Here is a 112500-nt window from a genome sequence, read left to right on the forward strand (position 1 = left end):
TTAAGATTTACACTACAAAATGCTTGTGTATTTGCACTAGATTTTTAAATAAATGTAAAAAGTACAGCACTGGAATGTGTTATGTTCATAATATTTCTAAAAGTATAAAAACAGGTTACGACCAATAAACCATTTTAAATTGTAACAACTTAAAAAATAGATTTACTTCAATATAAAACAAGTGAATTACACCCAATCACTCTAAATGATTTGCCTCAACTTAAAAATTGTGGGTTCAATAAGATAAAAAGAATTATATTGGTTCAGATTGATAATATTAGGTGTGAATCTGTGAATTTCCCCTTGGGATTAATAAGGTAGGTGGCACGGTGGCGCAGTGGGTAGCGCTGCTGCCTCACAGTTGGGAGACCTGGGGACCTGAGTTCGCTTCCCGGGTCCTCCCTGTGTGGAGTTTGCATGTTCTCCCCGTGTCTGCGTGGGTTTCCTCCCACAGTCCAAAGACATGGTGAATTGGCGATTCTAAATTGGCCCTAGTGTGTGCTTGGTTTGTGTGTGTCCTGCGGTGGTTTGGCACCCTGCCTGGGATTGGTTCCTGCCTTGTGCCGTGTGTTGGCTGGGATTGGCTCCAGCAGAACCCGTGACCCTGTGTTTGGATTCAGCGGGTTGGAAAATGGATGGATTAATAAAGTATCTATCTATCATATAGTGCCTTTAATATCTATCTATCATGTTTTTTATTACTTTATATGTATTTATTTAATTTCATTTGAATTTATGTTTCAATGCTATTTTCCATATGTTTCTTAAGTGGCCCCCCACCTGCCAATCACCACTGAGAACTGCCCTCCACCCTATAAATTTGGAGGGTCTTCCCTGGTTCTTCAGGGACTCTGGTGAATTCTTATGTTTTTCCTGTGCCTTGGCTTTTTGACATCTCTGGATTTTATCTATCTATCTATCTATCTATCTATCTATCTATCTATCTATCTATCTATCTATCTATCTATCTATCTATCTGAATCATTACCTTAATTATTTTAAGTTGAATGGAGGTTAAACTTTTTTCAGTGTAGATGGATGGATAGAAATGCACTATATAATAGAGTGAAATGCACTATATGATAGCTACAAAAGCACTGTGTAATACAGTGAAATGTGTTACATGATAGTTATTTTTTTTTAGTTAATCTATCACATAGCGCATTTTTATCTAATGAGGATATTCATTTTATGTATTTAGCTTAAGTTGTGTCTTCTCTGACGTTTGCTGAACTTTCTCTTTCCATTTCACAACATGATCTCATTTCATTTTTTCTTGTCCAAGACATCATCCAGTCAGTTGTTCAGAACACTCTGAACACTCTGACAAATTAGTTTGCTAACTATCATTAAATTTTAGCTTTCTCAAGGTGCAAAAATGTGGATATTATAAAGAAGATTTTGCAGCTTTGCAGCAAAGGGGCGTTCCCTTATGCAAATATACTAACTTTATGCAAATAGAGAATGCCGCGCCACTGTGAGTTTACGGCAAAGCAGCAGTTACAGTTGAAGCAGTTAATTGACATCGACAGCTGGAACTCTGCTGCAGTGTAACTTTACGTGCATTTATTTATTTGATATCATTTTAACTGTTAAATGTGTTACTGTTTTGGCTGTGAAAATGCAGTACAGTATATAGTTGATGTCATGTATTTTTACAGATTTTTTTTTTGCAATGTTTTCGCTGGCCTGTTAAGAGTTCACTGTCCAGCCATCCACTGACTGCGTTACTGTAAAAGGAAATGTTTTCATAAGATGCCCCCTTCTTCTCATGAGTAATTTTTGGTCCGTAAGGTTTACAGATTTAACTCAGTCTAACGAGTAACAGCCGGGGCCCCCTTAGTCAGTGCCCTATCACCACTCTCTGGAGATTTTTGGGATGATGTATACGTTGAGAATGTCAGCTATTTCCTTATCATCTGCGGGCCCAGCCCATGCCGCTTTCTTTTCGGCAGCTCATCTACTAGAATCCGCCGACTCGTGTTTACTGGCGCTGTTTTTATCGCTTTCCTGTCGCCCTTTCTATTGGCCATTTCTATCTTATCCCCAGGCTGACTTTTCCGTTTAACCTTTACTTAACGCCGGAGTTAATAGTTAGCTACTTGTGCGCGTAACCTGCCGTGATGTCTGCTAGTGTTGTAGGGTGCTGCGGTGATCTGCCGCCGCCCCCTCAATAGGTTCCTTATCCTCGCGTAATCCTAAAGCAGTTAATGAAATCCACCTTCCGAATGCCTAAAGCAGATTGCGTCTAACGTCCCGGGAGAGGATTTTCCTTCTTGCATTTATCTCTGAGCCATTTTTGGCTGCCTCGCGTGCAGGACACGCACTCACATATGAACTCGGCTGGGGCAGAAGACATCATTCCGGTACGCTGTCCTCGCTGTGCACTGTTGCCATCTTTTGGAGGATTTGGAGACCTTGTGAATTCTAAAAAATGAAGGTGCCAGAGTGGTTCTTCAGAGAGAAGCCATAGGGGAACCATTTATGATTCTCAAAAGTCCATCTATATGAAGAATCCGAGAAGAACCTTTGTTTATTTAGATCCTTAACTGGCTCCATAAATAAATAAATAACCAGGAATAGATGGTAACAGATTTGCGAAATATGAAAGTTATGATTTTTATCAATATTGCATACAATAACGTACGCTAAGTCCAGGTTTTCTTAATCTGTTAGTGTCCTATAGCCTAACATAAGTTAAACATTGATATTATTTTCTAGGGAGTTTTTCAAAGCACAAAGAACCAACTTCATATGCAAAAAAACCCTCCCAGAATTAAAAGGTGCTTTGTCAAGCAATAACTCTACAAGGATCCTCACAACCCAATAGAGAAAATGTCAAAAAAACATTATTATTAGGAGTATAGGTGGGTTCCGTTCTCATTTTTCTTTTCAGGAGTCTTGTGTAACAGGAAGCGTTTCCCACAAGCGAACCCAACTTTTGAACAAACCAGAAAGTTGTTTTGGATAACCATGTCAACTAATCTGATACGGCCTTCCCTCCCAAACCTGCCAACCATATAGAAGTCTACTGTTAGGACCCTTTGGAGGAATATTGTGGACAAAATTAAATAAATAAACAAGTACACAGATAAATAAAAGTAGTGCAAAAGAACTTACTTCATATGTATAAAAACCCTCCCAGAATGAAATGGTGCTTTGTCAATCAATAACTCTACAAGGAACCACACAACCCAGTAAAGGAAATGTCAAAAAAATAAACATTATTATTAGGAGTATAGGTGGGTTCCGTTCTCAATGTTCTTTTCAGGAGTCTCGTGTTACAGGAAGCATTTACCACAAGCGAACCCAATTTTTGCACAAACTAATCTGATGCGGCCTTCCCTCCCAAACCTGCCAAACGTTTTTAGAAGTCTACAGTTATGACCCTTTGGAGGAATATTGTGGACAAAATTAAATAAATAAACAAGTACACAGATAAATAAAAGTAGTGCAAAATTTGACAATACATTAAAAAGTCAGAATTAGCGTAATTTGCCCTAATTCGGGTTGCCCGTAAGAAATGTAATGATTTACCTCATGAAGAAAAAAGTTCAAAATAAACAAGAAAGTAGCATCAGATATTTCAAATATTCGAATGTGCGCTTCAATTGAAATGTTTAAAGTTTGAAATATTCTTGATTGTAATAGAAATGTGTCATTATTCACCCTCTGATGGAGGTCCATTGAGCTCTAGCTCCCTAGAAAAGGATCAAAGATAACATCAGTCATGCATGTGTGCCTGTGGTATGTATTTCCACCCTGGTTTGAGAGGGGATGCCAACGCTACTCTTATCCTCTGTTGCTCCCTCCACAGTACCTAGAAGATCCCCAGTGAGGGCAATTGACTCTGCCCTTTCTGGATTTCCTGCTACATATCCTGTGGTTCCCAGAAGGAGGCATCACTCAAAGAGAGAATGTGCCACAAGATGGAGCTCCTGAGTATAGGCCTACCAGCTGAGAGAAAAGGTTCCTCATGATGACCCTGCTTTTTGTTTGTTTAGCACCACTGAGCTCATTTTTTTTGTTGGACTCTGATTTTATTAAACGGAGGCGACTGGATTGGCGCTCCAATATTTTCTCTTTGTGGACCTGCAGTTCCTTCCAACAGCTATACATATACTGTACATCACATTCATAATCACTGGCCATAAAACAGTCTAAAACAATACCCCACATGCTTATGTTTTCCATTTTAACCTTCTGGAAATGGCGCTTGGAGGGCTAGGACCACCGGTAAAGAATCAAAAATATGATCATGTCCTTGATCAGCACATAACAACACTCCACATGTCAATGCTACTGATTCCCATTTTTTCAAAATTTACTTTGACCCCTTGTATCCCCTTAGTGGAGGAACCCCCAGGGGTCAGTTGATGTGGCCTGCACAACTTCCTCCTGATCATTTTTGCTGACAGAACCAACTGGTTTTTTAGAGACGCTCCAGATTTATAGGTGGAGAGCAGTTCCTGGTGGTGATTGGCAGGTGGTCCCGCCAGTTGGGGTACCACCCACAACATACATGGTACATCACCGAGGCACTGAAAGATAAACACAAAGACGGCATAAAACATGAATTTGAACCCCAGGCGGGGGTGAACCCTGGCTGAGATCTAACAGTCTGCAGTTAGACACTTCTCGGTCATTTAGGTCTTTCTCAAGACACGCGTTTTGAAGGAGTAACTTGCACTTCATTCTCACAAAACATATTTACACTATTTAGTTAAGATTACAGTTGTGGGAGGGTTATTTGACACCTGCATAATGACGAATTAGGAGTCTCAAGTACGCAAGTCCCAAAAGTAGCAAACACGTCCAGTAATGCTCACTAGAGGGGGAAATACTGCTAAACCCCAGCTAGATAAATGGGCAGAGAAATTTCATAAAAACAACAACGATTTATTCTTCACAACAATATTCTCTCACAAAATAAAGCTCCCTAGAGCTCAACTGCAAAATGGAGTTTTCTAAAAACACAACACAATCCTAGGCAAACACAGTCACCATACAGAAAACACAAGGCCAAGTCAAAAACAAGAAAACAGAGGTCAAAACTCCAGAGATGTCAAAAAGCAAAGACACAGGAAAAACATAAGAATTCACCAGATCCCCCGGGAACAGGGGAAGACCCTCCAAATTTATAGGGTGGAGGGCACTTCCCAGTGGTGATTGGCAGGTGGGGGGCCACTTAAGAAACATATGGAAAATAGCATTGAAACATAAATTCAAATGAAATGAAATAAATACATATAAAATAATAAAAAACATGATAGATAGATAGATAGATAGATAGATAGATAGATAGATAGATAGATAGATAGATAGATAGATAGATAGATAGATAGATAGATAGATAGATGTGAAAGGCACTATATAATAGATAGATAGATAGATAGATAGATAGATAGATAGATAGATAGATAGATAGATAGATAGATAGATAGATAGATAGATAGATAGATAGATAGATGTGAAAGGCACTATATAATAGATAGATAGATAGATAGATAGATAGATAGATAGATAGATAGATAGATAGTAGATAGATAGATAGATAGATAGATAGATAGATAGATAGATGTGAAAGGCACTATATAATAGATAGATAGATAGATAGATAGATAGATAGATAGATAGATAGATAGATAGATAGATAGATAGATAGATAGATAGATAGATAGATAGATAGATAGATAGATAGATAGATAGATGTGAAAGGCACTATGTAGGATAGGAAGATAGATGGCATTTTCTGCTCTGTATGGACTTGTGCAACCAGGTGTCCATTGTCTGCCATTGACCTTTGGCACAGCACCACTCATATGCCATCCAGATACCAACAGACAAGCATCAGAACACCACTCTCAGAGTCTTGCTTTGTGACTTATGCGCTGTACATCACAACTGTGAATAGAGCTGCTGCAACCACCAAGTAGCCCATCTGCAATGAAATGGGAGTTGTGGGAGATGGCAAACGGTGTGGCAGTGTGGTGCAGACTCGCATATTCCATCTGGTGGCTATGAATGGATCTGCAACATTAAAATACTGCAATTATAATACAATGTGGTGGACGGCTGGGGCTCATGCCCAGTCGGTATGCCTGGAGGATGGAAGGACTGGGAAAGGAGCAGTACCTCCCCTTGTTGGGGCCACGGGAACAGAGCTTTGAAGCTCAACCTTGTGGGGACCCGTGGGTACCGCCAGGGTGCACCTGGATGGTTCAGAAGCCAAGGTACGCAGCACTTCCACCACACCAGGAAGTGCTGCAGGAAGGTCCGGGTGCATTATAAAAGGGGCCGCCTCACCCCATTCAGGGAGCCAGAGTCTGGAGGCAGAAGACAGAGATTGCGAGGCGAGGAGGCAACAGAAGAGTAATGGAAGGAGAAAGAAAAGGACTGAGATATACTTGTGGTGATTTGTGCACTGTGTGCTGTGCCGAATTGGAAAAGAAAACAATAAAAACGGTGAGCTTGTGTAAGTGTGCCTCTTGTGTCTGTCTGTGCTGGGTTATGCTCTAGTGTAGCACCATCTATTGTCATGACAATTACCATATTATTAATGACAGACAGAGAGACAGTGCTAGGCTTTTATATACTGTACAGGTTTGTATATACAGTGGATTGCATAAGTATTCAGACCTCTTCACATTCTACACACTTTATTGTGTTGTAGATATAATTTTAAATGGATAAAGTTGCCATTGCTGTTCATCAATCTACACTTAACAACAACGTCAATTTATTTCTTGTATAGCTCAGAATCACAAAAGTAATGCTTCAATGGGCTTTAACAGCATCTGTTTTTAGACATGGGCCTTGACTCTCAAAGAAGACAAGAAAAACTCCTAAAAAAATTTTGTAGGAAATAAAAATGGAAGAAATCTTGGGAAGAACAATTCTGAAAGAGAGAGAGAGAGAGAGAGAGAGAGACCCCCTTCCAGGTTGGTTGGGTGTGCAATGGGTGTCAGAAGTGGGGTAAATAAAACACACAAGTAATCCTCTTCACAGACCACGATGGCCAATATTTCACAGCCATCTCAGAAATACAATAGAAGTACAAACAACTTTGTTCTTGTACAGAACTCCTCATTAAGTGTGAGTGCAGACCTCGGCGACAACATCCATCCATCCATTATCCAACCTGCTATATCCTAACTACAGGGTCACAGGGGTCTGCTGGAGCCAATCCCAGCCAACACAGGGCACCAAACCACCGCAGGGACAATTTAGAATCGCTAATGCACCTAACCTACATGTCTTTGGACTGTGGGAGGAAACCGGAGCACCAGGAGGAAACCCACGCAGACACGGGGAGAACATGCAAACTCTAAGCAGGGAGGACCCGGGAAGCGAACCTGGGTCTCCTAACTGCGAGGCAGCAGTGCTACCCACTTGCGCCACCCTGAACGACAACTTTCAAGGCAAAATGCAAGAATAGATGATACCACTCACTAATTACAGAACTATATGAGGATACAGATTTGTTAAAACTACATCAAAAACAAAATAGAAATTAATTAATATAAAACAATAACAACAATAACTGCCCATCAGCTAGTTGTAGAACCCATAGACATAGTCAGAGTTCTGGACACCTCGGCCAACAACTTTATTTGCCCCCAGGAGGAAATCTGACTTTTTATAGAAGCTTTTTAAATAAATACTAGGGGGCTTCGCCCCCTGCTTGCTTCGCTCACTAACCCCCCACCCCCCCACCCCCCGCTATGCGCCAGCCACTTCATGTCTCTGCTGCTCGGGTATGTGGTTTTCACTTTCACCAAACAACAAATCTTTTATTTCTCGCGGATATGCCTCTTCATTGGGAAGAAACATTACTTTTCCCTGATGGCAGCACGAATTAGACGATCTACAAGTCTCCGACTTAAAGTTTAAATCCGAACAATATATTTGATTTGTTTTCACTGTTCCGTTATTTCACCGAGTAATAATTTCCGTTTGTTTGCGCTAATGCGATCTTTACTATCATTTATTGAGACATTCGAATTTTAGTTCTTCCATATTCTCTAACCTGCTCTGCATGTGTATCACACCGTGTTTGAATTCTTTATGACGTTCTACTTTGTTATCTACTCTTTGTCTTTTATTTCCGACCTCGGGCCTGGTTAAATCTCTTTGCACAAAGTCTTGTCTCACAGGACGTGAAATTGTCTCTCTGAAAAAGTCACATCTCATCTCAGGCTGAACAGTTTTTTTTATATAATAGAGATAAATAAATACACACACACACACACACACTTTGCTTAATTTAATGGTTCTCATTATATATGAACATAAGTACCTAAGAGAGGGTTGAATCAGAAAAAGCAAAAGGAAACAAGGAGATATTTGACCAGACTGCTGCCCCCCGATTGTTGGCAGCATGATTCTGCTTTCATTTTTCTTTTTATCCATACTTACTTCCTTCAAATGATTAATGGATGACAAGTGCATTGTTGGGAGTTTAGTTTTATTAATTGATGTATGGAAATTTGGCACTTGGTTGCCTGGAGGACATCACTTTGCCGTTGTCTGCTGTGTTGATTTGCATTTATGGTGTTCTTATTAACGCTGCCAACAAAATTGTGTTTGCTCACCTGCACCTTCTTTTTGACTATTGGGAGTGTACTGTAGCACAGACACCTTTATACACAGCAGCACTGAGATGGCCTCAAGCAAGTCAGCCCACCGCTAATAACAAAAGAGAGGCGCTGCTGCTCCCCAAAGTGGGTTTTAGTTTCTAATGGGATGGCTCCTTTTTCAGTTATGTAATGGATCTGTGTAAGTGTTGGTGCGTGTGTGAGCGAACCCAGGATTGGCTTATTCCTGCTTGGGTAACTGCTTCTCAATGAGAATGTAGTGGGTTTTTTTTTTGGGTGCCCCCTGCAGGGCTGGCTCCTACATTGCGCTTATGTTCTTGCCCCACTCAAAGCCAGAAGTTCTTTATTCGTAGCTATTTCTTGAATAGCCCTTTTCACAGCAAGCACCAGTCAACCCGCTATATCCTGGAGCCAATCCCAGCCAGCAGAGGGCGCATGGCAGGAACAAACCAGCCCACCGCATGGCACACACACACACACACACACTCCCACTCACCAAGCACACACTAGGGACAATTTAGGATCGCCAATGCACCTAAACCTGCTTGTCTTTGGACTGTGGGAGGAAACCGGAGCACCCAGAGAAGACTCACGCAGACACATGCAAACTCCACGCAAGGAGGACTCGGGAAGAAAACCCAGACGGGTCTCCTTACTGTGAGGCAGCAGCGCTAACCACTGCACCACCGGGCTGCGCTTTCCTCTTAATCCTCTTTTGTTAAACATGCAAACTCCACACAGGGAGGACCTGGGAAGTGAACCCGGGTCTCCTATCTGAGAGGCAGCAGTGCTACCCACTGCTCCACCGTGCCACCCAGCAAGAACCATCCCAGACATAATCTTAAATACCATAACACCTCAGTGCAGTTCAGTTATTAGTTTTAAATACTGTATCCAACCAGGGGGGCACATGATCCCTGGGAATGTTTTCTTTTTAGCATAGAAGTTTATTCTTTGAACCCGCACATATCCATTAGTGGAGATATTCAGTCAAAAGTAAGGATATGCAGCTATGTGCTGCATAATGTCCATTCGCCCAAAGGTTATAACAGAGTTCAGAGATCCCAATCATAGAACATAGCGAATGCAACAGCGACCCCTGTATCTCACGGTCATGTGTCTTGTATACAAAGCAGTTGCGTCTCTAACATGGAGAAAGACTATTCTGAGATGCAGACCATTATACACTTTAACAGTCATCTTCTCTCATCTTCTCTTGGGAACACCTTGGAATTACCAAAGAAGAGCTGGAACCTGTAGCTGGGGTCAAGGTGGTCTGGCTTTACCTGCCTGGCCTGCTGCCCCCCGGAAGAGCAGTTAAGAAAATGAGAAAATGAGAACATGAATTTGGGTCTGACTTTTGTAAGGGGAATCAATGATAAAATAACATGAACATCCATCTCACCCCATTAATGGGCTTCAATTGCAAGCACATCTTCATTCATGCATTCAATGATTTCTCCAGACCTTCATATTTTAATTTAAAGTACTCAGTAAGTGGGGGATGGGGGGTTACATGTAGAATATTTATATCAAGAATATAAGCAAGAACATTTTGTGAAATCTTGCAAGACATTCTCCCACATTTGCCAGAAATTCTTGATTTTTTTTTTCTAAGTTGTTATTATTATGTAGTGCAGCAAGACTGTCATAATACAAGCCAGACTGTTTATGTTTCACATTCCAAGAGTCAGATCCATCTGGGAACTGTTTGTCTCAGGCCTGCAAAGAGTGAACTAGTGCTTGAGATGTACATGTTGGTTATGGACCTGACATATACTGGACACACTGTACTTTGAGCAGGTGGCCTTGCGGAGAACATACAGGAAGTGGGTAGATCAGGGGTGTCCAGCTCTGGTCCTGTTGGGCCGCAGTGGCTGCAGGTTTTCATTCCAACCCTCTTCTTCTTAATTAGTGAGCCATTTTTGCTGCTGATTAATTTGTTTGGCCTTAAATCCATCTTATATTTCGGAATGTCTTACACCTTACACTCCAAATTGCAACCTTAGATCTTCAAATGAGTGTCTACTTACAATTCCAAGAGCTAAACTTAAAAGAAATGGTGAAGTGGCCTTCTGTTGTTATGCACCTAAAATCTGGAATAGCTGACCGACAGGAATTCGCCAGGCTAATACAGTGGAGATCTTTAAAACACTGCTAAAATCACATTACTTTAACATGGCTTATTCATGGCTTCTTCTTAGTTTAATCCTGATGCTCTGTATATTCTATTAATCATCATTATTATTCATGGTGGCTCCACAATCCGTACTAACTCCTACTTTATCTGCTGTTCTTTTTCCGGTTTTCTGTGGTGGCGATCTGCGCCACCACCACCTGATCAAAGCACCATGATGTCCCTACATTGATGGATTAGAAACCAGACGTCCACGTGACCGTCATCATCAAGTTCTTCCATGAGAATCCTGAATACAATGAGGACTGATTGAGGTCATTTATGTTAGGTTGAATGCCTAGAGGGGGCTGGGTGGTCTCATGGCCTCAGAACCCCTGCAGATTTTATTTTTTTCTGAAGCCGTCTGGAGTTTTTTTCGTTATTTCTGTCCTCCCTGGCCATCGGACCTTAATTTTATTCTATGTTATTTAGTGTTCCCAAATTCTATTTTCTTATTTATTTTATCTTTTTTCTCTTTCTTCATAATGTAAAGCACTTTGAGCTATATTATTTGTATGAAAATGTGCTATAGAAATAAATGGTGTTGTTGTTGTTAAGTTTTAAATGACATGACTCAGACCCCCTTAGTTGTTTCTTTTCCCTTAATGAGCAGCCAAACAATAATGAGACAACAAAATGAGCCACCACATGACCAGCTCACTTGAAAATAAAGAAAGGTGGGGGTCTCAGTCATGTTGGTCTGCTCAGGTCACCAAAACATCTTGATGGTGGTCTTAGCAAAAACAGAAAATCAACAGTCTGCTATGGCAGAACGAGAGCAGCAACAAGTCGTGATATTCAATAACGGCTTTAATTAACAGCAAGAAATGGCTTCTCATTAAGAAACACACTAGTGCAGACAGCGTGCCAGGCATCCTCGTGGGACATACAGCCAACCTCCTCGGTTCCTGTGTACCAAGTGTGTGACAGTGAGGCAGAGCCACTTCGGCTTCGTCAATTAGCCACAGCCAGGACCAGGAGTCCAGACTCACCCTGTGGTCTTCTGACATGACACACAGCCTGCCAGGCAGACACGCAGCTGGGTCCCAGTCCCCTCCTACTCCTCTTCACACATGGCACCGCAGGGTGAGTGACAGACGACTCAGGTGCAGCCCACACTCCAGTGAGTGACTGAGTCCAGGCAGCGTCCTGTCATGGACGTCACCCACTTGGCTTGTTCCTCAGGTTGGGTGGCACTAAGGAGAGAGAGTGAGCCTGAGGAGAGGAGGTCTTGGAGGCAGGAGCACTGGCACTGCAGCAGGGACACTGTGGCCACTACACCACCAGGGGTTTTTAAACAAGACATGGACTCCAGGGGGACATTACACATTTAGTGGTTCTATTTTCTTACTTTACAGTTCTATAAAAGTTTTGTATGTTTTGATACAGTAAATACACAATTTACATGCAAAAGAGTTCTATTGTTATATTATTATTATTTATTATTCTATTTACATGTATTTATTTTTAATTAAATAAGTGATAACCAGTGTTAGTAGCATATTATGTGTGTGTGTCTATGTAAGGTGATAGGTGGGTGGGGGGGGGGGTGCAGATTTTCTTGCCTGGGGAGCCAAATAGGTCATAAATGGCCCTGAAATGCAATATATATGAGTTGCATTTTAAGCCTACATGACAATTACGTGCTGTAGTGAAAAGCAATTGGCAATGTGGTTGGTATATTTTTTAATTATGACTCTTGTGAAAACCTGGGGGCACTCCAGCCACCCCAACCCAACACAGACAGGCAGAGACCCAAGTTCCAACACATTTCCCTCGCTCCCCACAGCAACACTGTGCAAAGCACCAAGCACACAGCAAGTTCCTTCTTTCTTTCTCTCCTTTCTGCCTCCACTCCTCCACTGACAAGCTTCATCCCTCTTCCTCCTGGCTCTGATTTCCCACGTAGTGGCAGCTGGCTCCTTTTATAGGGCACCCAGAAGTGCTCCAGGTGTCAGGTGATCTTCTTCCGGTGGCATTTCTGAGTGTGGTGCAAGTGCTGAACCAAAGGGCTCAGTCATTCCTGTAACACCGCCTAGTGGTGCCCACGGAACCCAACAGGGCTCTGCCAAACACCCATAGAGCTCTGTTGGAATCCAAGGCACCGCTGCAACCTAGGGGGGCTGCCATCTACTATTCTGGGGGGGGGGGAGGCGGGGGGGGGTTAGTGCACTAGAAAGGCTGCCCTTCACCATCATTCCATTCCTTGGGCGTCCAGCTGTCCCTTACACATGATAAAACTGTGCCAAAGTCAAATGCACCATATGAATGTCCTTTGCATTGCAATGTAGTAAACATGTTGGATTGCATTTAATTTGGACACAAATGATCTTCCATAATGTTCTGACCTCCTTTCCCGAAGAGTTAAGTCTGTCTTGGTTAATGTAAGTAGCCAAAGCAGAAAGACAGATAAAAGTACACTAAGAGCACATGTGATTCTAGTTAGATTCATGTTTTTTGCCTGTTTATTTCCCATGCATGTAAAACTTCAAACCTTCCTCATGTTCCCAGCAATCTTTTAGTACATATTTAGTTGGATGATTATCCTGATAGCCATAAACATATACCCAATAATTCATTCACATTTATAGTCTTCTCAAATATAGTAGCATTTGTCCCATTTCCACCTGCAAGATAGCAATAGTGAAAGACATTATAGCTCTAACCTTTAAAAGCAGAGGAGTTGGCACACCAATGAAGACCACCTGGACCCACTGCAGTTTGCTTGTGGGGCAAACACTGGAGTGAAGGATACAATTTTCCATCAGCTTCACAAGGCTTACTCCCATCTGGACAAAGCTGGCAGCCCAGTGAGGATTATGTTTAGTGATTTCTCCAGGATCTTCAGTATCATCCAGCCATCCCTGTTAAGGTGTAAACTGAGGGATATGCAGGTGGGTGAGCCTGTGGTATCCTGTATAATGGATTATCTGTCAGGCAGACCACAGTTTGTGAGTTTCAAGGACTGTTTCTGATATGGATATAAGCAAAACCACAAGGAACAGTCCTGTCTCCTTTTCTCATTGCTCTGTACCCTCCAAGGTCATGTTACTTGCAGAAATTCTCAAGATGATTCTGAACTGATGGGGTGTATTAATAAGGGAGGGGAGTTGAGACAGAGTATATGAGTCAGGTGGAGAACTTTGTTTCTTGGTGCAGAAGGAATTGTCCACAACTTAATATAAGCAAAACCAAGCTGCTATACCCAGTTGGTATTCAGGGAATGGATGTTTAGGAGGGGCATTGAAACAAGTACTAAGCGGTCCACTTCAGTTGCAGGTTGGACTGGTCTCGTACCACAGAGGAAACTATAGAAGAAAGGGCAGATCATGGTCTTTTTTCTATGGAGATTGCACTCCTTTAATGTGGGAAGTGACATCGTTCACCTCTTCTACCATTCGATGATGGCCAGTGTGAGCTCAAGAGACGTCCACCGAATTAAGAAGCTAATTAAAAGGGCAGGCTCAGTTATAGGAAGCACTCTGGACCCCCTGGAGGTCGTACTGGAGGAGAGAATGATAACAAAACTGAGTGCCATTATGAACAAAGCTGCACATCCTCTCTGCGACACATCAACACTTTAAGCCAATGAATTATTCAGTAGACGCATGTCAAGAAACATGATTGGAGCTCCTTTATACCAATAGCAATATGCCAGCACAATGTGTCACTGTGACTGGAACTGTCAAGTCAGACGTTTTCTTTTTTTTTTAGCCATTCTGGTGTTAAATGTATTTATTTATTGAGCATCCATAAAAAAAAGTCTAATTTGCTCCTGTTCACAAATAATTTTCTATCTGGTGGATATATATGATGGATTTAGTCAGTGCATAATAAAAGGCAACCATAAATACCCTACCCCAAACATTTCACCAATATGATGTTTTAATGTTAGCTTCTTATCTATCCACATTCCAAGAAAAGTTATCACTGAAGCCTCTTCTAATGGCGGTCCATATAGCTCAATATCTATTGTGGCCTTGTACTCCATTTAGTAAAACAAATTAAAATTTAAATCCCCACTGATAACCCTAATCTCTCTACCTCCTGCAGAGCAACTTGAATCTTAATTACATAATTTCGATTCCTTCCTTTTTTCCAGGCTGCTCCATCATCCGCATGTAATAAATTTGAAATCTCGGGTAGCCTTTGACGTTTTGTGTGCCCCATGACTACTGAGCCAAGAGACAGCGCTGAGAAAGCGCGTTTTCCAAGTGTGCTGATGATGTTTGACTACTGTTCCGACCCGTAAACATTATCCGACCTTATTGCGTGAGACAGCTCACATATCTATCCAATAAGAACGCACCGAGTAGCCATACTGGCCAATGAGCAAAAAGAGGGATGATCAAACGTCTGAGTCCATCCAATGAGCGCACTGTACAGAAGGCGGTAATGCGTATGGCGGAAGTTATGAAGACGTTCTAAGTTAAAGGATGAGAAGTGTTTGAACTTTGAAAACAACCTAGAAGTATAATCTTTAATATTATGTGCTCCAGTCTTGTGCAGTGAATCCTGTTTATAATTTTTTTAGATATAATACGAAGCACACACGTTCTCTTTATAGGGCTCAAAGAAATAAATGCGCCAGATGCTGCTTGTCAGACGCCAGCCATGAAGTGTGTGGTGGCCGGCAGTAACGTGAAAGGTAAGCGCTTCAGAGCACATTTTGTACTTATTTCGCTTTCTTCGTTTATTTCATGTCGTTTGCATACGATAACGCGGAAGTAACGGCAATTACGTTCATTTAAATAGTCGCATTATTCATACATATAAATATTCTTGTTTTGCTCTGAAATTAAATATCTTGATTGGCATAGCAGCAGTGAGGGATAATTATGAATAACTTGATGGTGGGATATCCAATAAATACTGTCACGTGTTTCGCTATTGCATGGACTTTGGGGAACGGAAGCAGGGTTAGGGGTGGAGAGCTTGTGTGCACAATTATGTGGGGCACCTCCCTAGAGAGAGCTGAGTGACAGGATCAGGGTGAGATAAAGGAGCAAATGGTTAAAGGGGCAGACAAGCCCAAGGTTACCAGTTTTTTTGTTGTTATTGTGGAGGTGTCCCTGTGACTCAGACAAGGAGCAGTGGGCACCGTTTTTATCGCGGCACACCAAATAAAAAGCCAGTCGGCATTTTGAAGATTCCCCCAGTGAAGCGACCCCGTGTGTCTTATTCGACAGGCCGTCATTAGCCTACACTCTCAAAAATTGTAATATATTTAAAAGAAATTGATAAAAAAAAAAAGTTATCAAGGTACCATTAAAATATAGTTTAGACATTACTAGTGCTGCTAATGGCGACTACTGCGTAAAAAATGACTGATTTTTATTTTCTTACATATGACTGCAAAGCCCCATTTTCAGCAGCCATTCCTTCCTTCAGTGTCCAAACGGCCAACTGCCTTGGCTTATACTAAATCAGTCTTTCTGAATGCTAATTGGTTATTAGAGGCCCCATTGCAGGTGTTGTAATTACACTGGAACCGCTGGTGTTCTGTCGATTTGTGCTGCCTTGTCAAAATAAGCTACACATGCAAATATTTACACGTTTAAAAGTGAAAACGTCAAAATTAACATCACATTTTTAAGGTATTACACACCATCAGCCAGATTTTTTTATTCTAAGGTTGCACATACCAATCATGTTTGGCATACAATTATAAAAATGCTGGACAAAAAAAAAAAAAAAAAAGACTATAATGGGAAAGGCATTGGATACGGTTGCTCCTAATGGCTTAAACAGCAAATGCTAATTTTAGTAGGGTCTGTTTTAATTTAATGTATGTTATTTATTTATTTATTTAATAAAACTTATTTATTGGTTGTTTTTTTTGAATAAATGTACAGAGGGTCCTCGAGTTACGACACAGTTCCATTCCTATGACAGTGATGTGACCCGAATTTTGGTGTACGTTGCAACACACTCTAGCCTAAGTCACTTACCTATCCTAACACATTTGCAAAATCATAATCTATATAAAAACACAACTAAGCTACAGAAAAAGGAAAATGACATAAATATACTGTACTGTAGTAACAAAAAATGACAAAAGAGTGTAAAAAAAATATTCCTTCTGATCTCTTTACAATGTCTAATTTGTATCATGTATGACTCAGGCGCCGCCGAGAGTGGCAGCCTTTTCAGCAGCTCCTGTGAATTTCCCCTTGGGATTAATAAAGTATCTATCTATCTATCTATCTATCTATCTATCTATCTATCTATCTATCTATCTATCTATCTATCTAATTTCACTTCCATCGTGATGGCTTTCCTCTTCTTCAAAGCACTACCATCTGAAGACTCTGACTTTCGTTTAGGAGCCATGATAAGGGCCACAAAGTCGCCAAACAAAGCCACACAAATGGAACACTTCCTCCGCGTGCAACGAAAGTAGTTTGTCATCTCCCTCACTCATATGCTGCATTACTGCATATTCTTCCACTGCGTGCAACCAAACTAGTTTGCCCACGTAGTCTGTAAGTACAACGCTAATGGCATAAGCCGAAACACTCGTGTCATTTTTTTTAAGTTTTTATGGGAGTGAGCGATGTAAACTCGAAATGTTGTATGTCGAGATGTTGTAACCCGAGGACTCCCTGTATACTGCACATGCACAGAAGCACATTTCAAAAGGTTGTGTAGTTTGACAGAACACCCGCCAATAAAGGAAGTAGGATTGCAAGGTCCTACCATTCCTAAAGTTCAGTTATGTGTTCAAAAAAGGCCAAAATCAAATGGCTTTCAGGACTTGTGTACTAAACGGATGGACGGCATGACAAAGGAAAACTGAAGTGTTCTGACGAATTCATAACATATTTATTGGGATAAAAATAATATATAGAAATTTACAGAAATTAGAATATTGTAGGTGTGGGGTTGGAAAACTAGAGATACAAAGGTCGTGGCACCAAATTGGCACCATTGTAGTGTTGGGCTTCGTGGGGGAGGTTTCACTGCCTTCCGTTTAGTACACAAGTACCTGGCTTTCTCTAGAAACGTGTCACTCTTATTATTTTTTTTGTAGAATGAAGATTATTCCGGTGGCGCAGTGGGTAGCGCTGCTGCCTCGCAGTTGGGAGATCTGGGGACCTGGGTTCGCTTCCCGGGTCCTCCCTGCGTGGAGTTTGCATGTTCTCCCCGTGTCTGCGTGGGTTTCCTCCGGGCGCTCCGGTTTCCTTCCACAGTCCAAAGACATGCAGGTTAGGTGGATTGGCGATTCTAAATTGGCCCTAGTGTGTGCTTGGTGTGTTTGTGTGTGTCCTGTGGTGGGTTGGCACCCTGCCTGGGATTGGTTCCTGCCTTGTGCCCTGTGTTGGTTGGGATTGGCTCCAGCAGACCCCCCGTGACCCTGTGTTCGGATTCAGCGGGTTGGAAAATGGATGGATGGATGGAAGATTATTCCATGTGACAGATTACCAGAAAACTGAAGAAAAAAGAAGAGGAAGACCAACTGCATAAGACGAGATGGGCATCAGCAGGTGTAATGTGAGACACAAATGTCTTACATGCCCTCAGCTGGCTTCTTTCTTAAATACACACCAAACACCACCATCATCTGCAACAGAAAACCGATGACTTCTGGATGCTATTCAGAATACACTTTTCCAGTCAGCTACTGTTCAAAGTTATTTTTTCTTTCGTCCATTTGTTTTTATCACCAGTTTCAGAAATGGCTTTTTCTTTGAAACTCTGCCTCTAAGCCCAGAATCCCAGAGTTGTATTTCCTGTGTTGCAGGTGACACTGGTATTTGGGGTGAATTTAAGAGAGAAGCCAACTGAACTGCTGTAAGATGTTCGTTTCTCACACTAGGTATTCTCATGTCCTCCTCCTCTTCTGCTGTTGTGCATCTTGGCCTGCCCCTCTTTTTCTGTCCTGGTCAGATCCTCTCAAGACAGTACTAGACACTTTTTTATGAAACCTTAAGTTTCTTGGCACTTGAAATAAAAACAAAAGACTGTCACGTTTCTTGAGAAACATTTCATTTTGGCAATTTTTGAACCCAGAGCTGATCTTTCGGAATGCCAGTACCTTGCTACCTCAGTGACCAGTGTAACAGGTATCAATGGTGCTAATGCAATTACAAAGGTTTCTCTAATAACCAATTACCATTTATATATGACTAAGGATGAACTAAGGGAGTTTACCATTAGAACCCTGAAGGAATGGCTACTGAAAGAGAGGCTTTACAGTGATACGTCAATAATGAATTACAAGTCAGTCATTTCAAGCAGTAAGTCATTAGAAACACCAGTCATGTCTTGGCTGTATTATTAAATATTTTTCATGGTATCTTGATTAAACAAGATGCCAATTTCTACCAAAAACATGAAAATGTCTGGGTGTGTCCACACTTTTGTATTTTAATGTAGTTAGAAGGTTTTATGAAATTAAAAGGCTCCAAGGATCTCCCTGACAATAAATTAAATAAAAATGTCTTCCGTTTGTCTCTGAATATAATGGAAATGTTATATTAGCTATTTTTTACCCAAGTACTTACAAGTAACAGTACATCTGCTTCCTTTTTGGTGCATCTGGAACTTGGAAGGCTGTTGGGTTAATGGAGTTTTTAACTGGTACTTACTCTGTGTTTATTCATAGTGATAACTGGGGGAAAAATTAGTCTCATGATGTCATAGCAAGTTTATAGAGTTTGATACTGCAGGCTTCAATACCAACACTGAACAACTGCAACCAATCTTAAAATGTCCATAAAAAATCTCATATGGCGCAATCCACATGTCAGTTTTCCATTTGTATGCTCACAATGTCCAAAAACACCTGCATTTTTTGTAAAATATTATTAAATACCTGTAAAAAAATCTGGATTGTTTGGAAATGTAAATGTTCTAGTTGTTGGGTATGTTAGACTTGCAGACTGAAATTGCTGATCTCGATGCCAGACCATGTCAGTTTACAAGACTGAAAATTGCAGGGCATGTCAAAATTTAGTGACCACGTGACAACCGTCCAGCACAGTCGAGCTTGCGCCTTTTTTGGACAGCCAATAATGTGCTGCCTGGCATGGCTGGCACTGTATGAAAGGTTAACAGGTACAGCAAGTTCAGCTGCAATCTCTCCCACTCTGTTGTGGTACATAAAACACGAGACATCAGACAGATGAGCTTCTGTTCTGTTTGTGAGGTCCAGAACTTATGCTCCTGCTATCATTGTCACTGCATTATTTGCGTTGCATTACCGGATGACAATTCATTGGTTGTCAGCTAACATGCACATAGAGCACTCCCCTAGGACTAAGGACAAAATCAAAACTGATTTTGTCTTGAGCGAGCCACAGATTAGTTGGAGCTTGTTACTGGGTTTGTTGCAGTGCATGACTGGCCTTCAGAGGCCTATGATTCTGATCATAATGTCACCTTATTTCTGATAATGCAAGTCCACCCTGCTCAGTATTCGTCTTCCCTGCTAAAGCAATGCCCCAGTCAAAAATGATTATTTTTATGTGTTACTTTAGTTTGTAGTGATAGCTAAGAGAAACTTTTACTGTTCTGTTTTCATGCAGAAGGGGGATGAAGTTTCTGGGAATAACAAGTCCATGGTGACCAATGCTACAGTATCAAAACGTCCATGAAAATTCTCACATTACTCTTGTCTCATAATCTGCATATCCAGTCATCCACTTGTATGCTCACAACATCCCAAATGTGTATTTTTTTTTTCTAACATATTGTTAAATAAACCACCTGTAGAAAATGTTGCTGTAAACAAAAATGGGTGTGGCATAGCATTTGAATTGAAGACCTGCCAGCCCACCTCGTTCATTGGTCAGGAGTTCAGCTCAGTAACTACTTATTCATTGGCATTGCGTGACTTGTTTCATAGGAACGTGCCGTCAACTGCCTCCAACTCGCCAAGGTAATGTGAATGAAGGCTACGACTGAAAATCGCTGGAATAGTCGCATACTACATTACAAAAAAAACCAACTTTTTCCTGCTTAGTTAGTAGACTTGAAGGAAAACAAAAGCTAGATTTGGCTCTATCTTGTCTGATTTAAAACTGAAATTTTCTCCTCCGATCCCAAGTGGCTATATTCTTCTTCTTCTTCTTCTTCTTTTCTTGCAGTGCTGGGCAAAGCAGTTCATTCACTTTCTCGGATTGGAGATGAACTTTACTTTGAACCTGTGGAAAGTGGGGTAGGTTAAGAGAGGATGCAAACCACTATGTTGTAGTTAAAGAACAGGTTTTGGGGAGAGTATTAATGTCTAATTTCTTTAGTTGTCTCCATGGTTCCATTACTTATGACTTTTTTTTTTTTTTTTTTATAAACCTTGTTACATAAATAGCTATATGGGAAAAGAAATGGGCGATTCATAGCCAGTCTGTGCAGCATCAGTAAGTTAGGAGATCTTAAAAGATACTGACATTGGCTCACTGCATATTTAAAATGTACCTTGCTATTACAAACCTTTCCTTGATGTTCCCATTTCTTGGAATTTAGAGCTGTCTTTCTAGCATAGATGGAGAATGTATCTCTGCCTTTACCAGGACCTCTGCAAATGTTCCTTTTCCCTGTTTTACACTGTAATTATATATGTGGGCAGAATGGTGGTGGGAGTCTTTAATTGTGAGTGTGTAATACATACTCTTTAAAAACCCAATAATTCACAGAACCCTGACATTCAAAATACCATACATGCCATAATTCTGGTTCAAGAAACCGGAATATTAGTCTCTGATAAACAGGTTGGCATATGTTGCTTTCTGCACAAATAGCCGAGTTATATGGCCATGTAAACTCTTAACAGAGTTATAGTTAAGGATTTTGTTGTCCATACATGTCCATTGTCCTTTGCACTCTGTTAGACTGCACATGTGTTAGTGTTGCACACGCTTTCAGCAGCTTTAAGTAGAAGTGTCTACAAGATACATTTTTTAAGGCAAAGGCTTGGGCGATCCCTTCATTCCTCCTCTTGGCTGGAATAAAACGTCTCAATATTTCAGAAATCGCTAAATTTATGTTGATGGGCTAAATATGCAGTGCTAAGCTCAGCTGCACATTCTCAGGAGACTCGGGCTCCATACTTGTGTTTGGATTCAAAGTGGCTATTGATGATATCCATCCATCCATTTTCCAACCTGCTGAATCCGACCACAGGGTCACGGGGGTCTGCTGGAGCCAATCCCAGCCAACACAGGGCACAAGGCAGGAACCAATCCTGGGCAGGGTGCCAACCCACCACAGTATTGATGATATTTAATCTTTTTTTTTTTTTTAGCACATTTGTATGACATTATGGCATTTTGCTAATGCATGTAAACAAGATTTTTTAAAAAAAAAACAGGTTATTGCCTTAATTGGGTAATTCACATTATTCTGGTTTTCTTGGTGTATGTAAATGCACTCTGTGTTTCCTCACACCTCCAGTAGGTCCTGTTTTTAGTCCAGGAACTGTCCGTATAGAGCTTTGCTTGTGTTGAGATTTACTCTTTTATGAAGTCCCAGTAGGGTTTTGTGATTTGAATGATCACATTAGAAATATGTATTTGTTGGAATTTAGTCTGCATTCTACATGTATGTTTCCCATTAGGTGTATTACATTAAGTAATATGGATGCCATTATTGTGTTTGCTTTTTTTCTTTTGGTACTGATGTACAACATGTTTTTAACACTGTTCTTACTATGAGGTTATGTTCCATATTAATCAATCATCAGAACAAAGTACCACTCTCCTTTCACAGCCCAAAAACATGCAGCTAAAGCATTTTCAACTCTAAACGTCCCCAGTATGAATGAGTACTGATGTGCACAATATTTAAGTGGTGTGTATGGCTAACTGGTGTCCATCTGTGATTGTGACCCTACAGTGGAAAACCTTAATCAGAAAATGAATGAAGGTATGCATGTGTAATAATTCATGGACTTCGCAGTTCTGTAGCAAAAATATTCCTATCTTAAAAATTCCACTAGAGTACTGTGACAGTTTCATTTCTGTAGTTTTCCCTGGTTCTGATCGCTGCCATTTACTTGAATAGTAAAGAGTTAGTAAGGTATGTAACTAACAGTTCCTCATGTAATTATAAGCAAATTGATGGTGAATGTTATTAAATGTCTCGCTGTACCTGAACTTTATAATGATCACATTTGTCTACTTTTCTTTGTTTTGTTTGAAGTTGGCACTGAGGACCGTGAATTTGTCACGCTCAGCATATGCTTGCTTTCTCTTCAACCCGCTGTTTTTCCAACAATATGATGCAGAAGCACCAAAAGAGGACTCACAGTTCCGATGTAAAATAGCAATGAAGGTAAAGATCAAATTTAATTGTAGGCTTTTCATTTGATAACTTTTTGACAGGTTAGAATTTAGATTCTTGTAGTATTCGTGGTTGTTTTGTAAAATATCTTACTATATTGCTGTCCTTGAAAGGTGCTATAAAAAACAAGACTGATTTAATCTGATTTCTTAAAATCAAAATTCTAGAAGAGAGGCAACCAAATTAACATATATTCTGCTTTAATATATTTTTCCCCAGTCTGTGCAAACCATCTTTAAGTCACTTTCCACTTTAGAAAAGACTGTAGAAAAGTGTCGAATTGATCTAAACCTTGAGCGCAGCAGATTGGTCTTTCAGCTGCTCTGCAAATATGGTAAGTATTTTTGCCTGTGGGGCCCCAAATGTCAATGTTTTGCCAGCATCTAAGTTTTATAACTATTGGAGCTCACAAAATAGTGGCTAATCGCCACATGTTGTTCTATGAGGCAATGCTTCATCCTTACACTTGAGATGTAAAATGTGTTTGTTATAGCAACAGTGTTTATATTATATGAAAGATACGTTTTATGGCTGTCTAACGACCCCTAGACTTTTTATGAACATGTTAGCTGAAGCAGCTAATCACAAAAGGTGTTGCATCACTGATATGTCACTGCTTGCAAATCCATGTTCATTTCTTTACCCTTGATGTAATGTTGCAGCATCAAGCTATTATTAATAAATATATTTAGTTTTTTTTTTCTTTTGGTTAAAAAATTATTGTATAGGAGTTTAATAAGAAGGATAACACATGGGCGGGTATATTGGTACAGAAGTGCACGACACTAGGGTCCTAATTTAATTCCAAACTGAAGGGCTTTCTTTGTGTGGTTAATGTGCTGCTGTTGTATTAATGTATTTTTACTCAAGATCTCTGATTTCTTCCAGTATTCCCAAGATATTCAGAGCAATCATTTGAAATCTGTAAATTGCTTAAGACGTGAAAATTTGTGCCCGATTTGAGCCTGCCCTACAATTGACTGGCATCCTTTCCAGGGTTCTCTATATTCTCGCATAGGAATTTAGAATCTCTCTCTCTCTCTCTTTATACATATATATATATATATATATATATATATATATATATATATATATATAATTCACTAAGTCCATGGCAAGCAAGACGCACGCAAGACGGCCACGCCCACCAACTCACAGAGCACCGCCCACCAACAATTCACTAAACAGCCGACCATGGCACGAGAGCGAAAGCATTTGCCAAGAATGTGTTCATTAATCAAGAACGAAAGTCGGAGGTTCGAAGAAGATCACATACTGTCATAGTTCCGACCATACACGATGCCGACTGGTGATCCGGCGGCGTTATTCCCATGACCCGCCGGGCAGCCAACCGGGTAACCAAAGTCTTTGGGTTCCAGGGGGAGTATGGTTGCAAAGCTGAAACTGAAAGGAATTGACGGAAGGGCACCACCAGGTGTGGAGCCTTTGGCTTAATTGGACTCAACACGGGAAACCTCACCCGGCCCGTGGCTCACAGGTGCATGCGACTGAGGCAGTGTGTGGAAAATTAGCAGTCAGCGTGACTCACAAGTGCATGTGGACTGTACACAGACGAAAGTAATTCAGGTGAGGAGTTGGGGGCGGGTAAATGAGCAGGCAGTGCGTACTGAACGATGACTAAGAGATGACTTAAGAAATTGGCAGACTAGAATGGAGGGGGCGGAATGGGCGTCAGACGATCGAACTTGCCTATCTAGAGGATGTAAATGTCCTAACACGGGTTCCGTATGTGAACCTGCAGAAGGATCGTTACCGGTTGTGCCAACCCGTCGTTGGATGGTTAGGACCCGAAACCTCTCGGGCCCACTTCCCTGTCCTCTGTCCCGAGTTTCATCTTTGCATTCTCTTACAGTCGTATCCTCAAACCCACCCCATTTGGACAACTGTGTCTTTCAGGAAGTGTTCACCCATCAATACATAATTATGCGGCGTATGCTATGCCGCGGGTTGGCTAGTGTGTGTGTGTAATATATATATATATATATATATATAATATAACATTTTTTATAACCCTTTAACAGCATAAACTCATAGTCCCTAACTCCAGACTCTAGGAGTTACTGTTGGGGCCCCATCTTATCCTTAGCATCCTGACCTTACACCTCATAAGGAGGCATCAACAGGAGCCATGTAAGGTGCAGTGGTCAGTCCCTTTCTCCTCTCCATTTATACCAAGAACACTTGTATAACAGTCAAGTGTAAACATGACCCTGCACTCTCCATACTATAAGCACACCCCTTTTTGAGGAAGGGACCAAGAGGCTTAAGAAATACTGTCCTGAACATGATATTCCACATTGTATGAGGTAACCCCAGTCATCGAAGTTACAAGAAACACTGACCTAGTAGAGTCACTACTCCTTATTTGCGATGTTAAGAGAATTTTCAGATTTATATGCCTAGGATTTGTAATTGACAACTTCTCATTTCTCAATGGTGCGTTATTGGTGGCCTTCCTTCGGGAAACAATAGTAATCGGAGTAAAATAATCTGGAGTCTGCTTTCTGTGGATAGTGGGGTTATGAGCATTAAGGGTGGTTTCACACAGTGAGCAAAAATAAAAATGATGAGATTTCTGAAGTCCACACTGTTTGTAAAGATGGTTTTAATTCTTGCTTACTGAAGGAAAACCCTTTCTTCCAAAATTCAGAGCTCAGTGAAGCTGAAGTAGCTTTATCTGCACCACAAACAGGACCTTTCAATAAGGTCAATGTGATGCATAGAAGTATTTTTCAAATGTTGGCTCAGCTCTGTTTCATGTTTTTAAGAAATGCCGACTGTATTGTAGTAAGATTTTGGCATGGCTTCATTTGTCTGCCTATCATTTTATCCATTCATCCACCTGTAGAAAAGATGTCCAAATTCAAGAAAGAATTCTTCCTTCCGTAATTCATTCACTTGATTCTACCTGTGAGCAATTTAAAAGCAGTCTAGTTTTTTCAGTTCTCATATTTCACTGTGCTTTACTTGACATTTGTGAGCAGAAACCCTTCTTTTTGTATTGTTTAGCCTCCTTTTTTTTTTTTTTTTTTTTTTTTAAATCAGTTTCCATTTTGATTTTTTTCCATTGAAATGCGCTAAAATGTTACCGGTGCCGGCCTTTTTAAATCTTAGAATATGAATGAATATTTTTTCTTTTGGGCTACATCAATAAAAAGAATTTTATTTCCAGGAAGTCTGTAATTTTAACAGATCTTTTAATCCACAGTTTGTTTTATAGAGTGAAACCTATTTTTAGCAGAAGTAAGAGCTCTCCCTCCTATTTATAAGAGCCCAGTAACATTAAAATGCTGAAAAATGTGTAAGTCCAAGACAACGTAAATAACCTGAAAACAAGAAAACTCTTACTGCCAGCCACCCATAAAGTGGAAAAATATCCATAGGATTATTTAATTTGTGTGAATCACTCTAACAGGAGTAAATTAAAGCTCTGACTGAGTTTGATAATAGCAAAAAACTAGCTGGTACAGTCACATTCTAGCGCTGAGGTTGCCCGTGACATTTAAAACAATTATTTCTAAGGTTACTTAGTTCTGTAGATAACACTTTTCGACTTATGGCTACCTTGACTATTGTGAACATTTTTTTCATTAAGCTTTTTAAAAGGAGTTGTTTTGGGAGGTTTATAATGTGCCATTGACCTAACAATCTATCAATGCATTCTCTTCTTGGTTAATTACTGTAGTGGGAATGGCCAAAGGGCAAGTAGTTGTTAGTTTTCGCATTGAGCACACTTTAGCTGCTTGTGTCCTGTGGTGCCAGACATGATTTAACCTTGCTTGCGGTAAGCACAGTTCAGGTGAAAGAGCTAGGATATCTTTTGCCAACTCAGATTTCAGTCAGTAATTTGTCAATGGCAACAGTTAACTTAAGCTTAGATTGTAACATACAAGCTGTAGGATGTTTGGTTATATTGATTTTTGGGGGTTTTTTTTATAACTTTTTCAGGAATCACAAAAACACATAAATTGTCCTTCCAGGAGTGTGAATCTTTGCAAGCTGTTTTTGCCAAAGAAGAATGTGTTGCCATCCTGAAAGCCCAGCCCAAGTAGGTGAAGCTTCAATTTCTTCATTGTATATTGTCAGTGCAAGATACTAAATGAAATCTTTGAAGTTTTTATGAGAAAACGATTTACAGCAATTTTGATTTAACTCAGATGATCCAATGTTAGAAAATAATTTTCTTTGAACTCTGTTACATAATCTTTAAATTTAGTTTTTTTTTTATCTCTGTGGTATTTCGTTTCAGTTGAGATTTATGAAAATTTTTTTCCATTTCTGTTTGTTTTTATTATTAGCAACTTCAGTTAGTTCTAGCTTAAAAAATGTGCTATTTGATGAAGAGTTAGAAATCCATGCTATGCTTATCCCTACTTGGCAAAGGGGTTATAGAAGCAAGCAGATACACCCATGTTCTTTTAGCTGTGGCCATATACACGGAGAATTATCCTCTGAAAGGGTTATAAAATGTGTGTATCTCAAGTTGTAGCTCCCTGCATCTGTTCAAGGAGTGGGCCGTTTACTTTGGCAGCGCCAAGTATTTTATATTTCAGATCAGTTTTTTTTTTTTAACAATACCTTAAAAGGGCAGGTAGTTCACACATCCTCCTAGACATTCAATAAACGGCTGTGCAAGTGCATGTTTTGTGCTTGACTTACTGAGGTGACCAGACAGCAGCTTTTTACTGAGACAAAGTTAAGCTTTGTTGACCAACATAACAGGTGATTTTACCTCTTTCGGTAGTGTTTTTTTTTTTTTTTTTTTGTTCCTTCCTTCAGCAAATTGTAGTCCACAACTGTTACATGGAGTTTTTTGTGAAATCGGTTGCAAATTTGTTGGAAATTTTCACTTTAATGGAATTCTAGAAACCAGTCCGATTCGTTACACACTGGTAGCTGTTATTGTCATTACGAAGGATTTTATGAAGGCTTTTTTGCTATCTTTTCATGTTTACTAGCTTGTTCTGTGTAGGTAGCTGGTAACTGTCCTGCATTAGGCTACATAGCCATATAGTGGAAAAGGAGGGATAGCCAACTCCAGAGTAACCTGCAAGGCCCAAAATGCTGTGAGCAGCACATCCTGGTTATGTTAAGCAGATAAATCAAAGTGTTTGGCATTTTGTAATATTTATACTGGATTAAAGTTTCATGTCAACGAAACAGGCAAAACATAATTATGAAAACATGCCGAGACAGGCAGTCTATAACGTGTAACAAGGCAAATTCAGTCCCACCTTAATTCATTGGTGCAGGGAAAAATAAAAACATACCTTAAGAGGGAAAAAAAAAAAAAGGTCTCTTGTGAAAAATTTGTTGAAATGTGAGAGTTGCCAGATTTTGCTACAGTTGGCAGAAGATGCAGTGCTTTAGTTGTAGCAGAGAGGAAATACCTGACAGATTAACTCAGAGACTTCTTCAGGGTGCAAACACAATAAATTGTTGTTCAGCTGTACCATTTTTTCATTATATTTTGAGTTGAGTAATGGCTCTTTGGAGGTTTCTGTGTGTTATGTCCAAAATTTTAATTTAGTACTTACATAGGTAGCCCTTCACTGTAGGGTAATTTTCAGTGCTAAGAGTCAATAGATATGAAGTCTAATTAACCGAAATATTAGAAAATCAACCTAAATGACTTAAACCCGATTAAAGAAAATGGTGAATAATAAACATAAATAACTCTACTGAGCAAAAGCCACTTCAACTGCAGATGATGATGTGCTCTTATCTTCTAAGCATAGCAGTATGACTTAATCCGTTACACTTGTCAGAAGGCGCCAATAACACAAAGCTGTTGTATCAGTTATTTTTTATTGTTTTATAAATAAGTCACCGCTGATATATTAACAAGTGATTTGTTCATCAAAATCTGTTGATTTATGTGATTAATCTACTGAAAGCATAACTGTGTTTTACTCAGACCTTCACCCAATAACATACAATGGCTAGTATCAGTACAAGTGGCTGTTGAGTAGCCTTACAACTTGATGATAAAACCTATCTTTGAATTTAATGGTATGAAAGTGAATAGTCTTGTACTGTTAGAACCGAAGAACAACAAAAGACAGTACAGAATTGGGAAGGTCTTTATAAAAATTTCCTTTCTAAGACAGCGTGTGTTTTGTACATCCTGAAGAGAAGGGCGCTGTGTGGTGTTATACAGTAGGCCATTATCCAGAGAAGATAAGTCTGTCACAACCCTTTTGGATATTCATGCTAGAACAAAGCAACTATGGGATGTTCGACAGTCGTGAAGAAGCTCACATTAGTTGTGCTTGTCCAGGGTTAGCTATCTACTGGAGTCATTTTTCTCACAGCCTGACATACGTTTTCCCTATTTAGAAATCTGGACCACTCCCCCAAGTGACCCGTCCTGAAATTCAGTTGCTGATAGGCTTGTTAACAAAGACATCATATAAAAATTGAACCAATCTCACGAGATGCTCATTCATTTCCTTTTCTGAGGTGGCCAAATTTCTTAGCTTCATCAACTTTTCAAAGTGGTCCTTCCTCTTTTTTTCAGCAAGTTACGGTTAACTTTTTCATCTCCTTGCTATGAATAACCTGGGTGACTTTGCCCATGCTCTTATTAAAATATCTATCAGGTTTCCCATAATTTCTTATAGGCTTCTTGAAAAATCTTTCTGTATGGTATCACTACACATCTTCCACACCTTAGCCACTGTTATAGCTGCCATCTTGGTCTGTCGGTATCTTTCAGTGGAATTTAAAGACTCTCTACTTAAAAACTAGACTTTCATACTTTATATGTATGAACATATTGCATGCTGACTGTGTATTCTGAAAGCTTCCTTTGACTGATTGTTTCCTTTAATTTACAATAAACTGTTTTCACATTTTACGGAAGAAGCTAACGATTGCCGAAAAGGTAAAAGTTTTTGGATATGTTGAAGGAAGGGAACAGCTACACTGCTGTAGGACGCCATTACGGCATCAGTGAGTCCATGATTCTTTTTATTTAAAAAGGAGGAAAAGAATATAAGATCTAGAGATGTAAGTGGACGTAATAAGGCGGTAGTCCGGATGGAATCTACTTTAGGGATTTGGATTGAAGACTGCCGGAAGAAGAACAACGGTGGTGCTACACAGTCGCCTGAAGAGGCTCCTTTAGAAGAGCTGTAACGCTCTCCTTTGTTGTGCAGTAAAATTAAACTCATTGTTATCGGACAAGTCGTCGTATCATTGTTGGTGAATAACCATAATTAATTTTCTACGTACTGTACATAGTACATGTACATACGTTTAGTGCCACTGTACACACATTTTACTGTATACAATTTTTCTTGCATTGTACATGTTTATTACCGGTGGCCTGTCTATTGTAATGGCTGTAACATATGTGATATCGGAGATGCTCGATATCTTTAAAATAACATTTAGGTTTTACTGTATATAAACAGTGTGTTTACATACATAATGTCAACAAATCTTACCTAATATCTAAGAGAATACAAAGAGTTTATGCTGTGTAACTGTGTGGGAAATGTTTATAAGAGTGTGGGAGAGTTTATAAGGGCTTAAAATATATAACCATATAAACATAGGTTTTTACTTCGCAGATTTTCACCTTTCGTCGGGGGTTCTGGAACGCAACCCCCGCGATCGAGGAGGGATCACTGTATTCTATACTTTACTGTTATACATAATGTAAAGCCTTGCACTATTTTTTAATGTTTTTTAATCAATAACACAGTAGAAAAACTCCATACTCGTGTCATTCTGTTCTTTTTTTAATTAAGTACTGGTCTGAACAGGGAAAACCAGACTTGCCTGTTGCCAACAAAAATCTTGGTGGTCTTTCTGGGAATTTTGAGGCAACCCGCACATTATATTATCTCCAGCATGTCCTGTGTTTCAATTCAGGTAACCCGCTCAGTAGGGCATTCCCAGTACACCTGCTGTGGCTGACATCCTGAAGAATTCCTCATTATATACCCAGTCTCACCCGACTACTCAGTCTAGTGCAACAGTGGTGGTATACTGTGGTTCTGACAGATTGTCAGACTCATCACCTAATCACTAAGCTTTCACAATGCAGTTATTGGTTTCTTATACCTTTTCACCTCCTCCTTTTGAAGTAAAGCCGAAGCTCCTTTTATTAGTGAGGATGGGAATACTCCCTAGCCTGTACAATGACAGCTTCATTTAAGAATTTGGCTACTACCTGACCACCAATGTCTGGTATAAAACCAACAGTACTGCTTCTTCTGCATCCTTCTGTACTTACTCCTCAAAAAGATCTCATGGTCTTTTAACTTTTCTACCTGAGGCAGTTGTTTCTCCTTCCTCACCAGCAGAAATCAAGAGAAGTATATAACTTCAGACTTTATGATGCCAGTTTGTATTTCATTCACTTCACTCTTATCTATCGACCACTGCAGTATAAACTGGAAATTGCAACCAGATTAAGGCTGAAAGAAAGTATTCATCGTGGTAACCAGATTTTACCCTATGTGCTTTAATATCCTGTACATGAAAACTTTAAGCAGAAACATAGATGAGCAACAATTTTGGTAAATTGTAGAAATACACAAAGAAAATGCTATGCAGCATGGTGTCAAAATCTCACATTGTCATACATGAGGTGCTGGGGAGTTAGGCCGGATTTATACTTCACGCGACGCATGCTGCAGCGGACGCTCCTGCTACACAAGCGTTGTAGTGTTTATACTTGCGCGCGTACTTCACATAAATCTGGAGGAATCTGTCAGGGGGCAGTGCGAGATATTATCACGGTGAGAACATGTTCGGCTTCTCTGTGTTGTGAATTGCCTAGAACACCCATTAAATTCCGATGACACCTTACCGTAATATCTCTGAAAAGGATGTTTATTGATTAAATCCAGAGATGTGTCCATTCCAGCAAGCATTGGGGACGAGGCCTCTGCTCATCGCAAGGTGAATACAAGCACACACATACACTAGCATCATTTTAGCGGCACCAAATCCCCAAATCTGTATATCTTTGGAAGGAAACTGGAGCACACTGAGGAAACCCAGCAGGAAAACCATGTAAACTTCAGGCAGGGAATATCAGCGACGTGACTACCTGCAAGACAGCAGCGCTAACGCTCCGCCACTGTGTCACCCCCATGTGTGTAATTATTAACAGTATTCATTATTTAAACAAAATTACTGATTTATCTGTAAAATGTAATATACATACTTTAATGCTTTTCATCATGAAAGTGATCTCGGGTATAAATCTAAGGATTCTAAATGTGCAGAGAGTTGGAATATCTTACATTTAATGTGCTTGGTGTGGCGATCTATAGCTGGCGATCCGCTGCTGTCCGGACCAGAGGAAGCCCTAGAAAAAAAGATGGCACAGAAGATGGTATGTGAGACTTTTAAAATGTATCGTGTCATTACGATCGGGAATATGCAACGCTTAAATATAAAAGCACCACGAATACATCTGTATGTCAGCATTTTGCTTCACCACATCGAACCATTTATCAAACATTGAAGCGCGCACACCGATCTCGTAGGATGTGCATAGAGGTGTTCTGTCACATGTAGATAGTAAACAGAGACTCTGACGTCACATTCCAACTTTTAGCACACTGCGCCCCCCGACTTTTTGCTGGTACTGCAACTCGCGCACACGTCGCGTTAATTTCTAAAGACCTGCTCAGAGGACGCATCAAATGAACGGCGAGAATGCATGGCAGCCATGATGCGGGCACGTACGCGTTCTGAGCGTGAAGTACAAACGAGCCCTTATCGGTCTCAAGGTGCACAAATCCAGAGAAAATGAGTGGATGATTGTCACAACCCTTTCAGCTATCCATATGTTGTGATGTGAAATTTTGCATACAAGTTGATAAATATTTTGTATGTCTTTATTTGTAACTTAGACAAAGCAATGCAATATTAGTGTTACATTATAGATAATAACAGCAATGGTTTGATGGTTTAAGAACCCATTCTCCTCTTTTAGGACTGAGTCTCTTTGTAATTTTACAACAGGGTCGGGGGAAGTAACTCAAACAAGTTTGGCCAATATTTCTCTGCTAAAGTCTCTCAGTCAACCCCTACAGGAAAGCCAGGTTGCCTAACTGCCAAGCTTTACCTTAACACATGATTTGGAGGGCAGGTGTGAAGGTGTTCTATCACCCCATTGGTATGTGGTATGGCTGTTTGGAATTGGCTTGTATCAAAAGCCTTTAAGTACCACGATGCCCTATTGGCTGTAGGCGTTGGACAGAAAACCTATAAATGTGCTTGCTTTACCTCGCTCTCTCTCTCTTACCAAACTGATGAAAGACCGTCTCATACCATGAACTGAAAAGGACAACACAATGAAGAGCACAGCTCAGCAGCCATATTGAGACAGGCATGTGGCCTGTTCTGAAGAAAGCTGACCAAAAATGAGGACTAACTAGAGACATTTTAAGTAACTAACAAGTTTGTGTGGTGCCTGAAACTACACATCAACATTTATCAGGTTGTATGGTTACCAATATTCTAAATGTACTTAGAATATTGTTATTATTTATGAATATTATCAATAATACATTATTTAAATTGTAACTTAACTCCTGCTTGTCTTTTACTACACCTAATTGCCTGAGGTTATACATGTAGAAGGGAAGGTGGGGAGATGTTATATGGTACAGTACCTTATAAACAGTGGTAAGTCTGGGAGATTTGAGGCATTCTGACAAAGGCTACATATTAATAATATAAAAGGGTAAAGAAGAGTAATATATTTCTCTACCAAGACAAAACACCATACTAGAGCAAAGTAACTGTAGACTTTTCCATGGTCTCGAGGGAGCCCGCATTAATTGTATTTATCCAAGGTTAGCTACCAGCCAGAATAATTTTTCCATCAGCTTGACATAGGTTTCCTCCTATTTAGAATTCTGGACAACTGCCCCAAGCAGCCAGTGCTGAGATTCAGTTGCTGACCAGGCATATTAACCAGGACATCGTATCACATCACAATGGACCCAGATCTCTACAGATGCTTCTGTCATTTCCTTTTCTCAGGTGTCCAAATTTCTTAGCTTCACGGGGTCTTCAAAATTGGCCTTTCCTCTTTTTAAAAATTTACCGTTAACATTTTGCCTCCTTGCTGCAAATAACCTGGGTGACATTGCCAATGTAACTAACTTTTTTTTTTTAGCTATCTTTTGGTTTACTGTAACTACTTAGAAATTAAAATCATTCTGCATGGCTTCACCGCTCACCCCACACACCTTTATCAATAAAATCTAAAGACGCTCGTATTAAGAAGGCATGGAAGGTCTTCTTTTTAACTTGATATCTCCCCTTATCCTTACCCTTGGTTTTCACCAGTGGATACAATGGTTTCCAATCTTACACAGTGTCCATTGAAGACTCAATGTTATGACCTTATCCCAGTCTGGTTCATTTACTAAGCATCATCCTTCAATACCCCATACTTTTGATGCTCAAACAACCGGTCAAGATTTTCATTCTTGGTCACTGACCAGATTTCCATAACATTTCAAATCAGATTTCATAGTCTTCAGGGAAGTGCACTTCTGTCCAGTTCCAGCTAGTACATTTAACCTTTGTGGTTTTCCAGCTCATATCACATTACTGTTGTTATCTAATGATCTCAGGCAACCTGTTGTGATTATAAGAATGTGTCATGCAAATGAGTGGGTGTGCAAGAGTTGATCAGGGTGGCAATGAGGAGGAGGGACTTTATTACATTTTATTAACCAAAAATGCCACCTAGTGGATAACTCTGGCACTATAATTAATACAGTATTAACTGACCATTGCAGAGTATTGTACGTAGAATATTGGTAAGGAATTTTCAAGTTTAAAAGAATTATGAAAAATGCGAATGGATAGCTCTGGAAAATGCAAATAGTGCAATTGTATTTATTTTTTTTAATTTCAAGTTATCGTTTGTAACAAGAATACAATAAAAATAAAGCCAAATCTGCTTAAAATTAAAGGAATAATAATGGAGCTGATTTTCTGATTTTACTTTCTATTCATTAACACTGATAAGCCAACATTTTTCATCAAGTTATTCTTTAGTAATGTGAGGTACCACATGTTTTCAATCCTTACAAAGCCAGATTGATTTATTAATACATCTTTTACAATTGACTTTCTTCTGCAGGCTGCTTGTGGACACGGTGATGAATTTCCCTGCCACCTTGGAGGAGGTGAATGTTACTGTCACTGGTGAGCGGGTCCTCTTCAGAAATCACCTGGAGGAAGAGCAAGGTGAGAATCTTTGATGTAAATAAATGACAAAATGCGTCATGTATTTAATTATTTTGCCATTCATTTTGAGCAGACGTTTCTTGAGTGATTATTCGAGTACTTTTGAAGACTTTTAGCAGATCCTAATTTTGTTATGCCAGTAGGTTTATGGTAAGGGTGAAGGGTCAGTGTGAAAAGAAACACCTTCTAAAGGCAAATTGTATGGAATACAAAGAGATTATTTATGCAAAACATTATTGGAGGAGGGCGGCACGGTGGCGCAGTGGGTAGCGCTGCTGCCTCGCAGTTGGGAGATCTGGGGACCTGGGTTCGATTCCCGGGTCCTCCCTGCGTGGAGTTTGCATGTTCTCCCTGTGTCTGCGTGGGTTTCCTCCGGGCGCTCCGGTTTCCTCCCACAGTCCAAAGACATGCAGGTTAGGTGGATTGGCGATTCTAAATTGGCCCTAGTGTGTGCTTGGTGTGTGGGTGTGTTTGTGTGTGTCCTGCGGTGGGTTGGCACCCTGCCCAGGATTGTTTCCTGCCTTGTGCCCTGTGTTGGCTGGGATTGGCTCCAGCAGACCCCCGTGACCCTGTGTTTGGATTCAGCGGGTTGGAAAATGGATGGATGGATGGATGGATGGATTATTGGAGGAAGTCTGGTTATTTCCAGAAAGCAAAGGTTGTTGGTGAACCATCCTGATGATAGCTGAGATGTGGTGTGTCCAAATCAGGCAGTAATTGATGGTGACACCAAGAAATTTATAGCTGCTTACCCTTTCTACAGCATCTCCTCTGATATGTTGTAGATGGGAGTGCAGTCTGCTTCTTGCGTCCTGAATCTTTGACCATATAATTAGTTTTGTTGACATTAACAGTGAGGCTGCTGTCCTCATACCACTGTGCTAAAGAAAGGAGTGTCCTTTGTAATCTAAGGTTTTATTATTGTTGGGGATCAGATTAATAATGGTGTCATCTTTATTTTTTACTAGGGGGCTTTGTGCCCCCACGCCAGCGCTACGTACCATTGTTAAGATGGTGGCTGAACGCACCCCAAGGAGATGCGGCCGCTCCTCCGAAACCCCTCTTAAATGGTGATACAATGGGAAACAAATACAGTTTGTTTTTTTTCACCTCCTCTTTGCCTGATCAGCTGTTGGCTTGCTGCTGCTGCCGTGCCGTGAGATTTACACTTTGGTCGCCTACCCCTTCCAATCCACCAGCACTAGGCCCAGTTGTGAAGAGTGGGGCTGAACACATTATAAGGAGATACAGTTGCTCTTCCGAAACCCCTTTTAAACGGTGATACAATGGGAAACAAATAATTGTTGTTTTTACCTCCTCTTTGCTCAATCAGCTGCTGGCTTGCTGCTGCCGCCGTGCTACGTGATCTGCATTTCGTCTGTCTTCTCCCCCAGACATCCTCAAACACTATTCTATCTCTATTCTCTGTTCCGTTATTTCATCGAGTAATATTTTCCATTTGTTTGCGCTCATGCGATCTTTATTCTCCTTTTTCCGAGACTTTCAAATTTTCCTACTTCCATTATCTCTAGCCTGCTCTGCATGTGTATCACGGGATTTGCTTCCAAAGGTTGTAAATATAACGTGACTTGACCGTCTCGTGGGACGTGAAAGTGTCTGTCTCTCTCTTCAAAAGATCACGTCTCGTCGCAAGTTTTTTTTTTTTTTTTTTTATAATAGATATTTCTTTTAAAATATTTTCCATTAAACTAATTCTCCAAGGAGATGGCTATACACTTGTTTTTATGTACTCAACAACAAACTTTTAGTTGAAAGCTCCACTGATTATAGCTGTTTAAAACCTGCAAACATTCAACTATTACATATATGCAAGTCATCTCCAGCACCATGTCTTTTCTAGTATTTTAGAATATTTATGTCAATCAGTATAGCAGATGTTAAGAGCAATAAAAACTAACTTGATAAAACACGTCTCATAATTTATAGTTAGGAGGAAAGAAAACTCATCTACACAGCTGTGAACAGAAATCAAAATGCATCATATAAGCAACTACTTAAACAGAAAACATTCTGGCATATTCTGCTTTTTCAGTTCTAAAAAAATACCTTTACAAAATTACTTAGTAATAAATATTCTTCCTTCCAACTGTATAAGTGGTACATAAAATCAAGTAAATATTCTTGTCTGATGCTTATCTTTCTCAGATTTAGAGAATCAATTTTCTGTTCCTCTTCATTCTTGGTTTCCCTATTTCCTGTGGGTGGATTGCTTTCAGCTGGATTTTTGGACTTTATTCCTTTACCTACTTCCTTGCATTTGGCTGCAGCCTTTTCTCCTGCTTGCCTGTTAATGGCCAGCTTCTTAACATTTGGCACTGGCTTACGGTTGGACAAGCTTAGCAGATAATCTTACAGCTTTTTGTTCTTGGCTCCCTTACCACTTCTGTGTATTCTTTGTCTTTAACACTCTCTGGGGACTACTTGTTTGACATATTTTTTTCATTTATGACGAATAAAGCATAGACAAGCTAAATGTGATCAGACAAGGTATGAACTTCTTGTCATCAGAACTTTTAGAGATTTGATTGCAGCTGTCTTCTGGTCAGACAATAATACAGTGCATCCAGAAAGTATTCACAGCGCATCACTTTTTCCACATTTTGTTATGTTACAGCCTTATTCCAAAATGGATTAAATTCATTTTTTTCCTCAGAATTCTGCACACAACACCCCATAATGACAACGTGAAAAAAGTTTACTTGAGATTTTTGTAAATTTATTAAAAATAAAAAAACTGAGAAATCCCATGTACATAAGTATTCACAGCCTTTGCTCAATACTTTGTCGATGCACCTTTGGCAGCAATTACAGCCTCAAGTCTTGTTGAATATGATGCCACACCTATCCTTGGCCAGTTTCGCCCATTCCTCTTTGCAGCACCTCTCAAGCTCCATCAGGTTGGATGGGAAGCGTCGGTGCGCAGCCATTTTAAGATCTCTCCAGAGATGTTCAATCGGATTCAAGGCTGGGCTCTGGCTGGGCCACTCAAGGACATTCACAGAGTTGTCCTGAAGCCACTCCTTTGATATCTTGGCTGTGTGCTTAGGGTCGTTGTCCTGCTGAAAGATGAACCGTCACCCCAGTCTGAGGTCAAGAGCGCTCTGGCGCAGGTTTACATCCAGGATGCCTCTGTATATTGCTGCAGTCCTCTTTCCCTTTATCTTGACTAGTCTCCCAGTTCCTGCCGCTGAAAAACATCCCCACAGCATGATGCTGCCACCACCATGCTTCACTGTAGGGATGGTGCCAGCTTTCCTCCAAACGTGACGCCTGGCATTCACACCAAAGAGTTCAATCTTTGTCTCATCAGACCAGAGAATTTTCTTTCTTGTGGTCTGAGAGTCCTTCAGGTGCCTTTTGGCAAACTCCAGGCGGGCTGCCATGTGCCTTTTGCTAAGGAGTCGCTTCCGTCTGGCCACTCTACCATACAGGCCTGTTGGTGGATTGCTGCAGAGATGGTTGTCCTTCTGGAAGACTCTCCTCTCTCCACAGAGGACCTCTGGAGCTCTGACAGAGTGACCATCGGGTTCTTGGTCACCTCCCTGACTAAGCCCCTTCTCCCCCGATCGCTCAGTTTAGATGGCCGGCCAGCACTAGGAAGAGTCCTGGTGGTTTCGAACTTCTTCCACTTACGGATGATGGAGCCCACTGTGCTCATTGGGACCTTCAAAGCAGCAGAAATTTTTCTGTAACCTTCCCCAGATATGTGCCTCGAGACAATCCTGTCTCGGAGGTCTACAGACAATTCCTTTGACTTCATGCTTGGTTTGTGCTCTGACATGAACTGTCAACTGTGGGACCTTCTATAGACAGGTGTGTGCCTTTCCAAATCATGTCCAACCAACTGAATTTACCACAGGTGGACTCCAATTAAGCTGCAGAAACATCTCAAGCATGATCAGGAGAAACAGGATGCACCTGAGCTCAATTTTGAGCTTCATGGCAAAGGCTGTGAATACTTATGTACATGTGCTTTCTCAATTTTTTTTATTTTTAATAAATTTGCAAAAACCTCAAGTAAACTTTTTTCACGTTGTCATTATGGGGTGTTGTGTGTAGAATTCTGAGGAAAAAAATGAATTTAATCCTTTTTGGAATAAGGCTGTAACATAACAAAATGTGGAAAAAGTGATGCGCTGTGAATACTTTCCGGATATACTGTAGGTGAACAAGGAGAACATTAGGGAGCTCAGCTCATTTTCTGGTGGGGTGCCTATAAGAGGATCATTTTGGCAAAGTGATGCTTGCAGATTTGCACATGATACGGTCTACCTCTTAGAAGGTCCAAAATCCTGTTGCATTAACTCACAGGTTTAGGTGCTTGGTGACCAACTTTGATAGTATATCAGTATTTAATGCTGAATACTCTTCTATAAAACAAACTCTGGCAAGCATTTTTTATTTTACAGGTGTCCAAGAAAGTGCAAGGGATATTGCATCCTCTGAGGGCCAGTTGTATGTAGACTGGAAGTGTTCCAAGTTATCTGGAATATTACAATTTAATGTGTCCCAGTGCCACACTCTAACAAATTTCTTCATAATGGGAGGGAGTGCCTCTACTCTGTATTTTAGACATCCCAATCTCTTCTATTTTAACGAAGAGATCACTGTTGTCTTCTTCATTCAAGGGGTAACCACTCACCCACAAATAATTTATACTGTTGTTTTTCCTGCAAATGGTGCCCACAGATGTAGTTGGAAATTTTTACTTTCATATACAGAAATGAAACAAAGGTGTTTTTTCATAAATCTGCATAAAAGGGAACAGAAAATGATGCAATACCTGAAAGCTATGTAAAGCAATGAGTAATGTGCCTGCAAAAACTGTTACCTTGTCCCATGGAATCTAGTACACTTATGGGTCCCATCAGTTTATGACATCTGTCTTGTAGCTCTACAGGCTTAAAGCACACTTTCCTTTTATAAAAGTGAGCAAACAGTACAAACATTTAAACTCCAGATGGTAATGCAGTATTCAGACTGTAAAATATAAGCTCACCAATAAAATGCAGGGACTTTCTAAGTAGGCTTTAATATTTTTTTATCCAGAGAAATTCAGTATGCCCTTTATGGAATACTGAGCTTAGTGTGGCACAAGGGAAATTAAAGCTGCCTAGAGCCTTCTAATTCTGCAAGGAGTGCCTTTGGTACCCTGATTAAAGGGAGAGAGAGAGAGAGAGAGAGAGAGACAAAGTCTGGTCAGAGAAAGAACTGGAGAACATCACATTGTCTGCTGTCAGGCCTGAGTATGGTACTTGCCAACAAGTGTCTGGTCGTCAATTGACATGACTTAGGTTTGGCTAAGTATTAGCCATGTTTGCTTGATGCTCACAGAGCAAGGTGTGTGGGTCTGGCATGATGTTTGTCTAGGATCCAAACAAGTGAACAATGGAAAATTCTACTTAAGATATGGAAAGTCATTTCACTAGTGAGGAAGGAGTAGAGACTTGAGATGGAGATTGACTGACTGTATCTAGCGAATGATTTTCAGACTTCTCTCCTCAAGCAGCATCTTGATTCCGTGATGCTATCCCATGGGTCCTATACATATGGAATTTGTGCCAGTGGGTTACCTCATTAGAACTTTGTTGCACAACTTTGTTTTTTGCATATACTGTAAATGTCTAACAGCTATTCAGTGTTTGATCTTCTGAGAGATGATGGGTGTATTGCTTGATAGATTACCTGAGGCTCAACATGTCATCCTAATGGTAGACTTCCACCGACATGTGATAGAATGATGATGAGTGTGACAGAATGATGATGACTGTCAAATTGTTATTAGATTTCTGTGCCCGTCATGTACTGTCTAAAACCAATGCCATGTTTTCAGTGCCATTATTTAAACTGAGCGCAACATCCCCTACAGATGAGTGTCTCCCACATTGATATTCTGAATAGGCTCCATTCAAAACCACCATGATGTACTTTGCTGCAAGAAGATATGGCTGGAAAGTGGTTCTGTGCCTGTCATTGGCAGCAATCCTACAACTTTTAGTTGACTCCATTGATTAGAAAACACCAGAAACATCTTTACAGTATTACAAGGAATGTCTCGGGATGAAAGTGTTACCAGCAAACTGAGAAAGCAGATATTTAGTGACTACTCTGAGAATAGTAACAATGAATATGTTAATTTTAATAAAATATTAATTAAATGAGTGAATGGCTGTCAAAGTATTAACCATTTTGGCAATGTTTAATGCATTAAGTACAGTCAATTTTCTGTATCACTTTTATTTTTTTTGTAGAACCAATATGATCACTTTATTTAAATGTATTTGGAAAGTTTAAACACAGCAGTTGGCTAACCTGAAATCCACGTAACTCAATTTTACACAGCAGTTGTTGCTCTTCTTTAAAATTAAAATCCTCTCAACTAGTTTTTTTCTTTTCCTCTTACTGATGTTTAAGAATGCTTTTTTTTTTTCTCCCAAACCAATAAAAGTCCATCAGCTGTATTTACTTTGCTATTATTTGTTCCGAGCTTTGCGCTGTGCATCAGAATTCTCCGATGCCGCTGGTGGTGCTTCCTAGTATCAGATTTCTTCCTAAGACAATTCATTTTGCTATTTTTCTGCATAAGCAAACAAGGTTAGGTAAATGTTGCACGTGTAAGTAATAATTTATCAATGCAAAGGAGGGCAGGTAACTGTACAGACAGATGAGTATTTTGGACCAAAGCAGGTTGATTGTTGGGTACTGCTACTAATGTAAAGACATAAGAGTAAATATTTCTCTTTTTCCATTTTTTGCATTTTAGTTCTATTTTCAGTCTTATACTTACATTTTGCATTTAATTGCAACATTAGTGGCATAAACAAAAAATACATTTCTTGGGGATAAATAGAGTTATTAGTCTAGGATGAGTAGATTACAACTACAGAACTGTATTAGAATAAACATTTGATTTAATATCACTATTTTATATAAAAAAAAAAATCCTGGGACAAGATGTGACTTTTTCAGAGAGATACTTTAAAGTCCCGCGAGACGAGACTTTGTGCCAAGAGATTTAACCACGCCCGGGGCCAGAAATAAAAGACAAAGAGTAGATGACAAAGAAGTACGTTGTAAAGAGGTTCCAAAACGTTGGTACGATATACATGCAGAGCAGGTTAGAGATAATGGAAGTACTAAAATTCGAAAGTCTCAAAAAATTATAGTAAAGATTGCATTAGCGTAAACGGAAAATATTACTTGGTTAAATAACGGAACAGCGTAAAGAGATCGAATATATTGTTCGGATTTAAAAATTTTAAGTCGGAGACTTGTAGATCATCTAATTTGTGTTCCCAGCACGGAAAAGTAGTGTTTCTTCCCAATGAAGAGGCGTATCCATGAGAATTAAAAGATCTGTTGTTTGGTGAAAGTGAAATCCACATATGTGAGCGGCAGAGACGTGAAGTGGCTGGCGCATAGCTCAGGCCGGGGGGTTGGCGAGCAGGGGGCAAAGTCCCCTGGTCTTTAAATAAATAAATATGTATTCCATTTTATAATACAAGTCATTATTATATTTACAGAAAAAATTAAATTAAATTGATAAATATACTGTTGTTAAAATCATCTGAGGTAAATAAGTATCAGATGTTAACCAATTTCATTTTATGAACATTTTTTATTGCATTTCCTGGAGCGTATATAAGCAAAGGCCTGTTTGGCCTCACTTGTGAGCAGGACACATAAAGCTGTCCTTGAAGAAACAATGTGATCTTATAGGATAAGTTCAGTATTATTCAAGTTGAAATTATTTCTTCTCAATCATGGTGTATATTTGTTTTCCACATGAAATTGCATTATAAAGTGATTCATATTTTGTAAATATTTAAGAAACAATAGCCCACTCTTGTGTTTTCTGATGGAGCTTATGGATACTGGGGTCCCATTATAAAAAGAATGAGCCTTAAATCTTAACAAATATATACATTTTTTTAAACCAAAAATGTTATCAAGTATTGGTCCATGTTTTGAGATTACACACAAATAGCAAAAGAATGTATCCTTGTTGTTTTAAGAAGGCTATTTAAGAAGTAATTTTAAAAACAGACCGGATAGGAGTCTCACTTTGCAAAGTTCGTCTTCTTTTGCCACATATTTTCAGTCCTGGGTTGGTATTTTGACAATGAGTGTTGATGCTTTGATTTGACTTACTGTTTCTGTGCTATAAACAACTAAACAGTAACAACTGAAAAAAAAAATCAAATGACTGCTAATATTCTTTCACTATACGGTAGCTCATTTCTCCATTTCACAAAGATTGCCTGCTGTTGCTGGATTGATAATGCACACTTGTGCTTCAGTGAGAGAGTGCACCCATGTACCATGCAATCCAGTGATAAGAATTGAACAGATATTATAGGTATCCATCTTCATAACGTGCTTACCTGGGGCAAGGTCGCAGTACATCCATCCATCCATTTTCCAACCCGCTGAATCTGAACACAGGGTCACGAGGGTCTGCTGGAGCCAATCCCAGCCAACACAGGGCACAAGGCAGGAACCAATCCTGGGCAGGGTGCCAACAGGTCGCAGTACAGCAGTGGCCTATCCCAGGAATCATAGGGTGATAGGCAGGCACAACACCTGGACAAGACGAGAGTCCATCACAAGATAAACGCACACACACACACATGCCACTTTAAAACACCAGTTCACCTGAGTTTAATCAGGTTGAAGTTTAGTACAGATATTTTAACATAAGTAGAGTGGTACCACAGAGCTGTCATTCCTGCCTCACTGTGCCATATTCTACGTGGAGTTTGTATGTTCTCTCCATGTATTTACAGGTTGATTTGAGTCAGTGAATTAATTCACTCAAAAACATTGTGCTCAGCTTTTTTATTACCATATCCTGAACAAGTGTGACTCATTGTGAATTAAAAAATAAATAATTGGTCATTTGTACTTCAGTCTGCTCTGTCGCACACTTTGCCTTTTTCATTTTTTTTTTACCTGTGCACATATGATATGACACAAAAAAGTTGGCTTAGCTGTTCCAAAATTCTAAGGCTTTTATTAAAAATATAATGCAGTATAATCAGTTGAGTTTATATTTATCGTTGTGTGTACAAAGTACAGTGAAGCTCATATGTGCACTTTCTCTAGCCCTCTGCATGAATATCCCTCCATAGGCTGTGTAAAATAACAACACAGAATGCAAAGGGCATGGGGTTCAGTGTTGGGTTGTCATAACTTCACTAGTGATGGCTTCTGCAAGCAGACAAACAAGCAAGGAACGTAACCCTTCCTTGAGAAAATAGTATCAAGAATCTGAGATTAAATGTATTGTTTCTATTGTTGATAAATGTATTTGTTATCATAATGATTCCTCATAAACACAGATGGCATATATATATATATATATATATATATATATGGTTGAAATAGTTTACTGTCAAACAAATGCAAAGAGTACACGACACGTGTTTCGCCCTCATTCTGGGCTCATCAGGTGTACACACTCCACTGCACTCCCTCTCGGGAATCGGACGTCAGCGTCAGAGGCGATGCCCATAACGTTGCGCCACGGCATGTGGTTCGTTTATTTGACAGCATGTAGATCGGGGTAATTACATTCACGGCATTCGTAGTCTGTCACAATCTGATTGTATGGGTGGTTCTGATGAGCCCAGAATGAGGGCGAAACACGTGTCGTGTACTCTTTGCATTTATTTGACAGTAAACTATTTCAACCATTCTATGATCTGCTCCTCACAAACTGAGGGCACCGTGGCGGATGTTAGCAGATTGCTGGCCAACCACAAGCGTGACCTGGTAGGTAACCACCCATACAATCAGATTGTGACACAGACTACGAATGCCGTGAATATATATATATATATATATATATATATATATACAGTGGAACCTCTAGATACGAGTTTAATTCGTTCCAGCACTGAGCTTGTATAGCGAATTTCTCGTATCTAGAACAAACTTCCCCATTGAAAAAAATGGAAAGCCAGTTAATCCGTTCCGCACCCCAAATATATTAACATAAAAATCAATTTTCCTAACAAATAACACTGATAAATTATATATACTGTAGTCTACCTTTAATAAATAACACTGGTAAATAATATAACTGATTATTAAAAGAATCAAAACAGGTGTCCAAAGTGCAGTAGAGCATTCAATAAATCTTTAAATAAATAATCCTTAAAACAGTTGTGAAGTGGAGGTTTAAAATACACAAGAATAACAATCCTTTAACACGAGGTTAAAACGTCAAAAGGATGCAGTCTTTAAAAAACATGACAATCCCCGGTGCTTCTTCTCTGTTAGCGTCTCACCTGCGGGCTCTGCAACAGGCGAGACACTCATAATGCAGCTGACCTTCTCTACACCGTCCTGCTTCAGCTGTTTGGCTCGCCTGTTCAGCTCACTGTTCAGCTACACGCGAGCCTGCATTCGCTCGCTCGCTCTCCCGCACCGACTTCCTGCCTGCCTGCCTGCGCTCTCTCTCCTCTCTTTTCTTTTACTTCTTCTCCCCCTTAACCGGCTCGCGCTTCTCTGTATATGCGGGGAGGACATGGCAGCTGCAGCCCATCAGCCACAGGAACAATCATGGATGTGGGCAGTTTCCGACCTGTGCACTTAAGTGAGAAACGCAGACACCGCAGATCGCGGCTCGCAACTGCTACCACGCCCCCTCGCTAAGCCGCGAGCTATACCCACAGCCTGGCTCGTGGCTCGTTACGCGAGCCAATGCTCGCATTTAGATCTGAATTTTTCGCTCATACTTTCCTCGTATTTTGAATTTCTCGTATACAGAGGTGATCGTATCTCGAGGTTCCACTGTATAATATTTTTTTTTTTTTATCAAAACCTTTGCTGGTATAAAGTAGACATATTTGGAAAGATTTTAGGCTTTTTTTTTTGATTTTGGACTCTGGTACCCTTCAGCCCAATTGTAAGATATTTTTAAACTTAAAAAAAATGAAATGCTACACTTGAGAACACAGTATGAAGTGATAAATTATTATATACCATGATTGTGAAGAAATAACTTTGCCTTGGAAAAAAAAAATCTTTAAATCAGTTTCTGCAATTTTCAGTGTCTGACTTTGTGATTTATGGTCATAGTGAAGCAGACACAAATAGAAAATTGCAGATGTTTAAAGTAAGAGGTATTTCTCGGATGAAAACGATTATACCTATTGCATTTTCTGTCAGTATTTCAGCTTCTATTATATGGCTGGCAAAGAGCTGTAACTTTCAGTCTAGTCCCATTCCTGATTTATTTTGACTAACATTTCTCAGCAACATGGCTGGTGAACCTGCTTTCTGCCTCTCCTTCTTGAGCATTCCTCTGGTGGTTTCCAGCTAAACGTTTATGTTATTCTTGGCTTTCAGAATCCCGTATCAGATGCTTTCTTCTGGCATCATCAGATCTTTGATTTAAAATGCTTCTATTTCCTTTTTTAATTTAAAATAATATGCCTTCAAGAAAGAGAAGTAGGAAAACATTACTGACTTTATTTCCCAGTATGTGAATGCCTAGATCTGACTGACTGGGTGTACTCTCTGTGAAAATGTTTAACTGTCAAAGTTTGCGAGCTCATCCCTGGGGGCAGTACCAAGGTGATGCATACATTGCCTTTTAAGCAAGTCTGCCTTTAATCTATACGTTATCTCTCTATTATAATTAAAAAATCTTGGGAGATGAGACTTTTTATCCTGCGACGAGACATGATCTTTTGAAGAGAGACACTTTCATGTCCCGCGAGACAAGATTTTGTGCTAAAAGATTTAACCACGCCCGGGGCTGGAAATAAAAGACAAAGAGTAGATGACAAAGTAGAACGTCGTAAAGAATTCAAAAATGTTGGCATGGTATACACGTGCAGAGCAGGTTAGATATAATGAAAGTATGAAAATTTGAAAGTCTCAAAAAAATGATAGTAAAGATTGCATTAGCGCAAACAAACAGAAATTATTACTCTGTGAAATAACGGAACAGTGAAAAAAGATTGAATACATTGTTGGGATTTAAACTTTAAGTCAGAGGCTTGTAGATTGTCTAATTCGTGTTGCCATCAGGGAAAAGTAGTGTTTCTTCCCAATGAAGAGGCGTATCCACGAGAATTAAAAGATTGGTTGTTTATTGAAAGTGAAATCCTATGAGAGAAAATTTCAAGCCCTGTGAGACAAGACTGTATGCAAAGAGATTTGGAAAAGTCCTGCCCACATCGAAAACATTTACAACCACGCACACGGTTCAGTCATTTCTCATTTGTGTGAATGCTATTGTCAGACTCAGTTCGTGTAGAGAGAAAGAAATGATATTCACTCACGGGCAGTTATATGTTGCGTTGTCACAATGTAATTCCAAACACGGAATCAGAGTCCAATTTATTCAACTTTACATTTATAATAATTGTTCAGTATATTATTAATTTGATTTGTTGTTGATTGTTCTTTAATGTACAGTGGAACCTCGGTTCACGACCATAATTCGTTCCAAAACTCTGGTCGTAAACCGAGTTGGTCGTGAACCGAAGCAATTTCTCCCATAGGATTGTATGTAAATACAATTAATCCGTTCCAGACCGTACGAACTGTATGTAAATATATATTTTTTTTAATTTTTAAGCACAAATATAGTTAATTATACCATAGAATGCACAGCGTAATGGTAAACTAAATGTAAAAACATTGAATAACACCGAGAAAACATTGAACAACAGAGAAAACTAACACTGCAATAGTTCGCGCTAGTGCAATATAAATAAAATTTATTATTATTATTATAGTGCTAGGAACCGCTCGTTAAAAACACTTTTTAATGAGTTTTAAGCACAGGGGAAAAAATGAACATTTGAAAAATCCATAATTTAATAAACCACCAAGAAAAGTAACATTGCAACAATGCAGGCTACGAACCGATCACTGTAAATAGAACTGAAAACAAAAACAAGCCTTCTCTACCTTATGCGTCCCTCGCTCGCTCTCTCTCGCACCTGTGTGTGTGTGCGTGTGCGTGCGTCTCTCTTTTGCGAGCCTGGAGCGCCTGTGTGTGTCTCTCTAGAGTGCTCCTGTGTGTGTGCGGGGCTCTCTCTGTCTCGCCACTGCCTGTGTGTGTGCGCCTCTGTCTCTCGTGCTGCCTCTATGTGTGTGTGTGTGTGTGTGTGTGTGTCGCGCTCTCTCGCTCTCTTTCTTGCTCGCTGCACAGGAAATGCACAGGGAGAGACTGAACATGTACAAACCGAAAGGGAACCTGGCTTGTTCGTATACCGAGTGTGTGGTCGTGAACCGAGGCAAAAGTTTGGCGAACTTTTTGGTCGTAAACCGAGTTGTATGTGTACCGAGACGTTCGTGAACCGAGGTTCCACTGTACATAATATAAAAATATAATCATTGTCTTTTTTTTCTTTTCTGTAAATTGCTTACTATTTCAGAAAAAAATAGTGCATTCAGAGAGGAAAAAGTATGGATGAACAAATATATAAATATATATATATATATTTTTTTTTTTAAAAATCGGTGGTTTTCTGTCAGTTTTTTTTTTTTTTTTTGTGTCTTGAGACTTAGCCAGACGAATGGATAAAAAAAGAGCAGAAGCCATGTTTTTAGAGTTGATTTTTTCCCCCTCCTTTGGAGCACATGATGCATAGCGTGGGACCATATGAGGCAGCATTGTGATTATTCAGCTTGTGTGTAAACCCTGCTTAATTATGAAGGGGCCCAAGATTAAATTCCACTAATATGTTAAGAATTTCTACTTGGATTAAATCAAGCAGTTTCCTGAATGTCCATTTTCTTTCTCTCTCTCTCTCTGTGTCTTCCCATACCTCACAGATATAACTAAATTGATGGTGACTGAGATGAGCCTTGCAGCTGACGAATTTGATCATTTTGAAGCACAAGAAGACATTAGCATCACTTTCTGCCTAAAGGAACTGCGGGTATGCAATTGGAGGTCTGTCTTCATTTTGTACAAAAATGTGGCGGGGTATCTGGTTGGGGTGAGGAAGGAAGGGAACCACAATATATTAATGAAAGAAGAACACAAGAAAAATTTGTTCATGCACCAGAGCAATTAATCAGCCATGATCTTTTACGTACCATTACAAGAATTTTTACAGAGCAAACCAGATTAGTCATTTCACTTTCAATTCACTTTTTCTGATTAGACTTGTGGTGACAAAGTGCAGACCTGCATAGACCAGGCCACCATGCCTCTGGCCCTTTTTACAGGACTTGTACAAGAGTTCCAAAAAGCTGATGATTTTATTCTTTTGGTCAGAGTTCATGGTCATAAACAAAGATGAGAATGTAGACTGACTGGTAAGTTGAAAGCTTTTTTGGTACTGCTGCAGCTGCATTTATAACTACTTGGAGCTCCTTGACCTGCTACTTTGCAGGGGACACCTGCCTCTTGAGAAATAAGTGTTAGTTTTTACTCAATTGCACACTCACAAGCAGATGGCAAAGCAGAAAATACTACAAATAGCAGAAAAATAATACTTAGTATTGAAATGCTGATTTAACTTCTTGATAAAAAACAGCTGTTAAAGGAATACTCTGTCAAATATTTTTGTATATGTTTTAATCTTGTATTTTTCAAACAGAGCAGAGATGATACATTTTCTGACATAATAGGGACCAATGGTGACCATTGTTGGACAACACCAAACAGTATCAAAAATTCAAAGAAAAGAATCAAAAATCTCGTGCTACTAATGTTACATAATCGACATCTAGTCATATTCTCATGGTGTTCCAGATGCATGCATTTTTATTTTTTTTTTTACTAAAATACTGTAAAAATCAACCACCTCTGGAAAATGCTCTCTTGAACACTGTAACAATTTATACAGGGTGTAGCTGTGGACACATAAGGCAGGATCAATCATGGGTCAAATGCATGCTGAAAGAAATCTCTCAGTCCAAAAATTTGTTTTACAAGATTTAGTGAAAATTGAAAGCAAATAGTCCACACAAGAATAAAGAAGAAAGGTTGTTATACAAATAGAATAAAGGGCAAAAAAAAAATTATTCTCTAAATTTAGCATTTCTTGTCAAACTTCAGTTGTTTCTATACTTAGATGCTTTACTTCGCCTTCAATACACTCTAAAAGTATATTACTGCACGTTCAATAGAGCACACTTCATACTATTAGGCACATGTTAAGGCACAAATTAAAACCATGTGCCCTCCACACCTTACACACGGCAAGGCAGGTCACTATCTCAGGCTAATCTGTAGTCCGAGAGGCTAGGAATATTAGAATATACCAATTCGACCCAACATTTTTTTTATTATAATAGAGAGATATTTGGGTGGAGCATTACTTTGCAGTATTGGGATTAATAAAGTATCTATCTATCTATCTATCTATCTATCTATCTATCTATCTATCTATCTATCTATCTATCTATCTATCTATCTATCTACAAGGCAGCACATTATCAAGATTAGATCTCTGGAACAACAGAATCATGAACGTGTTTCTCGTGTATTAACAAGGTTGTGGCTGATAAGATGTGTTTGGTTGAAAGGCTGGATGTTTTGATACATTCAGACAAGACAGCGCAAGCAACTTGCACTGCTCTGCAGTCTTTATCAATATTCACATGTTGTTTAGTCAGTTGTAGCCCATATTGGGCTAATTCTGAATGTTTTGCTAGTTCTCTGTGTAAATGGATGATCTTGAGTTTGACCTTCATGTGAGTTTTAATCCGAAGTCTGTCTCTAGATATTTATATCTGAAAAGGATTTGTCCCACAGCTGATATACCATTTAACATTCCTATTATCCGTTGAAATTTTGTACAGTATGTGTGGATAAATGCAAACTAAATATTTGAGTAACTGTAGGCAAAAATCACATTACTGTATGTCTCCGTAACCATTTTTAAAGCAATATAAAAAAGATTGGTGCCTATCTTTACCCTAATGTAAGAACAAGACCCAGAGGTACCTCAGGCAATCCACTTGAAGCAAAACATGTTTGGGCCTGCCGAGTACTTCAGTGGGAGACCAACCAGGAAAATTGGTTGCTGCTGGAAGAGGTGTTGGTGAAGCCATCGGGGTGCTTATGCTTTGGTCTGTGTATGATCCTAATGACCCAGTGCACCGACAGGGACACTGTACTGTAAAAATTGGCACCGTGTTTCAAATGAGATTGACTCTCTGTGGTCATAAAGGATTCCTAGGCATCCTTCGAAGAGAGTTCTCTAATGACCTGTCTAAACTGCCCAGTCATGGCCTCATCCAATCAGGCCCCCTAATCATCCCGTCTGTACTTGTGACGTGTGGTGAGTGCAGTGTCGCAAAATGGATTCCGCCATAGCATTCAGGTGGATGTTGTGCATGAGTGATGGTTGAAGAAGTTCCCCAGTGTCTATGTAAAGCACGTGGAGTTGCTAGAAAAATACTATATAAATGTAATTAAACTCTGCCTAGTGGAGCTGCTCACGTTTTGCTTGAGATCAGCAAGTTATTCTGTTGTGGGGAAGGACCAAAAGCTGCAGTATGAATTTGGCCTTCTGCAAGGCGAAGAGTGAGGGTTGAGTACTTTGCCATTTAAGTAATGGGAAGAAGCAAAATGATTACAATAAAGTAAAAAAATGCACTGTAGAAATTGAGTTTTAATATAAAACTACAAGGAAGGGCACATGGTAAAAAGGCAGCACATGATAAATGGACACATGCTTCCAGAGGTAGCTGTCCAAGTTAGTCCTGTTGCTGGCACACTTTTCAAGTCCCGTGACAGTACTGTGTAAAATGAACAATTAAGGTATAGCAATGCAGGAAAAAAAAATAAACAAACAGGTGGGCTTTCATTCTGGACCTGGAGATCAAGGTGAGATCAAAGTGGTAATATTAGGAGGCGGAGTGGGCTGCTGACATCACATTAGTTCATCTCAGTTTATTTTTTGTTTAGCGCTCACTGAGAGCTGACACAGAACACAGGGACAAGTTCTCAAGCAAAATGCAAGTATACATTTTAGACTACTAAATACAGATGTGGTGCACATTAAGACACAGATTTGCTTAAATACACAGGAAAACAGTGTGAATTGAAATTGATAAACATAAATGGAAACTAAACAATATCTACCCATTGAATTATTTGTTGGACTAGTTCATGGGTTGTAATTGAAGATGCGATTTGTTTTAATTACTATATATTACTGTATATACTCGCGTTCAAGTCGGGTTTTGAAACCTGAAAAATCAACCATAAAATAAGACCCCAGCTTATAAGCCCGTTCAAAAATGCGACACTTCATTTTTATTTATTTACATCTTTTCCTACTTCCAGTCTCGCACCAGTTTCTCGAATTTTGTTGCAGCAGCGCAGTTACCAATTTCTTTTACCACTTCAATGACTTTTTTAATTTAAAACCAGCTTCATGTTTTCTTCTGATAAAACGTTCAGTCGTAGATAAGGGATACTCTTTACGATGAAGGTGTGAGATCCAAAAAACAGAAAACCGTGCAAACGTCGCCTCGGAATAGGTCGGGTATTACCGTGTCGTCACGTAGGCACAATACATAGAGAAAAAAAGGCCGTGTGCCCCATGATTATTCTCTCAGGTGGGCATTATCATATTATAATCTATTTGTACAAGTCAAATGCGGAAAACTTACGCTATTGGTCCGAATGACATTATATGGTAAAATCAAGCCTCAACTTATCCGTGGGAGAACTTAAACGCGAGTATATATGGTAATTACCAGAAACCAAAAGACACATACAATGCAAGTGCCAAAGAGAATGTTTTAATTCTGGACACCACTGTCCACATTTGTCATATTAAGTACCACTAAGAGTATTAAACTTAAATACAAACATACAAGTGCCATTTTTATGAACTGTCATTTGTAAAGTAATCTCTGCAATCCATAATATTGTAGAAGTGGAATTCAACCATCATCAATTCCACACCATCCAACCTCTGCTCCTTAGGGACAAGCTGACAGAGATGGGAGTAGATTCATACCTGGTGGCATGGATCGTGTACTATCTTACAAACAGACCTCAGTATGTGGGTCTCGGGAATTGCTGATCTGACATTGTGGTCAGCAACACAAGAGCACCACAGGGGACTGTACTTTCTCCGGTCCTGTTCAGCCTATAAACATCGGACTTCCAATATAACTCGGAGTCCTGCCACGTGCAAAAGTTTGCTGACGACACTGCTATCGTGGGCTGCATCAGGAGTGGGCAGGAGGAGGAGTATAGAAACCTCATCAAGGACTTTGTTAAATGGTGCGACTTAAACCACCTACAACTGAACACCAGCAAAACCAAGGAACTAGTGGTGGATTTTAGGAGACCCAGGCCCCTCATGGACCCCGTGATCATCAGAGGTGACTGTGTGCAGAGGGTGCAGACCTATAAATACCTGGGAGTGCAGCTGGACGATAAATTGGACTGGACTGCCAATACTGATTCTCTGTGCAAGAAAGGACAGAGCCGCCTGTACTTCCTTAGAAGACTGGCATCCTTCAACATCTGCAGTACGATGCTGCTCCATTCTATCAGATGGTTGTGGCGAGTGCCCTCTTCTACGCAGTGGTGTGCTGGGGAGGCAGCATTAAGAAGAAGGATGCCTCACGCCTGGACAAACTGGTGAGGAAGGCAGGCTCTATTGTTGGCATAGAGCTGGACGGTTTGACATCCGTAGCAGAGCAACGGGCACTGAGCAGACTCCTGTCAATTATGGAGAATCCACTACATCCATTAAACAGTATCATCTCCAGACAGAGGAGCAGTTTCAGCGACAGACTGCTGTCACTGTCCTGCTCCACTGACAGACTGAGAAGATCATTCCTCCCCCAAACTATGCGACTCTTCAATTCCACCAGAGGGGGTAAACGTTGAACATTATTCAAGTTATTGTCTGTTTTTTACCTGCATTTTTTATTACTCTTTAATTTAATATTTTTTGCTGCTGGAGTATGTGAATTTCCCCCTGGGATTAATAAAGTATCTATCTATCTGAATGCCAAGTATGTGAGAGAACTTTAACAGGGACAGCAGAAGAAATAAAGTCACTTACCCGCTATTTAATCTCTGTGCTGTGTTTTATCTACAGTGTATTGTCACTATTCAACCTGTGAATGTGAAAAGCGTGGTGTAATATTACATGGAACTAAATCTTGTGAAGTGTAAAAGGTTCATTTTTTTATCTCTTTATTTTGCCAGGGCCTGCTCAGCTTTGCAGAATCATCTGGACTGCCTATAAACATCTACTTTAATGACCCTGGCAGGTAGGACAAGTCATTGTCATCAGTGTTGCTGCTGCTCCTTGTATACGTTCCAGAAAAGTACATGCAGTATTGCATTTTACAGTAATGGTGTGTTTTGGAAAACATTTGCTGATCCACCATAGTGCTTATCGGGACAGCAGCAGTGGGATCATTTGAAAATTACTTTTCTATGTGAAAGGTGAAGGGCGTAAAAGGAATTTGCCAGTATGGCATTGACTCTTCTTGCCACTCTGTCCTCTTTTAGGCCAGTGATTTTCAGCCTTGATGATCCCGTCCTTGAAGTGAACTTTGTCTTGGCGACTTTATCAGATGAGGACACCAGACCCCATGAACACACTGTATCTGGTGCAAAAAAGCGGTAAGGTTTTAAAATTGCCATATTAGGCAAAGGTTAAGTATCCGATTATGGCCAACTTCTTAAATGTTTGCTTCTTCCACAGATGTCCTCCACAGGCAGACACTGCTAACAGTACATTTCTCAGTGATGACATTGACGCTTACATGATTGAGATGGAAACAACTGGTTTGGAAGAGAAACAGGAGCTGCCAGCTGACATGCCTAGCTGCAGTACCGAAAGGGGAACCCATCATGCCCTAGACTGCTTTCAGGAGAATTCAGGAAGTGACACTGAGAGTGAAGAGGATATACCAGGAACACCTCCCCAAAAGAAGGTATGTTCATATTGCATTTGTAACCACCTGTGGTGAAAAGTCAAGCAAAATGACCCCTTTTATTGGCTAACTAAAAAGATTACAATATGCAAGCTTTTGAGGCAACTCCGGTCCCTTCTTCAGGCAAGATGTAATGTAACCACCTGTGCAAATGGAAAGAACGAAGATGGTGACCACCTTTTTTTTTTTTTTTTCCTCCAGTTTCGTTCTCTGTTCTTTGGCTCAGTCCTCTCTCCCGCCTCTCGGGGACCTGACCAGACATTACTGAATCAGGAAGTACTAGCTGAAGCCAGTGATGAAGATGAGGCACCCAAATGAGGACTTTTTGTTTTAACCCAGTTTGCTCAAGATATGCATCTTCATGAATGCAAATGAGGTAGAGGTTGTTACAGCCAGTGGGCCTGCACATTGAAAGGTACAATGGTGGGTTCCGTGTTGGTCTCTGGAGTGAATTACGTTTCAAAATAATCACAGTTGTGACTAGACCTAGCACGGACAAGTCCACAAATCTGAGGACCTGGTATGGTGTGGCAGGTCTCTATACTGGTGGAGACCACAGACAGTATATATAATACCGTTTTTCCATTTCAATAAGGATAACCAAGGGGCAAAATAAAAAACAAAACAAGAAGCCACTTGTTTCACACATGTGGGTTTTATTACTAGAAAGTCTGTTATACAGAAGTTGCTCAAGTATTGTAAACAGGGTAAAAAAAAAAAATATCACGAGAAAGATTGTCTTTTAATAGATTGGTCAGAGAAAAATTACATGGACATAAAATCTGGTTTAAAAAAAAAAATTGTATAAAATTTTTCAGGAAGAATTTTTTTTAAATCACACAGTAGTTTACAGTTCACAATGTGTAGCCTTTTTCTTAGGGAGAGGCACAACTGTGATTTTATGAACGGTTCATTTTCATTATTTTGTTAAACATGGGGATCATGTAGCAAATGCTGTTGTATATCCAAGCCCCCCACCCATACATTTTAGATTTACTTATGTGGTGGACACCTTTATCCAAAGCGACTTACATAAACTGCTTACAAGTCTATTGTCTGCAGCCATGTCATGAAAGACTTGTGCTGTTGCCTTTGCTCAGTAATAAAATCTCCAAAAGCTCAGATCTTCAACATTCATGCCATGCTTGTCAGCTTTCCTACTGAATTACTTCAGATTAGTGAAAAAAAAAAAAAAAAAGCTGCCACAATGTGCATTACTGTGGAAAAACACTCAAGTCTGATTTTTAGCTTTGGTGTGTAGGGGGGCTACTGGTGTTCATTCATGGCCTTCCTTCAAATTTGGAAGTGAGGTAAATTGATTGGGCAGGTGTGAGTGGTGCCCTCAACACCGACACCTCTGCATCACAAAATGTTAAGCTACTTCCAATGCCTTACTGCTCAGTGATTTTTCAAGCAAGGATGTGCGGATACTTAAATAGCAGCTAATTAGCATCTTCAGGGAATTCAGTGGGGCTGAAGAAACTCACATAAACACACACGCAGCAGTGAGGTCCAGAAGGTTTATTGTAGTCTTTTCCACATCTTTGTTTCAACAATTTATGATCTTAACTGAGGCAAGATTAAGATCTAAACTTGTTTGCAACTTATGTGCCTTTTTTAAATTATTATTACTTTTTCAATGTTTTTATTTAAAGTGTTGATCGCGGGATGCAGGAATACTCTTCCAGGAGATAAGGTGGCAAAATGTACAGCCTGAATGAAAGTCTGTAAAGACCCACCAGGCACACAGGTGAACAGACCCTTTTATTTTTTTAGATGTAACTGCTAGAAAAGTATTATACAGGATGAAAAGGCACCTTAACCAAAATGTTAATGGTCACTTTTTTTGGAAGATGAGTAAATGGTCTAAGCCAGAGGTGGGCAAAGTCAGTCCTGCAGAGCCACAGGGGCTGCGGGTTTTCGTTTCAACCCAGTTGCTTCATTAGAAACCAATCCTTGCCAGTCTCAGACCTTATTTAATTTTATGGTTTGTTAGTCTGCAATGTTAGGTTCTTATTTTGTGGATTTTTTTCATATCCAAGGGTCTCATCCAAATGATTTGAAGCCTAAAACTGATCATTTTCAGTCTGTCACATTTTTCTATTAAGTGTTTTATTAAATCAAATAGTGCATGATGAACATACACAGATGTAAATGGAAACAAGTTAGCTGGAGAACTGCTGGCTGCTTTGTCTTTTTCATCTTATTGCTAATAAGGAGCCATTAAAACAGTGAATGCAGCTCTTTAAGACTGAAATAAGCAATTAAGGTTGGAGAACCTTAACAAGCGAGACCGCTACAATGAAGCATCAAAATGTCACTTAAGCAATAAGTGCTTCATCGGCAATAATGGACTTCTCATTAAGAAGCTGGGCAGCCACTGCGGTTCTCCAGGACTGACATTGCTTACCCCTGGACTTGAAGCACAAATGAAAAACTTGCTTGTTCAGATTTTTTTTTACCTTCATTTAGAAAGGCACCTGATTCAGCTGAAGTGGTGGGCGGTGGAGTAACTTATTTTTTTTGGTTCCAACTCAGCTGAAATCATTTATGTAACAAGCCTCTTTGCATATGAATTTCCTGTGTGTCACTAGGACAAATGTGACATACGTGTCAGTTTGATAGCTCGTGAAGCACTTGTTATAAACGCACACCCATACAATGATGCTAAAATGTGGTGAGGTAGCAGAAAACAAATTGCTTTCCTTGCTCTACTTCTGGCTCTACTCACATGAGGTAATATGCTACAGCACTCGGGGCTCATTTCATTTTTAGATAAGCTAAGAAAGATCATAAATCCCAATCGGACCACGTTAGTAAGGAGACGATAAATGGCAAGTGGAGTCACCGATTTGCAGGGGGGTGTTAAACTACTTTTGAGTGATTGTACCTATACCTGATTTGGTTACTGACCCCATTCTAAAATCCTATGCCCCTTGTGCAATAATACTCGTGACAATGTCTGGGATGTTCACTGCTTTGGCCAATAAAGCAAAGAGGTGACATTTAAAATTTGTGAAATTGGCCCCTAGATCAGTCAACCCTTAAGTGTGGGAAAATCCATCCTAAAATGCAAGGTAATAAGACAGAAAAGGCCACTTCACATAGGCGCTTGGTTTTAACCGTCAAGTTTTTTAAACTTACACCGAGAGTGAGTACATGTCCTTTAATAACCAAGTTCCAAAAAAAAAAAAAAAAAAAATGCCACGTCTACCCTTCACGTACACACAGATTTCTCAACGAGTAATTTGTGACCATGTAAATCTTTAACCGGCTTGTGGGTGGGCACAGTCTATGCCTATGTTTGGTTCCCACATGCATTCAGCAACCATGGGTGTTACATAAAAAAAAAACAAAAAAAAAAAAACGCACCACACCACAGTGATAGAGGGCTGAAGTAACATCCATATTTAAAAAAAATATATTCATGCTGAGTAGCTGAACACACAGTGCTAAGCTCAAGAGACTCCATACTTGTTTTTAGGTTCATGATGGCCATTCACTTTTTCCTTATCTTTTTTTAGTGCATTTTTGACATCAGTGTGTTTTGCTAAGTTGTGCATGTAAAACGGGTGTGTTGGAAGAAATTGTGTCTCTGCTCAGTTACGCACATGATCCTGGTTGTGGGTACGGGCAGGTAAACCCACTCCCTGAGAAGCTGAATTTTTTATGTACAACCTAATGAAATTCTTGCACTGAAAGAGGTAAAAAGAGAAAGCAGCTTTCTAGCACAGGATATCACATGACAGCTGCCAGTGCCAAAAATCTCAAGAGAGAAACGTTTTATCAGATGAAGAGGGACGTAAAGAGCATCTGCTTCCGTAAAATTATGCAGGCCCGTGTCAACCTGAGCGGAAGGCGTCCTTGAAAGGATTGTGCACTACAAGTGAGAACATTGCTTACCTACATCACACCACCTTTTGCCAGACCTTTCTACTACATTACTTGATGTTCTTCTGCAGTGTCTGTATGCAAGGAGCTAAAATGGTCTTATTTCAGTTGCATTTACTTCCGGGTGTAAATTGAAAATATTGTATTTAACATTTGCCATGTTTCTACTCAAGTTCACATGTTTGGGTAGCAGGAGACTCATGTTCAAATAGGCCAGACAATTGAGTTCAAAGGATCTTTTTACTCCAGTCATAATATTTCAGATATATAAAATGCTATGCAGCTACAGCATTCATATTCACTGCTACTCCATTCAAATTTAGTTTGCAACTTAAAACACTCAATGCGTCGTGATTTTCAAATTTCATTTCACAAATACATCATTGTGGTTTTCTCATAGGCCAGCTCTGCATCAGTTATCAGCCACAAACCCCCCAAACTCCCTACGTGCAAACAGTTTATATAAACAAAAAAAAAAAAAAAAAAAGGTATATACACACACATAAAAACTGAATTTTGGCTTTACCAGATGCATCTTTTGCACCTGAACTTGGACTCTTGAAAGGTGAGAGTGTCTTTTACGCAATAGCCTCCCACATTAAATTCTCATGGGACTGGACACTTGGCATTGTAGCTGAAATACTTGGCATCTTGAGCCGAGCCAACACTTAAAAAGGTAGGCACTTGAGAGCTTTCATCACAACCATTGTGCGCCCTTGGGCAAAAAAGAGCAGAGCCCACCACTTTGATAATAAAGGCGGCCCTGTCCCTACTGCCATCTTCTACCTGAGAGAGGTAAAGGAGTTAAAGTTGTTCAAGTTAACCGGTTCTACACATCAAAACTACACCTGTCTGTAAAAGGTCAGAGAGAATATAGAAATCAAACTTCAAAAACTTGTTTGGGAAATAAAATAGAATTAAAAAAAAAAATCTTCCTAAAAAACGCTGGTCGACACATTACCGTTAGGCTGCAGGCATACAAAGCTGGCATGAGTCATGAACAAAACATTTAACATGATCATTTCTGTATCGACTTTGCTTGGGGAGCAGGGTCTAAGCCAGGGGGTTAAGTGCCATTGGTGGCTTGAGTTTACAGTGTCAAGTTCTCATTTCAAAAGGCAATACTCAATTTTGACAAATTAATATCTCGGGACACCTAAAACAAAAATAAAGGCACTGGCTGTTAACTCTTGTCTGCCCATAGTGCACCCATAATTAAGGACTGCAGACCCAGAAACCATCACTCAACCTCCGACCACCTATATAAAAGGAAAGCAATAGTTTGAGGCGGCCTTGGGTCTGTCTAGCTCATCTAAATGCTTGGTAATCTGAGCTGCAATGGCTCCGATTAAAGGACACCAAGCTTCTTTAGCATCAATCCAAAAAAAAGTGAACAAGCTTTTCCAAACCTTTTTTCCTCCAAACAATCCATCTACCAGCCACAACAGTGGTGTTGAGAAGTTACTATCTAGTGGTTTAGTGAAAAGGAAAAAAAAGGAATGGTGTGTGGGGTCAGTCATCGAGTGAGGGGCTTCACGACTATGCAACATTGCAAGCCTGGTAATGCCCACAAGTGGAAAATTTTGAAGGGACTCCTTTCATGGCTTCTCCCAGCAGAGTAAAAATACAGTATTTAACATTATTTGGAATCACGGAGTAGAAGGACCCTGGCAACTCGGGCTACAGTATTGAAGTCCAAAATACAGTTTTGTTTTTTCTTCTTGCATGTATGAAAGGTGCGAGTTGTTCAGAAGGAAGGCTAACGTTACAATTACCGATCCGCTCATCTGTTCCACAGTATCTTAGAAGTTGCTGTCGTCCTCCTCCAGCACATCCTTTTATTTCTTTGCTTTGGGTGCATTCCTTGGAGGAGTTACAGGGCGTCCAGAAGCATTATAGCCCCCAAATTGACCATACTTTGGTTTATTTTTGTCAGCAGGCTTTAATATCTTGAAGAAAAGAAAATACAAATGATTAATGTGATAATAAGTGATGAAATGTGCACCATCTCTTCAGGAGATCCGCTCACCTGGAAGGAGCACATGAGACTCTCGTCTACACTCATCATGGCACCTGCATTGTCAAACTCGCCACAGTAGTTGGGTGCTGAAAACAGTGTTACCAGCTGTCTTTTGGCAAAGAACTCATAACCATCTTCCACCACCTGGCAAGGGAGACGGAGCTCTGCGTTAAAACGTGTATAGCATGAAGCAACAGTGCTTAATAGATCCGACTGTGAAATCTCCTACCTGATGTGCTCTGCAAATGAGATCCAAATCATGTTTATGCAAAAACTTGGCAACCACCTCAGCCCCAAAGGTGAAGGACACACCCCGGTCATTCTCTCCCCAGCCCTGCACATCCTTGTCAGGGTCTGACCACAGAAGATCACATAGCAGACCCTGATCTGGCACATCTGTTGGACGCATGATCCTGCGAATCTGTTCCATTGACGTTAGGTCTGGAGACAGTCCTGGAAAAGACCAATGCACCATTAGGAGTTGGAGCGGAGAATCAATAAATAAAGAGGGAGCGTACTGTAGGCCACTTACCACCATGACAACAGAAGATTTTCTCATCTACAATTGCTGCAATTGGCAGGCAGTTGAAACAGTCTGTAAAGGTCTTCCACAACTTGATGTTGTATCGTCTTTTACCTACATAGGACAATACATGCACAGGGATGACCGTTAGAATAATCGCCATGAAGTACACAGTGGGGAAAATAAGTATGGAATACGTCAACTTTTTCTCATTAAATATTTCTAATGCGGCTATTGACACGAAATTATCAAATGTCTAACCACCCAAGTAATCCACACACAAAAAGAAACCGAAACAAAGTCGTCCATAAATTAAGTTTGTGTAGTAAAGTAGAATGACACACCTCACTTTAAGAGGTGTAAAAAGGCACGGAACGTGGCTGACATCTGTCAGTATTTAGAAAGTGCAAATGAATATCAGCCGCTTTAGTCCTAATTGATGGCCTATCATTCCCAAGGTGTCACACAAGAAGCATCGGACGATGGTTTGTAAAAGCAAAGAGCTCTCTCAAGACCTTCGCAACCTTAATGTTTTCAAACATTGTGATAGCATTGGTGACAGATGTATTTCTAATAAATGAGCACCGTTGGGGCCATAGAAGTGGAAAGAACATCATTTCACCATAAACCGGCCACGACCAGCGGCACCTCGTAAGATGTCTGACAGAGGAGTCAAAAGATGCAATCAGAAGACTTGTCCAAGAGCCAAGAGCTTCAGAAAGACCCTGGAATGAGCAGGTCCAGTTGTTTCAAAGAAAATAATAAGTCATGCACTCTACCACCATGGCCTCTATGCATGTCCACCACTCGAGAGTTCACTGCTGTGAAGCTCGTTTAAAAAGTTTGCTGCACAACATTTAGACAAGCCAATGAAATAAATAGTGGGAGAAGAGAGTCTGGTCATTGGAGACCAAAACTGAATTCTTTGGATGTCACTGCACACGCCATGTTTGGAGGAGAAATGGCACTGCACATCACCATGATACTGGCAGACTTCGTCTAATTGAAGGAAGGATGAATGGAGAATTGTACCAGGACACTCTTGATAAGAATCTGCTGCCATCTACCAGGATGCTGAAGATGAAACGGGGGGGATTGTATTGGACGACTTTTCAGCAAGGATCCGAAGCAAAACTCTCAATAAAGCTGCTAGAACGGCCCAGTCAATCACCTGACTTGAATCCAATTGAAAATCTATGGAAAGAAGTGAAGATCAGAGTTCATAGAAGAGGCCCCCAGAACCTTCAAGAATTTGAGGACAGTTTGTGTGGAAGAATTGGGCCAAAAAATAAATATCACACCTGAACAACGCATGCGACTCGTTTCTTCATACAGGAGGCGTCTTGAAGCCGTCATCACCAACAAAGGCTGTAAAAGCCATTTCCTAGTTACATAAGATTCATAAATAGTTTTACTAAATGAAAACATTTTATGTTTTCTATGAATCTGGCAGCAGATTCATTCTACTAGATGATGATGAGGTTCTTCTAACCCCCATAAGTTGAATTGGTATATTCTAGCTATTTCCAACTTCTCTGACTAAACATTATTCTCAGTTAGTGAGTGATCAGCCTTGCCACATGTAAGGTGTAGGGGGCACAGGCGTTTAAATCGTGTCTTTCGTGCCTTGTGTACGTGTTGTGTGCCAAGTAACATGTAAGACAAAGCACTTAATTGAAAGTGCTGCGCCGTATGTTTAAAGCGTACAGAAGAAGAAGTTAAGAATCATTAAGTATAGAAACAACTAAAGTTTTACAAGGAAAGCAAAGTTTAGAGAAGATATTTTTTCTTTTTGCCTTTTATTCTGTGTAAATGAGAGGGAGATCAGTGGAATGGTGAGGATGCAGGGAGTAGAGTTGGCAAAGGTGGAGGAGTTTAAATACTTGGGAACAGTAGTACAGAGTAATGGGGATTGTGGAAGAGAGGTGAAGAGGAGGGTGCAGAAGAGTGTCAGGAGTGATTTGTGACAGATGGGTATCAGCTAGAGTGTAAGGGAAGGTCTACAGGACGGTAGTGAGACCAGCTATGTTATATGGGTTGGAGACGATGGCACTGACCAGAAAGCAGGAGACAGAGCTGGAGGTGGCAGAGTTAAAGATGCGAAGATCTGCACTTGGTGTGACGAGGATGGACAGGATTAGAAAGGAGGACATTAGAGGGTCAGCTCAAGTTGGACGGTTGGGAGACAAAGTCAGAGAGGTGAGATTGCTTTGGTTTGGACACGTGCAGAGGAGAGATGAGGGGTATATTGGGAGAAGGGTGCTAAGGATAGAGCTGTCAAGTAAGAGGAAAAGAGGAAGGCCTAAGAGAAGGTTTATGGATGTGGTGAGAGAGGACATGCAGGTGATGGGTGTGACAGGAAGATATGGAAGAAGATGATCCGCTGTGGCAACCCCTAACAGTAGCAGCCGAAAGAAGAAGTAGTAACAACTTTTGTCTTTATTCTTGTGTGGATTGTTTGCTTTGAATTTTCACTAAATATTTAAAAAAAAACTGACAGATTTTTCAGAACATGTTTGACCCGTGCTTGAACTCACCTTACATTCTTGCGGCTACAAAGGCTTTTCTACTAAGTAAAATAAATGTCAGTAAGCGTGTTCAATACTTACTCCCTGTGTCATTCCACTTTATTACACACAAGTTAGATTTATTTGTATGTGTCGCATACTTGGGTTGTTACCAGTGTCTGGTGAAAACGTCATGTCAATAGCCGCATTAGAAATACATTTACTGAGAAAAATGTTGAGTTCAATACTTATTTTCCACACTGTACCTGTGACTAAGTAGCAGACAAATTCTTTATCCTTTTGAATGCCTCAGTCTTGATACCATGCCATGCCCTCTCCCTTCTCTTTCCTTCCCAGCCAACAACACAACACTTTACTCACACTCGTCATAAAAGCCATAGATACGATTGATGGAGGCACACTCGTGATTGCCACGTAGCAAGAAAAAGTTTTCTGGGTATTTGATCTTATACGCCAACAGCAGGCAGATTGTTTCCAAGGACTGCTTCCCACGGTCCACATAGTCTCCCAGGAACAAATAATTACTCTCTGGGGGGAACCCCCCATATTCAAAGAGCCTCAGCAAGTCGTAATATTGTCCATGAATATCACCTGTGGTCAGCAAAATAAAATAGTAGGCAACAAGTGAGGAAGTATTCACATTTTTACAGAACGATAGGGTTTGGTTCCTAACAGGGGACAGCAAGTAGACAACTTACCACAGATTTTCAGAGGTGCCTCGAGCTCCAGCAGGATGGGCTGGCTCAGGAAGATCTCCCTGGATTTCAGACACAACCCTCGGATCTCATTTTCAGTCAGTTGCACGTTTTTTCCTGGGCGAGAGCCTTGCACTTTAAAAAGAAAAACCAAAAGTTCAAGTTTAAAAAAAAAAAAAGGCTGAACTGTAAGATGAGCACAAAGTCACGACAGCTGTGTGAATAAATGTCTGTGCATTAGCGCCCTGCCATCACAACAAACCTGCCTGAGCCAATCCAAAGATAGTAAAAACCTGCGATTTCGACTGGGGATGAAGTACAATTCTGATTTGTCCATAAAGTGTTTTAGGAGTATACCCATCCATTTAGTTTCTGGCCATGCTTTTCCCAGTATGGGACAGAGGTGTGAATGGGTGGATAATAATAAAGTAAAATGAGCACATGCCCGTACTTTACAAAACAAGAACCTACACATCCATAATGCTTCATAAAAAGCTGTTCTTCCAGTCAGGCGGGGTTTTTGGAAAGCTCCAGAACATACAGTTCCCTTATATTAGTCTTAGAGCAGATGTTTAAGCAGTTTATTTTCAGTGAGGAGAAAGAAAGGTCATCCACAGTCCATGAGTCAGACCTGGCAGTACCACCTCATGTAACAAGCACCTCCATAACCGGTGTGTTAGGGAGACACCACGTTCAAAACTCTTCTCTTGCAGTAATAGTCATCCATGTTTAATGAATTCCTAAAACTTAAGTGTAAATAACATTATTAAATTTATAGAATCAAAAAATAAAAAAAGGTTTCTTTATTTCCCAGAGTGCTGCTGGGGTATGTGGGAATATCCACCTTAATATAAAGGGAAGTGTCTATCTGGTTGCAATATCTGCCATTCCAACAGATAGCGCACCACAAACATTAAAACTGCTCTTACGAATCCCACACCAAATGGCATATAACAGATACGTGCATTGCAAAGGTTAATGTCAAAGTCTACGTTAATTACTTGGATATTAAACCATTTTAGATGAGTAGCATAGCTAGTTTCACACAAATAAAAACACACAATGAGATGTTGCATGGAATTTTTTTTGTTGCTCATCTCTTTTTGTGTTTATCTTCATGTATTTCAGCGACAGTACCCACAGAATTACACAATTACAAATAATAAAAAAAAACGGTCACTTTCTTTTACAAGTCAGAGCTGATAGAGTGGGCTCTAGTAGTAAACACTGTGTGTTGATTGATGAATCCGTGAAGTGCACACTGAAAGTTGTGACTGTGCACATCTGTGTTTGACGAGTTTAAGCTGAGCAGGTTTATATAAAAACAACAACTAGTAACAGACAAACACAGAGGCACAAAACGCACACACACACACACACACTCAAAACACTCCACGCAAAACGCCAGGATTTAAAAAAAACAGGAGAACCTGCATATATTTACAACATCTCCGATCCACCCGTACGCAACTGGGACGTAACAACACCCTCGATCATGCAGAAAAAATGCAGCCAAAACCGGCTAAATGATGACTCACACGTATAATAATGCGTATCACTGAGCCGTTACTATAGAATGCGCCAACGTGACGAACATTACACCTCAAAAGTGATAAATGTCATGTACAGACAGAGCTTTAGTTCCCTTTTAAGGGGGCCAATGCCGTGCATTTGCACTTAAAGTATGTACTTTTTTGGGTTTCATTAAGGAGGGAACTGGCTGAGATTATGCCTGCTATGCATTGTTGGAAGCCATTAACCAACCGTGGACACATTGCACCCAGTTTTCATATGGCGATGGTGTAGACAAAAAAAAAAAAAACAAACTTAACATTATTGCCAACATAGAACCACACGCTGTTACAATTTGCCTTTTTAACATAACTGGGGTGATTTACAGCACTCGTGAGAATGATGCCGTTTTTGAGCGGTGACATTCAATTAACATACAAGTTGACTGTGATGCCAAGATGAGATTGGCATGTCAAAGCTCAGTGGCCCGGGTCAAGCTGTGATTAATTTGAGTAAAGTAGCTTTGGCAGAAATACATGTGCCAGCTGATAGGGGCAAGCTGCTCAGATGCTGGATTCCCCAACTACAGATAACAGGCGTGATCATGCCTGCATGATCTTGCGCATTCAGCTGTAGAGCGAACCCTTGAATGCAGGTGTTGGGGTCTCGCTGTGTTAGGAGGGAGCTGCTCTACCAGCCAGTGAAGCTCTGCAGCATAAGGACTGCTTATGTACGAGGTTGGCAAGTATGCCCCACAGATGGACGTTTCAGGGTGGTGTTTGAAGCCCATTCACGTACACACATACACAAGGTGATTGTGATTTCTAAATGGTAAATTGTAAAAATGTGTACACGCCGGGTTTTATAAATCAGATTTTTTTTTTTGGCATAGGCATTTTCACCTATTTTTGGCATTTGCATATTTTCATGCTCAAATCCAAGCAAACTTTATTTTATATATATATATATATATATATATATATATATACACACACACACACACACACACACATACTAGACATTAAGCCCGCTAGAATAGTAGTGCATAAACATTAGTAGGAAAAGTCTATATTAAATGGCAAAGGACCGTCTATTTTCTGTTACAGTGATCCTGGCTTGTATGTGGCTGTAATATGCATTATTGTATTGCGTGCCTTTAATTATCTCTCACAGTAATATGTCTGTCCAGCAAGTATTTTAATCTGTGCCGGCGTGCAGCCGATTATTGTATGTATGGCGTCTCCCCAGCAACGTATTTTATGTGCGTGAAAATAAATCTACCTTTTAAAAGTCATCCTATTGTAATATCATGAAAATTTGTATAATTTAGGAAAACACTTTACCGGGCCAAGTTTGTTAATCGCAAATCTGACATCCTCAGAGCGAACACTTGCACAACAACAAACACTAATCCCTCCTCTTTGGGGAAGCTGGTTTCCACGTCTCAGTACCCGATTGGATTTTTCGTGCGTTATGTTTTAGGTCTTACCTCATTTATCGAAATCCGATTTGATCGGTCGTGCGATATTTTATAGGTCCCGCCTTCTCTGTCTTGTGTGACGCGTCAGGCGGCCTTTGAAGCATCGCACCGTGACCCACGCATGAGCACTTCACCAGAAGACACACACACGGATGGACGCACACAGGGATTTTATTAAAGAGGATTATATACTAGACATTAAGCCCGTTACAATAACGGACGCTAGAACAGTAGTCCATAAACATTAGTAGGAACAGTCCATATTAAATGGCAAGGGACCTTTTACTTCATTAAATTTTTTCCGTAAAATGCCTGTAATTTTCTCTGACAGTAATAATGGCTCTGCTGTCCGTAGTAAGCGTTTAATTTTCTGTCAAAACAGTGGCTAATCAGCAGATTCTCCTCAGCAACTGATGTAATGTGCGCGAAAATAAATCCACTTTTACTTTACACTTTACCAGGCCAAGCTTCTTAAATCGCAAATCTGACATCCTCAGAGTGAACACTTGCACAACAATGGGGAAGCTGGTCTCCGCGTCTCAGTACCTAATTGGATTTTTCGTGTTTTCTGTTTTAGGTCTTACCTCATTTACCGAAATCCGATTGGATCTTCCGTGCGATATTTTATAGGTCCCACCCTCTCTGTCTTGTGACACGCGTCAGGCGGCCTTTGAAGCAACGCACCGTGCCCCGCGCATGTGCACTTCACCAGAAGAGACACAGGGGTTTTATTAACCCCTTAACCGCCCTCTGCCGGATATATCCGGCACCGTTGTTTTATTGCTAACGCCATACTGCCGGAATTATCCGGCACATTTGCCTGTGGTTATATGAATGCCTGGCAAGTAGTATAACTGACGGTTTGGCGTGGGTATTATTACTACGTTGTATTTCGACAAGTCTGTGGTTGTTTTGGCCGGTCATGTGACGTGATTCGCATGTAACAGCTGTGAATATGGCGAAACGTAAACTGACTTCAAGTGAGGCTTTGCAGGCGATTTTGGACAGTTCTGATCATGATTGTAGCAGTTCTGAAGAAGATTTTAGCGACAGTGATGAGCAGCAACGTGCGCTGCATGATACTGTGAATGAAGACGCATCGGATGACGGCGCTGAGTGGGTGTATCCCCAGCATCTCAGCTGGGCTGCTGCCCGTGGTGAACTCCCTTTTCTGCATTCGTTTGAGGGAACGTGTGGCTTTATTGTTGATGTAAACAATTACACTGCTGAGCAGTTTTATGAGCTGTTTGTGTCACCTGATTTGATCAGACATTTTGTTCATCAGACAAATCTGTATGCAGCACAGTTTATTGAGAAAAATCCCAATTTACCTCCACATTCCCGTGTTCGTGCTTGGTTTGACACTGATGAAAACGAAATGAAAAAATTCATTGGGATTTTGATGTTGATGGGAATAATCAGAAAACCAGATATTGAGATGTACTGGTCTACAGATCCTATGTATGCAACACCTATTTTTGCAGCTGTCATGACACGTAACCGATTCTCTTTGCTGCTGAAATTCTTTCATTTGAATGACAACAGAAACGAGCCAGATAAGAAAGATCCAAACCGCGACCACTTGTTCAAGCTACGTCCTTTGATTGATCATTTATTTGAAGCATTTCAGTTGCCCTACATGCCAGGACCGTCAGTTGCAGTTGATGAAAGTTTATTGTCGTGGAAGGGCCGCTTACAGTTTCGACAGTATCTACCATTGAAAAGGGCACGGTTTGGTATCAAGATGTTTTGCTTAGCTGAGAATTCAGGTTACATTTATAGATTTCGTGTATACACTGGCAACTTGCACAACATTTAGTGGTCAATACTGCTTGAATAAATGTAAAAAATGTAAAAAAAATGTAAAAAAGTAAAAAAACGAAAATTGTTCAGATTTCGCCTGGCGTGGGGAATATTTAGGGAGTTGGCGGTTAAAGGGTTAAAGAGGAGATTATATATAAACACGAAGTGTCTTCTGTAAATGATGATAGCTGTAGTACGAGGGTGTCATACTGTTTTAGCCATTATGAATGTAGACATAGGTCAAGCAAAATGACCCCTTTTATTGGCTAACTGATTATCATATTGTGAAGGGGGCTGAACACACCCATAGAAGACACGGTCGCTCCTCGGAAACCCCCTCTTAACTGGCGATACAATGGGAACAAAAAGGTTTTTTTTATCTCCTCTTTGCTCCATTAGCTGCTGCCGCCGTGTCGCGTGATCGGCATCTCGCTTCAAACATTTAAAAGCCTGTATGGCAGCGGTCCTTTTGTCTCACTGCCTTCTCTCTTCTCCCCCAGTCATTCTTCACTTTGTTATGCTGTTTATGTATAAAATTTGTTTCTTAAAAAACCCTGAATAAATCTGTGCAACTGTGTGACCCAAGCCTGACAGTATATACTCGCGTACAAGTCGGGCCTTGCAGCAGTGCAGTTACCAATTTCTTTCACTACTTCAACGACTTTTAGTTTAAAACCAGCTTCATATTTTCTTCTGATCCAATGCTCCATCGTAGATAAGGGATGCTCTTATGATAAAGTTGTGTGAGGGCGTGAGATACAAAAAACAAAACAGTGCAAACGTCGCTTCGGAATAGGTTGGGTATTACCGTGTGGTCATGTAGGCACAATACATAGGAAATAAAGTCTCTGTGCTCCGTGGTTACTCTCTCAGGTGGGCGTTAGCATATCATATCTTTTGGACCAACAGAGCAAGTTTTCCGCATTCAACTTATACAAACGACATTATAAAATACCAGAAATTATATGGTAAAAATCCGGCGGAGTGGTGGCTCTGAGGCTAGGGCTCTGCAATGGAAATCAGAAGGTTGCTGGTTCAAATCCAATAAATGTCAATAGGGACTCTGCTCTGTTGGGCCCTTGAGCAAGGCCCTTAACCTGCAATTGCTGAGTGCTCCGAGTACTGAGAAAAGCACTATATAAATGCAAAGAATTTTTATTATTATAAAATCAAGTCACGACTTATCCATGGAAGAACCGATCCGCGGGTATGTACAGTACATCTTGTCTGAAGAAGCGGCCCCAGTTGCCTCGAAAGCTTGCATGTTGTAATCTTTTTAGTTAGCCAATAAAAGACGTCATTTTGGTTGACTTCTCACTACGTAAATGATAGCAAAACATTTATGCCCTCTTTCAGTGTTGTCCTTCACGCTTGTGCTACGACCATCTAGAAACAGCTATTGAGTGGAGATCAAGTGCAGACATTCTTTGCAATCAAGTACAGATTAGTTTAGTACAGATGTTTTAACACATAGACAAAGTGGTAGCGCAGAGTTGGCATTGCTTCCTTAGAACGTCACTTCTATGGTGTTTACATGTTTCACCCTTGCATTTCTGGACTGATTAGTTGTGTGTGTTTAAATCAGCATCACCACCAGTTTGTGTCATTTAGTTCTGCGTGAAGTAAACAACACGCATCTTCATTTTCCATGACCAATCTGAGCCCCCTGGGTAAACACTGGCCGCTGCACCATCAGATCCTACAGTTTTAAAATCTCTTTAGCTTTCTTAGTTATTTTCTAAACAGACCCTTCATTTATAGATAGACTGCTCGCAGCACACGTTTCTGCTTTGTGGTGCAATTGAGCCCCTAAAAAAGGATCGGTGCCCCCTCTGCACGCAAATGCATTCAGTAATTCAATAAGCTATCCAGGTTCTTAATGTGGGATTTAAATATCAGCTCATAGAGATACAAATCCAAATATACACAAGAACAACAAATTCGACTCATGAGAGCAGAGAAAATTGAGAGAGGTAGTTGCAGACCACGGACAGGACACCTGCATTTCAGGCCACATTGACAAAAGGGTCAACATTTATATGAAAAACACACACAAATATTTGTTCAATTACTTTGATCCATTATACAAATATACCTCTGAAACACCGTGTCCTTTAGTGTGTCTAGAATTGGACTGGCAGACTGAAATTGACTGACCTTCTACAGACAGTTTTTAAAAACTAGTACTGAACCCATCCTTGGCCAGTGGCTACTCTGCACAGTTTACATTTCTGCATTTGTAAATATTTCATCAGGAAAGCAGCTCTAACGATAAAGAAACTGAAGGGGTGCTTAGGAACAGCGAGGGGTATTAATCTACTATGACCAATAAAACGGTCACAGCAAAAGGAAACCTTAAAGATGAAATCCTTAAACGCATACCCAAGGGAGACGGGAGCCTAACCTTACTGCATCAAGTGTGAAGGAAATCTTTACAAACAGCTTAACTCGCACCTCTATGTGAAGTCGGAGGAAAACCACTGAAGCAATTTGTTTAGTTTTCATTCTAATCTATTTTTTATTTATATACAGTGCATCCAGAAAGTATTCACAGCGCATCACTTTTTCCACATTTTGTTATGTTACAGCCTTATTCCAAAAAGATTTTAATTCATTTTTTTCCTCAGAATTCTACACACAACACCCCATAATGACAATGTGAACAAAGTTTACTTGAGGTTTTTGCAAATTTATTAAAAATAAAAAAACTGAGAAATCCCATATACATAAGTATTCACAGCCTTTGCTCAATACTTTGTCGATGCCCCTTTGGCAGCAATTACAGCCTCAAGTCTTGTTGAATATGATGCCACAAGCTTGGCACACCTATCCTTGGCCAGTCTCGCCCATTCCTCTTTACAGCACCTCTCAACCACCATCACGTTGGATGGGAAGCATCGGTGCACAGCCATTTTAAGATCTCTCCAGAGATGTTCAATCGGATTCAAGTCTAGGCTCTGGCTAGGCCACTCAAGGACATTCACAGAGTTGTCCTGAAGCCACTCCTTTGATATCTTGGCTGTGTGCTTAGGGTCGTTGTCCTGCTGAAAGATGAACCGTCACCCCAGTCTGAGGCCAAGAGCGCTCTGGAGCAGGTTTTCATCCAGGATGTCTCTGTACTTTGCTGCAGTCATCTTTCCCTTTATCCTGACTAGTCTCCCAGTTCCTGCCGCTGATAAACATCCCCACAGCATGATGCTGCCACCACCATGCTTCACTGTAGGGATGGTATTGGCCTGGTGATGAGTGGTGCCTGGTTTCCTCCAAACGTGACGCCTGGCATTCACACCAAAGAGTTCAATCTTTGTCTCATCAGACCAGAGAATTTTCTCTCTCATGGTCTGAGAGTCCTTCAGGTGCCTTTTGGCAAACTCCAGGCGGGCTGCCATGTGCCTTTTACTAAGGAGTGGCTTCCGTCTGGCCACTCTACCATACAGGCCTGATTGGTGGATTGCTGCAGAGATGTTGTCTTTCTGGAAGGTTCTCCTCTCTCCTCAGAGGACCTCTGGAGCTCTGACAAAGTGACTATCAGGTTCTTGGTCACCTCCCTGACTAAGGCCCTTCTCCCCCGATCGCTCAGTTTAGATGGTCGGCCAGCTCTAGGAAGAGTCCTGGTGGTTTCAAACTTCTTCCACTTACGGATGATGGAGGCCACTGTGCTCATTGGGACCTTCAAAGCAGCAGAAAATTTTCTGTAACCTTCCCCAGATTTGTGCCTCGAGACAATCCTGTCTCGGAGGTCTGCAGACAATTCCTTTGACTTCATGCTTGGTTTGTGCTCTGACATGAACTGTCAACTGTGGGACCTTACATAGACAGGTGTGTGCCTTTCCAAATCATGTCCAGTCAACTGAATTTACCACAGGTGGACTCCAATGAAGCTGCAGAAACATCTCAAGGATGATCAGGGGAAACAGGATGGACCTGAGCTCAATGTCGAGCTTCACGGCAAAGGCTGTGAATACTTATGTACATGTGCTTTCTCAATTTTTTTTTTTTTTTAATAAATCTGCAAAAACCTCAAGTAAACTTTTTTCACGTTGTCATTATGGGATGTTGTGTGTAAAATTCTGAGGAAAAAAATGAATTTAATCCATTTTGGAATAATGCTGTAACAACAAAATGTGGAAATAGTGATGTGCATCCGGAAAGTATTCACAGCGCTATGTATATATAAAAATAAATCAACTTGTTCCTTTTAATGGAGCCCACTCAACTTAATGGATTGACTGGTTTCCCATTCAAGTTAAATGGGGTCTGGTAAAAGAAAGAACCAACTTCTAATTTAGAAATAGGTTAGAATGAAATTTTAAAATCTCCCGTCACCTTAGAAGATTATCACTTTGTAATGTGGAAAAAAAAAAAAAAAAAAAAAAATACAAGCTGCACAGTAGGTTCTGGGCGGCACGGTGGCGCAGTGGTAGCGCTGCTGCCTCGCAGTAAGGACACCTGGGTTTCCTCCCACAGTCCAAAGACATGCAGGTTAGGTGCATTGGCGATTCTAAACTGTCCCTAATGTGTGTTTGGTGTGTGGGTGTGTGTGTGTGTCTGCCCTCCGGTTGGCTGGCGCCCTGCCCAGGGTTTGTTTCCTGCCTTGCACCTTGTGTTGGCTGGGACTGGCTCCAGTAGATCCCCCCAGTGACCCTGTAGTTAAGATATAGCTGGTTGGATAATGGATGGATGAAAATCAAAAGTACACCTAGACGTCATGGTGGACTCGACGCTATCAACTGCCAGACAGAATTCAGAAGCCATTTAGAGGGCTAACAGAATGCACAGCAATGCTAGGAAACGTCCAGAAAAGAGCGACTAGGCCGATTCCAGAGCTACAGGGGATGACTTATGAGGGAAGATTAAAAGAGCTGAGTCTTTACAGTTTAAGCGAAAGAAGGTTAAGAGGAGACCTGAAGTATTTCAAATAATGAAGGGAATTAGGACAACGGATCAAGACATTCAATTTAAAATGAGTTCATCAAGAACACGGGGACACAGTTGGAAATTTAAGGGGAAATTTCACACAAACATTTGGAAGGTTTTCTGTTATACGAAGAATGATAGACCTGGGTTTGCTTCCCGGGTCCTCCCTGCGTGGAGTTTGCATGTTCTCCCCGTGTCTGCGTGGGTTTCCTCCCACAGTCCAAAGACATGCAGGTTAGGTGCATTGGCGATCCTATATTGTCCCTAGTGTGTGCTTGGTGGGTGTGTGTGTCCTGCGGTGGGCTGGCGCCCTGTGCTGGCTGAGATTGGCTCCAGCAGACTCCCGTGACCCTGTGTTAGGATATAGCGGTATGGATAATGACAGACTGACATTAGGTTCTCTTCAAACACGGCATATAAGCAACTACAATTATGCTGCAGTCAACGTTAAAGCTTCAAAACACAATATAGAAACACGTCTCCAATTCTTTGTCTGGTAGAAAGAAATTCTATTGTGTGCTCAATGTCAGCCACAAAGCTAAAGTTACCAAGCAACAGTGTGAAGGGAAGAGCACACACACACAGTTTCAAACAAGTGCCATAACTGGACAGACACTCGGACTGCTTTACACAGCTGTTAACTTTTTTCCTTTTTATATTTTTTAAGCGCACGCTGTAAGTTGTGGTTTTTTTTCCTCCCTCTGTGACAAAAAGAGTAAACAAATCTGCTTTAAAGCAAAACACAAAAAACGTAGAAATCTTGGCTTAAAGAGGCAATCCACAGACGGTGCTGCTCAGAGAAATTATGAAAAGGGGGGACAGTTTGATCAAGCAGTAAATGTCAAGCTCAGGTATGCAGCATACTGCGGCCATAAAGTATTCAGAGAGGTGCCAAAGGGGTACATCTGCATGGATAAACTGTAGGCTGTGCATGGAGTTCGAAATCTCACCCCTTGACACAACATTAAAATGATTATAAATATAGACAGTGGATAGATTCCAGACCCCATGATGTGTTTCAGCGGCCAGTATACCCCAGAACTGCACGATAGCAGGCCAAGGATGAAATGTTATTTTAAATGTTGGCACTAGGTGTATACTATTCTGTGTAATGTTAAAACGGTCAGACTCGGGGGCGACATGTGACGATGCGCGTTTACAGTGTTAAGCCAGAGGAACTCTTGGGACCGTAGTCTGTTGCCATCTGGTGTGTGTAATAATGATGTGGTTTATTTACCACACTAAGGCAACTCCTCAATATTCATGAATGAGGCAGGTCAATGAGAAGCCATGAAGGCAGTTTGAGAATAAACTGGACCAGGAGACGAATCACGCAATAGTGATGATAATGTGAATTGTCCATCTGACGTGGACACAATGAAACAGATGCCTACAGCTGGGACGATGCGGGTTCGTTCCATGCTCCCATCCTACTTCTGGGAGCTCCTGAACCCGACACCGTCAGTAATGTCACCGATGAGCTCGACAGTGAGGCATAACAAAGCAAGGGGATTGTGCAAAAAGGGCAAAAGTGCTTTTATTAAAATCAGCAAAATCAAAAGTCTTCAAATAAATAATCCAATAAAAGCTGGGGGAAAAACGTGGAGGTTAAAAATCCAATAAATAAATCCCGAGGTTAAAACAATGGCTGGAAGCTGTCCTTCTTTAACACAAAGCCCGGTGCATTCTTCTACTGGCGACTCCCCTGCAGGTTATGCACCAGGGGAGCCACCCTACCTGCAGCTGACCTTCTTCACTTGACTGGTCTAGAAGCTTTCCGGTCCCCGGCTCCGTTCAGCTCTCACTAGACCGAGACTCTCACGCTGGACCTTCCACTTCCCAAGTCCCTGACCCCCGCTGCAGCGAGCCAACCTTCTCCCGGTCTCTCCTGCTCCCAACAAATGCTCAGCAGGTATGACCACTACCATTGGCCCCGGGTGTTGGCCATACACCTGCTAGGGCTCGTCTCTCCCAGCTGCCTGCTTACATCCGCTCACTCTCACCGGCTTTCTCCGTCCTGCTTAACGTCTGTTCACTTTCTTGTCTCTTCTCCCCTCTGTTTCCTCTTTCCTTCTGCCCTCCTAGCTGCCTCGCGCTTCTATTTATTACGGAGACGTGGATCAAATGTGGCAATTAGCAGCTCCCGGTACCAATCACGGATGCGGACAACTCCTCACCTGTGCAATTAAGCGAGGACTGTCCGCATCACCCAGGAACCACTCCCGCCACGAGTGTGGCGACTGTTTAAAAAGTGGCCTTCTTGACTTGAGCTGTGGACCCGCTACACCACAACAGCACTGTACGCCTGAACCGCCACATGTCTGCTGACTGAATAAAGCTGCAGCAGCGTGCAACTAACTGCGTAGCAAAAAGATCAAGTGGAAAGACACGACAGACATTAGCTGCTGCGTTCTGAACAGTGCTCAGGAGGTCACCAGTCGTTGCACAGGAAATGTGGCAGTCACTAAGCCTTGTGTTGTGGTAGCCTAAAATAACGCAAAGGGAGTGTCGACCATGCGGATCAGGAACAGACATTCTAGCGTCTCGTGCTCAAGAAACAGAAAAACATGAAATGTGCAAAGAAACTCTCCAACCGTCTATGTGTCGGTGACCATTTCAAAACATGCATCACACGAGTACTAAATCTGCATCGCTACAGCACTGGACACTAGACTGACCTTTCCTACTGTATTAATTTTGATATTTTCATATTTCCGTTACAAGTAATAACATTTCTTAGAGTTTTAAAATATTCAACATTTTGAACTCATTTTTCCAGGGGTTGAAAACATAATGCTAAAGGAAGCTGCCCACATGCTTGCAGTGGCCAAGAAGACAATAAAACCGTGACTGTCCACTCCACTAGCTTTTTCATATTCTGCGTTTTAAGAGTTTGTAACGGCCGACCCCTTTACCCAGCCGGCAGCTACACCTCCAAGACTTGTGGCCTGGATAATTTACCGAGATGAATCTAAACTATCAAGCCGTACCTCTTAACAAATTACACTTTTTCCCCCCACAATCGATGGTGTAAATATAAGCACGCAAAAAGCAGATGATGTAAAAAATAAACTGATTAAATGTATTAAATGAAACCACAAGACAAATGCAAAAATAGAAACATATATAAATATAAATATCCCTCCACCACATCAACAATGAGACACCACCATATATAAATACAACAAAACCCTCCCTTGCCCCTGTAACATATAACACACAACACGAATAACAAAAATGAATGACATACTGAATGATTGTGAACTTGAGTCCGGTTATAAAAACTGTCCTGAATACAGATGACTGAACTAGTGGTGAAGGAGTCGTTTGATTTTCCCGGCAAATGGAACAACCTCACCGTGATTCCTCGGCATATGGTGGATGGCGTATCGACCCCGGGGTCTCAGCAGATGAAGGATGAAAGCAGTCTGGCAAAATGAAAAACAAACTGGTGCAAAGGCGCGATGCGGAAAAACAGCAAGTAAGTTGATACGTGGTTGAAAAACAAATGGTCTCCTTTCTCCTCTCTTCTCTCTCCTTTCTGATTACTTAAATAGTCCTTGTGACGGCTGTAATGGATTAATTAAGAACAGGTGTTTTCCAGGTTAGAGGCTGTGGTCTTCTTCCATCATTCATCCCCCTTTACGGGGACGGCATTTCCTGATACACACACATAAACAGCAAATGGGACAATGGAAACAAGACGCACTCAGTACTGACATTTAACAACACTAACTGCGTAGCCCCGCTACAAGTTGCTGCCTTAACGCACAATCTGCAGGTCTCTAATATGACGATACTCACACAGACCTCACTTACCCATCAGACACTGCATTCCTTTTTTTCCCCCCTGAGCCAGCATAAAAGCTAGCTGCTACTTTACTGAATTTATATTATCTGTACTTGGTAGTGGGCGGCACGGTGGCGCTGCTGCTTCGCAGTTAGGAGACCTGGGTTCGCTTCCCGTGTCCTCATGTGTGGAGTTTGCATGTTCTCCCCGTGTCTGCGTGGGTTTCCTCCCACAGTCCACAGACATACAGGTTAGGTGCATTGGCGATCCTAAATTGTCCCTAGTGTGTGCCCTGTGCTGGGCTGGCGCCCTGCCTGGGGTTTGTTTCCTGCCTTGCACCCTGTGTTGGCTGGAATTGGCTCCAGTGGACCCCCCGTGACCCTGTAGTTAGGATATAGCAGGTTGGATAATGGATGGATGTACTTGGTAGTAAAATCAAGATTATTTGTTGTTGGTCTTCCTGGTGTAAAATCTTTCTGCAATGATACAGTGCAGCTTTAGACAAAAACTAGAAATATATAAATAGACAACAACAGAACACACAAATCAGACAATACAAGCAAACTGCGCAACACATAGCCAGCAAAGTTGAAACAGTAGTGGAAAAGTGGCTGGGAATGCAGCGCTTGTTCAAATAATGGAATCTCGAACATAGGTCAGGCAGACAGACAGATGACCAGCTTGTAAGCGAGTTAACAGTTCAATGACCGGTGACTTGAAATTCTGCAGGGGCAGCATTGACTTACGATATTTCACTCGCTGGGGTTTGTGGGCCCCCCGAGAGGAGCGGACACCTCTTACATTGATGCTACACTCGCATGCTATGTGGGACAAGAGGAACACAAGCTTCCCAGTTTAATAAAAAAAAGAGAAACGCGACTGTTTTTTTTTTTTTTTTTTTGGATTGTGCCAGATGGTGACATAACCCCGACCATTCAGCTCGTCTAAAATTAAATCCAGAGGAAATGTTGCATGTGTTTGACGTCACAATGCACCTGCACTTGTGTGAAAATGGCTAATGCTTTTTATTTCCATGGAAGGGAGGGAGAATATAATAAAAAAAAAAAAAAATCCTGGGACGAGACGAGGCTTTTTCAGAGAGACACTTTAACGTCCCGCGAGACGAGACTTTGTGCCAAGAGATTTAACCAGGCCCGGGGCCGGAAATAAAAGACAAAGAGTAGACGAGAAAGTAGAACGTCGTAAAGAATTCAAAAACGTTGCCGCAGTACACATGCAGAGCAGGATAGAGATAATGGAAGTATTAAAATTCAAAAGTCTCAAAAAAAAGATAGTAAATATCACATTAGCGCAAACAAATGGAAAATTGTTATTCGGTGAAATAACAGAACAGTGAAAAGAGATCGAATATATTGTTCGAATTTAAACTAAGTCGGAGACCATCTAATTCGTGCTGCCATCAGTGTGTTTGTTCCCAATGAAGAGGCGTATCTGCGAGAATGTTGTTTGCATCTCACGGTGAAAGTGAAATCCACATACAGAGACGTGAGGTGGCTAGTGTAGCGCAGGCAGTGGGGGGGGGGGGGCGCTGGCTTGCAAAGCGAGCAGGGGGTGAAGCCCCCTAGTAATTCTTTATTAACAAACCAAGCAGCGAAATAGCAATCCAGTTTCTTTCCGAAGCTTTAAACACTTGATCAAAACAAAGTGGGACATCCAGATTTCACAAAGGGTAACCCTAATAGTGCGTAAACACAATGCAAGTAAGCCTACAAAAATAAACAAACGCAAAACCACTTCAGACGGAATGGCAAACGGTTACAATTATACATCAACTGGGCCGACACGCAGACCACAACCTGTGCGGCTTATGAGAAGCCCATTTAACAAATGTGCAGCGATTCCTCTTTAATAAAATCCCTGTGTGCATCCAGGTGTCCGTGTGTGTCTTCTGGTGAAGTGCGCATGCGCGGTGCGACGCGCGATATTACTGTCAGAGGAAGTTAGAGGCGTTTTACGGAAATACAAACCAGTATTACTGCGAGAGGGAATTAAAGGTACACAATACAGTAACGCATATTACAGCCACAGACAAGCCAGTATTACTGTCAGAGAAAATTAAAGGCATATTACCGACGCACATGCCTATATTATTACCACCAGAAAAAATTAAAGGTATATTATGGACGTACAAGACAGTATCACTGTCACAGAAAATTAAAGACACACAATACACGTCGGCAGCCCACGAAGAATGGTCAGCTCAGCAAGTAGACATCAACAAAAGAAAGGCTGAAAGAAAGAAAAATACGACCAACAAAAAGAATGAGGTCAAAGTCCCTTGCTATTTAATATAGACTGTTCCTACTAATGTTTATGCACTACTGTTCTAGCACCCGTTATTGTAACGGCTTAATGACTAGTTCCCAATAAAACGATTCCTGTAATTGTGCCAACTCGCACCTCACAAGGTTACAAGGGAGACACTTGTAACGACACTGGAGTCATGAAATCTGCTACCACAGTGTTTACACTTGAGGCCCGAGCGAGCGCAGAGAGTATTTATATCCCCGCTGGCTGGTGTTTACCTTAAAGGCCCCTTCCAGATACAAACAGTCATCTACACAGTTAAGGGAAGCCCACTGCGTGGAAATCTGGTTAAGGGGAATGAGGTGGAGGGAGAAAATGTGAGAAAAGGATTGTAGAATTTATTTTAAAAACTTTCTGAAAATGTGGAAGCTGGGGAACTCCAAGGCTCAACTATCTTCAATTTTACAAACCTGTTATCTGATACAAGAACACCCCGAGCTTATGTTCATTAGCTCCCAGTCACAATTTTTATATATAAAAAGGTTTTTGAAACTCGGGAGATTCTCATCCCATTAAAAAAAAAAAAAAAAAACTGGAGTTTAGAGGAACGGTCAGGTTCACCTGGATTCGGTACGACCGAGTGTGCTCAGGGTAGCCGTTAGATCTTTGTAACTATCTATCTATCTGACTACTCCGAGACAGATTAGCACCCAAACCACACTCGTTACCTGCCGTGTACTCCGTTCTGCTAGACTGGGCTCCGGCCACCGAGGACTCTAAATGGCATAACTTGTAAATGGATGGACACATTTAAATGTGAATTTCCCCTTGGAAAAAGTAATACAGTATCTATCTAAAGTCACGTCAAGCTTCACCTCACTTGACTCACTCCATTACTCGACACATGTCCCACATCTCACAATGTAGTCCATCTTACTGGTTTATCTCCTTGTTTTGATTAATGTTACATTTCTAAGTCTACTAAAGTACTGTCCCGTGTTCGCCATTATGAATGTAGTGAGAAGTCAAGCAAGATGACCCCTTTTATTGGCTAACTAGAAAGATTACAATATGCAAGCTTTTGAGGCAACTCAGGCCCCTTCTTTATTACATCTGGCCTGAAGAAGTGTTATTTTGCTGGACTTCTCACTAGAAGTCTACTAAAAAAATTGCTCGTCTCACCTTTTTTTCTTAGTCGGCTTAAAAATTACCTTTACATAATATATGTGGAGAGAAGGCTCCTCAGACTTGTTACACATATACCTAAAACGTCATAATGTGGCTCAAGGACCATTCCAATCCAAGTGGCAGTTTGCACGTTTTATTATTTTTATTTTCCCAAGGCGACTGACGACATTTGAGATACAATTGGTTACATTCCGTTTTTTCCAAATTCGAGTACAGGCAGGTAGACTTGGCTTGCTTATGGTCCCGTGTGCTCAAATCCTGCAACTAACACTGCGACTTTAGCGTTTAAACTCCTAACCCCACTACTTCACTTTTCCAAATCACAATTTGCAGAAGACAATAAATCTCCACGTAATGCAAACGGGACTGACCAGCAGACATCATTTATCTGTACATTTTCTAGCCTGCCTATTTGGTTCAAGGCAACCTTCTATGAACCAGTGTCAATCAGACAACTGCATGATGTTTATCAACGGGGTGTGGAGGCATCACAAACAGCAGGCATGACAACAACAACAGGGCGACATGACGAATATCTGACAGGCACCAGAGGGCCAAACACAGCCTGAAGGCAAAAGAGAGATTGTGTAATCGCAACGCATAACAGAAACCGCCGGAGTGAATTCGAGGGAGTCACGCAGTCTTCATCTTTTCAGTCATGAGGGTTTGGTCAACACTCTTAAAAATCATTCGAGACTATTTTAAAATGTCTAGTTACATCTGACATGCCCATTTAATAAATAGTACCACAGAAAGCATTGGTTATTCTCTCATACGGCACACATTCACAATTCCAGTTGTTGTCATGAGGACACACGTTCAAGTTTGTTGGGGAAGCATCCGACTCAAACATGCCAACATATTAATCGTCTAAATACGTTTGATTTTTCAGAAAGCATCTGATAAAAAGTGCCACATGGATGGTTGGCATCCAACTAAAAGAATTGGGGGTTCATGGTGTAGTGTGCATATGGGGGCAGAACTGACCAAAATACTCGAAGCACAAGAGTCGATGGGTGCAAGGAACCTCATCAGAATTGGGTGATGTGAAGGGTGACATCCCTCAGGCGTCAGTGCTGGGGCTGCTCCTGTTTTTCATGTACCGTATATACTCGCGTATTAAAGTCGGGTCCTGAAACCCGAAAAAAATCAATCATAAAATCAGACCCCGACGTATACGCCCGTTCAAAAATGTGAGTTTAAACATCTTCTTGCTTCCTCCAATCTCACAACAGTTTCTCAGATGCATCAAATTTTGTTGCAGCAGCGTAGTTACCAATTTCTTTCGCCACTTCAACTACATTTAATTTAAAAACCAGCTTCGTATTTTCTTCTGATTGAACGGTCCATTGTAGATAAGGGATGCTCCTACGATAAAAGTGTATGTGAGACAAAAAAAAAAAACACAACACAGTGCAAACGTCACTTCAGAATAGTCCGGGTATTACTGTGTGGTCACTTAGGCACAATACATAGGCTGTGTACTCCGTGGTTATTCTCTCAGGTGGGTGTTAGCATATTGTAATCTCTTGGACCAATAGCGTCAGTTTTCTGCATTCAACTTATACGACCGACATTATAAAATACCAGAAATTATACGATAAAAATCAAGTCCCGACTTATCCGCCAGTATATATGGTATTTGTACCCTCTGTGAAGGATACCGGGGCATCAGCAGGCCCCAAACCCCCCAACATGAACACACAAGCACAGTCCCAGGTTCAAATAAAGGTTGGTTTATTACAACACACTCCTTTATAAAGTTACAAAAACAAAAAGGTTTTTCTCTCCATACTCGAATTTCTCTCACCACCGCACTGCCCTCCGCCAGTCGAGTGTTGCCTCTCTACCTCCCAGCTCCGATTCGTCTGGAAAAGGGAGTGCGGACCCTTTTATTACAGCCGTGCTGGCTTCCCACTTGGGCACGGATATCTGGGACTACTGCCATCTAGCGTGCGGGGGGAATAAAAACTCCCCAGTGATTTCTTTTACACGGGGAGCGGAGAGAGAGAAGCACGCGCCGATACAGCGCATTGCAGCACCCACATAGAAATAAGGCCGTGTGCTCTGTGGTTCCTCTCTCAGGTGGGTGTTAGCATATCAATCTCTTGGACCAACAGCATCAATTTTCTGTATTCTACTTATACGACCGACATTATAAAATACTGGAAATTATACGATAAAATCAAGCCGACTTATCCGCGAGTATATACGGTATACACACACACACACACATACAGTACCGGTCAGACATATTAGAACACCTCAGTTTTTCCAGTCTCTCTTCAAATTTATTTAATCAGTTGAAATGCAATGAATGACCTAAAGCGGTGAAAAAGTAAGCAGTAAACTGCCAGGGTTATACTTTTAAAAAGTTTTAAAAAGTTTAGGTTATTAAAAAAAAAAAAAATCAGAATATTACAAATGAGCCTTCTTCATGGAAGAACTAATAGGTTACAACCTACAGATGCTCTGCAGCAGTTCAAGTAAATGAAGCCTTGCAAGCTGAAGCAGGTGTCCCAACTTACTTAAAAACCCTCGCGTGTGTCTTAAAGCGGAGTTGGAACAGACCGCGTTACTCCACCCTCTGAAGTCCTACTTGGACAATACTCTAGTGAAAACAGGCAATTCAATGAAGCGAGGCAGAGTGTTATTATTATTATTATTACTACACTTACAGGCATAGGCCTTTCGTTTAGAGAAATTGCAAAAAAAAAAAAGTGTCATTCACAATTTCAGTTGTCACAAAGCCACTGGTTCAGGTTTGAAGATAAAAGCACTAGACGACGGCGAGTACGGTGGTGTCCTACCTACAGTACGTAATCCAAAGGGAACTGCAACCTGGAAGAAACCCTGACAGGAAAAGATCAGCAAGACCCCCAAGTCACAAGCCAATCAGAACACAAGTTTCTGAAGGGTCTCCTGTGTGCCGAGATCACAGGCAGGATGGTGGGGTTTGAAGAGATAGAGCGTCAGATTGTACTGCAGGTTGGAAATAGCGAGTGGCACGAAGAAAGCCAATACCAGCTGTGGGGTACTGCTGACTGGAAGAAAGTCTTATGGACCGAGGAATCAAAATTTGACATCTTCAATTTGTCACGCAGGGTGTTTTGACAGTTGGTGTCACACATGGAGGATCCACCCTGTCACCGACTTGACGACATACAAACATGGAGGATGCAGTAGGATGGCCTGGGGTTGTTTTGCTGTTGGCGACTTGGCATTCTGAATCAAAAACTACCACAGTTTGGCTGTTATATCAGAAAAAGGTGCAGGCTACTTAGATGAATCAAATTTGAAAACACTTAAATCATTCCTTGACTATTTTTATTTATTCTATGCCTTGATTTCATGAGAACATTAAAGTGCATGCATTTCCATAAAAACTGAGGTGTTCTAAAACTTTTTGACCGCTAGGGTTATACATCACACACATTATTTGTTATATATATACACACACACACACACACAGGATAGGATTCAAAAGTAATGAACCTCATTTTGTTCTGACGCGAACGTACCTCGCCGCACGCCCCACTTGCCAGCGACGGTGACGGTGGGTGTTGGCTTCACAACGCAACGGAGCTCGGAGCGGTAGGATCGGCCTTGACGGGAACCCCTGTGCGGTAGTGCGTTACACGGCGGAATGGAAAATTCGTTAGAGCAACGGTACGCGTTGAAGACGAAGACCATGCTCATTGCATTCTTCAGAGTGAAGGGGATCATCCACTACGAGTTTGTCCCGCAAGGACAGACCGTGAATGCTGCTTACTACTTGGAAGTCCTGAAAAGGCTGAAAAGAAGCGTCGCGCGCAAGCGAAGGGACATCAAGGACAGCTGGAAGCTTCACCACGATAACGCGCCCAGCCACACCGCCTTCATCGTGAGTGCCTACCTGGCCCGGGTGAACGTTCCGGTGGTCCCCCAGCCTCCCTACAGTCCGGACCTGTCGCTTTCTGACTTCTTGTTTCCGCGCTTAAAATCAGCGCTGAAAGGAAAACGCTTCGACTCGATCGAGGACATCCAAGCAAATGTCAAGGCAGCCCTTGCAGCCATCCCGGAACAGGCCTACGTGGACGCCTTCGAGTCATGGAAAAGCCGCCTACAAAAGTGTATTGATGCAGAAGGTGCCTATTTTGAAGACTATTAATTAGTTGTACCGATTTGCTCAATAAATTTGTCTTTTTGAACAAAAGCTCATTACTTTTGAATCCTACCCTGTATATATACACACACACACACATACATACAGTGATCCCTCCCTATATCACGCTTCGACTTTTGCGGCTTCACTCTATCGCGATTTTTTCTCATACACACTTACGTCACTACGCGTGTGCTTTCTGAGAACTTTTATCTAAGCCCCACGATGGCTCCTAATCGTGCTGCTTTTTCTAAGCCTTCTGACAATAAAACTAAGCGCCGGAGATGCTTACCATCCAGGAGAAGATGAAACTCTTGGATATGATCAAAGATGGCAATACCCTACAAAAGCCTCCTGACACATATGAAAAGACAGCGCCAGCAACTGCTTGTCAAGATGTTCTTCAGCCGCGCACCCAGACACCCACTGCCTACTCCTAGTACTCCTTCAGCGGAAGAAGACAACGACGCACCTGCTGAAGATACTGCACCACCTGAAGACTCTCCTACTGAGCTCGTGCCTTCATAGGTTAGTGGTTGTGTGTAAGAACTGTGTGTGTGTGTGTGTAATTAAATGTACAGTACAATAATAATAATATTTGTAATGTCTAATAGGTCTTATCTTATTTTGTCTAATATATTGGGAAATACGAGTGTAATGGTGACTGAAGGGTGTTATTTCATGTCTTGAGGGCTCTAATAATGTTAAAAAACGTATTTAGAAGGTCGTAAACAGGTTTTCTATACTCTAACTGTGAAAATATTCGATTTTTAAATAAAGAATCCTACTTCGCGAAAATTCATTTATCACGGTAGAGTCTGGAATGGATTAACTGTGATAAACGAGGGTTCACTGTACACACACACACATTATATATATATATATATATAAATTATATATAATATATACACACACACACACGTATAAATAAATGAGCTGGACAGGAAGATAAAGAAAATGGTTAAGTTTGCAGATGATACCAAAGTTGGTGGATTAACAGATAATTTAGATGCCACTGAATCATCACAGAGGGTCTTGGACGCCATACAGGCCTGAGATGATTTGTGGCAGATGAAATTTAATGTAAGTAAATATAACGCAGTGCATGTAAGAAGTAAAAATACATTTGAATGCACAATGGGAGGTCTAGGGGTCATAGTGGAATCGTCACAATCAACCAGCAGCAATGTTCAGATGCCATTAGGAAGGCTAACTGGGTGTTAGGCGATACATCACGATGTGCAGAGTACAAATCAGAGGAGGTTAAGCTGAAGCTACATAACGCACAAGTGTGGCCTCGTCTGAAGTACCGACTACAGTTTTTGGTCTCCAAGCTACAAAAATAAAATCTAAAGTAGCGCTAGAAAAAAAAAAGACAAGTGCAGAGCGACTAGGCCGCTTTCTAGGACTGCAGGGGATGAGCTGGGAAGAAAGACTGAAGTAGCGGAGATTTTTATTTTAAACGAACCGAGATTAAGGGGAGACCTGACCGACGGGTTTTTATTTATGAAAGGAAATGAGACCAGTGGATCGAGAAAGTTACTAGAAAATGAGTTCAACAAGACAATGGGGACACACAGGGAAGCTTGAAGGATATGTTTGGAGTTTTTCCAAGTTTTTTCCTTACAAACATTGAATTTATGTATTTTCAAAGTGAAACTGTGTTCTAAAGTTCAGCATGTTCTATACGTTTTGAAAAATCTCTCACACTCACTGGCACTTTACAATGGAGGCGAATGGGGCAGGTGGCACCACAAGAAAATAAAAGTCTAAGCACTTACTGATGAAGTGGCAAACGTTTCAAACAGACCTTCCACATTTCAGAAGTATGTCTGGGACAACAAAAGGGACCTGGAAATCAGTTTATCACATATCCCTGGTGCTCTCCTTCTCATGGCGAGGAGACATTTTCTATTTGCTAGCACGAGTTCTCCCGTAAATACAGAAGTTTCAGGTAGAGGCTGACTTCTGTTTTGTTTTTTTTATTAAAAAACTTTTGTAGTTTGACAAGAAGTCAATTGTTTTATAAGTTTGACTCGAGTGTATGCAATATTTTCTTCAAATTACATGAAAGATAGAGAGAAAGGCACTATATAGATAGTGACAGAGACAGAATATAACAGAATGACTGACAGAGGGACAGGCACTATAGAATAGGCAGATAGAAGTAAATTAAAGCAACGCCAACTACGTGGCACACACAGTTCACTGCGATTCGGCCTTTCCAGAGGAATCCACACCCTGACAGGGTGAAAAGATCACAGCAGAAGTGCACAGCTGGTCTTTAAAAATGACAGAATCTCATAATATTGGCACTCTTTTGTTCAAAATAAATAAAATGTCATGTATAAACTATTTTACAATGTGACTGCAATCTCAAGATGAGGATCAATACACAAATGTCATGGACATACTCTGTTAAGCTTTTATTTTCTGGTGATGCCCCATTAGCCTCCACAGTAAAGCACCAAGGAGGCAATTGTTTTAAATTAATAGGAATCTCAAATTTTAGAACAAATTGTACGTTGCTAATTCCGACACAGTATACAATGTTTACGAAGAAAAACTTGGACTTTGGGACACCAAACCTCCCCTTGAAGGGTGAATGTCACCCAGATGTTTAACGTCACCAAGCAGGGCGACTGACAGCAGGGACCCTTAAAACTCGACTTGATGTTCTTTTGGAGGAATTCGGTGGATAGGATTTGAGAATTTTATCGGTCGGTTCTCCTCCAAAGTGTTTCTAATGTTTTAAGAATTTTACTTGAATTGCCATCTACGAGGTTACCTTAGGAGTGACGATGTCAGTGCTGTTAAGTTCACATGCGGTAAGCAGGACTTCATATTACATCACATCGATTCTGCTCAGTTCTGTATTTGCTTGTACGGTTTGTTTGATGGCAGGCAGACAGAGTTCTTGTGTTTCTCGTCTTTTTGCTTCTCCCTCTGTAAAAACGTTTGGACAAACTTCTTAGGCATTGGATCGCTATGCTTGTCGCCCCTCACATTGTTAAATCGTTAACGAGACTCTTGTCTAAAAGCAACAGATGAGTCGGACTTGCGAATCGCTCTCGCACGTACAGCCATTTAACGTACACCTCGCTGGTTAAATAATTTTTCAGCCAACGTAAAGGAGTCCCATTCGTAGAGTTAACATTTGAAGCCTTAAAGCGCCTCTGCAGTTACTAGAAATGAAGAGCAGCAGATGAGAAGACTACTAGCTGTTGCGCCATGTTACTCTAATTGAATTTATTGAGAGGACGCACTTTTCCCCCCAACACGATCGACGGCGCATAATACCCCGCCTGCTACAGCGAGTCAGGAAACCTCGCGGACCGGGACGGGCCTAAGCGCATAACGTCCTCCTCGTCCCGTGCAGACAACCGAAAGTTGCAGAAAACAATTTTCAGAAGAAAACCGCCATGTCGCTTCGTTTAACCGAATCTTTACGACCGTCTCCAAACACTTTTTTTTTTTTGAAGCTTCAGCCAAGTCTCTGACGCCACATCCGATAACCGTCGCGCGCGACACAAATCCGAACATTCCAATGTGAATCGTACCTTCCAGCAATCGGCTGATCACCGAGTCGATGTTAAGTTTGTCCACCTCCGCCATCACCTACACAGCTTCCTCCTTCTTCTTCTTTCACTTGGACCCGTCGAAATGGAACAAAACAGGGTGGGGGCGTCGCGCCGATCTCAGGTGGGGCTCCCGAATTCACTCGCTTATCCGCAAGTGCCGTTTCCGTCTATGCAGGGCGCCGATTTATAACAGCTGTGGCGAATTACTTTAATAAGCCAATATAACGTGTGTCGCTCTCTTGATCTTCTTTATTTGCTGGGGACTGACTTGATTTTAACTTAACTTTTTTCCCCCCGCCCTCATCCCAACCCGTAGAGGAAGTAAGTAAGAAACAACGCCACTTCGTCAGTCTTTTATAAGGCGCATTCGTGCCCTGAGGACCTTTTGCTGCCCTCTGCAGGGTGGAGTGTGAATAGCAGTCTGTCGCGCTTGCTCGTCTTTTTGCGCTGCTTTGTTTTTCAAGTCTCAGACTTTGAATTTGCCACACGAGTACAGGGTGGCCCACGAAAACGTGGTGGGCCTCCACCGAGACAACTGCATGACGTGGTGAAGAGAAAATGATCAAATCCGGGTCTCAAAGTTACAGAAGATGCTGAAAATGATCTCCTTGTGCGTCAATACATCTCTGTGCCCGTTTCAGCATGTTCTTGTACACTCTTTGTACACGCTTTGCTCATGGCCACTTTTTCGTGGGCCACCCTGTACCTCTCAACATAAATCAAGTTACTGAGTACTGGCCCGCCGCTTTTAGGCTTGACTGATGAGGGGCGACGGATGCGCCTCTTCATCTACTGACTTACAGACCAGTGACACTTACCTCTCACACCATGAAGACCTTTGAGAGGCTGGTCCTGGGCTATAATGGTCCTAATGCGGTAGACTGAGGCCGATCTGCAATAAAACTAATGAATTTTAAATTTCAGGGGCCCCTAATCCCGATGGGGCCCCATAAGCGACTTTAATTTGAATCCCCTCATAACTTGAAAAGTGTAAGGCATAGGAAACTGGTATTCACAACAGTGATGATAACACGTGAGATAATACAGTAGAGTGCATAAGTACATAATCAACATCTGAGATGTATTGGTTACATTTACAAAAAATAAAATACAAAATTCAGGTGGTCCGTCGTGGAACAACCCCACTGAAAATGATAACAGTGGTTACCCAGACCTTGTTGCCCCCATAACAGTTCAAGCTTCAGGGTTCCAAGAAAAAGTAGATCCACCACTTGGTTCTGCTATTGAACACAACTCACCCACCGGGCAGTCTTAAGACGTAAGGACAGCACTGGACTATCCACGATGGATAATCTGATTATCTGGTTTGGATAATAAGGCGGTAGATCCTGCATTGGACTTTCATTGGCTTGGTGGTCTTATTGTTTAGTTTCTTATATGGGGTCAGCAGTAAACAATCTTATCAGTGAAATGCTGAGAGGGAAGTGGCTCCTCATGACCACAGGAGTCCAGACCCAACTTTTAGATATTAAACCGGCCAACCTTAGACTATCATTGATTTGAAAGCCTAGCCTTGTGGGTTAAAAAGTCTTTGTCAACTTTAAAATTAAATTTAAAATTAACTTTTGGGAACTGCAGGTCTGACATTGTGGTCAGCAGCACAGGAGCGCCACAGGAGACTGTACTTTCTCTGGTCCTGTTCAGCCGATATACATGGGGCGTCCAATACAACTCGGAGTCCTGGCTCGTGCAATCCTGCTATCATGGGCTGCATCAGGAGTGGGCAGGAGGAGGAGTATAGGGACCTCATCAAGGACTTTGTGAAATGGTGCGAGTCAAACCACCTACAACTGAACACCAGCAAAACCAAGGAGCTGGTGGTGGATTTTAGGAGGCCCAGACCCCTCATGGACCCCATGATCATCAGAGGTGACTGTGTGCAGAGGGTACAGACCTATAAATACCTGGGAGTGCAGCTGGATGATAAATTGGACTGGACTGCCAATACTGATGATTTGTGTAAGAAAGGACAGAGCTGGTTATACTTCCTTAGAAGACTGGCGTCCTTCAACATCTGCAATAAGATGCTGCAGATGTTCTATCAGACAGTTGTGGTGAGTGCCCTCTTCTACGCGGTGGTGTGCTGGGGAGGCAGCATTAAGAAGAGGGACGCCTCACGCCTGAACAAACTGGTGAGGAAGGCAGGCTCTGTTGTTGGCATGGAGCTAGACAGTTTGACATCTGTGGCAGAGCGACGGGCGCTGAGCAGACTCCTGTCAATCATGGAGAATCCATTGAACAGGATCATCTCCAGACAGAGGAGCAGCTTCAGCGACAGACTGCTGTCACCGTCCTGCTCCACTGACAGACTGAGGAGATCGTTCCTCCATCACACTATGTGCCTCTTCAATTCCACCCAGGGGTTACAAACGTTAACATTATACAAAGTTACTGTCTGTCTGTATACCTGCATTGTTATCACTCTTTAATTTAATATTGTTCTTTATCAGTATGTTGCTGCTGGAGTATGGGAATTTCCCCTTGGGATTAATAAAGTATCTATCTATCTATCTAAGTTTGAAAGATGGCTTGATGGATGGATGGATCTATTCTGGTACGGCACACGCCGTGTGGAGAAGGTGAGGGGGTGACACAGGGAGACATCAGCTGACGTCACCACTCACACTGGTCACAGACGGGGTCTGCGTGGTCCTACAGATTTAGCTCACGTCGCAAAGTGCTCGCCTCTGAGATGGAGACTGCGACTTCGAAACTGACCACCGACAGACAGACCGACTGAGACAATTGGTGACAAGGGTGGGATTTGCACTGTGGCCGGGTGGGGGCTGACACAGAGAGGGGTCAGCTGACATCAGCAGGGCACACGCACACCAGTCACAGCGGTCAGAGACGGGCCCCGACTCAAGGAGCTCTCCATTTAGCTCACACTGCCAGGCGCTCACCTCGAGAAAGACCACCGACAGCTCACCACGGAGCTAATGTTTGAATTGAGACAGTGGCGTCACAGCATGGAGAAGTTAGAAGCTGACGTCACCAGGAGCGCATCCCGCTCTCTCAGTGGTCCCCACCGACTCAAGGAGCTCTCCATTTAGCTCACACTGCAAGGTGCTCACCAGAGCCAGAGATTGCGGGTTCGAAACTGACCACCAACAGTCCATCGCAGAGCAAACCTTCAAGCTGAGACAATGATGTGTCCCTGGTGACGTCTTCGGGTTTATAAATGCACAGAGCATAGGGACCCCACGCTGATCTTAGGACGTGGTGACTTGTTGATTAATCTTTGCTCTACAGCATCTTTTTAAAAGTTTAAACACTGATTTTGTTAGAAGTACCACTACAATAAATACAGGTTTAATTTTATCGACCATTTCCATTTTTATTGCTGTGAGTGGTTGTGTAGGTCGGGCCCCTCAGTCCTATAATGCTGTTAAGACGGCCCTGTCAGCCCCTACTACCTTTGTGCAGCGTCGCCACTACAGCATGTTTGCCATTTACAGTCAGTCATTTTCACTCACTCAGATGGTGGGCAGCCTCATCTGTGGTCCGGCTGGCCGGTAAGCACATGTACTGCTTCAGGTGTGTCAGCTACAGATGTCTGCATCGCTGCTGGCTTTCCATTATCAGCTCGCTTAGTTTGACTTCTTCTCACCTCCTTTAACCTGATGTAACGGGTAGAGCTGCCAGCTCTTTAAGCGTCACATCTACTCCAACTGTGAGTGACAGAGAGATGACATACTGCAGGTGGCTCCGTATCGTTCACCTTCATCACGAATCCAGTGATGTCTTTGAATGCTAAAGTAGAATTTGGTAACCAGAGTGGTTTTCCCTTGCAACAGGTTATGTTTATTTTTAATATACACCAATCAGCCACAGCGTTAAAGTCACCTGCCTAATATTGTGCAGGTCCCCCTCCTGTTGTGACCCGTCGAGGCCTGGACTCCACAAGACCTCTCAAGTTGTCCTGTGGTATCGGACGTCAAGATGTCAGCAGCAGATCCTGTAAGTCCTGTTAGCTTGAGCGGTGGGGCCGTTATGGATCAGATTTGTTCCCACAGATGCTCCTGGGAAATTTGGGGGCCAAGTCAACACCTTGAACTATTTGTCACGTTCCAGAAACCACAAGTTTTTTACAGTGTGGCCAGGTGCACTGAACGAGGCCACTGCCATTAGGAAATACCGTGGCCATGAAGTGGGTTGCGTGGTCTGCAACAATATTTACGTAGGTGGTACGTGTCAAAGTAACGTCCACTTGAATGCCAGTACCCAGGGTTTCCCAGCAGAACACTGCCCAGAGCATCACGTTGCCTCCCATAGTGCATCTCTTCCCCAGCTAAACCACACAGACATCCAAGTGATCTCAAAGAAAACGTGACATTCATCAGACCAGGCCACCTTCTTCCACTGTCTGCTCGGTCCAGTTCTGGCACTCACATGCCCATTGTAGGTGCTTCCAGCGGTGGACAGCGGTCAGAATGAGCTCTCCAACTGGTCTGCTGCTACACAGCAAGCTGTGATGCTCTGGGTGTTCTCACACCTTCCTCTCATGGCCAACATTAAGTTTTTCAGCAATTTGTGCTGCAGTAGCTCTTCTATAGGATTGGACTAGACGGGCTAGCCATCGCTCCCCCACATGCATCGGTGAGCCTTGGGCACCCACGAACCTGATGCCAGTTCACCGGTTGTCCTTCCTCAGACCACTTTTGGTAGACAGTAACCACTGCATACCAGGCACACCCCACACAACCTGCCATTTTGGAGATGTGGTGACCCAGTCGTCTAAGCCATCACAACTTGGCCCTTGTCAAAAGTCGCTCAGATCCTTACGATGGCCCATATTTCCAGCTTCCAACATATCACCTTCAAGGACTGACTGTTCACTTGCTGCCTAATACATCCCACCCTTTGACAGGTGCCACTGTGACGAGACAATCCATGTTCAATGTTGTTCTTCGCCCGTCGGTGGTTTGAATGTTGTGGCTCATTGGTGTTTGTGATGCGTTCTTTGTACACACAACACAAATTTAATTCTTTAATGGGACCTTTCACTTATAGACAGTTTATCCATTGTTGCAGTAGGCTTCTTATCAGTCAGAAGATGTTCACAAGACCACCATGACTCTTTGCTGTTTAAATCATGGCCCCTACTTTGACCTCTGCCTTGATGAGGCATTGGGTTGGTTTAGATTTTGGTCCATGTTGACCTGATAGCATCACACAGTTCCCAGTAGATGTTTCTGTCATAAAACCTTTTGGCTCCACTTCATCCCAGGGTGCCCTGTTAGACTGAGCGCTCAGGACTGTGCAGGCTACTGGAATAAAAAGTTGCTATCATATCCATGGAACCATCTTGAAACGATGTGTGCTACACTATCCTTTTGGAAAAAAGGTAGACTATGGCCATCAAGGGATGCACATGGTCACCAATAATGCTCAGATGCACTGTGCCATTCCAATGAGGGTCGGCTGGGTGTTTTAAGTATTCCCCGCCACCATTTCACCACCACCACCACCAGTCTGTACTGTGGAAGAAAGGCAGGGTGGATCCATAGATTCATGTGGTTTGCACCAAATTCTGACCCATCCGTCTGCCTGTTGTGGTAGAACTCAAGACTCATCAGATGAGGCGATAATTCTTTAATCTGTAGTCGTCGAAGTTTGCTGATCAGTGTGCCCACTGTAGGCACTTCCTGTTCTTAGCGGACAGGTGTGGAGCACAGGGTGGTGGTCTTCTGCTCCTTTACTTCATCTTCTTCACATTCTTACATGTAGTCCGAGTTGCTGTCCTGCTCAGAAGTATCGTAAGACGCTCTTACTGGAGTATTTGAGGCCTTCATGTTAGCTTGAACAAATCTGGCCATTCTGGGAAGGCCTTGGGATCCCCCAGTTATCAGTTGGCAAGTGCGGCTTAGGAAAGAGACATATGGGCCTCAGTGCTAAGACTGTTGCCCCCGTGACTCGGCTTTGGATAAGTAGTGGAATGAATGAATGAACTTAGTTACATCTAAGTATTGAAACTATGGGGGCAATTACAGGTTCATGGCGTGATGGTAGTGGATAACACTGTTTCTTGAGAAAATTTACAAACTGCATTGTGCATTCCGTCATGATCCTGTTCTCTAATACTAAATTTTGTTTGAAGGTCTGAGGCCATTCATTTTGTAAAATATGCAAAAAAAAAATGAGGATACGACGAAAGGGGCAAATACTTTTTCACAGCCCAGTCCATGCTGTTTATACTGTGCTGCAGCCACGTGATTGGCTGTTTGGAGGAGCGCACGGCCATTTGCATTAAAAGCAGGTAGAGCTAATAACGTGGCCCCCGAAGGTAGATGCACAAACAGAAAAATAAAAATCCAATTTTTTTACCATTAGTGGGAATCTCCTACACATCTTATACTTAAAATTGATATTTATAAAATTAGGGTTTATTTTCACGTGTCATAATAAAAATGATGCATTTCACACTGGAAGATATTTCCTCCAGATTCTAATGTAGGCCCAATATCCCATTTCACCAATCATGTCCACCAACCTGTGCAACTGAGACTTCATCATAAACGAGGAGATTCAAAACTTTCCCATCTTCTCATATCGGCCGCTGATTTAAATATCCCACTGTCACGCGCCTGCCTTCTTGCTAGTGTTCATTTTGCAAAGCTCTCTTGTTGTTCGCTGGACGTCGTCCCTTTCCAGAGTCCACCCCTGCCCCGGCTGCTCTAAAAGTAAGTGTCAAAGTAAGGAGCCGAGTTCCTCTTCGATTCAGGGTCCTTGTGGGGCTGATCTACAAATACTGAGCTGGCAGTGGAGGACTTGCGGACAAAGTGGAAAGTCTTTCCCCTGGTCTGAGGCTTTTTTCTGGGCTCCCCCACCCCTATAGTATCCCCTTCTTTCTTCTTCTTCTTCTTCTTCTCTTCTTTCTCCAGTTGCTTCTGCCGTTCCCTTTCGATCCGTTCCCGTTCTTTCATTGCCTTCACCATGGCCTTCTCCTCTTCTTTCTCCCGTCGCCTTTGCTCCTTGGTCTTTTTGGTCTTCTTCTCTTTGGCCTCCTCCTCTAAGCTTGTATCCTCCACAATAATCGTGGGGATGACTGTGGGGAAGCGCGGAACTGGAGGTGCTTTTTCTTTCTGCTCTGTGATTGGTTGATCTTTGGACTCTGGGGTACCGGGATGCACTGAGTGATCTACACAAAGAAGATAAAAAATGTTAAGAGATGATAAAACCAAATAAAGACCAAACTCTAGAAGAAAAATCTAGAAGAAGCCATAAGAAGTAGCTTGTGTAGCTACTTCCCAGTGAATTCTCTAGAAGACCATATTAAAATGGATAGTTATTCGTTCATATGAGGGTAAATCAAAGAGTAATGGCAATTAAGCCGTAATCTAATGGATAGTTCCCAAAGGCTTATGGGTAGTTTGAACACGCACAGTGCATTGCTCTACCATTAGTCTAGCTGAAGCCACCGTCAAACGAACATGGATACTCCGCTGTGGGATTGCACCATTGTTGAACAACACACCATAACTGAGAGAGTGAAACCTGCAGAAATTCACCGAAGGATTCCTGCAGCGGAGAGTCCATGTTCAGTAGGCCTGGCAGTACCTGAGAAGAACAACTAGAACATTTCAAAGGGCTTGTGATGACTTGCAAGCTTGACCAAAAAAGTCAGGGTTATTTCGATCAAGATCTAATAAAATGTTGGCTTTGTACCATTTACGATCGGTAAGAGGTTCACTCACTCTCCAAAGACGTACACTTTGCATTAATTGGTGACTCTCGATTGGCCTGCTGGGACTGAAGAAATAGATAGATAGATAGATAGATAGATAGATAGATAGATAGATAGATAGATAGATAGATAGATAGATAGATAGATAGATAGATAGATAGATAGATAGATAGATACTTTATTAATCCCAATGGGAAATTCACATAAAGGTGGGTGTGTGAGTATGGCGTGTGATCTATCTGTCTATCTATCTATCTATCTGATGGACTGACATCACTTCCAGGGTTGATGGGCCCCCACGTAGTTGCTACTAAGAAGGTCTATGGCTCCTCTCAACAAAGCCAGTTGATACCAAGATCCAGATTTCCCCTTTCCTGTGGTTCTTACCGGGTTGGCTGAATACTTTGATGCTGTTAGTTATGCTGGAGGAGGCACACGGCTCACTCTCAGGTCTTGTTGGTTGTCCAGGATCTCTGTGCTCTGTGGGCTGCACCTCAGGGGTGCCCCGTATGTCCACACTCTTCTTCCTTCTTTGCTTGTTTTCCGAGGAGATGGACAAAGCCAGTGAAATGGCACTTCCCCTCCTCTCCTTTTTCTCCTTCTCCCGCTCTTCCCTCTCTGCCTCCTCAAACACAGACCGGGCCCCATGCAGTCGTGATCTGGGCTGAAAGGTCAGGTCAGGTCGCTCTTTCCTCCACTTCTCCAGCTGAATGGCTGTCTCCTTCTCTACCTCCCTCTCAGAAAGGGACATGTCCCCTACCTGTTTAAAACGTTAAACATGAAGAAACCATAAGAGGTGAAAACCAAACAGAGAAGATGTCTTGGCTGCCCCGGAGGAGGCTGGAGGCACTTACTGCTTGAACAAAGGCATCTTCCCGTAAGTTCTTCTGACTTATCGAGCGCAGGCACTCCAAGGTTTCAAGCTGCCCATCACACTTTTTAGTCTTCTCGGATGACCCGATTGCCATCCTGACCAGAATCAGCGCCACTCGAAAAAGAATCGTTACGCCTGGAATCAGAAGGGAGGAAGAAGAGTCAGCCAACGGGTTGAATGAAAGCATGTAGAGGTAGGTGTGCATGTTATAAAGGCCGTTCGCGTTATGGTTTCCTTTCGTTGAACATTGTTCCTTGCTTACTGTGTACCTTTTTTTGGAATTTCTTTTTTTGCTGTAAGGTTATTGACTTGTGCTGAATCCAATTCTGCCGTTACAAAAATGATTTAAAGTTGTTTCTATTCATGCCTCCTTTCGACATTTTGTTGTTTTGTGTGGGGTGTCACCAATTTTTTGGAACGGGATTACATGGTGAGTGTCTTTAATTGTGCACAATGCACTCTGGGGCTGTCCAAGATTGGTTAAATATGAATATGAGCCCAGCAGATTGATACGTGTGATGAGCCGAGGCAATTCTGGCAGGAAAAAGCTGATGGGACGATACCAGAATTTTCCTTTATGTGTGCAGACTCTCTGGTATTAACATTTACTAAGGTAATTAATAATGTTGGTAAATGTAAAGTATTACACATAGGAAGCAAAAATGTGAGGTTTGAATACATAAGGTCTGAAAATCAAAAGTACACTTTAGGAGAAGGATTTAGGACTCGACACTATCAACTTCCAGACAGTGTTCAGAAGCCATTATGAAGGCTAACAGAATGTCAGGTTATATAGCGCCTTGATGTGTGGAGTACAAGTCCCAGGAGGTTCTGCTCAAGCTTTATAACACACTGGTGAGGCCTCATCTGGAGTACTGTGGGCAGGTTTGGTCTCCAGGCTACAAAAAAAACATAGCAGCACTAGAGAAGGTCCAGAGAAGAGCAACTAGGGTGAGTCCAGGGCTACAGGGGAAATATTAAAAGAGCTGAGCCTTTACAGTGTAAACAAAAGATGAAGAGGAGACCTGACTGAGGTGTTTATAATTATGATGGGAATTAGTCCAGTGGATTGAAACCGTGACGTTAAAATGGACACTGGGATACGGTTGGAAGTTTGTTAAGGGTAAATTTCACACAAACATTAGGAAAGTTTTCTTTACACCGAGAACCACAGACACATTGTGTAAATGACCAAGTAGTGTGGTAGGACTTTATGGACCTTCAAAACTCGGCTTGATATTATTTTAGAAGAATTAAGAGGATAGGACTGGCGGACTTTGTTGGGTTGAATGGCGTTATAATGTTATAATAATTTTTGTTTTGCTAATGACAAGCGAGAATGTCCAAGTACACAACTGGAACAATCGGATGCTTGTGTCTGGACTTATTTGGCATCAGTTTGTTGTGATGCCCCCTTGCATCATCATCATCATCATCCATCAAACACAGCAATATAGATTTAAACCTTAAGTAAATGGAGAGCTTCGCCACCTCCCAGGAAATTCTATTGGCTATGAACTGCCTGAAGTGAAAGAGCAACACCTCAAGTTTAGAACTGAATAGCTTTTAGGTGAAAAAGGACAATCCACAATAACATGAAAAGAACACGCCGACCACACGCAATGCATGACTCGAACACAAGGCTTAGTGGTAATCCCTGCTACTGGATATCCCCAGTGTGGCCAGGTGTTTGATGGGCAGCATGAGGCTGGTACAACAAAATTGAAAAAGCAATTTTCGACATATCTATTTTTTCCTACAAGTCTAAAAGCGTAGCAGATGACAGAGAGACTCACCCTCACTGAAGAACATGTCCCAGATCCTCAGGAGCAGCGGGAAAGGCAAAGTTCGTGAGAAAATGCACATGAACCACTCGGTGGCATACATGAGCGGATCGACTCCGTGCTTCTTCAGGTGACGGTACGCGCACGGGCAATTCCTCTTGAGGAGCCCAGTCAGGACCCGGGCATCAAGGTGAACACCTTCCTGTTGGGATAAGAAGAAAGAAAGGTAAGCTGGCGATATTGTCCTACTAAAAGTGTCCTCAAAGAGCAATCAGATAGACACACAGATAACACAGACAGACTTGTCCTTCTACTACGGTGGATAGGATAACTTTAAGAAATTCCTAAAATCCTATTTTTGCTTTGCGATTCTGGGGTATTGAGTATTGTTTAATGAAGGAACAAATAAATTTAAATAATTTTAGCACAGGGCTGCAACAGAACAAAAATGTGTAAAAAAGTGAAGGTGTCTGAAAACTTTCTAAATCCACTGTATGTGTGTGTCTGGATCTTGGTGGGGAGGTACAGCTGTACAGATGTAGCGTGGTGTACTCACAAGTAAGGGGCTATAATATCCCGGCAGGTACTTCTCGCTGATCTGTACCAGGCACCAAAACGCTTGCTGTAGAAAGACAAAGAGGGTCACAGATTAAGCCTGGTGGCGATAAGCAGCTGGTATGTGGGCAGCCTCAATCTCAAGTGGGATATACTGTACCTCAGCGGGCATGTTCATCAGGAGCACAGCTGCCACAGGTCCCTGGCCCTGGCAGTACCCTTCCTCAGGCCTGTACTGCGTGTATGCTTTTAGGACACTTAAAAGGTCCCTCTGCCTAACCCAAAAAATAAAAAGGCGGGCACATTAGATATCAAGAGACACAGGCACTGCACAAAGGGGCAAACCAAATCGAGCTGTGGAGACTATTTGATAGTGTTAGGGTTAGTCTGGGTAGGTGAAGGCAAACAGAAGAACAACTTTGAGGAATCCCCATTAGGAGTCAAGAGTTAATAGAGCTGGGGGTACTGAGTGTGGTGTTTTGAGACATGGCGGAAAGGGGTGACAGAATCTGCAATGTGGGCTTCGAAAAAACCACAGGCTGGAGGGTCCTCAACATGGCCTTTTGCATTAAAGACACTAGAAGGTTCTTGGCTTTACCAGATTTAGAAACTTCATCAAAAGATTTGAACAAAGCTAAATCTATCTATTAAAGCATCTCAGAATCCACAACACATGGAGCCTTGAGGCAGATGGGCTACAAAAACAGAAGACCACTTCAGGTTCCACTCCCATCAGCCAAGAACAGAATGCTGAGACTGTAGTGGACACTGTGAGCCTGGTCTGATGATTCTCAACTTCTGCTGAGGCACACAAGATGGTAGTGTTAGAATTTGGTGCCCAACAGCATGAATCTATGAACCCCACCTGCCACGTATCAACAGTCCAAGCTGCTGGTGGTGGTGGTGTAATGGTGTGTGGGCAATGTCTTCTTGGCACACTGAGCTCATTAATAATAATCAGTCATCACTTGAATGCCATGTCCTATTTGAGTATCGTTGCTGACCATGTGTCTGTTTTTCACCTGCATTATTATCAATCTTTAATTTAATATTATTTATTGTATCAGTATGCTGCTGCTGGAGAATGTGAATTTCCCATTGGGATTAATAAAGTATCTATCTATCTATCTATCTATCTATCTATCTATCTATCTATCTATCTATCTATCTATCTATCTATCTATCTATCATATAGTGCCTTTCACATCTATCTATCTATCTATCTATCTATCTATCTTCTCTTCATGGCCACAATTTACCAGTCTTTTAATGGCTATTTCCAGTATGACATTGCAACATGTCACAAAGCAAAAGTCATTTTAGACTGGTGTCATAAACATGACCGTGAGTTCAGTGTTCTCCGGTGGCCTTCACAGTCACCAGATCTGAGTCCAGTAATTCCAGTAACTGATCATTTTTCATTTGTTATTGATAATTCCTCTGTCTCCCCTTCCCCAGAGGCTAAGAGTCTGGGTGTCATCCTTGACAGTACTTTATCATCAGCAACATCTCTCGGTCTACATATTTCCAGCCGCGTAAAACTTTGTGTTTAGGAAGGCGCCTACGAATAAATAAAATGCTTTATTATTACTACTAGGGGGTTCGCCCCCTGCTCACTTCGCTCGCCAACCCCCCCCCCCCCCCCCCGGCCTGTGCCACTTCACGTCTCTGCCACTCGCGTTGTGAAAAGGGGGGCTGAACGCACCCCAAGGAGACGCGGTTGCTCCTCCGAAACCCCCTCTTAAATGGTGATACAATGGGAAACAAATATGGTTTTGTTTTTACCTCCTCTTTGCTCGATCAGCTGCTGGCTTGCTGCTGCTGCCATGCCACGTGATTTGCATTTCGCACGGCACTTCGAACATTTAAAAGCCTGTACAGCAGCTGTCCTACTCTTTGTCTTTTATTTCTGACCCCGGGTGTGGACAATTCTTTTGGCACAAAGTCTTGTCTCACGGGACGCGAGTTCTTGATATTTTTTAGGTTATAATTTAAAAACGGAATAAGAATCTGCAAATCTAACAACATCACATTAAAGGTTGATAAATTCTGTAAATAATGATACCAAACATATATATGTAGGTTTTAAAATAAGCCTGAATTAAAGTGTGACAAAAAACGTCACACAAAATCGTTGCACTTTTAGGCTTAGCATTTTATATATCGAGAGAAGATTATTAGTAGAACACCCTTGGGATGTGGTAGAACAGGAGATGAAGGTGCAGCTGACAAATCTGCAAAACTGCGTGATGCCATCATGTCAACATGGAGCAGAATGTAACATCTTGTGGAATCCGTGCCATGAAGAAGTGAGGCTATGTTGAGAGCAAAAGGAGGTCCTACCCAGTAGAAATAGAGTGGTCCTAAGAATCTGCTCAGTGAGTGTATGGATTAGTGTTAAAATTGGGCAACGAGATGAGAAGAAATGAAGGCAGAGTGCCACAGAATACCCATTAAGAGTTTACTTATCAGAGCAGTGCATAGAGGGAGGTGTGGGCAATGTGAGACCCATTACTGTTGAGCAGCCCTTAAAGGTAGGACTTCACAGCAGTTAAAGGAGATTAGGTAAAGGTGCAAATGGCAGTCATAAAGGTATAGAATACCCACCAGTGTATGACTAAGAGAGAAACAGGCAGGAGGGCAAAGGGGCATTGCAGCAATACAGAAATCTACGAGATTGTGACAACAGTGGGCATGGAGTCAAGAAGACAAGGCCAAACTGAGTTACAGTCGTGTGGAGTGCCATTAAGATGTTAGATGAACAAAGAGGTGAGGACAATGGTAGTCAAGGACATTTAGATTACCCCAAGAGTTGTAGATTAGGAGAGCAGTGGGCAGAGGATGACAGAAGCACAAATGAAAGTGAAGTGCTTTACCCATGTCTGTCTCGTGATAAAAACATTTCGTGGAAGGGGAACTGGCGGTCAATATCTCGCTCAATGATGTCCACCCAGTGCTTGTCCCCTGGTGCCTTATCCAGTTCCTGTGTACAGAGGGAGAGACAAGTGGCATCTACATCAGGCAAACTGTCATACCACCACACTCAGGATGAGAAGAGAGAGAGAGAGAGAGAGAGGCAAAGCTAACCTGGTACTGGCCCCTGTTCTTCTCCATATTGGCAATAGCACCACACAGCATGGGCCAACATCGTGACCTGAGGGATGCTGGGATTCCTTTCCGGCTGTACGACTTGACCTGGGAAGGCAGGGTTAGGTGAATACACGAGTAAGGAGTTCCTCGAAGCTCTTGCTATGCCTCCCTCACCGTCTCACCTTGCCATAATTCCTCTGCATGATGCGATCCCATTGGTTCATCATCTCTAACCACTTGTTTTCCTTTTGCCGGATGATTTCTGGAGATGGGCCTTCATTCCTGGAAGACAATTGACCAACGGTAGTTCCCCTACAATTTGGCATCTACCCCTTGATGCCCTTATGGAAAGATTTAGGAAATAAAAAGCAGCAACCTAACTGTTAAGGGCATTTTTGGCATGAATGTTTGGGGGGGGGAGCGGGGGGGTCACACAGAACTGAGAGAGAGAGAGATAGATATGCTCTAAAAGAGAGCTAGATAGAGATGCTGTCAGAAGGGGTGGAGCCTGAGAGAAAGTGAGAGAGACACAGGATGTTAGAAGGGGCGGAGCCTGGAAGAGAGTCAGGAGTGAAGCAGAGGAGAGGCATCGTGGGTCAGAGGCAAGGACTTGTCTAGGAAGGAGAAAGAGGATGACTAGTAGGTTGAAGGAGTTAAAGATTTATGTCTGAGTAGATAGCCCTGGAAAGTATATCTATCGACAATTGTGGTGGCACAGTGGGTAGTAGTGCTCTCCTTAGATAGTAAAATGACATCTTACAAATAATGTAACTCTGAAATATAAGTATGGAATCAATTTTGACCCAAGGTTTGTAATCACCAAAGAAGATTAAGTGACCATTAGCAGTAATAGGAGATGCTGCAAATGTTCTATCAGACGGTTGTGGCGAGTGCCCTCTTCTATGCGGTGGTGTGCTGGGGAGGCAGCATAAAGAAGAGGGACGCCTCTCGCCTGGACAAACTGGTGAGGAAGGCAGGCTCTATTGTAGGCACGGAGCTGGACAGTTTGACATCCGTGGCAGAGCGACGGGCGCTGAGCAGACTCCTGTCAATCATGGAGAATCCACTGCATCCACTGAACAGGATCATCTCCAGACAGAGGAGCAGCTTCAGCAACAGACTGCTGTCACCGTCCTGCTCCACTGACAGACTGAGGAGATCGTTCCTCCCCAACACTATGCGACTCTTCAGTTCCACCCGAGGGGGTAAACGTTAACATCATAAAAAGTTATTGTCTGTTTTTACCTGCATTGTTATCACTCTTTAATTTAATATTGTTTGTTTATCAGTATGCTGCTGCTGGAGTACGTGAATTTCCCCTTGGGATTAATAAAGTATCTATCTATCTATCTATCTATCTATCTATCTATCTATCTATCTATCTATCTATCTATCTATCTATCTATCTAATATGACTGATGATAGTCTTTTTAATCAAATTAGAAGTGCTCACAAGATTTTCTGCCTTAACACAGACAGCTACCACTCCTAAAGTCTTGAATATCACACAGACATTGTATACATGACTTGAATGAGAGCTGAAGAATCATCAGGAGTGATCTGGAGGAATCATCTGCAGAGCAGTGAAGAGACTTTGCCACATTGCTCTAGATGTTCACCCAAAGGCAGCAAAGAAATCAAAAATATGTTTTGACCAAGTACTGCCCCCTAGGGTACAAAGCTGAATTTGCTACATGAGAGACGTGGAAGCCGAGCTGGAGTTTTCCACTGATTAGCGGTATCTGTGAATCCTGTTCTGCTGTGACATCATGAGATCACGTCCTCGTCTGAGTTTCTTGGAGGAGCCCATTCTGTACCTTCGGCTGGTGTTACTTTACTATTAAACACTACTGCCATCGTGGCGTCAACTAGAGATATCATGTGAGTTTGCAACCTTGTCCAGGACTAGGCGGGTAAGAAAATGACTGATTTCATGGATCAAACAAACGAGAATCGTGCAACTCATTCTACGAACACCCATTCTGTATGCTCTGTGCATTGAAGTCAAGTGAAAAGCAAAATCATTGTTAGAAATTAGAATCATCTTTTATAGGGATCAGTTTTGTTTGACTAATTTGTTGAATGTACAAACGGACATAAACTTATTGGTTTAATATTATGTTTATGTATTCTGTTAAAATTGAATTGTACAAAAACACTTTTAACATATTCTAATATGAATGTTTTTACTGTATCGTACTTGTGTGATAAAAGAGAGAATGATCGATGACAGAGTTCTCGTTCACGGGTAATGTTCTAACTAGAAAGAACCTAAGGCAGCATTTACCCTGGTGCGTTAAATGTCTAAACAATAGACAGCATCACGCCTGCGCTGCAGAACTTCCATTGAGTTGTACTGAACTGATTATTTCCTGCCCTTCAGTCGATTCCCATAATTAACTGTAAAGAGTTGTTGAAAAAGAACAAACTGTGAATCGCCCTTCACTAACTGCTACACCACTGTGCCAACATTTAAGGGAATGGTGGTGTTGGAAAAATTTCTTTTTTAGCTCAAACTGAATACACGTGTAGGCAGTGCTAAGCGGTCACCCCCCCCGTCTTTAATCCACTTCAATCTAATGGGCACCCTCAACCAACTAACTCCGTCCCCCCATGTGTGAACTCACTCTGCTGCTGATCCTGTGCTGAGCAGAAAGCCGTATTTGTCCGTCTCTTGTGCTGGCAGCTGGTTGCTGCGGTCCAACCCAAAATCCGATTCTGAGCCGATGGAGCTGGAGTCACCTTCCTCACAGTGGACGGAATTGAGCCTGGCGCTTAGGAGGCTGGCGTTGTCCTCAAAGCTGTTCTGGGCCATCTTGGCGATACTAAGGGACAGAAAGACACATGCATGTAGACAGATGTTTCCATATTTCTGATGTTAGTAGTGGGATTTGAATTTGTCACTACAAGGCCTACCCTCTGGATGGGCACATTAGCTTACCTGACAATCATTGGTGTCCTCGTTGTAGTCGTGTCCGCCTTGTCGACATCTTGTCCTCCTTCTAAAGGTGCTGGGCTCGTCTGGCTATGAGTGAGGTGCCACTGAATTGATTTGAGCCTGCTGCTCTGGCCAGTTCAAGTCAAGTGCAACTCACCTGAACGTGGCTTGTTATGAAGTATTCTTCGTTTGTGAGTGGCGACTACGATTTGGTCTTGTGCTTGCTTCGCTCAGTCAGGGAGGCACTGAGCTGCCTCAACATTCATTATGAATAATTAACTATGGTCACAGGTCTTTGTCAGTGGTCAGAAGTCATTGAAGACCCCGTCTTACTCCGTTTCATGTACTCATACTGGCCGGAAAATCATTAACTGTACCGCGTGGATTGCTAAATGCAGCATGGGGGTTTAGGGGTCAGGAGAAGAGGAGTCGTAATAAAGCAAAGCCACGGCCAAAACTGATAATACGAGAATCGAGAGAAAACACAAGGCAGTACTCACACAAACAACTCTCGACGTTCACGTTTTATTGGGCATCTCCAGCAAACCCTCCCAGCATGCAGTGGATAAACTAGAAGAACCCTTGGATTTATGATCTGGTCGAACCCCCTTGGGCAGCAATACCCTATGACGGGGTCCGTGTTCACTTGACCTTGACTTCAATTAGACTCACAGCAGAGCGCTGAGCTCTGTGTATTTGAGCTACCCATAAGCCACTGCGAATGTGTTGGAATGCGTCAGCTTCTATCCAGTCTGGTTACCGCGTAATTTTTAGATTGCCTTTCCTATGAGCATATTAGAGAGCGATGGGTGCAAATAGAGGATAGTGGAAGTCTGAAATAAGAATGGAATATTTCACTTTAAGTTCGCTTTTTCATTTAGTCGTATTTTGGATAATATTTATTGTATTTTCTCTAGAATAATGAACATATGTAGAACCACAACCATCTGAGTGTCTCGCAACGATTAGCGTGTCACCAGTATGAAATTTAACTGGTAACGGTGATATTTGATTATAACAAACTGTGTAAGATCAAACTTCTCAGACCCCAGTGAGTTATCACGCAGCAGGTGTGCCCAAAGAATTTTCTGTTCCATGCGCCAACTACATTGTGTCTGTTTTTTTTTTAGACAAAATACATTTTTATTGTAAGTTTTGCTCAGTAACAAAATGCATTTTAATTAGTACTGGCCACAGGTGATAGAATACAATTAAAAATATTTGCTATTTCTTGCCCTTCGCTTACCTCTAGCGCCTTTCCTTTGTATTCGCTCGAGTCTTCACCGGCGCTCCCTTTCTCAAGTGCGTTCCGATAAAGCTCATAGTCATCGTTCTGGAGGCGCCTTTCTCATCTCCTGTCCGGTTTTCTAATTTCCAACTTTGAAGGCAAACCATCTCGGCATGCCTCATATGGCTTTACTAACATGTCTCCAGTAGCGCTCCCTCTCGCACACATTTATCCCGTAAAGCCCGTTTCTCAGATTATTTTCGAGGTTTTATACTTTCCGTCTTTGAAGGCGACTCTCTCAACATGCCTCCTTTGTCTTTACTAACTCTCTTCACCGGAGCTCCTGTTCTCAAGTGCGTTCTTGTAAAGCCTTCTTCTCGGACTCTGTCGTTATTTTCTAGGCACCTGTCTCACCTCCTGTCCGCTTTTATACTTGCCGACTCTCTCAGCGTGCCTCATAGGCCTTTACTAACACATCTTCACCGGCAGTTCCTCTCACGTGAGCGTTCCGGGACAACCTGCTTCTCATATTATTTTCAAAATATTACACTTTTCCATTTTTGAAGACATTTTCAGTGTGCTTCTAATGTCTTTACAAACACGTCTCTACCAGCGGCACTGCCTCTCGCACATGCGTTCCCATAAGGCCTGCTTCTCAGATTATTTTCGAGATTTTATACTTTCCGTCTTTGAAGGCGACTCTCGCCGCGTGCCTCATAGGCCTTTACTAACACGTCTTCACCGGCAGTTCCTCTCACGTGAGCGTTCCGGGACAACCTGCTTCTCAGATTATTTTCGAAATATTACACTTTTGCGTTTTTGAAGACAACATTTTCAACGTCTTTACTAACGCGTCTCTAACGCCGGAACTGCCTCTCGCACATGCGTTTCTATAAAGCCTGCTTCTCAGATTATTTTCGAGATTTTATACTTTCTGTCTTTGAAGGCGACTCTCGCCGCATGCCTCATAGGCCTTTACTAACGCGCCTTCACCAGCGGTCCCTGTCACGTGAGCATTCCGGTAAAACCTTCTTCTCAGATTATTTTTGAAGTATTATACTTTTCCATCTTTGAAGACAACATTTTCAACGTCTTTACTAACGCGTCTCTAACGCCGGAACTGCCTCTCGCACATGCGTTTCTATAAAGCCTGCTTCTCAGATTATTTTCAAGGTTTTATACTTGCCATCTTTGAAGGTGACTCTCTCGGAGTGCGCCTTTACTCCTCCTCATGCATCTCACACCCGCACCACCTCTTTTGTCGCATCACCAAAGCCTACCTGACCAATCCGATTGCTCTGTGAGACTGGGCGCACAGACCTAAATCATGGCAGGAACAAATCGACCTGTTTTAACAGCGTCAGCCAATGTATTAAAAATAACCCCTAACGCCATGCTTCGTCAGTACAGACAGCAGAACAGAAGCTTAAAAACTTAACGGAGAGCAACTTCTCCTTCCTTGTCCACCTTTTCCAGTTTATTTATTCACTCATTTATTGAAGCCACTTATTCTCAGGCAAGATCTTGGTGTTGGCCGTATCTAATGCACCTCTGGGTGCCCACCCACAAATCGGGCTAATTCAGAGTGGTCAGTCATACCAAGGAAATGTCAAGCTGACATAAGGAGACCACACAAATTCCAGAACCTCAGTGACCAGATGTGTTGAGAGGTGCCACAACTCTAAACTGAAATAATGTGAGTCCAGAAGATGGGTAAATGGCTATTCATTCATAGTTAATATTAAACGTTTTGTACTAAACTTTGTTAAAAATCAAAATGTGGATCATGAGCTGTGGGTAATGACCACCAAAAGAATGAGATTGCAAGTGCAAGTGAGGTCTCTTTGCATGGTGGCTGAGCTGGCACTCTGCGATGTGGTGAGGGGGTCTGTGATTCTGGAGACCTTCAGAGTGGAGTCACTGCTCTTCTGAATCGAGGAGGAACCAACTGAGGTGCTTTGGGGATGACTTAAGCGGTCCACCGGCTAGAGTTTCATTGAGGAGAGACCCTACAGCAGGTGCAGGACATGTTTACTTGGGAATGCCTGGGAATTCCCCAAAATGCACAGGAGTCTGTGGCTGGGAACAGAGAAGTCTGAGCTAAACTGCATGGTAATGTGGTTTCCAAAAAATGTAAGATGTGAAATTATGGAGGTCATAAGCAGCTATTCTGCTCAAATTCTAAGAGAAGTAACACAAAGCCTGCCAGGTCTTTTTAGATGGTCAGCAGCTAATACTTCACATGAGGAGTCCAACGATTGGAGGAATCTGCAATCTAATCAAGGAACTGGCTGGAATAAGAAGCTGGGGGACTTTGTTGGGGTTGAATTCAGGGTGCACACTTCAGAACACCAGGTGGGAAATTTTAGCCCCGAGTTCTTCTACCATCCAAAGATCTACCAACCACATCCCATTCAGATCATGAATGCTGGCACCGTATATACAGGGATGTACGGTCGAGTGACACAAGACCCATACCCAATATGGATGGTAGATGTTCTTCTTTTTAATGGTTTCCAGTCAAGAAGTGAGCAGGTCAAAGGCCAGGGAAGCATTCGGCAGCAGAATGGAGCAAGCAACCCGATAGCAAAAGAGGGAAACATAACCAAGGGGTCTCTCAAAGACAGCTCAAGTTCAGGTCACTTCACGATGACACCTAACATCAGCAAGCATCCAGGATGTCAGAGTAATGACGCCCCACCTCACCCAGTAGTACACCCCATGCACTCAGGCCAGTCTAAGCCACAAACATACCCCACCCTCAGGAGGTAGAACTTACCAAGGTGGCTCCTTTGTTCGAGTTGGATGTGGATCTTGAAGACGAGATCAGACTGCAACCTTTGAAGCAATTCTATGAAGATCGACTTCCACTCCAGGAAATGGCAGCTAAAGACATCAAGAGCGATCCTCGGGCAGCACACACCTTTCCTCTGGAGCCATCAAGTTCCTCTATTTTACTGTGAGACCAGCCTGAGGAAACCGAGGGGCCTGATACATGAATACGTTGTGCCCCCTGCGAAATTCTGAAGTTTCTTCTTATTTCTTTCTTTTTTTTTTTTTAAGCAGGGTGTGTAGGCTGAAGTATGAAGACTTCTTCCTGAACCGTGTCACTTCCTTCCGCAGCAGAAAGCAAAGTGTGGTTTTAGAAAGACGAGCAAAGCCTGCAGAGGTGAGCAGCTGCAATGCTGTCCCTCCCACAAGGTGTCACTGTGATTCACCGCGCTAACCCCCCCCCCCCTTTCACAAAAGGAACGGCTGCCACTACAAAGAGACACACGGGCACCACTGTCATCTTCAGCACGTGAAGGAGCGAGGCTGGGATGGAGAAGAGAAAAGAAAAGAAGGGGCGCTTAGAGCAAAAGAGAAGATGATATTGATGGCTCGGTCCTCATGGAGAGCTGCTAACAGGTACACGTTACAGACTTCTGAGTCAAAAGAAAACACTCGGTATCATTTCTGAGATTAGGATGTGACTCTCAGGTGTACAGTCATGTGATAAAAGAAGTACGACTTGTCATGGACACCAAGCATAGGGTGGCGTTCCGGCTGGGATGGCTCAAGGTTCCTTACCCAGTTTAATGAAAGGACAAGGGAAGACCACTCACATGGACTATTTGCTCCCAGATACAACAGGTGGGATTCTCCTTGGGCCACGGATACCCACAGGGCACACTGAGAATTGCAGTCCTGGTAAGACAGCCTTGTTGAGTTCCATGGGTGCCACCAGAGGGAGCTGCAGGGACGCACCGTCCATACTTTTAAGGAACTTCAGCCTGACCCGGAAATACTCCTGGGTCTGGCATAAAAGGGCTCTGAACCCTCAAGGAGTCAGAGTCGGGAGGACAAGAAGAAAGAGGGAGAGACGAGCATTGGGTGATTATATGAACGATAAAACAAGCCTTGTTAAGGTATTGTAAAAATAAAATGTCACTTGCTTGAACTCAGGACTCATGTTGGTGTATTTGGGGCTTGTGGGCTCATTGGTGCCCCCTACAAGTCACAACCCCAGGAAATGATTTTCCTATTTTAATGTATGTGAACATCTCGAGATCTGATCTTAATTTAAACAGGATCTTTAGAAAAGGGCGATAGAACATTTATTTTTGTTGTCTATTGTGTAACTAGCTCTCTCTCTCAGGGGTGGGGGTTGATATTTTTCGAACATTTTTCTATTTGTAAAACTTGAGTTGTGTGTATGGAATGTTATTTGATTTTTAAAAATTCAATAAAATTCGTACATACCAACTTGTGGCATCCTGACAGTGCCACGTCTGAAGCCACCAAACTCTTCAGTACGACCCCGTTGTTCTACTGCCACTGTTTGTGCATGGAGGTCATGTTGATTTGATGTAATATAATTAAACACCTTGTACTCGATTTACTTTGGGCCATACGGCGTTTGTATTTACTACACAAATTTGGTTATTTGTCTGTACATCACATACATATACTGCATACCTTAAAACATACTTTGACTTTGAAAAGTATTTAATCGTCTTGACAGTCATCATCATCATCATCATTCTCTGGCTTTCAAGATACCCCTCCATTGAAATCCCAAGTTTTCTAACAGTTGATTTTTTAGGCAAAAGTAAATAATTTGTCAAAAGGGTACTTCTGAAAAATAAAAGCTGCTTGCATTAAGTATTCATAGCGCACACATCAGTATTTCACATCGATCATCTCTCATGGCTCTCATCATCAGCAGTCCCAGAGTAAGCCTATCTGCTCTCCTCTGGTCGCTCTCTAG

The 112500-nt window shown here is 41.7% G+C and overlaps 3 protein-coding genes across 4 annotated transcripts; 1 reads left to right on the forward strand and 2 right to left on the reverse strand.

The window, feature by feature from the left end:
- The first annotated feature begins 15098 nt into the window (after positions 1-15098).
- Positions 15099-55956, forward strand: rad9a (RAD9 checkpoint clamp component A). Of its 2 annotated transcripts, XM_028812273.2 has the most exons (12): positions 15153-15244; positions 15341-15421; positions 20865-20935; positions 22915-23046; positions 23275-23389; positions 27025-27124; positions 35207-35313; positions 49135-49241; positions 54497-54561; positions 54806-54919; positions 55002-55233; positions 55435-55956. In XM_028812273.2, the coding sequence occupies exons 2-12, from the start codon at positions 15388-15390 to the stop codon at positions 55549-55551; spliced, it is 1194 nt and encodes a 397-aa protein (XP_028668106.1). In that variant the 5' UTR covers positions 15153-15244; positions 15341-15387; the 3' UTR covers positions 55552-55956. The 2 variants fall into 2 exon arrangements, with proteins under 2 accessions (XP_028668105.1, XP_028668106.1); XM_028812272.2 differs by having other exon boundaries at positions 15099-15421.
- LOC114659674 (serine/threonine-protein phosphatase PP1-alpha catalytic subunit) lies at positions 55870-89908 on the reverse strand. Its single transcript, XM_028812278.2, has 7 exons — positions 89553-89908; positions 64894-65025; positions 64556-64786; positions 61677-61781; positions 61374-61597; positions 61154-61288; positions 55870-61073 (listed from the first exon to the last, which is right to left on the reverse strand). The coding sequence occupies exons 1-7, from the start codon at positions 89605-89607 to the stop codon at positions 60963-60965; spliced, it is 993 nt and encodes a 330-aa protein (XP_028668111.1). The 5' UTR covers positions 89608-89908; the 3' UTR covers positions 55870-60962.
- Positions 89909-95465: 5557 nt separating this feature from the next.
- Positions 95466-107124, reverse strand: tbc1d10c (TBC1 domain family, member 10C). Its single transcript, XM_051932568.1, has 10 exons — positions 106212-107124; positions 103767-103866; positions 103582-103689; positions 103371-103477; positions 100655-100769; positions 100496-100561; positions 99952-100141; positions 98136-98290; positions 97669-98041; positions 95466-96735 (listed from the first exon to the last, which is right to left on the reverse strand). The coding sequence occupies exons 1-10, from the start codon at positions 106397-106399 to the stop codon at positions 96272-96274; spliced, it is 1866 nt and encodes a 621-aa protein (XP_051788528.1). The 5' UTR covers positions 106400-107124; the 3' UTR covers positions 95466-96271.
- Between the last annotated feature and the right edge of the window lie 5376 nt (positions 107125-112500).

The sequence above is a fragment of the Erpetoichthys calabaricus genome, chromosome 10 (genome assembly GCF_900747795.2).
Source record: "Erpetoichthys calabaricus chromosome 10, fErpCal1.3, whole genome shotgun sequence".
Taxonomy (NCBI): Eukaryota; Metazoa; Chordata; class Cladistia; order Polypteriformes; family Polypteridae; genus Erpetoichthys; species Erpetoichthys calabaricus.

Excerpts from the sequence above, each read along its gene's own strand:
- rad9a (XM_028812272.2), top strand. The coding sequence starts at position 15,388 with ATGAAGTGTGTGGTGGCCGGCAGTAACGTGAAAG. Across the intron at positions 23,047-23,274 it reads GATGTAAAATAGCAATGAAG|TCTGTGCAAACCATCTTTAA; the intron begins GTAAAGATCAAA and ends ATTTTTCCCCAG. Across the intron at positions 55,234-55,434 it reads GAACACCTCCCCAAAAGAAG|TTTCGTTCTCTGTTCTTTGG; the intron begins GTATGTTCATAT and ends TTTTTCCTCCAG.
- LOC114659674 (XM_028812278.2), bottom strand. The coding sequence starts at position 89,607 with ATGGCGGAGGTGGACAAACTTAACATCGACTCGGTGATCAGCCGATTG. Across the intron at positions 61,598-61,676 it reads AATCTTCTGTTGTCATGGTG|GACTGTCTCCAGACCTAACG; the intron begins GTAAGTGGCCTA and ends GGTCTTTTCCAG. Across the intron at positions 61,074-61,153 it reads GTCTCATGTGCTCCTTCCAG|ATATTAAAGCCTGCTGACAA; the intron begins GTGAGCGGATCT and ends CTTTTCTTCAAG.
- tbc1d10c (XM_051932568.1), bottom strand. The coding sequence starts at position 106,399 with ATGGCCCAGAACAGCTTTGAGGACAACGCCAGCCTCCTAAGCGCCAGG. Across the intron at positions 100,562-100,654 it reads TGATGAACATGCCCGCTGAG|CAAGCGTTTTGGTGCCTGGT; the intron begins GTACAGTATATC and ends GTCTTTCTACAG. Across the intron at positions 100,142-100,495 it reads GATATTATAGCCCCTTACTT|GAAGGTGTTCACCTTGATGC; the intron begins GTGAGTACACCA and ends TTATCCCAACAG.